Source organism: Gopherus flavomarginatus, chromosome 16, assembly GCF_025201925.1.
Source record: "Gopherus flavomarginatus isolate rGopFla2 chromosome 16, rGopFla2.mat.asm, whole genome shotgun sequence".
NCBI lineage: Eukaryota > Metazoa > Chordata > Testudines > Testudinidae > Gopherus > Gopherus flavomarginatus.
In genome coordinates, this window is record NC_066632.1 from 5,111,770 (window position 1) to 5,254,767 (window position 142,998).

General features: G+C 48.8%; 3 protein-coding genes across 5 annotated transcripts; 1 reads left to right on the forward strand and 2 right to left on the reverse strand.

The window, feature by feature from the left end:
* Positions 1-16,360: 16,360 nt before the first annotated feature.
* LOC127035291 (low affinity immunoglobulin epsilon Fc receptor-like) lies at positions 16,361-67,758 on the reverse strand. The gene is made up of 9 exons (XM_050925006.1): positions 67,662-67,758; positions 66,844-66,954; positions 65,748-65,837; positions 60,051-60,101; positions 57,540-57,629; positions 21,685-21,798; positions 19,454-19,605; positions 17,797-17,906; positions 16,361-16,587 (listed from the first exon to the last, which is right to left on the reverse strand). The coding sequence occupies exons 1-9, from the start codon at positions 67,756-67,758 to the stop codon at positions 16,455-16,457; spliced, it is 948 nt and encodes a 315-aa protein (XP_050780963.1). The 3' UTR covers positions 16,361-16,454.
* An 8,394-nt stretch (positions 67,759-76,152) lies between these two features.
* Positions 76,153-85,966, reverse strand: LOC127035289 (C-type lectin domain family 17, member A-like). Of its 2 annotated transcripts, XM_050925003.1 has the most exons (10): positions 85,869-85,966; positions 85,169-85,279; positions 84,074-84,163; positions 83,045-83,095; positions 82,803-82,892; positions 81,539-81,652; positions 80,776-80,889; positions 79,448-79,599; positions 77,801-77,910; positions 76,153-76,641 (listed from the first exon to the last, which is right to left on the reverse strand). In XM_050925003.1, the coding sequence occupies exons 1-10, from the start codon at positions 85,963-85,965 to the stop codon at positions 76,509-76,511; spliced, it is 1,062 nt and encodes a 353-aa protein (XP_050780960.1). In that variant the 5' UTR covers position 85,966; the 3' UTR covers positions 76,153-76,508. The 2 variants fall into 2 exon arrangements, with proteins under 2 accessions (XP_050780960.1, XP_050780959.1); XM_050925002.1 differs by lacking the exon at positions 77,801-77,910.
* Positions 85,967-123,016: 37,050 nt separating this feature from the next.
* LOC127035290 (C-type lectin domain family 17, member A-like) lies at positions 123,017-135,475 on the forward strand. 2 transcript variants are annotated; one of them, XM_050925004.1, is made up of 11 exons: positions 123,017-123,078; positions 123,224-123,364; positions 123,982-124,141; positions 126,619-126,744; positions 127,994-128,056; positions 130,198-130,260; positions 130,466-130,528; positions 131,500-131,589; positions 132,253-132,398; positions 132,511-132,617; positions 133,932-135,475. In XM_050925004.1, the coding sequence occupies exons 3-11, from the start codon at positions 124,051-124,053 to the stop codon at positions 134,077-134,079; spliced, it is 897 nt and encodes a 298-aa protein (XP_050780961.1). In that variant the 5' UTR covers positions 123,017-123,078; positions 123,224-123,364; positions 123,982-124,050; the 3' UTR covers positions 134,080-135,475. The 2 variants fall into 2 exon arrangements, with proteins under 2 accessions (XP_050780961.1, XP_050780962.1); XM_050925005.1 differs by lacking the exon at positions 126,619-126,744.
* Positions 135,476-142,998: the final 7,523 nt, after the last annotated feature.

Genomic DNA, 142,998 nt, shown 5'->3' on the forward strand with positions numbered 1-142,998 from the left:
ATATCTTTCGAGCATCTTACAGGACTGTCTATGATGCTACCCAAATATTTAACAGCTGCCATCTGCTCAATCTCCCACCTCACCCACCTTGAGTGAGCAGCCTAACAACCAGGCTGGATGCTTTAAAAATTAATGAACTAACTGTGTTAGCTGGAGCTGTCAGCCTCCCGCCTTCTGAGAATTTTAGTAAGTATATGGCCTGGCTATTTAAATGCTTCACAGTTGTTAAAAGCAGTGAGAATTGACATGTTACAGGAACCAATTCTAGTACAAACCCTGTTCGGATCACTGAATTGTCAGACCCTTGGTTTTGATGATGATGTTATGCAAATGGTTAAACGTGTGGCTCACAAGCATTTTATGTTATCCAGTGGATTAGTGGCACTTAAAGGAATTACAAGAATGCCAGAAGAGGCTCCGGCCAGGATGGCTGACAGATTACAAACCTATGCTAGGTTAACAGTGGGGGATACTAATCTCGAGGATTTAAAGCAACTTGTTTTGGAGGTGTTGCCTTCTGGGGTGATAGAATGGATGAATGCTTGATGTGAGCATGGAGGAAGAGATGTACCTTGGAATGAATGAATTGAAAAAGTGGAGACTGCGGTTAAATAGCAGGAAGGAAATCCGGTCAGTGAGCTGCAACACAGTTAGGACAGTGGAAAATAGAGGGTCCCAGATATTCTCCCTGTGTCTGTGGATGAAAAGGTCATAGAATGAACAGAGATAGAAGAGTAAATAGAGAGACTAGAGAGTGCATGGGTATCGCCTGGAGCTCTGAAACAGGAGGACTTAGACCTTAAAGGAGAGAATGAGAAGCTGCGGGCACAGCTACAGGCATGTATGATTGGCAAGGAGTCTCAAAAGGAGGAAGAAAAGGCAGTGATGGAGGTGGCTAAAATGACTGACTGTTTTGGTGTCTGGATTGAATGATCTGATTGCTAGTAATTCAGTAGCATAGGACAGCCCTCCCTGCAACGCGGAATGTGTTTTCCAGCTACCCATGACAATAGATATCTGAGGATGCCCCACTTAAGCATACGAGTCAGGGATGGGCTTGCAGATTTTCTATTGGACATGGGGGCTGGAATTCCTATAGTAAAAGATGTATTTAATGTATATCCAGTTGTGGACTCTGTGCAAATACAGGGCATATCAGGAAATAAGCAAACTTATGATGTTAAAACCCTCCCTCTCTAGTTTGGCGTATACACCATTCAGGAGATGTGTGCTGTCATAGGGAGAGAAAATCTAATTGGGGCAGAAACTATCAAACAATTGGGAATAATCCTGGACTTTCCAAATGTGTATCAGAGAAACTCTCACTGCAAAGGGAGAAACAAATGATGTTAATCTGATCCCCATGGGACTTCTTACTCAGGCTTTATCTCTTTTACTGTCTGAAGACGCACCTCCTGTGCCAGAAGGCTAGGAAGGCTGGTGGGCTGAGATTCAAACTGTTTGGGCAGTGGACAAACTAGATAGGGGAAAAATATAAACCTCTGTTACAAAGAAAGGAAACATACTCCCATACATAAGACAATTCCCAATACCTCAGGGAGCAAAAGAATCTTTAAGGCAAGTTATAGAAAATGGGAAAAATGAGAATTAATTCGAAGGTGTTCAGCACCTAACGCAGCACCAATCTGGACAGTCAAAAAACCTGCTGGAACGTGGAGATTAACTCTTGACTATTGGGGGTCAAACAGAACTGCCAAACAGGGAGCACCCGTAGTGGCTGCTTACCCAGAATTGTTGGAGGTAGTAACTCCTGACATGAAGTGGCTCTCCGAACTTGACGTGGCAAATGGCTTTTGGAGTTTACCTTTAAACCCAGAGTCTCAATACAGAACATCTTCTGTATTCCAGATGCGCAATATTGCTGGAACGTTTTGCCTATGGGGTACTGTGACTCACCTATAATATTTCACACTGCAGTGAGAAATATGCAAGAGAAGGAGGGACTGTTCCAAACGGGAAGGATAGTGCAGTATGTAGATGACATTTTAATAGTCAACGAAACAGAACAAGAATAGGAAGCGTTAATGCAGCAGTTACTGACTTGCTGCCAAGTGTACGGCTTGAAATTTAACCCCTCTAAATCCCAGATTAAACAGAGAGAAGTGTAATATCTTGGAATTCAACTCAGTCCAGGGAGATGGTCTGTGGATAAGGAAAGGGTGAAGTGTACTGTTAACTTCCCTGTGCCGGCAGATACCAAAACTTTGCAGTCTTTTTTGGGGCTCACTAACTTCTGCAGGGAATTTATGGTTGGGTACACAGACAGGGCAGGTCCACTGTACGAGGTACTTAAAAGACCACAGTGGACCTGGACAGAGGAGGCAACTAATGCATGGGAAAGCCCGAAAAAAGAGTCAGCGGAGGCACCTACTTTGGCCATCCCTAACGAATTCCCCTTTGTAGTGTACCCTGGTGTGAAGAATCTCTGTATTGTTAGTGTGCTTACACAGGATGCTGGTGCTGGGGAGAGACCTGTTGCTTATCATCGCAGAGCATTAACAGGTGCAAAAAGCAAACTGGGAATTTGTGAGCAAACTGCTTTTGCTGCTTACTGAACACTACAAAAAACTCAGGCAATTATCAGCACAAGCATCGTGATTGTAAAGAGTCACCATCCGCTGGGAAAATTACTCAGTCAGGAAAATCAGTCTAAGGATATGTGAGAGTAGGTAAAGCCATTCAGTGGGTCTTTGCTCTCGTGCCCGAGAATGTTCAATTTGTCCTGTCATAAATATACAGCTAAGGATAGTATAAAATCCCTCTTTACCCTGTAATGGGTGATTCCTTTTTTACCTGTAAAGGGTTAAGATGCTCAAGTAACCTAGCCGACACCTGACCAAAAGGACCAATAAGGGGACAAGATACTTTCAAATCTGGGAGGGGAGCTTTGTCTGTCTGTTCTGTGTGCTTGTCGGAGACCAATCAAGAAGGCAAGCAATCCAACTCAATAAGAATTAATAAGTAATAGGGGAATAACTTACTTTTATTTTGGCTTGTGATTTTCCTTGTCTAGAGGGAGGATTATCCCTGAATTTGTAACTTTAAGGTTTTGCCTAGAGGGGAGATCCTCTATGTTCTTGGGTCTTTTGTTATTCTGTAAAGTACTTACCATCCTGATTTTACAGAGATGATTCTTTTACCTTTTCTTTAATTAAAATTCTTCTTTTAAGAACCTGATTGATTTTTCATTATTTTAAGATCCAAGGGTTTGGGTCTGTGTTCACCTGTACCAATTTGTGAGGATATTATTCTCAAGCCTCCCCAGGAAAGGGATTGTAGGGGCTTGGGGGATTATTCTCAAGCCTGCTCAGAAAAAGGGGTGTAGGGGGTTGGGGGGATATCTGGGGAAGGTAGGGCTCCAAGTGGCCCTCCCTAAATGTTTGTTTAAATCACTTGGTGGTGGCAGTGTTACTTAATCCAAGGTATAAAAGCAAAGTTGTGCATTGGGGAGTTTTTAACCAAAGCTGGTAGAAATACGCGTAGGGGGTCTTTTATGAGGGTCTCCACATCTGTACCCTAAAGTTCAGAGTGGGGAGGGAACCCTGACAAGTCCCATTGAAAGAAACTGAAATGTGTGTGTGGGGATGGACTATAAGCAGTCGAGAACATGTTCATGAACCCCAATGGTAATCCAAAGCACACCGTCTTTAAAGCAACCCCAATTGAACAGGTGGTTGGAAAAAATCATTTGGTTTGTGGATGGTAGCTCATTTTACACCGAAGGAATGTGAGTCACTGGCTTTTCAGGGATTTGCTTAACTGGAAACCTGCAAAGAATTAATTTCTTTGAGTATAAATTGATCAAAGCAGGAACACAGTCTGCAGAAGTATCAGCAGTCTTGGAAGTTTTAGCTAGAATGACGAACAAGCAAACAGAACTAATAATAGGAACTGATTCAGATTACGTTTACAGGAGAATCACTATCTACCTACCATGGTGGAATAGTGTAGTTTTTACAGGAACTGACGGATCCGAAATTAAACACAAGATCTTATGGCAGCAAATAGAGAAATTGGCAGGACAGTAACAGAGGATCCAGATGGTTAAAATAAAAGCCCCTAAGGGGACAGGTCTGTTGAAAAAGGTAAATGAACAAGTAGATAGATTGGCTAAGGAAGCAGCACTTACTGGAACACTGTGGGAGCCCACCGCCGTGGCTGTAACCACCCAGGCACAGGCAAAACAAAAACAAGAAAGTGAAGAGAACAACCAGAAAGAGTTACAGCTTTCACAGGACCTGCAAGCAAAAGATGACTTAATACAGCAGTGGATAGTAGAATGTCCCTCACAGTGCTTGGTCCCAAATAACTTCGGATCGCTGGGTCTCCAATTCTTCTCCACTCCCCAGCTCAAAGCAGGACCCACCTAGTTAGAATTGATACGAACAATCACTTGAAGAAGAAAAAACTGTTACTCACCTTTTGTAACAGTTGTTCTTCGAGATGTGTTGTTTATATCTAGTCCAAACCGCCTGCCTTCTCCTTTGTCGGAACTGAGGAGGTGCTGGGTTGGAAGGGTCATATATTGAGTGCCACTCCAGGAGAGGTCCACAGCCAACCCAATGGGTGCTGCTAGGGGAAAAACAAACATTCTGATGACTGTGCATGCAGCATGTGCATGCCCTACTTGGAATGGATATGAGCAACATCTCGAAGAACAACAGTTATGAAAGGTGAGTAACCGTTTTTCCAATCGTCGTCCTCAGAGGGATAAGGTGGCAGATTTGGTCCCGTCACTCCTGCATCATGAAGGAAAGGGCAGCAGTGCCAAATTCCAGTGAGTGGCATCGTGGTCTTGCATGACTAGATGGCAGTCAGGCTAAATTTGCCACTGTAGGCAGCTGCTCAGAAATGTGCCACCATAGACAGTTGCCTACATTGCATGTACCTAGAGCAGCCTCTGCCAGCACCTCACCTGATGGATGGTGTCCTGTATTATTCCTGGACACACTAGACAGGCTGGCAGCTGGGATTAGCAGAAGGCTTCATGGTCAGAAAAATGTCATTTTATCACTAATAACTGAAGTCACACTAGAGGCAAATTAAGGAATAAAGAAAGGAAAGGATTTAATTAAAACAACAACTCTTTAGTTAACCCCCAAAAGGGCATGAAGCCTAGACCCCAAAACTAGACCACGTGGGCTGCAACAATGGTAAGTAAACAGGTTACTTCACCAATATTCACAGACAATGTAGGAAGCCGAAACCAGGAGCAGGGAGCCAGACAGGACCATATGAAATCCACAGCACTAGGAATCACTGGGATTCCGACAACAATGAGGATAAAAGCAACAACGGGAGCCAGGTAGGTATCAGGTGCAGCTGGTGGATGATCTTCTCTCTTCTCTCACCATGGAACCGAAGTGAAAGCATGGCTGCCAATGGGGCTCAGAGCCCTTATATAGCCTAATGTCCCACAATATTTTTCATCAACAGGGATGATGCCATTAAAGCCATCTCAGTTGATATCTTTGGTCACATCCAGGAACCAACTCTGATCTTGTTCACAAACAAGGGCCTTGGAGATATTTGCTTGCAAAGTATCTATAGCATTAATAATGTGCATGTGATCCTGTTCTTGCAACTCTTTGCCATCCTGGTAGTACCCCGACAATATCATATTCCATGGTATTTGGTTGCTTAAGAGACATTGCCAGTGGATTGGATAGGGATGCGACATCCTGGTCTAAGGCTCTGATTTTGCTGGCTAACATGGTTTCATCAATAGTATTTCATACCCCTTATCCAGTCCCGACACCTCCCAATACAGTCTCCAATGTGTCCCATTTGTGAACTTTCATCTTTGGCTTCTTAGGTATTACACTGGAAATCCAAGCATTCCATAGCGATGGAATAGTGAATGGTAAACAACTGGCTTGAATATTTGCAAGGGTCAACTGCTTTCTTTACTCTTGAACTTGTCCTATTAATCATTCAATATCCCGCTTTACTGCTACAGGTCCCACATGACTATGTATGGCTTGGGTACAACCACTACCTCAGTTACCTCCTGAACTCCATATACACTTGTCATACACCATGTACCTGTACCGTTCAGCTGAACATTTATATTTCATTTGCCATTACAGCTCGCATGGAAAGTTACATTTCCTTTTTCACAGAAATTATTTACATTGGAGTGAGTCTTACCATTATTTTTAGTGTTGTTATAACATTTTAAACTGACAATGTAAAATTCAGAGGAGGTAGACACATTCATTCTTATGGTTACTGGCCCCACCCACTTAAGGCATAGGTTTTGTCTGAAGAAAACAGATATACAACTTTGTTACCTATGCCCCACTCTTTAGGTCTGAGCACATCACCTAGCCTTTTGTCCACATACCTGCCGTTGCTCTTTAACTGAATCGCCAATTGCCTTTGGACCGTACTGATGGTATTTTGTAGCATATTCATAAAATGGTCCATTAACACTCTAGGCTGATAGTAACCAGGTGGTAACCGCCCTCCCCAATCACTATTGTTCGGGTATTTTCATGGTCCTATTCATCATCACTTTGTGGGGGGCGGGGGGGGGGACACACATGTATGGCAACAGTTGATATCAAAACTATAAAAATTACTGGTAGCTTTTGCGTGTAATTACTGCCACTTCTTCCTTTGTGTCCACCAGGCTTGTTTCCTTCACAGCAGCTATCTTTTTCCTCTGCCAGTGGCCTGGGAATGCCTCTCAGCAGCTCAAAAGCTTCTCAACTTGTCTTCCAGTTCTCCAATAGTTATTGTCCTTAGATTGACTGCTCCTAAAGTCGTCTTTAATGTAGGTGAAAGCTCTTGGATAAACACTTCTTTAAACACCGTGTGTAGGGCTCAGCACCCTTATATACTCTAGTGTCGCTAGGCAGCCTACCTGGGGTCAGGTGACCCTTCCCACCTTAAGTTTTCCACCACTGGCCCTATTACTAGGCAGATTTCAGAACAAGGGCAAGAAAAGGGCAAGTAGGAGAGGGACCAATATGGAGGGTGAACCACCATATGAAAAAACCCACCGTGGCCTAAGATGCCTTGGGCTGGCTGTGAGGATGTGGATGTGGATGTGGATGTGGATGTGGGTGGGAGGGAGGATGACCATGCCCCCCCCCCACCGACTACAGCACCCTGGGCAGTTTTCCCCCATGAAAGGCAGCTCTGCCCCACACAAAAGGAATGACCCCACTCATACCATGCCACCCTCACTTCTGCACTGCTGCTGGTGGCAATGCTGCCTTCAAATTTGGGCTCCCAGTCAGCAGCCACCGCCCTCCGGCCACCCAGCTCTGAAGGCGGTGCTGCCACCAGCAGCAGTGCAGAAGTAATCTTGGCAATATTATGATCTTGAAATACCCCAAAATCCACTTTTGGGTCAGGACCCCCATGGTTTCATCACTGAAATTTCAGATTTAAATATCTGAAACCATCACATTTACACTTCTAAAAATCCTCTGACCGTGAAATTGACCAAAACACACCGTACATTTGGTAAGGCCCTAGTCATGAGATGCTTGGAAAGTAACAATTCTGAGGCCAATTGCATTTTTTTAAAGATCACCCTGAAGGTTATGCTGGAAGGAAGACTGTGGGGTCTGGTGGCAGCAGGGTTGGACTGGCGTCAGGAGACCTGGCTCTATTGCATGGTGACTGTTCACTGATGTCCCCATCGATAAAATGGATATAACGACATTGTAGACAAGCAGACTCACCCCTGTGGCTCCTCCTGCTGGTGAGTCCTGGGAAATAGCTTGTTCCAGCTCTGAAGCACCCTCTGCAGGCCAGTGATCCACCTGTCGTCTGGCCCCCGTGTCCCTCGCTGGACCCAGTGCCCCTTTATCTGGGGTGCTGCCCCCTGGCAGTAAACCCTCAGTCTCAGGGTCTCCCCTCCCTGGGGAACCCCCACCCACTATTCCCACCTCGCCTCAGTATAAGGCTACTGCCAGTCATCATCCAGCCTCCATGCCCTGGGGCAGACTGCAGTATCAGCCACGCATCACTGGCAAGGAAGATTTGGACCTGCTGCCTTGGCCTACCCCTGGGCTTGTTATACCAATTACATTAGACCAATAAAAACCAGCAGGATCTTATTAAAGGGGACAAGACATTTGTCAAATTTATTGTAAATACCATAATAAAACAAAAGATAGCAGTAAACAATATTGTTTGGCTACTTATTTCTATTACTACTTATTTCTTATACACTTATTATATATATATTCATTCATTCAAACAATCATTCATACAAGTTCTGTGTAGATGTTACAGTTACCAGCCCAAACGTTGCTTGTGACAATACTGGCCAGGTATCCTGTACACAAGAGTGTAGCCGAGTCCGGGTCAGGTGCGCACCTGATGCTCCTGGAGGGTGGTAGCAGAACCAGAGACTCAAAGCCCTTATTCTTCAGAGTCCAGTTTTATAGGAATTTATCCCTATGTCAGTCCATAAGAGTTGCTTCATCCTGCTGTTGTTAAATCAATCAGCAGGCGGCTGGCTCCATGTTGTCAGATGTTTGTTTTTCCTCCCTTTGAGGTGCTGGGGTGGATTCCATTTTGCCCTCCAGGGGTCATCTGGTTGATCCCACATGACACCTTCTTCGGGGCCTGGTAACTCCCTAACCATTCATTCATTATTTAAACTAGGCACTCGTTCACATATATTCTCTATCTTAATCCCATCTATTTTACTGTCTTTAACTTTTGGGGTGTTACCAATTTATGTGGGACTCCCTATCTTTTATCATTTAAAAATAAAGTGAGATGAAAAGTTACAGAGGGTGGGGGTCTCTACCTATGTACTATAACAGCTACTGTTTTGGCTTACCGTGGTGATTACAAAGTAGCAATTACACAGCTTTGCCTCAGACACAGAGTCAATTGATGGCTGGCCTGCTGAGTCAATTAACCAATTAACAGCTTACAGTGGCCATAACAGCTTTCTGCACCCATTACAAAGTAAAGTAGCGACTACAAAGTGTCACTCAGAGAACAGGCACTTAGAGTCAATTAATGTTTAACAAGTTTTATACAAAGTATCTCTTTGAGCAGGCTTCACACAGACACAGCTGGTGGCTTGCAGGTTAGAGGCTAAATCTCAGGAATCACATTTATTTCTAATATAAACCTTTAGTTATAAAGTACCAATTAACAGTAAATCATTTCTAACACTCATTCATTTCTATTAATAAATCATTTTCCATATAAACCACATCTAATATAAACCTAGTCTAATATCCCTACAGGCTGCCCTCTGCAACCCCTAGCACCCCTTGGCCTTCTGATAGGCCACAGCCTGGGGCTTTCCAGGCTGGAGCTCCTCAGCCTGTCCCCAGTCCTGCTTCACTCAAGTACTCTATCTTTAGCCCCCTGCAGCCAGGCCCTTCTCCCTCTACAGGCAGAAGGAGAGTCCATTTGGGCTTCTGGCTCACAGCCTCTTATAGGGGCCAGCTGGGCCTAATTGGGGCATGGCCACAGCTGAGCCTGCTTTCCCCAATCAGCCAAGGCTTCTTGCGCCAGCCCCAGCCCTCTCCTGGGCTGTTTTACGCCCTTCAGGGCAGGAGCAGGGGACCACTCTGCTGCAGACATTGATCTCCTTTATAAAGCATTTTGAGATCAGCTGATGAAGAGCAGGGTGCATTACATATATTAGGCCTCACTGATTTGAACCTGTTTAGACTTCTGACCTTTCTGTGCATTAAGGAAGAGCTTTCAGCCCCACTTTACAGTTGGGGAGCTGAGACCCGGAGGGGTGGGTCACACAGGTGCTCACGGGTAGAGCAGGGAGTTGAACATATTTCCCGCACTGGGCCCTAACCACCATAACCATCTTTCTTCTGTTTTCCTAGTGCAAATCATGGTCTTGCAATTGATCTATTGGCACATAGGAATCACCAGACTGGATCAAGAGCAGGGAGCCCATCTAGCCTGGTATGATTGGTGGTGTGTATCATAGGCCTGGGAAGGCTATGCCTCTCCAAAGAGCCCCTCCTGGCCCCATCCATACTGCACCCTAAAGCCCCCTCCTGCTTTCCTCTTCCCCCTTGGCCCCAGCCTAGGCAGGCTGCTCCTCTTCCAGGAAGCTTGCTGGAGCTGGGGCTAAGGCGGTTGGGACTTGGGGTGGCTAGGGCCGCCTAGAGCTGGGGGGGCCCTGGGTATTGGGGCCATAGTGCCCAGCACTCCACTGCTTGAGATGCTGGCGCTGCCCACCTTGTGCTGGGAGGGGGAGCTGGGGGTGCTGGGGCTGGGTCCGCAGTGCCCGGAGCTCCGGGACTCATGGTGCTAAGGGTCAAGCTGCACAGCACTCTGGGGCTAAGGCGTGCTCACCCAGTGCTCCGGAGCTGGAGGTCATGTGCCTCCTTCTCGCCCAGTGCTTTGGGGCTGGAGAACTGGGGCTGAAGGTGCTTGGGTGGCCCGGGGATGGTGGTGGAGAGAGCTGGCAGACATGAGGGGACTTTCTGGGCTTCCGGGGGGAAAGAGGGGCAGGAGGGGCAGGAGGGGATGGCCCTTGGTAAGACGTAGTGGGCCAGCCTGGGGGGTATCCTCTCAAGCCCTTGGTTCTCCCACCACCCACGCCTGGTATCCCATCTCAGACAGTGGCCACTATCACCGCTTCAGAGGAAGGTGTAAGGGGGACCCATTTGGAAATCATAATTAGGCCCTTCACCCTCAGCCTCACTGACATCTAGTGGCAGTGAGTTCCCCTGACTAATTCTGTGCTGTGTAAATTTTGGTGACATGTGCCAGGTGCTTTCCAGAGACTCAAGAAGGGATGGCCCTTGCCCTGAGGAACTTACAGGCTAAGGATGGACAGAGAGACAGGCAGGAGCCAGGGAAGGGGAACAGCCAAATGCCGATCAGCAGATTCACTAGAGACAGCCCAGCAGAGAGAGACTGAAGTGTGCACAGGGTTGGAGCCTGTGGGATTGGCTGTGGGAGGTCGTACCATGCATAGGTGCCTGCCTGGAGGGGGGCACAGCCGTGGCTGTACCAGCTGCAGACAAAGCTGGGACATGGGCCAAGCAGGAGTCATGGGGCAATTGTACAAGGGGCAGATAAGACTGAGGACATGGGTGGGTTTGTGGGTGCAGATGACTGTACAAAGGGGAGATTAGGTTGGGACATAGATCAACAGGCGGAGTTATTGGACAAGGACAGACAAGGCTGGGGATGTGGGCGGGGTGAGGGGCACGGATGACTGTACAAGGGCAAACAAAACCAGAATCATGGACGGCGCAGGGGCTGTGGTGACCAGGGGTTATGAAGCTCAGCTGGAGATAAGCAAGGAGCCTCACTATGCCTGGGCTTTGCCGCCTGTGGGGCTCCATGGTTTGGTTCCAGCAACCTCTGCAGAGTTTCCTCAGTTTAAACATTAGGGTCATTTCTGATAAGCTTCCTCATTCTAGTTAATTTCCCTCTTCCTAGTCCCAGAGCTAGTTCTGGGCACAGTTCCATTCTTCAGTGTGTGGAAGCTTATTACATAAGGCCAGACCCTTAGCTGGTGTAAATGGGTATATTGACCTCAAAGGAGTAATGATGATTTTCACTAGCTGGGGTCCAGTCCCATTGGCTCCAATGGAAAGATGCTATTTTATACCAGTGGGAGATCTGGCCCCTTTGTGGTCATTCTTAGACCTTTTCTACATTGTACTGGTATGAACTAAACTGTGAATTTAAATTGACTTTGTTATCCGAGGTTAAACACCCCTCCTGTGGATCCTTTTTGTCCAGCATAAGAGTGACCTTTATTCAGTTAATTTTATGTCAGTTTGGAAGGGGTTTAGGCTAAACAGAACAAGTTTGTCCACATGTGGGATTAGATGGGGATAACAAGACCTGTATCGGCATACAGATTTATTGGCATAATTTGGTAACACTTTCCTATACAGACAAGCCCTTAGTCAGTGACTCATCTACAGTTTCTTCTTCAACCAACTCCAAGCCTCGATCATACTCCCCACAGATGTCTTTGTTTGGGTGGAGAGTTTCACTGTGTCCTGCAGGGGGTGCTTTGCATGTCTGGGTCAGTGCTGCGGGAGGGGAGGGATACATACACATCTATGTATCTTGAGGATGAAGGGCCAGAAACGTAGCTGGTATAAAGCAGTGTAACTCCACTTACTTTCATGGAGCTCCACAGTCTTATACTAGCTGAGGACCAAGCCCCTGATTTTTCCTGGCTATCAGAACATATGGTGAAGGGAATATTGTATTACAACACTGATCATTTGTAATCATGAACCTAACCCCCTTCAACATGAATGATCCAGCAGGCCCAAGAGAATGGAGATATACAGATCATTTTTGAATGGCAGTTTGGCATATGGAGGCCACTTCTCTGGTTTCATACCAGATGGTCCTCTTATTGCCTGGTTTGTCTCCCATCCCGTAGTGGTAAAACCTGGGAGTGTTTTTTCCCGTATCAAACAGGAGATCCCATTTTGGAGAGTGCACTTCTCTGCCCCACCAGTATGACTTTGTACACCTGCTACATCCAAGGACAGGCCAGTGGGAGTGGGACTCTCTCAAAAAGGGAATCTTCTATGCAGTGTGATCTTGCACATACCATGCGGATGAAGTCACGCTGGCAGGGGTGAGGTAATGCAGGCAGGGTTGGGCACATGCCATTCCCAAAAGTGCGGGGAAGTGTGGTATTCCAGGAACATGTTAGTAGCCACCATAGCTTGGCCCAACCTGTAAGAAAATGAAGTTTCGTTGCACAGAGTTCTCCAACTGTCCAAGGAAGACAGATGACCATTGCTGGAGATTCAATACTCCAAAGAATTGAAAGAATGTTCTGATAAGAGGACAAAAGGATAGTGTGCTGCTCTCCCAGAACCAAGGTATCACTCTAAAATGGGACAGGCTTCGGAAGTCAACAGGCAACCATTGGTGATGGTTTATATCGGCATTAATGTCACTGAACCGCGGGATATCTCACAGACAGTAGATGACTTCTGGGCACTTTTAAGAGTGCTGAAGAAGAAGAATGTCCAAGCCATGTTCGAAAAAATCCTTCCTGTCCCATGAGTCAAGGAAGATAGAACACAGAAGATTATGGAAGTGAACTGGTGGCTAAGTATGTGATGGAGGGTTGTGGTTTTATAGAAAAAATGGTCCACCTTCTCTGAGGAGACAGGTGTGTTTAGTGTGGATAGCCTCCACCTGAGTAGAAGGGGAATCACTCTTCTTGGGGCTGTCTAGAGTTGGTTTGAGAGGGGGTATATTTGACTTACTGGGGGCTCCACAGCCCTCCTCCAACCTACTCCCACCCAGACTCAAGAAACAGCAGTCTCAGAGAAGAAGAGCAGAGAAGGTGAGTCCTCCAAGTTTGCCTAGATAGGAGACTCTGGAGAAGCCATTTCGGAAACCACAGAGACCTGGTCCTCCAAGGACTGGAAAGGTGAGCAACAGCCAGTGAGGTGCCAGCTGACCCAGATAAAAGGAGTTTCTACTCTTAGCAGTTTAGTTCCAGGCTGAGAGCAGAGGAGTGCAGAAGGGGGCTCCTCTCTGGCCAAAGGAGCCTGACAATCAAGCAGAGCTTTTGGTTAGCGAACCTTACATAGTTGGGATTGTGAGAGAGTAGAACCTGAGGACGCTGGCTCTGAGACAGGGCTGGAGATAATAGGGCCCAGTAGGAAGAGGTCCAGGGACAATAGCAATGAAGAATTGAAGGGAGCACTGTGTGGCTGTGGTGCATAGTGTGGAAAAAACAAAACTCCACTCTCAGGTTGGAAGCAATGAAATCAGAGACAGCTTTATTCAAGCAATTGCATGGGAAGAGAACGTCTCTGCCTCAGTTTCTCCAAGTACCAGCAAAATCACACAAGCATTTATACTTCTTTGTGATGTGCATTAATTAAAAACATCTGCATTTTATTTAGACTATTTGCTATCTATTCCAGTATTTTCTCACTTTCTCTTCTCAAACATCGTTATCTCAAGGCGAGGTCACACTGACTATTCTGCTGTTTTCCACTCGTCTCTGATGTGAGCCCTGCTTCTACAGGTCTTGCGATATTAGGCTAAGACTTAGCTCAACAGTTGTTCTGTCTCTGACACTTAAATGGATGCACTTAAACCCTCTCTTTCTTTCCCTGCTTCCACAATAGGGTCTCTGTGTTGGAACTCGGAGTAGTCGGCGGGCTCAGGTTCCCCTACTGGCCACAGGTAAGGTGACATAAACCCCAATAATGGGATTGGCCTTATTTGGGAGCCAAAAGGAAGGGCTGAATTTAAAAGGCCCAGCTTGGCTGAAGAGCCTATCAAGGGCAAAGGGACTGGCTCTTTATTGGACTCTTTAATACCCTGGAAGGGGATCATTTGGACTTCCTGACTTGGCTGGAGGGCCAAGCCACTGAAGGTCAGTCAAGGTCAGTCAGCAGCCTGCAGAGGGCACCAAAAGCAAGAAAAAGGACAGTGGTACCACAGCCCACCACTCAGAGACGCTCAAGAGGTTAGTGCCCCTTTAAAGGGCTAAACCAAAAACTAAAGGGGAGGGTAAAAAGAGGGAAGATTTGAGCACAGCACAAAATCAAGAGTCTGAGAAGAAAATTAATCGTGGAACCAAAGGACATGTAGGGAAGGAATTCTTGAATTGCCTTTATGCCAATGCCAGGAGCCTAGGTAAAAAACGAGGAATTGGAATAGCTCATTTATTAGCATAAATTGGATGTAGTTGATATTACTGAAACCTTATGGGATGATTCCCATGATTGGAATGTTAAAATCAATGGTTCTAACCTCCTTAGGAAGAATAAAGTGGGCAAAAGCAGTGGGAGAGTTGCACTCTATGTCAAAAATTCCATTACCTGTTTCCAAGTCACTGATAACTTGAAAGAAAATGATCTTGAATGCTTGTGGATCAATGTCCTAACTGATAAAGCACAAGCTCGGGCATTAGTTGGTGTCTGCTACAGACCATCAGATAATAGGAGGGAACAGGATGACCGTCAACTCATGCACCTATCTGTAATGAGTAGAGAAAAATGCTGCGTGATCATGGGGGAATTCAGTTTGAGTGACATGTGAGAAGTCTCATGCTGCCCCTGAAGCTGGTGCCGCTGGCCTGCCACCCTCCTGCCCCCCAGCAGCAGAGGCCGCTGCTCAGACGCACCCAGCAAAGGTGCAGATGGCCCTGGCCCCCCACCTGAGGAGCAGCAGCCCCTAGGGTGCCCCACCCACCACTGCTCCTCCCCTCAAGATTTAGTCAGAGGTATAAGATAAAGAACCAAACTCTGCACTTCTAGACACAAGCAACTCCACTGCCTTCATTGGGAGCCGAGTGCCTACGTCTATTGGCAGAACAGCCCCCTAAAGATGCAAATAGGTGATTTGGGAGCACTTATAGGACCAGATAGAGGCCCCAGCTGAGATCACAGCCCCATTGTGCCGGGTGCAGCACTGACACACAATGGGACAGTCCCTGCCTCACAGAGCTCACAGGCTCAATAGACAAGAGAGACACAGGAAGGGTTATCATCACCATTTTAAAGAGAAGGAAATTGAGGCCCAGACAGGTGAAGGAGTCAGTGGCAGAGCTGGAACTGAACCCAGGTGCCAGTCCTGTGCCTTACCCATCAGATCATCCTTCCTCTCAGCGGAGACACCCGGGGGCAGAGCGAGGAGCAATGGGATGAAATTAAGAAAAGGACGTTTGAGGGTGAATGGCCCCAATTCTGATCTCGCTCACACTGATGTCAGTTCAGGGTGACTCCCCTGAAGCCAGTTCAGCCTCTGCATTCACAGCAGTGCACCTGAAATCAGACTCTGGCCCAGTGTTAGGAAGAACAGCCTGGCAGTGAGATCTACCAGGTGGGGAATTGCTTCTTCTTGGGGGAAGGGCGGAAGCCACATTTAATGCTGGAGCCCTGAGGGGAACAACCCTGCCCTGGGCCCCAATATGGGAGGGAAATGGATTAGATGGTCCAATGCCAGTCAGCTTCTCCACCTCTGCTTTCCGTGATCCTGTCCCATAGCTCCACTCGCTGCGATAGCCGCCCAGCATGTAGAGCAGTGATACACAGACCACAGTGGCTCAGGAGCCGCATTAGCCATCACCATTATGCTAAAGAGCCACAGCAGGTGAATTCATTTCATTTACTATAGTACTATTCATATTTAAACAGTGTGAGGGGAAATATTTAGTTTATCTATATCTATTATTCCCACAACAAAGAAGTTAGTAGCTTAGTGCAAGCTGATAACTTAATGGGTTAATAACATAGTAAAACAATCCAGATTAGTTAATAACTTAGGATGGTTAATAATTAAATCACAGTGTTTTAATGGTATGTGCTGCAGAGCTGCAGGATGCACATTGCAGAGCCTCTTGCCGCTCGCGAGCGGTAGTCTGAGAATCACTGATTTAGAGAGATGAACGCTCTGGAGCAGTCCCACGTGGGGCAGGCTGTGTGACACCTGCCCTCCCCGCTGTGGATGCAGGGACTCAGCTAGCACTGCCGTTCGCAGATCCAGTGCTCAGTCATGGAGCAGGTGGCATTGTTCCACTTCCCGTCGAAGCGGAGGCTGCCACAGTCCTCCCCTTGATGCCCAACATTGTTGGGTTCCCCGGGCCCCCAGACCCTGAAATGCAAACCGAAGCCCCATGGGATTAGAGGTAGGTATGGAAGTCCTACAAGGGAGGTGGGGTTCCAATAACTTTGGACGGAAGGACCCTGGTGGATGCCAGCTGCTTCATACAGCTCTAGCTGCCTTTAAATGTCACAATCCAAACAGCAGGGGTTGGCAGGCCAGGTGGTGCAGTCGCTGGGTAAGAGGAAGTTGGATGGATGGAAGAAGGCAGAGGATGGGTGGCTGCTCATCGCAGCACAGAGGGCAGTTGGGGCACAAAGAGACTGATGCTTGACTGTGCCTGCACTGCAGAAACATGGTTTAGATGGCTCTGCTCCTACAGCAACTCCCACCGATGGATGCTGGGATGCTCCACTTGCTCCTGGCTTCCACAGGCTGCCCTGGTGACAATCATCTCCCATCCCATCCCCAGTGTGGCTGTAGGTCTTCGCAACAGAACAGAGTCCACATGCACACAATGTCTCTGGTTCAAAAACCTCCTCCATGCAGGTGGTGTGAAATGAGCCAGCTCCTAGGGGACAGGTCTCTATGTCACTGATGCCAATGGGCACTGACTGGTCTGATAGTTTTAGCAGAGAGAGTCAAGGTGGGCATGGACTGATCAGTCTACTCACTCCTTGAGGAGGTGCCTGGAGGTTAGGGCAATAGGAGGTTGGTGCTAGCCACTGAATAGGGGGAAGCTGGCCCAGCCACTGCTCAAGCCAGAGCTGTTCTCAGCTTGCACGACATCAGTTTCCAGTGCATTTTACAGGGGAGGAAACTGAGGCATAGAGCAGGGAGAGACGTGCTTCACAGTTGGCCAGCAGAGCACACTCATGGGGCTGGGACTAGAACCCAGCAGTGCTGCCTCCTTCTCCAGGGCCCTGTCCCCTGAGCCATGTTGCTGTTCTCCCCCACACCTTTCCTTAGCATGACACTCAGAATGCTCCAAGGTAAAGCAGCTTTCTGCTCCCCAGGAACATCCCAGGTCCAGTCCCTGCTCTGTGCTGAACCTGGATGACATTAGCATGGAGGCAGTAGCAGACTCATAAACATCTTTACATGCTTTAGCAAATAAAGGGGACCAGAGACCCCTCTAGTATCAATTGCATTGGTATCAGCGCTCTATCTGGCTCTTTAGCAGGACAGGAGATAAAGCAGAAACAGCTGATTGTAAGGGACAGTTCTCTCTCCAAAGAGGCTGAACAAAGAGGGACTTGCCTGAGAGACAGGGGGCTGCCATCCAGCCAGTGCCACTCCCCTTCCTTCGCTGAGTCGCTGAGGCCCAGCCAGTACACACTGGGCTCAGTGATGTGGTTTGATAAAAATATCTATGTGGGAAAACAGATGAAGGAGACAATCATGATCCCAAGCAGGAGGTGAGGGGGTTTCATGGGGCCTGTGATTGTGGCCAGCGGAGTCTGTAGCTGTACATTCTCACCCCTCCTCCTGTTTTTCCAAACCTTTACATTACGGCTGCCACCCTACATTTTCTATGATGCACCAGGCACTCCCATGATGCATCACTTCCTCTCTTCAGGAGGAGTGACTCTTGTGCATCACGGGACACGTAGACTGACTGGCTAACCTGACTGCTAAAGAATGGGGGCCTGAGGCATCCAAACTAAAGCTCCTATGAGGCACTGCAGCATTTCTAAATTGAAATGTTTCCGATTTCAGTTGAAAATTTGCAGTATATAATTTTTTTCCCAAATAAACGAAATTTTCCACAGGAGAAAAAAAGCTCATTATCTGACCAGCTGTACTTCAAAGGCCTCATCTCTGCCCTTTGTCCTGCAAATCTCCCCTTCAGAATGGGAGGGGAACACTGGCCCGTAAGCTGTTTGGGGCAAGGACTGTCTTTTTGTGATGTCTGCACAGCACCTAGCACAATGGGGCTCTGATTGGTACTTCTGCATGCTCTCACAATACCGATAAGTGACAACAATAAGGCTGAATATTACACTGCTGTTCCCTGAGGACTGCGTATAATTTTCAACCCTCCTACACCTGCTGAGGGCCTGCTTTTGGGGCTTGTCAATCCCATGGTCACAGATCTCTTGGTTGGACAGGGACCAAGGTATCATCTTCCAGACCCACTGAAGTCCGTTCTATACCCTGGTTACTGGGGGTGCCTTAAATTCTGGCCCAAGGACGGGATAGCGAAATACACATGCTATGAGCTGTGCTGCTCATGACTCAGATTTTGGTTCTGGTGACTCCAAATTCACACCAGTACCTTGCCCACCTCTGCACTACATGGACATCCTCCAAGCACCAACAAGTGTCCTAAAGTCCTGTTCTCAGCAGGCACCGGGCTCAATTTAACCCTTAAAGTGGATTCTCCATCAGGGCAGGATTCCTTCTGCAAAGTCCTGATGAAGAATCTGGAGTGGGGTCTTCCCTAAGATACCAAAGGCCTTCCCTAGTGTAGTAGTGAGCTGCTCTGAAAGGCATTGCACCTCTGGGTCAGCAGCTGAAATCCTGCCCAGGTCGTTAGCGATCAAATGTTGTTTTTAGGTCCCCTTGGTACTCTATAATCATGGGATTAAAACTGCCCCTCCCCCCCACATGAATTTTGATTCATATTGAATCATCCACATCTGAGACTGAGCTTTCTGTTCACAAAGATCACTTGACAATTTTCAAATGACAGTAAGTATCCAGGTTCCCTCAATCCTTTTTGAACAGCAAGCTACATTCAAAGATATTGCTAAATTTCTGGAGGACTTGGGCCAGATTGTGATCTCAGTTACACTGGGGTAAATCTAGAGTAACTCCAGATTCATCCTGGTGTAACAGAACAGAATCTGGCCCCTTGTGCTTAATTACTTCCATTCTGCATGATCCACAATAGGAATCTGAGTGGATGGTTTACCTGTTCCTGTTTGGTGTTAACAATAACCAGGTGAGAGCCTTCATTGGTACAGAACTGCTTAGCATCCAACCAGGATTTAGTCAATGTTGAAAAGAAGTAACATTTTTTCTCAAAACGCTGCCAGCCAGGTGGACATTTTGTGCAGATGACTTCTGTGAGAAGTAAAATTTTGGGACAGGCCTGAATGAGTGAGTCAAAATGCAGTTTCACTGAAGTGTAAAAGCTCATCTGTGCCCCCATACTCCTTATTTACTTCTGACATTCTCATTGGCTTCAAGCAAATAATTTGCATTGAATTTGTTTATTCCCTGAAATTGGATTCTTTTTCCTTCCAAAAGATGCTCATAAGCAGTTAAAGAAATTCTAGAATGTATTAAGTATTTAGACTTATTCGTGAATTTTACCATCAAATTTCCCTGCCTCCTCCTGAAAAGCTTGCCAAATAGTTTGTTAAAAATATTCATACTTTGACATTCATCCTCTGTGGAATGGTTTTATAAGTTACATGGCATTGTCACCCCTCTGACATGTGGTAGCAGATGGCAGGGTCTGGTACATTGGTTTCCCATTGAAAAATAAATCAATGATTTAATATTTTCCTAGTATAACTTGTTGATTTTCACTGGGTGTACTAGTCCTGGAAAAGAGGTGCCCATAAACAAAACACAGGCCAATCTCAAACCTCAGCCCAGACGCTGATGCCCCAGTTTCCTGGGTACAACTCTGCTCCAAGAACTGACCCTAGTTAGAGTGTGTCAGGCAGGGAGCAAACTCCCTTGCCAGTTGCAACAGCTCCCCCCTCAAAAAAATATCACAGCCTGAAACCAACAACACAAAGACTGAACACTTCTGCCATGCTTGGAAAGAGAACTTGCAAGCTGATGTACAACAGCACTTCTGTATGGCTTCTGCCATACAGTATTGTAACCATTGCATGTTAGGCTGGACACAGCCGATAATTTGGCTAAGTACATAATGTTAGGCTTCATTATGTACTTAGCCAAATTATCAGCTGTGTCCATTTCCATTGCATGTGGGTGTCATAAACAGATAGCTAAGGGTTAATGTCTCTTTCACCTGAAGCACCTGACCAGAGGACCAATCAGGAAACCGGATTTTTTCAACTTTGGGTGGAGGGAATAGAGAGTCTTTTGTCTTTGTTTTCCGTCTGCCTGCTTTCTCTGAGCTTTGGAGAAGTAGTTCTACTTTCTAGTCTTCTGTTTCTAAGTGTAAGGACAAAGAGATCAGATAGTAAGTTATATGGTTTCTTTTCTTTGGTATTTGCATGAATATAAGTGCTGGAGTGCTTTGATTTGTATTCTTTTTGAATAAGGCTGTTTATTCAATATTCTTTTAAGCAATTGACCCTGTGTTGTATCATCTAATACAGAGAGAACATTTGTACTTATTTTTCTTTCTTTTTATATAAAGCTTTCTTTTAAGACCTGTTGGAGTTTTTCTTTACTTCAGGGAAATTGAGTCTGTACTCACCAGGGAATTGGTGGGAGGAAGAAATCAAGGGGAGATTTGTGTGTTGGATCGCTAGCCTGATTTTGCATTCCCTCTGGGGGAATAGGAAAGTACTTTTTGTTTTCAGGATTGGGAACAGAGAGGGGGAGTCTCTCTGTGTAGTTTCACAGAGCTTGTGTCTGTGTATCTCTCCAGGAGCATCTGGAGGGGGGAAGGGAAAAAGGATTATTTCCCTTTGTTGTGAGACTCAAGGGATTTGGGTCTTGGGGTCCCCAGGGAAGGTTTTTCAGAGGGACCAGAGTGCCCCAAACACTCTAATTTTTTGGGTGGTGGCAGCAGGTACCAGGTCCAAGCTGGTAACTAAGCTTGGAGGTTTTCATGCTAACCCCCATATTTTGGACGCTAAGGTCCAAATCTGGGACTAAGGTTATTACAGTGGGGCAGGTATCAGGTAATGGCTTATGGCTGCTTGAGTCTCTGGCTGGTTCTACACCACCTCTGGTGCCCAAAGCTTAGAACCAATGAGAGAATCGGGGCCAGACAGGAGGGTGGCATAGGAGACATCTGTGCTGGCTCTACAGCCACTGGGGACCCCCAGCTGGAGAGATGTATTCAGTTTCAGTGCAGGGGGAGCTGCACAGGCCATAGGCCTATTGAGAACATGACAGTCGAATGCCCTGTTCCCTGTTGCCTTTCATTGACTCTGGGCATTTGTAGTTAATTCTGTCACTGGTTTCAAGCCCTATCTGGTGCCCCCTTACCTGTGATGTTCCGTAACTCGTCCTGCACCCTGCTCAAGACCTCCTGGAGTCTGTCATGGTCCCTTCTCACCTCAGCCAGCTCCTTCGACATGGTGTGCGTTAGGTTCCTTATCTCTGTCAGGGCAGGCAGGGCGTAGAAAAATGCCAGCGGAATCAACAGTTTGATATTTCTGGGCTGGCTTAGACCTTCCTTCACAGCAGTTGGAAATGTGTCCATCTATCCGCAAACACACAGCCCCCATTCACAGCCTTTGACCTACCTATGCTCTGATACTGGACTCCATCACTGTATTATCTAAGCACCTGTGTTCTCCTGGGCTCATTGATTTTCCTTCAAGCCAACTTTTGGATTCAGTGAGGGAATTTTTACCTCAGTTGGCTCAAAATCACGTAGCCCACACTCCTCTTCTGCATCACAGGGCTTTTCTATGGAGGTCTAAATCCATAGTCACAGCACTGACACCAGCATAACGAAGATCAGAATCCGGCTCATGTTTGTACTGGATGGGCCTGATACCAGAAAGGCTGAGCATTCCCAAATTCCTTCTGCAGGCCATAGGAGCTGTTATCTCTCATCAGCGCTGAGTGAACCAGAGCCCCCTTACCCAATACCCCTCATCTCACATATCTACAGGGTTGGCAGGGACCATCTGCTTGATGATTGTGGACCCACCGCCACACTTCTACCCCTGTCCAGATAACTGCTTCCTTACTTCATTTAAGCTGAGATCTGTCCTGGAGGACACAGGTCTCTGTTCCCACTCACCTAAGTAGTGGCTGTTTATGGGAGCCCCAAGCACATGCCTACCTCTGGAACAGAACAATTTCATGTATGCCAAGACTTCCCCAGCAGCATAATACTTTCAGCCAATGAGAAATTGGTAGAAAAGTGACCTCATCAGAACAAGATCTCATTGGACAATCAATGATCCTAGGAGCAGGACAATGTTCTCCCACATCTTCTAAGAGCTGCTTCCACCTCCTGTGGTTGTCCCATTCCCCACAATAATCTCAGTCCTGTCTGAGCTGTGGTCAGATTCCCAGCTGATGTATGTCTGCTTGGCTCCACTGAAGTCCAAGGAGCTACATCAACTTCACCAGCTCTGCAACTGATCCCCATGGTCCCAACTCTCCCCTCCCTTGAGGTGTAAGGAACAAAAGAGATCTGCAAAGTCTAACAAGAAATAGAAACATTTCCTTTATCCTCTCACCTGGATAGTCCTGGTGATCTGATAGATTTATCCTGGAATCTCTTCTGATTGTATCTCGATCCAGCCGGGCTTCAGCAGGACCCTGGGACATGAGATTTTTGATAGCAGAGTAAAATTTATCAGTAGGGGAAATCCACAGATGTGGGAACATCAGTGCTGCTACAAAATGCACTTTCCTCCCAATTACCACCCAAGACTTCTTGTATCCATTACCTCTCACTTGCTATGATCCTCTGCTACAGGCACACTGTGCTCAACACAGGGATTCATTATTTTGGACTCCTGCTTGGTCCTCGGTACAATTTAGAGTTGTGTTGGGGCTGCTCTATGTTACACTGAGCTGCCAGTGGCCCCAAGATATGTGGTGCACCTCCTATGAAATGTGGCTGGAGAGCTCAAAGGGGCATAGCAAAGCTGAGAGTGAAAAGGTTCAGCGTTCCCAAAGCAATGCAGGGCTCTGACTGCTGTGCAGAGCAGAAAGCTGCCTGCTGCCACTAGGGGCCTGCCTCAGTTTGTGTGTGGTTAGCTGGTTGCCAAGTTAAAAAGGAAAGGAATGCATTTGTCAGGCCCTAGCTCTCCTTGTGTTAATGTGGAAGAGGCAACAGTGGCAGCGCATTGTGTCATGCCCACATTGAATTGTTCTCACTCGCAGACATTCCCTCTCCGCTAGCGGGATCCACAGCCAGCCCTTTGCACTGGCCCCAGAAAGCCATTGAAAAGAACATTTTTTTATGAATATTTCACAACCTTCAAAATATCACCACAAACATGCCCTGTTAACTGATTTTAGGTGGGATTTTTCTGAGATTTATGAGCATAAGTCCCATGGAAAGCTAGTGGGAGTTATGCTCATAGACTCATAGACTCCAGGACTGGAAGGGACCTCGAGAGGTCAGAATCCAGTCCCCTGCCCTCATGGCAGGACCAAATACTGTCTAGACCATCCCTAATAGACATTTATCTAACCTACTCTTAAATATCTCCAGAGATGGAGATTCCACAACTTCCCTAGGCAATCTATTCCAGTGTTTAACTACCCTGACAGTTAGGAACTTTTTCCTAATGTCCAACCTAAATCTCCCTTGCTGCAGTTTAAGCCCATTGCTTCTTGTTCTATCATTGGAGGCTAAGGTGAACAAGTTTTCTCCCTCCTCCTGATGACACCCTTTTAGATACCTGAAAACTAAGGACAAATCCTACCCCTTTGAAAATCCAGTCACTTTAACTCAGGGGTGAGTGAAAGTTACGTAGCAATGGCAACTGCTCCATAATTAAGGTTGCAGCTGAGCCTCCTTTATTAGCCCAATTTTGTGCCCCATTGTTAAAATCCACCAAAATCAAATCAGAGCAGTCTCACTCTTGGCAGGTGAGATCTGAGGCTGAGGTAGAAACCAACAGGAAACTTACATTTCCCAAGGTTCACCACGATGAGAGCTGTGACCACTGCAATGCAAATCACCAGCAGGACATACAGGATCGCAATGGCCTTCCCTTGGGTGGAGCTGGAGAGGCAAAGAGCTGTGGGGAGCAACACTGGTTAGATCTCTCAATGTGGGATCAACCCCTCCTAACATTCCCTCTGGGGAGAGACTCCCGGCACTGAACATGGTTCCCTGCAAGAGATGATAACTGGACAAAGAGAGGGGAGGGATTCACAGTAGGGTAAATACCTTAAGGCATTTCTCAGTCTTCCCTGTGTTCCATTTTCCATGTTGGGAACCCCTCTCCCTTTTGGCAGTATGGGAAGGGCAGAGGATTGTGAACCCCAGATTGAGAAGCCCCTGCCTTCAAGGGAACATGAGAATCTTCTCAGGCTGTAGCGGGAAGATATGGGCAGGTCACAGGACCAGTTTCCTCCCTGGAATAGCAACACTGAAGACACTGGAGTGAGCCAGGGATGAGTTTGCCCCATGATAAGAAAGGAGTTTATGAGGATGATGGGAATATCCAGACTTAACCAAGACACTAATTAGGAGAGAATGAGAAACCCTTCTGAGTGTAGTCACTAGTTAACCTTAAATTAGTGAAGCTAGGAATCGAACATAGGCCTCCTGACTCCCAGGGCAGCTCCTTAATCACAAGGCCACCCTTCCTCAGGCCAGCTCACCTTTACCGCCTCTCCCAGGTGCGCTGCTCTCTCCCTGCACTGTCAGTTCCACCTCCTCTGAGTTGTCCCATTTGTGGTAGGAGCCGTCCGGGTACATGGCTGCGGATGTCTAAGTTCAGCTTCTTGCCATTGGTGCATTTATATTGATGGGAGCCGTCTTCATGGATTTCCAGGGAAACGGACGCCTGTAGTCACATTACCATTCTCAGAATTTCCAGGTCAGGGACCATGGCCCACCCATTTCCTCTCCAGATAAGTGCAGAATCACAGAATCTCTGTGGTTCCAGTTTCTGGTCATTACCACTTCTTAGTTCTGAGATTGCTCAACTCCCATTGACTTTTATCAGAGCATGGTGAAATCAGCACTTCTCTCCCAGAGGCTGCTCAAGACAATCTGCCGCCCTAGGCAAAACTTCGGTGTACCATCCCTCTCCTCAGAGGCCTAGGGTGGCAGATTTTGCCCCGTCACTCCTCCATCATGAAGGAAAGGGCGGCAGTGCCCAATTCCAGTGAGTGGTGTTGTGGTCTTGCATGACTGGGGAGCAGCCACTGTAGGCAGCTGCCCAGAAGTCTGCCACCATAGTCACCTGCCTACATTGCATGTACCCAGAGCAGCCTCTGCCAGCCCCTTTCCTGATGGGGTCCTGTACTATTCCTGGACACACTAGACAGGATGGCAGATGGGATTAGTAGAAGCCTTCATGGCCAGAAAAAGGTCAGTTTCTCACCAATAACTGCAGTCACACTCACTTTTCCAACTGGAAGCTTGTGGCACCAGCATCCTGATCCCACAAGGGCAACTCTTGAAAAACTAAGGGGACATTCTACACCAGCCTGGACACCATCTTGTCTTCAGGGATTTGGGAACATGTGCCAGCAACTGAGGGGCACTGGAGCTCACTAGACCAGCTGTAACCCTGCCAGGGGCTCATCCACACCAGCTGATTAAGAGTTTAGGGGCAGTGTTCACTCTCTAAGCACCGCTTGTACAGCTGAAAGAAACTAGGCAGTATACAGTGCCAATCTTTAAAAAAGGGAAGAAGTAGATACAAGGGAACTAGAGACCAGTCAGTCTCACCTCAGTCCCTGGAAAAATCATGGAGCAGGTCCTCAAGAAAACCATTTTGAAGCACTTGGAGGAGAGGAAGGTGATCAGGAACCGTCAACATGGATTCACTAAGGGCAAGTCGTTCCTGACCAACCTGTTTGCCTTCTATGATGAGAGAACTGGCTCTGTGGCTATGGGGAAAGCAGTGGACGTGATAGATCTTGACTTTAGCAAAGCTTTTGAACGGTCTCCCACAGTATTCTTGCCAGCAAGTTAAAAAAGTATGGATTGGATGAATGGACAATAAAGTGGATAGAAAGCTGGCTAGATTGTCGGGCTGAATGGGTATTGATCAACGGCTTAATCTCCAGTTGGCAGCTGGTATCAAGCAGAGTACCCCAGGGGTCGGTTGTGGGGCGGGTTTTGTTCAACATCTTTATTAATGATCTGGATGATGGGATGGATTGCACCCTCAGCAACAGGGCCAGCTCTACAGTTTTTGCCGCCCAAAGCAGCGTGCCGAATTGCTGCCGTGGACGGCAGGGGCAGTCCATGTGCCCTTAGGGTGGCAGGCGTGTTTCCGCGGTGGTGGCAATTTGGCGGCAGCTTCTATGTTTAGCTGAAGCCGCCACGGATGCCATGGTCCCAACCCTGTGCTTGTTTCCCGGGCCCAGAATCAGCATTCCACGGCATGAACCTGGCCCAATGCCATCATGATCTCCCAATCGCCACATGCCGTGCTTCTAAGAAGATCTGTGTACATGTCCTCAGTATAGTAATCACACTGTCATCGCTTCCTCACCTAGTTTTGCAGGTACTGCACATACTGCTGGATAATGCGTGAAGTATTTACAATGGTCAAAACTGCAGAGGAGATCTGAGTGGGCTCCATGCTTGCTATGGTGCCTGCACGGGTAATCCCAGAAAAAGGACGCGAAACATAGGAAAGCTGTTTGGCTCAAGATGGCCAATAAAAGGCGGTAAATGGTTGTCTTCTGTAGTGCACCGCTCTGACATCTGATGCTAGCCTTGGTACTGTGGATGCACTCCGCCGAATTAAAGTGCTTTAGTGGGGGGACACAACACCAAATGTATAAAATCGATTCCAAAAATTCCAATTCATAGATTCATAGATTCTAGGACTGGAAGGGACCTCGAGAGGTCATCGAGTCCAGTCCCCTCAATTGAATAAGTTCAAATTAATTTTGTACTGTAGATGTACCCTTAGTAGCAGCGGTAATGTCAAACTGTTAATGTCATAGGACCTAATTGGTTTAACTTCATTCCAGCCATTTGTGTTTTTTGCTGGCCTGCTCCAGGGGAATATAATCCCAGTACAATAACACCAGAATCGTTTGGTCACTTAGGGGGTTCAGGAACAGGAATCTTGTTCACAAGGGAATAGCTGTGGTATTAACTCATTAAATTCCTTGTTCCAACATCCACAAAGGCTGTTTCCCTACTTGGTCCTGCTTCCGCACGGAAGTGTATTTATCATTCCACCACATGGTGATCACATTACAAATACCCCAAGTATTTTGTCCTTTTGCACTCAATTGTCTAATGGGGTAAGGTCTGGACACCTCAAATCTTTTCAGTTGATTCCAAGCAATATATATTAACAATCGGGGCGCTGATGGAGCTCAGAGATTAAAGCTCATAAAGCTTCCATTATTCATTTGGAAGGATTCCATTGTGCTTACTGTAACCACTTATCCTGTATGATTTTCTGTAAAAAAGCACAGAACATGTAATATGCAGTTTAACCCTGTTAAGGTTCCCTCCACACTCTGAACTTTAGGGTGCAGATGTGGGGACATGCATGAAAGACCCCCAAGCTTCTTTTTACCAGCTCAGGTTAAAAATACACTGCCACCATCAAGCATTTTAACCAAATATTTATGGAGAGCCACTTGGAACTTTGCCTTTCCCCAAATATCTCCCAAGTCCCTAACCCCCCTTTCCTAGCTAGGCTTGAGAATAATTCTCCCCAAGACCCTACACCCTTTTCCCTGGGAAGCCTTGAGAATATCCCCTCACCAATTAGTCCTGGTGAACACAGACCCAAACCCTTTGGATCTTAAAACAATGAAAAATCAATAAGGTTCTTAAAAGAATAATTTTATTAAAAGAAAAGGTAAAAATCATCTCTGTAAAATCAGGATGGAAAATAACTTTACAGAGTTATCAGATTCAAGGAGCCCAGAGGAACCCCCTCTAGCCTTAGGTTCAAAGTTACAGCAAACAGAGGTAAACCCTCTAGCAAAAGGAACATGTACAAGTTGGGAAAGCAAAGATAAAACTAACACGCCTTGCCTGGCTCTTGCTTACAAGTTTGAAATATGAGAGACTGGTTCAGAAAGATTTGGAGAACATGGATTGATGTCCGGTCCCTCTTAGTCCCAAGACCGAACACCACCAAAACAAAGAGCACAAACAAAAGCCTTCTCCACCCCCAGACTTGAAAGTATCTTGTCCCCTTATTGGTCCTTTGGGTCAGGTGTCAGCCAAGTTACCTGAGCTTGTTAACCCTTTACAGGTAAAAGGATTTTGGTATTGTATATAGGAGGGTTATTACCCTTCCCTTTCTAGTTATGACAAACCCTTGTATTCCTTTAATTGCACGGCACGTTTCCACCAAAGCTGTTCCTCTATTTCAACCAGAGAGGGCCCTAATTTATCTACAATTGCCAAGGACCTAACCACTCTCCTTTGAGAAATTTTTCTTTGGAACGTGTTCAATTTTAACCATAACTTGGCTTCCAATTTGCCATTGTTTAATATCATTGCTTCCATCAAATGCCTGGTTCATTTTTTGCTGTTCTGCGGCTGCTCCTTGAACTGTGCGCAACCAATATTTAAAGCTGTTCAACGTGGTAGTTGCCAGTGCTGTAATTGTTTCACAATCTGGGGGCTACAGCACGTTTTCCCAGCCAGGCTTAGGTCTCCCAAAGAGTATTTCATAGGGACTAAATCCTGTCATGCGATTTGCACGGCTCCTGATCCTCATCAGAACCCATGGAAGAACCAGGTCCCAATTTGTTCCCACCTCATTACACTCTTTAGACAGTTCAATTTCAGAGATTTATTCATCCTTTCCACCTGTCCCCCAGATTGAGGGTGGTAGGGGATGTGTGACAGTAGGGGAATATCAGCCCATGTCCTGTCTCATAAAAGCAGGACCATTGTCAGAATAAATGCTGTGTGGCAGGCCTCACAGTTCACAACATTTTTGCAACTGCAGCACTATTTTCCTTTTTAGTAGGGAATGCTTCTACCCATTTGCTAAAACTATCCACAATTACAAACCAAAATCTGTTTCCTCTAGTAGTAGGCAAGGGTCCCACAAAATCAAGCTGTAAACGTTAGAGGGGGCCTTTTAACAGTTGCTGCATTAACTCTCCATATCTTTTACTTCTAGCAGGGTCTCGCTTAGCACACGTTAAACAGCTCTGAATATGCAGGTTTAAATCCTCTTTCATTCCAGGCCACTATCCCAGTTTTTAAAGTTTTTCTAATACCGCTTCCTGTTTTGGGTGGCCTCCCAAAATTGAACCCTATATCTATCCTAAAAGGAGGTCCTGCATCTGCTGAGGGATTACCAGAACCCATTCATTTTCTGGTTTAACCAGAATTAGGTCTCCCTTCTTTCTCAATGGGACACCCTGCCACTGCGAGGGTCCTTCTACTATCCATTGCTGTATTAAATCATCTTTTACCTGCAGGTCCTGTAAACGCTGTAGCTCTTTCTGGCTGTTCTCTTCACTTGTTTTTGTTTTGCCTGTGCCTGGTTACAGCCACGGGCACGGGCTCCCACCGTGTTCCAGTGAGTGTTGCTTCCTTAGTCAATGTATCTGCTTGTTCATTTCCTTTTTACCATGGACATGTCCTCTTATTGGCTTTTATTTTAACCATCTGGAGCCTCTGATACTGCCTTGCCATTTTCTCTATTTGTTGCCATAAGGTCTCGTGTTTAATTTTGGATCTGTCAGTTCCTGTAAAACCTACACTATTCCATCATGGTAGGTAGACGGTGGTTCCCTTGTAAACCTAATCTGAATGAGTTCCTATTATTAGCTCCGTTTGCTTGTGTCATGGACTCACAGATCGTGCCCACTCTTGACCCCATGCATGGGACAGCCCTTTTCCTGGGTGTCCACTCTCTCTTGGGGTCAGGCCCCTCCACCTCCTGGAGCTGCACCTCTCTGAGCCTTAGCATACCTGTTTCTCACTGTGGGTCCCCTCAGGGAGTCCATGCCCTCTGGAACCCCCAGGGCCTCCTCACCCCCGAAGGGGTTGATGCAACCCTGTTCTCTGGACCAGAGTGACTCTCAGCCAGAGTAAAACAGGAGGGTTTATTGAGAGTTGAACACAGCAGAGGAAACTCTCAGGGCCTCAGGCCTGGCCTCCCTCAGCACAGCACATCCCCATTTCCTTGCATCCAGGTGGGCTCTGCCTGCTCCCCATCTCCAGCCCAGAGCCCCCACTGCTTCCCAGCTGGGCCTCCAATATCCCTGGTCCCAAGCCCCACCTCTGTCCATTGTCTTCTCTCCAGTCGTAAACAGGATGGCCTGGGTCTCCTCTCCAGCGGGAACCGGCTGGTCAGGTCACCGGGGTCCTCTCTTCACAGCCCTTGTCCTCCCACTGGCCAGAACCAGCTGTGACTCCTGAGCTGGGCCTCCGGGTCACCAGGTCACCCATCGCTGGGGCCTCCATCGTCCAGGCCATCGGCTGAGGTCCCAAGTTCCCTTGTCCGGTCCTCTGTAAGAACAAACTCCCTCTCCCCTCACCTTGTTAAACCAGTAACACCCGGGGACACTGAGTCCCCCTCAGAAAAACCAAGAAACCCCCCCACTTCATCACAGCTTGTTCTTCATTCTAGCTAAAACTTCCAATACTGCTGACACTTCTGCAGACTGTGTTCCTCTTTTGATCAATTTGTACTGGAAGAAGTTAACTATTTGCAGGTTTCCAGTTAAACAAAGCTCTCCAAAGCAGTGACCTGTCTTCCTTCAGTTTAAAGTGAGCTACCACCCACAAACTAAAGAGATTTTCCAATCACCTGTTCAGTTGGGGTTGCTTTAAAGACAAGGTGTGCTTTGGATTCCCATTGGGGTTCACAGACGTCTTCTCGACTGCTTATAGTCCATCTCCATACGAGTTCTTTCAGTGGGCTAATTGAACATTCTTGGACATGAGAGTAAAGACCCATTGAATGGCCTTACCTACTCTCACATATCCTTAGACAGATTTTCCTGACTGACTGATTTTCCCAGTGGATGGTGACTCTTTACAATCACATTGCTTGCTCTGATAATTGGCTGAGCTTTTTGTAATGTAGTGCAGTTTGCTCACAAATTCCCAGTTTGCTTTCAGCACCTGTTAATGCCCTGCTATAATAAGCAACAGGTCTCTCCCCAGCACCAGTATCCTGTGTAAGCACACTACCAATACAGAGATTCTTCACACTGGGGTACAATACAAAGGGGAATTTGTTATTAGGGCCAGCAAAGGTAGGTGCCTCCATTAACCCTTCTTTCAGGCTTTCCCATGCATTAGTTGCCTCCTCTGTGCAGGCCCACTGAGGTCTTTTAAGTACCTCATACAGTGGACCTGCCTGCTCTGCGAACACAACCATAAATTCCCTGCAGAAGTTAGTGAGCCCCAAAAAAGATTGCAAAGCTTTGGTATCTACCGGCATAGGGAGGTTAACAATACACTTCACCCTTTCCTTATCCACAGACCATCCCCCTGGACTGAGTCAAATTCCAATATATTGCACTTCTTTCTATTTAATCTGGGATTTATAGACTCATAGACTCATAGGTCAGAAGGGACCAATCTGATCATCTAGTCTGACCTCCTGCACAAGGCAGGCCACAGAACCCCACCCATCCAATTTTATACAACCCCTATCCCAGGACCGCGTTATTGAAATCCTCAAAAATGGTTTGAAGACCTCAAGCTGCAGAGACACCACCAGCAAGCGACCCGTGCCCCACGCTGCAGGGGAAGGCGAAAAACCTCCAGGGCACCTGCCAATCCGCCCTGGAGGAAAATTCCTTCCCGACCCCAAATATGGCGATCAGCTAAACCCTGAGCATGTGGGCAAGAGTCACCAGCCAGCACCCAAGAAGGAGTTCTCCGCAGCAACTCAGTACCCATCGCATGCAACATCTCCCCGCAGACCATTGAGCAGACCTGTCTGGTGGTAATTCAAGATCAATTGCCCAAATTAACGATCCTATCATAACATCCCCTCCATATACTTATCAAGCTTTGTCTTAAAGCCAGGAAAGTCTTTTGCCCCTACTACTTCCCTCGGAAGGCTATTCCAGAACTTCACTCCCCTAATGGTCAGAAACCTTCGTCTAATTTCAAGTCTAAACTTCCTAATATCCAGTTTATACCCATTCGTCCTCGTGGCTACATTAGTACTAAACTTAAATAATTCCTCTCCCTCCCTAACGTTAACCCCCTTGATATATTTATATAGGGCGAGCATATCCCCCCTCAGCCTTCTTTTGGCCAGGCTAAACAAGCCAAGCTCTTTGAGTCTCCTTTCATAAGGCAGTTTTTCCATTCCTCGGATCATCCTCATAGCCCGTCTCTGAACCTGTTCCAGTTTGAATTCATCCTTCTTGAACATGGGACACCAGAACTGCACACAGTATTCCAGATGGGGTCTCACCAACGCCGTATACAACGGTACTAACACCTCCTTATCCTTGCAGGAAATACCCCGCCTGATGCATCCCAAAATCGCATTTGCTTTTTTAACAGCCGTATCACATTGGCGACTCATAGTCATCCTGCTATCAACCAGTACCCCAAGGTCCTTCTCTTCCTCCGTCGCTTCCAACTGATGCGCCCCCAACGTATATCCAAAATTCTTATTATTAATTCCTAAATGCATGACCTTGCACTTTTCACTATTGTATTTCATCCTATTTCTATTACTCCAGTTTACAAGGTGGTTCAGATCTTCCTGAATAGCATCCCTGTCCTTCTCCGTGTTAGCAATACCCCCCAGCTTCGTGTCATCCGCAAACTTTATTAGCACATTCCCGCTCTTTGTGCCAAGGTCAGTAATAAAAAGGTTAAATAAAATCGGTCCCAAAACCGATCCTTGAGGGACTCCACTGGTGACCTCCTTACAGTCCGACAGTTCACCTTTCAATACGAACCTCTGGAGTCTCCCCTTTAACCAGTTCCTTATCCACCTTACAACTTTCATATTCACTCCCAGCTTTTCCAATTTAACAAACAGCTCCCCGTGCGGAACCGTGTCGAACGCCTTACTGAAATCTAGGTAAATTATATCTACCGCATTTCCTTTATCTAAGTAATCCGTCACCTTCTCAAAGAAGGAGATCAGATTGGTTTGGCACGATCTACATTTAGTAAATCCGTGTTGCAATTCGTCCCAATTACCATTGACCTCTATGTCCTTAACTACTTTCTCCCTTAAAATTTTTTCCAAGACCTTACATACTACAGACGTCAAGCTAACAGGCCTATAATTACCCGGATCACTCTTTTTCCCTTTCTTAAAAATAGGAACTACATTAGCAATCCTCCAGTCATACGGCACAACCCCTGAGATTATCGATTGCTTAAAAATTCTCGCTAACGGGCTCGCAATTTCACGCGCCAGTTCCTTTAATATCCTCGGGTGGAGATTGTCCGGGCCCTCCGACTTCGACCCATCGAGCTGTTCAAGTACGGCCTCTACCTCAGTTGCAGTAATATCCACTTCCATATCCACATTCCCGTTTATCATCCCTCCATCATCGCAAGGTTCCTCACTAGTCTTATTAAAAACCGAGGCAAAGTACTTGTTTAGATGTTGGGCCATGCCTAGGTTATCCTTAACCTCCATTCCATCCTCAGTGTATAGCGGCCCCACTTCTTCTTTCTTTGTTTTCTTCTTATTTATGTGGCTGTAGAACCTTTTACTATTGGTTTTGATTCCCTTTGCAAGTTCCAGTTCAATGCGGCTTTTAGCCTTCCTCACTTTATCCCTACATGTTCTGACCTCAGCAAGGTAGCTTTCTTTACTGATCCTGCCTTCCTTCCACTCCCTGTAAGCTTTCTGCTTTTGTCTAATCCCCTCTCTGAGTTGCTTGCTCATCCAGTTTGGCCTGCAACTCCTGCCCATGGTTCTTTTCCCCTTTCTCGGGATGCAGGCTTCCGACAGTCTCCGCAGCTGTGACTTAAAGTAATTCCAGGCCTCCTCCACATTTAAATCCACTAATTCCTCCGTCCAATCCACTTCCCTAACTAATTTCCTTAACTCTTTAAAATTAGCCCTCGAGAAGTCAAAAACCCTAATCGAAGATCTACATTTGTTTATCCTTCCATCTAGTTTGAACTGAATCAGCTCATGATCACTCGAACCAAGGTTGTCCCCTACCACCATTTCTTCTACGAGGTCCTCACTGCTCACCAATACCAAGTCTAAAATGGCATCCCCTCTCGTAGGTGCTTCAACTACTTGATGAAGAAATCCATCCGCTATCACATCCAGAAAAATCTGACCCCTATTATTAGTGCAAGTACTCGTCCTCCAGTCTATATCCGGGAAGTTGAAGTCCCCCATAATCACACATTTCCCCTTTGTGTTTACTTCATTAAAGACAGTAAAGAGGTCTCTATCCATATCCCAATCCGATCCCGGCGGTCTGTAGCACACCCCAAGCACTATCTCAGGGGAAGCTCTAGTTGCTTTTTTACCCAGCATGATTTTTGCCCAGACGGACTCCGTCTTATCCATTCCATCGCATCTTATTTCGCTACATTTAATTTCATCATTGATGTACAAGGCTACTCCCCCACCTTTGCCTTTCTTCCTGTCTTTTCTGAACAGCACATAGCCTTCAATACCCGTGCTCCAGTCATGAGTACTATTCCACCAGGTTTCGGTAATCCCTATAATATCCGGCTTCACTTCCTGCACGAGTAACTCCAGTTCCTCCATCTTGTTACCTAGGCTCCTCGCATTAGTGTACAAACCTTTTAATTTTCGGCGTTTGGCGTCAGTGACATTCTTTCCCCCGTCGTGCACAAACTGTCTGCCACCAGCATCACCCGTTACTCTGGTTTCTACTCCACTATTCCTCCTTGGATCAAATCTTGGGGCCGCAAGGGTATCCCCGCTCACTTTGTTTACTTCCCTCTCCAGGTTATGTTCTGGCGTGGAGATCTCCCGAACATTTCCCAACCATCTCCCCCAACTTTCTAGTTTAAAGCCCTCTTGATGAGGTCGGCGAGCCTCCATCCTAGAATCCTATTTCCCTCCTTGCTGAGATGAAGTCCATCCTGAGCAAACAGTTGTCTATCCGTAAATGCGTCCCAATGACCGTACATCCCAAAGCCCTCCTTATAACACCACTCCCTGAGCCATCTGTTGATCGCCATAATCTTGTCCCTCCTTCGTCGCCCCGCTCTAGGAACCGGCAGAATCCCACTGAAGATCACCTGAGCCTCGATGTCTTTAAGCCTCTTCCCCAGTCTAAAATAGTCCTCCTTGATACAGTCCAGTGAGTAACTAGCTGTATCGTTCGTTCCCACATGAAGGATAATCAACGGATTTTTTCCTGCTCCCGCTAAGATCGTATTCAGGCTCAAGTCCACATCCTGTATCTTAGCCCCCAGCAGACAGCACACTCTTCTGTTCTCCCGATCCGGTCTAGTTACAGGCCTGTCTACTCTTCTCAGTAGAGAGTCTCCAATCACGTAGACTTGCCTTTTCCTGGTGACAGTGCGATTCTCCGGTCTATCCCCCACAGCAGCTGGCCGTGATTCCTCCCGATTTGTATTTGACCTCACAATCCTCCTAGGGCTCGTACTTGATGTCGCCTCCACTGACTGCTCCCCTCCATCTGCAGGACTAGCTGCTTGCCTCTTCTTCCTTGCCGTTACTCCTTCAGCAGCCCGCTGTGTTCCATCTTCATTTCCCAACTCAGCAAACCTATTCCTGAGTTCTATTTGTCCATCGCTGGCCCGTCTTATCCTCTGTCTGGTTCTCCTAGTGACATGCTTCCACCGTCCACTTTCCTCACCCAGCAGTCCCTCCTCAGAGTCCTTAGGTCCTGCTTTTGTCTGCTTGCCTGAGCTTGTCCCCTGTGCCTCATCATGTCTGTGTTCCATCATCTGCTCAAATCCCCTTCTAAACTCAGCCAGAGTTTCCACTTGCATCTCCAGTCCCCTTACCTTTTCCTCCAGCAGCTCTATCAGGCGGCACTTCATGCAGATGAAACTCCTTTCAGGTGCTCCCTCTAGGACCATGTACATGCCGCAGCTGCCGCACCCAGTCATCCTCAGTGTGTCTGCACCTGCTGCCTCTGCCTCCATCGTAGTGCTGCAACTCTGTGCCTGGCGATCCACAGCTCACACCGCACCGCAGGCCACCGACCAGCGCAGGGCTGCCTCTTCCCTGGTCTGCCTTCCCGGTTCCTCTGCCTTGGTCTCCCCTGCAACCTCCCCCTGGAAACTCCCACTGAAACTCCCCTGTTAGCCGCTCTGTTCGCCGCCTCCTGTGCCGCTGCCTGAGTGCCTGGCTCCTTATACAGGACCCCTAATCAGGTAAGCCCTGCCCCCAACTCAGGGCTCAGCCTCGCTCTCAGCACACAGCCCCTAGCAGCCTGCACACACAGAGGGGTTAACTAAGGGTCGGTGCAACCATTTAGGCGACCTAGGCGGACGCCTAGGAGACTAGGATTTGGGGGGCTGCATTTTCTTCCGCAGCGATCGCGGCGGCCGGATCTTTGGCCACCCCGGTTGCCGCAGGCATTTAGGCAGAGAGAGTTGGGGCAGGGGGGGCGTGGGGAGAGCCGCCTGCAGCAAGTAAGGGGAGGGTGTGGTACACAAGGCAACTCCCTGCCCCAGCTCACCCGTGCCCTGCCTCCTCCCCGAGCATGTCATGTCTGCTTCACTTCTCCCGTCTCCCAGGCTTGTGCGCCTAAGCTGATTGGCACTGCAAGCCTGGGAGGTGGGAGAAGTGAAGCAGCGACGGCGTGCTCAGGGTGGAGGCAAAGCAGGGGTGAGCTGTGGGGGGCGCCTCAGGGCGGAGGGGTGGAGCTGCCGTTGGGGGCAGGGTGCCTCAAGGCCGGGGGCTCGGGGGAGGGCCCAAGGGGGAAATTTTGCCTAGGGCACGAAACATCCTTGCACCAGCCCTGGGTTAACTGAGTAACTGCTGCATTAACGCTTCATGTTCCTGTTCTGTTTCACTGACTATTCAAATGTCATCTACATACTGCACTATCCTTCCCGTTTGGAACAGTCCCTCCTTCTCTAGCATATTTCTCACTGCAGTATGAAATGTTGTGGGTGCCTCACAGTATCCCATAGGCAAAACACTCCAGCAATATTGCACACCCTGGAATACAAAGGATGATCTGTATTGAGACTCTGAGTTTAAAGGTAAACTCCAAAAGCCATTTGCCACGTCAAGTACTGAGAGCCACTTCGTGTCAGGGTTTACTGCCTCCAACAATTCTGGGTAAGCAGCCACTACTGGTGCTCCCTGTTTGGCAGTTCTGTTTAACCCCCGATAGTGAAGAGTTAATCTCCACGTTCCGGCAGGTTTTTTAACTGGCCTGATTGGTGCTGAACAAATTTAATTAATTTTCATTTTTCCAATTCTTCTATAACTCGCCTTAAAGATTCTTTGCTCCCTGAGGTATTGGGAATTGTTTTATGTATGGGGGTTTGTCTCCTGTTGTAATAGAGGTTTGTATTTTTCTCGTATCTAGGGAGTCCACTGCCCAGACGGTTTGAATCTCAGCCCACCAGCCTTCCCAGCAGGAGGTGGCTATTAGGTTTTATTGCTTTCACTGTCTGAGTAGCAAGTCTCATTGGGATCAGGTTAGTGTTATTTGTTTCTCCCATTACAGTGAGAGTTTCTCTGATAGACATATTTGGGAAGTCGAGGATTATTCCCAATTCTTTGGTAGTTTCTGCCCCAATTAGATTTTCTCACCCTGCAATAGCACACGTCTCCTGAATGGTGTGTACACCAAACTGGAGAGGGAGGGTTTTAACATTTATGTTTGCTAAGTTCCTGATATGCCCTGTATTTGTATGGAGTCCACAACTGGATATACATTAAATACATCTTTTACTATAGGAATTCCAGCTCCCATGTCCAATAGAAAATTGGCAAGCCCATCCCTGACTTGGATGCTTCATTCCATATGTCCCCAGCGCAGCATCCACTCCAGTTGTTCCATGTTCCATCTTTTAATTTATCTAGGGCCACTTGTTTCCGTTTCTGTTCCCATCCTTCAGGTACTGTAAAAGTTCTCGAAGTCTGTTGAGCACCAGGGGATGGTACCTTTTTCTTCTGCAGGTTTTACACAGCTGTCTCCATTTTTTTTGTTTTTCTTCTTTATATGTTTGAGCTTATCGTGAGTCTGGAACACCTCTTGCCCCGTTAAAAGAGCTTGGGCTTCAGTGCTTGACTACCTGGGTTGCCTCCTCCAAGGCTTTAGTTATCTTTTCTACTTTCCTGGTTTTCTCCATTACTTGCACGGCTAGTATGTTGGGGTGTTGTTTAAGCCATTTTACTGCCATACAAATTAATTGCAAAATCCTAGATTTTTTACTTATTATGTTTTAAAGATTCTGTTTCTACCATTGTTTTACATGTGCCAGTCTATGTTTCCCCACTTTCTTTTTAAAATTCATATGGAGCCCTTTACTGGCAATCCAGCAGCTTCACGAGTTATCAAACTCGGTGGGTATTTGAAGGGAGAGGATAAGGGGGTTCCTTAGCTTATGGTTTTCTGTCATTTTAGATCACAATTCCTACAACAGACAGCTCACTTACTCACCAGATCAGTGGTTGGGATCATCAATGTCGTCAGACGTCACCGGTGTGGTTCTCTGCTCTGTTCAACGTTGGTAACAGTCAGCGGCGTGCATGTGTTCCTGCTGTGTGCTGCCCCGGCTCTGCACAGATCGCTGGCACAGCAGAACCCCAAGAGAAACCCTAATGACCCAGACTCCGAAAAGGTATGAGGGCACCTGGCCAGGTTAATTGCCAAATGAAACAGTCTCTAGCTCTCTGCATCAGATATCTACTGTTCTTCTAGTACATATTTGCCCCCTGACAATAGACCGGCTCAGTCAGTGGCGGGACTTACCACTGTGCCCTAGGCCAGACAAAGACAACCCCTCAGAGGTCCATTTTAATTCACAAGTACAAACAAGTTACATATCCAGTGATATTGCCAAATATTTCATCACCTTTGTGAGTCTGTGCACTCTCCATGAGATTCCTGAAGATCAAAAGATGATCACTTTGATTGCAAAATTGGCTGGGAGAGCTCTGGACATATTCAGTGAAATGCCTATTGATGATGCTTCAGACTATGGTAAATGTAAGGAACTGCTTTTGAAGCAGTTCCAGATTACACCTGAAACCTACAGGATGAAATTTAGGAGTCTTAAGAGGGGATCTGGATTAAGTAATGTGGCCTATGTAAATGAAATGGGAGAGTTGTTGGACAAGTGGGTGAGGGGAAAAGGCATCACAAGCTGTTAAGGTTTCTTCCCCACTCTGAACTTTAGGGTACAAATATGGGGACCTGCATGGACACCTCTAAGCTTAATTACTAGCTTAGATCTGGTAACTCTGCCACCATCCAGAAATTTCAGTGTCTGGAACACTTCCTGTCCCCCCAAAACTCTCCCCTCCCTGGGTGGCCTTGAGGGACTTCACCAATTTCCTGGTGAACACAGATCCAACCCCCTTGGATTTTAAAACAAGGAGAAATTAACCATCCCCCCCTCCTTTCCCCCACCAAACCCTGGTGAGTTCAGATTTAATCCTCTTGGATCTTAAAACAAGGAAAAAATCAAGCAGGTTCTTAAAAAGAAAGCTTTTAATTAAAGAAGGTAAAAATCAGAGGTAAAATCCTTTCAGAAAAAAGGGATATTTACAAGTTGAGAAAACAAAAATAAAACTAATCCGCCTTGCCTGGCTGTTACTTACAATTTTGAAACATGAGAGACTGATTCAGAAAGATTTGGAGAGCCTGGATTGATGTCTGGTCCCTCTTAGTCCCAAGAGCAAAGAACCCCCAAAACAAAGAGCACAAACAAAGACTTCCCTCCACCAAGATTTGAAAGTATCTTGTCCCCTTATTGGCCCTCTGGTCAGGTGTCAGCCAGGTTCACTGAGCTTCTTAACCCTTTACAGGTAAAAGAGGCATTAACCCTTAACTATCTGTTTATGACACTAGCTTGGAAGAAATGTGTGATTTGGTTACTCAGGAACAATTCCTGAATATGTGCAGTGATGATGTAAAACAGAATTTGTGGGACAAATGGGTGGATTCAGGGGGTGAATTAGCTGGGTTTGCAGACTCTTACGAGCAGTCACAAGCTGCAATTAAACATAAACCACCGGCAGAGGGGTACAGGGTTGGTGGAAAGCAGAATCACCATTTTACCCCTGGGAAAAAAAGAGGCTCCTCAATCGCCTGTTACTTGTCCCAAGTCTCCTGTACAAGCAGAGGAGCCCAGAAGGTGCTATCATTGTAAGTCCACTGAGCACCTGTGGAATAAATGTCCTTGGCTGAATAGGACCAGGCACCAGGTAACACATGAAGCTACTGCCTCTTACCACACAGGATTTGGAAAGGTTTCTTCTGCACAGCCAAGCAGTGAGCATATGCATGTTGTTAAACTTAATGGCAAAGTGCTCCAAGGTTTAAGGGACACTGGTGCAGAGATTTCTGTGGTCAGGAGGGATCTAGGAGAAGGATTTGTTACCAGTGTGAAAGTAGAACGAATTATATAGTAAGAATAGGAAGGATTAAAGAAATGCTGTCTGTACCTTTAAGCAAAACTGTTGGAATGCTGCAATCCAGGTGTCAGGAATACAGACATTAACATAGAACAATTGCACCGTTTAAGGGCAATTGGTGAAGTATTAGCCTTAAATCGATAACAGTTAGTAAGGAAATAGGATATGCATGCTGTGCCCCAGGTGAATTTTCCTGTTTTGCTTTCTTAGTCCCTTTGTCTAATTCCCGCTCTTTTATCTGTATAAATAAGATTGTTTGGGCCTTGCATGGCCACTCACTAATTCTGAATGTTTTTGGCGGAGCGTTGCGCTAATAAACAGAGTGGTCTGACAAATTGTGAGTCCTGATTCTAACTTTGACAATTTGGAGGTTCCACCGAGATGGCAACCATCTTCACTGGGGCTGTGTGATTCCTGACTGTTTTTGTAGGATGACCGTGGCAGCCGGCACCTGGGCATTTGGCCCAAGCGGTCCTCCACTAGAGCGGAAAGGCGCACAGCCACAGTGAGGTCTACGCCATAGAACCTGTTGGTTCCCACTCTGTTCTGGTAGGGATCCCGGGATCTGACATCAGGAATCTGGTCAGGTAATTATTTCTGTGTTTTGTCCGGACTGAGGACTGTCCTGTCTCTGTGTCTATCTGTTCTCTTGTGGAGTGTTTGAGTCTGGGTGCCGTCTCTGTCTGGGGATCGGCCGACCAAGGGGTTCCTGTCCCCGTGATCTGAGTGAGTGAAATCTGCACAATTGCAACCGCACCACACCTTGGGTAAAACCCTTAGTGTGAAAGCAAGGGCAATTGAGGCAGTAGCCTGTGGTCTCCTTTTGTGTGTTGCAGCGGGCATCGCTCTGACGAACCTGAATTTCCTTCTTGTGTGATTGGTGTGTGAAAGTCCTCCTGTACTGGTAACCAGATGTCTAAGTCGGGACAGTTCCCTAAATGAACGCCGGCTCATTTTATGTATTTAGGATGGGTCCAGACTCCTGTAAATTTCTGGGAAAATGGTCTAGGCTAACTCAGGGGGATCCCAAAACTCAGTGGCCACTGTTAAAATCTTGGAACAAAGACTGAGTGGACGTCTTAAAAGACAAACTCGGCCAACCTAAAACTAAATTTGCTAAAGGAGAGGTTAATTGTTTCATGCAGTGGTGGCAAGAGGCAAATCACAGGTGGACAAAATCAAAACTGGCCTCTCTCAATTATTCAAATAATAAGTTAAAAGCTTTATTAAAAGCCTCCTCTCCCACCACTAGACCGAGCGCTCCCCTTTACCCCGTTCTCCAAACCCCAGATTGATCCAAACCCCTTCATACTCCCATCTCATTGTAAAAAGGACAAAAAGTCCCTTGTTCTGTTCCCCTTTGTTGTGTGCCTCAGAAACTGATTCTTTATAGTGTCCCACTACCAATTCAGCAAGGCTGGGGGCGGGGGAGCTCCTCAACTAGCCCCCACCCTTCCTGGTCCCTTTCCTTGAACATTTCTTTCAAAATTGTGAAGTGACCACAATAGCACTCACAAACGGTTCATTGGAGGAAGAAAAAAAAGAAAGCAGGATCAGGCCCAGAAAAGCAGGCAAGCAACAGATAAAGAAACTGAAAAACAGGTTGAAAGCCCTAAGGGAATGGTGTTAGAAGTAAGAAAAGCAGTAAGTGCAGGCATGAACCCCTGGAACAATACTTAAAATGGTGAAATCTGAGGTGATAAAGGTGTCATTTTGGGACATAAACAAGTGATTTAAGTAAAGAGAGTGAAAAGTTAACTCTACAGAGGCTGGAGAGAATTAAGCAGTTAAACTTTGTGAAAATGTTAAAAAAGGACCATGTTAAAGAGAGAGAATTCTTGGTTTCTTTGCGGCCATTCTGAAGGGAAATGGGCCCTTTTCCAGAAAAGTGCCTGTAAATAATCCATATATATATACACAGCTATGTAAAAACAAAACAGTGTAAAGGAATGTTAAGGAAAAGAAAATGTGCATGTATCTATGTCTGTGAAAATATGTAAAGTTCTAAGAATCTAAACCAGCACATCTGGTTTGTAAAACTACTGTTTTGTAGGTGTAAGAAATTGATTTTGTTTTTGTTTTTAATGCCACTAAAAATTCATTTGACTCTTTAATTCAAAGTTGCAAAACTGACAGACCTTTTTGCAAGACACAGGTAATTAGTGTTGTTTGGCTTTGAGATTTAGCATTTAACCCTTAAGGGGTAACTTGATTCTTTACAAATATTAAAATGTTTTTAAATAAAGACCAAGTCATGGCTGCAATAGGGCAGTCAAAATCAGGAGAATAGGTAAAGATTCTGGAGTCTGTTTGTTTGTTTTGTTTTTTTGTAACAATAGCAGATAAGAGCTGTAGTGAAAGAATAAGAAATTAACAGTGACCCTCTGAAGCAACAGCAGAGGTGAGGTGCACAAAACAAAAAGAAGCAATATTAAAAACACTGAGCCTTAAAATGGCTCTGTGGAATCAGACTGTCACTTTGATAAGAATACATGAAAACTCTGTAAGAACAAAAGAAACAGTTACACCTTATGTAAAAATTAATATGGCTAATGTTTTTGAAAAGTTATAGTATAGAAAGAATGTGCATTTTCCGTAGGACATGTGCAGCGTATATTGTAGAAAGGGATGTAAAAAAAAATGCAAATGAAACATGCTGCTGAATTAAAATCCTATTAGAGCTCCAAAAAGATCCGCAATAGGCTGTTTTCTTTTTCAGACCCCTGTGTGTTAAGACAGAGTCTCTGAGCTCTGCTGATGGCTTTGAATCCAAAAGCCTAGCCTGTGTTGATGCAAATTACCTAACTGATAAAGAAAGGTGAGAACTACCAGCACAAAAGAAGCTGCAAATAAAGAACGTACCTGGTCAGCACACAAACTGCCTACATAAAAGGCATGGTATAACAAGATACCTTTTATAAATTTGATGCTAATGTTACTGTTAATATTAAACATTAAAATAACTTTAATGTTAGTAAGTACCCCTGTAACAACTTGTAGTGTGTATGATTTTTGAAAAAATCCTTTAAAGTAATATGGTACTGATGCTTCCCAGCTATTACCTGTAAATAATTTAAAGCTTAACACAGCAGGAAAAACATTACAAACTTGGTCTGCTATATAAGAGGCAAAACTTGAGGTACACCACCTCATGAATTTAATAACTAAACAGTGGAATAATTTTTGCATAACCCTTAAAAAGTAGAACCCATTAAAATCTGGCCTGCCTATAGAACAAAAAACCACAAGAAAATAAGGGGGTAATTCCTCTGCTTTGCCTGCAGTCAGGAAGGGTATTTGTAAAAGAATGGAATCTTTTAGCAATAATCAATGCCACCCCAAAAGGGGTAGAAAAATGTTCTTTTTGTCTTTCAGATAATCCAAAGTACTGTATAATGGACTATGTGTATGTGTTAATTCTTGGGGAAAAGTGTTTAAAAAGTGTTAGCAACTTACCAGAAGACAAATGTAAATGTAATGTAAGTACTGTGTTTACCAATAATCACATTTACTATTTGCCACAACAACACCACCACCAAAAGAGTTTCAGCTTACTGTAAGCACTGATTTAGTTGAGTTCTCTATCAATCTTGGCATTGAATGGCAAACAGTTACCAATCATCTGTTAAAAGGTAAAAAGGTAACATGGTTCCTAAAAAAAAAAAGTGGAAAACTGGACTATTCATATTATACACGCAAATGGGGACATGTTAAGAATTGCCACTGCAGAAAAGCATAACAGCTTACCATTGGTATAACATATTTTCTGGATGGTCTCCCACAACTACTGGTATACTAATGTTACTACCCCTAATTGTTTTTAGTTTTAAATTGTGTGTGTTTAATTGAAATGTTTAAAATGTGCTGGTGGATAAAACAAATGTATGTAAAGCATAAGCCACAGGCCCAGATCATCTCCCAGTATTTTCTATTACATGGACTAAATAAGAAGTGACACTGGCGATTAATAATCTTAGTGTCAAAAGGGGGATATGTAGAAGCAGGATTTTATAATGTCCCATAAGAATTACAGTATAATTTGATTTCGTCCTGCTAGCCACCTTTTTTAAATACCAGAAAGAAATGACCCTCTGGGACTATAAGATTCTGTTTTCTCATATGCATTACAGATTGGGCCCTCTCTAACTCTTTGTTTTAAGATTTAGGTAGTAAGAGACAGGATTCTCTATTGTGTCTGTGTTAAGTAAATTAGAGAAACATTGAAGGCCTGAGTCTCAATGTAAATTGTCTTAGTTATCAATTGTAAAACTTAGCAAGGTTTAATTTGCAATGCTTTTTTTTGTTCTATATAAAATACTACTGTTTGCATTCTCAGTCTGTTTGTGTGAATGAGGAATGTATGCATCAGGAAAAGACAAGGTGTGAAGGCCATTGTTACAGCCAGAGTCAAGGGACAGCTGTTAAACTGTCTGGCATGTCAGAGTGGATACATGCTTCGCAGTGTAAGAATGCACCACCCCCAGTGAACGAACCACCACCTCAGGACCACGCAGAGTCAATTTTTTTTTGACTCCAGAAGAAGACGTAGAGGAACAGCCTGCAATAACTTACAATCTACGCTCTCGTAAGGGTTGCCAGAAGCAGATGACTACATAAAGCAAGGCCCAAGAAGAAGCAGTAGTGAGCTTAGCGCCTGCTGCCTGGTGGACATAAAACTGTGACTGCAGTTCCCTCAGTTGAGGTTGTCAGAACCAGAAGGGCCCTGCCTCCAACATGCGCCTCTGGTGGTGCCTGTTCTTCGGCTGCTGGTATCTTAAGGTCTGGGGAGTCCACAATGACAATTCTTTTATCCAGCAGCAAGTGTGGATAGCTCAGACCCTTATTATTTCTAAATGCTGGGTCTGCAGCCACATCCCAGCCCACTCTCAAACTGGTGTTCCTGTCCTGGCTATCCCACTCAATTCCCCAGACCTCACTGGAGGACCTTGTCCGTTTAACACAATATGGAACAGTCATGACACCTGGAAGAGGCTATTGGCAGTTCCTTTATCCCACTTGGGGGAGCAATACGCCAGGCAAAAAAAGGCTCCTAAGTAGTTAAATAATGGCAAATAAAACCAGAGAAAGTTTAAGAGCCCTGGCCAAAGAAACAGGGGTGATCGGACAGGTGGCCCTCCAGAACCGTCAGGCATTGGACATAGTGCTGGCGGCCAAAGGAGGGACCTGTGCTCTCACTGGAAAACAATGTTGTATGTTTATACAATACCAATGAGGTAATAGATCGCTATAGCCACTTAGAACAAATCGCATATCTTCCCCATGAAGAGTCGAGTTCTTTATGGAAGTGGCTAAGTAACCTGTTCAATTTCTCTGGCATAGGAAACTGGTTGTTTCAGGGAGCCCTAACTATCCTGTTTGGAATCTTAGTGATTTTTGTATGCTTTCAGTTAATCTCCTGTTGTATACAGAATTGTGTCACCCAGATGACTGCCCCAAAACAGAGTGCTAATATGATGATTTTGAATATCGCTGATGAACTAAGAGATAAGGAACGGTTAATTTGTGGAACTCAGTAAGGGTTGGTCATGGCGTACGCCTGACCAAAAGGAGGGATTGTGAAAGTAGAATGAATTATATAGTAAGAATAGAAAGGATTAAAGAAATGCTGTCTGTACCTTTAAGCAAAACTGTTGGAATGCTGCAATCCAGGTGTCAGGAATACAGACATTAACATAGAACAATTGCACCGTTTAAGGGCAATTGGTGAAGTATTAGCCTTAAATCGATAACAGTTAGTAAGGAAATAGGATATGCATGCTGTGCCCCAGGTGAATTTTCCTGTTTTGCTTTCTTTGTCCCTTTGTCTAATTCCCGCTCTTTTATCTGTATAAATAAGACTGTTTGGGCCTTGCATGGTCACTCACATATTCTGAATGTTATTGGCGGAGTGCTGCGCTAATAAACAGAGTGGTCTGACAAATTGTGAGTCCTGATTCTAACTTTGACACCAGGAAAAATGGCAGAATTGGTGGGAGGTTACAAAGTCCTTGCACCTTTAGCTAAGGTACACATGGAAGATGGTGATTTGCAGGCTGAGCTGTCGGTTGCAGCAGTGGCACACAATTTTTCACAGTTTCTACTGGGAAATGGTTTCTTTGATGTGGCATAATCGGTCCCAGGGTTTGCTAGCACCAAGAAGGAATCTTATGCTGATAGTCCCAGGAGGGAGGCTGAAGTCACATGTGCTGCTGGGGGACTAGGAGAATGTCTCTTTAATTCCTCTGTAGCAGTGGAGAATGCAGTTTTGGAGGCAGGGTTGGTCGAAACCAGTTCCTGCAGACCTGGGGCTCAAGGCAGGTCTGTGCAGGAAGGGCTAGATAGAGCCAGCTCCTGTCCTGTGATCATCTCCTGGGGGGAGGTGGATGTTCCACCTTCTAACAGGGATGCCATCCCAGCTGCTGACTGCCAGAAAGTTGCAGGTCATCGGGGACAAGTCCTGCCCTGGGGTGCACAGAGACATGTATCCCAGAGATGAAAGTTGTGGCCCTGGTGACTGCTGTGGTGGGAACAGACCCCAAGGACTCTGTAGCTGGAAGGAAGCCCAACTTGAGTGAAGGGGGGGAGGGGCAGGATTTTCCTGGCCAGTAAAGGGTCTGTCATAGCTGGTAGCTGTGAGCCCACAGCTGAATCAGTGTCACCTTCCCTTTTGGAGGACACAGGGGTGTCTGCCTCAGAGGGGAGCCCAGACAGGGAAGTCCAGATGGAAAGTGAGGGGGGACAGTATGGTTTGCCCACTTTTTGTAAGGAGGCTTTTCCCCAGGAGGAGGATGAAGGATCTGCATCTGAAATGCCATCTGAAACCCCTTACCTGTAGATCAGGTTTTAATGGAAGATTGAGGATCAGATCTCCTGGAGGGGAGAGTCCACCCAGCTGACATTTTGGGAACAGAGAGTGGGGTGTCTGAGGGGATCTTACTAATTCAAAGCACTCCATTGAAAGATGTTGTTCCTGATATGCTAGTAAGAGATAAAACTGTCTCTTCAAGGCGGGAGGAAGAAAAACTTTGCATTTGGGAAGCTTCACAAGTGGGTGGGGCCCAACACAAAGAGATTCCAGAGGGAGGGGCCGAGGCCTGGCATGGTTGCAGTGCACCCTTTCCTTGCTGAAACCTCAAACACATGCCTGAATTGAGAGACTTCTCCAAAGAGGCAGGAGTATCTGTATCTGAACACCTACCATGGTACACAAAGAGATTGGAAAAGAGAATAGACACTGAACTAACCAAACTGTGTGAACAAAGTCTGTCTGTCATAAATTAGCTGTTAGTCTTGTGTCTCTTGATACTTCATCTATGGGTCAAGACAAAGGAGTTGATGATAATAACAAACCCTTTGAAGATGTGTGATATACCTGATTTGTGGGGGAAAAAAACACTTTTGAACATGCTACGGATGGTCCCACAAGCATGTTGGTTTTCAGGCTGCAGACTTGCACAGCAGCAAAAGCATAACAGGCCTACACTGCTGTGTAGAAAGGGAAACTGAGATACACTGCCTCATGGCATTGGTGGCTAAATGCCAAGTAACCTACACTTTAACAGATATTGCTATCTGCATTCTGTTAGCAATGCTACACCCCAACATGTTTTCAGGCACCAAGGGACCAGGAACCTAGAACTTTGCCAGAACACCTATGAATGATATCATACGATTTAAAGGTACTGAAAGGGTGTGTAACCAGAAACAAACAGGGATTTTACATGTACTGCCTCCACCATGGACAGTGACCAGGTCTCTGGTAGTAAGTTCAGGAGCAGGGTGTTACGTTGCACTCCATATGTTTATGAGTTTACCTTGTATAAGCTTTGGTGGTGTAGAGCGATTTGCAGAAATCACAGGCAATCACTTATAGTCCATTCCATCAAGTCATCGTTTTTTTGTCTTTGCTTACTAGGCATTCCACTTGTACAATTCCAAAGAAACAACCCTGGGTGGGACGCCACGATATAAGGCGTGCCATTTCCTCCAGTTCTTCTATCAGTCCAGCTGGTGTTGTTCCCTTTTCTGCTGATTCTCTGTATATTTCCTGGAACATAACAAGATTATTTTTGGACAAATAGTTTGAATCCTTCTTGACTTTATGTTCTTGCTTTGGTTGCCAACTTGCAACAAGTATTCATGCCAAGCATGCATCTTTCATACCAGGCCTCAATGACCTATATTACATGGATATATGAATAACAACGTATATTGATACATATATATATCCCAAGACATCATGCGTCCATCTTCTATTCTGAAAACAGTGCACACACTCATGGGCTTTGGCTATATAAAGTTAATTTCTGCTCAGCGAATTCCCTTTTCTCAGGTGTTTCCCGGTGGCTGTTGTGTCTGGATTGTGGTGAGCAGTGGGGTGTTGTTCATTTGCCTTATTTCCTCCTCTGACACCTCTTGAACAACACATTTCCAGGGGCTACACACATTTCTTTGACTTTCAGTTTGCTGGGAGCTGCCGTAGTGATTCTGGCACTGTTTATGGGGTGGGCATTAATCAGAGGGGCCATTATATCGTTCTCTTAACACTATATTGGATCCAGACCTTCCTCATTTGAGTGGCTGCTTGGAGACAAATGTAAACTCCCCAGTCTCTGCCTTAGTAAGAGCCGGCAGAGCTGTTCTGAGCAGATGTCATGAAGGTCCAAGGGGGTTAGGTTCATGATCACAAGTTATCATTGTAGAAATACAATTATTCCCTTTTCCTTATTATAGACATGCGGACTCACCCCTGCAGCGCCTCCTGCTGGTGACATCTGGGAATTAGCTCATTCCAGCTCTGGAGCAGCCTCTACAGGCCAGTGATCCACCTGTCCTCTGGCCCCCGTGTCCCTCCCAGGACCCGGTGCCCTTTTACCTGGGGTGCTGCTCCCTAGCAGTAATCCCCTCACTCTTAGGGTCTCCCCTCCCTAGGCAACCCCCACCCACTATTCCCACCTCACCTCAGTATAAGGCTACTGCCAGTCTTCATCTAGCCCCACGCCCTGGGGCAGACTGCAGTATCAACCTACTCATCACTGGCAAGGAGGGTTTGGACCTGCTGCTTTGGCCTACCCCTGGGCTGCCCTCTGCAACCCTCAGTACCTTTTGGCCCAATGCTAGGCCGCAGGCTGGAGCTCCCTAGCTCCTCTGCCTTTCCCCAGCCCTGCTTCACCCAGGTAACCTGTTCCTAGCTCCCTGCAGCCAGGCCCATCTCCCTCTACAGGCAGAGGAAGACTGTTTGGGCTTCTGGCTCACAGCCTCTTATAGGGGCCAGCTGGGCCTGACTGGGGCATGGCCACAGCTGAGCCTGCTTTCCTCCAATCAGCTCAAGCTTCTTGCCCTGGCCCCAGCCCTCTTCTGGGCTGTTTTCACCCCTTCAGGGCAGGAGCAGGGGATCATCCTGCTACACTTATGTTCCAATAGCCAGTAAAAATCAGGGGCTTGGTCCTCCACTGCTATAAATCTGTGGAGTTCCGTAAAAGTATAAGGAGTTACACTGATTTATACCAACCAAATTTCTTTGGCCCTTCATCCTGAAGATATATAGACTTGTATGTATCCCACCTCTCAGCCCAGCATTGACTCCAGACATGCAAAGCACCGCCTGCAGGACACAGCGGAGCACTCCACCCCAACCAAGACATCCCTGGGGAGCATGACCCAAGCTCGGAGTTGGTTGAAGAAGCAACTGTAGATGAGCCACTGACAAGGGCTTGTCTATATAGGAAAGTTTTACCACTTATGCCAATAAGCAATTCAGGTCTTGTTATCCCCATCTAACTCCACATGTGGACAAACTTCTTTTGTTTAGCCTAAAGCCCTTCCCAAGTGGACATAAGCTAAACTGAATAAAAGTCACTCTGACACTGAACTGAGAGAATCCATACAAGGGGTTAAGCTAGGATAACAAGATTGAATTAAATTCACGGTTTAGTTCATACCATTATAACTTAGAAAAGGCTCGAGAGTCAGGGCCGTCCTTAGGATTTATGGTGCCCTAGGCAGGATTATTAAACTGGTGCCCCTGTGCCTGTCTTGCTCTTAGCAACACGAACATAAGCTTACAGTATTGGAAAACTTGCCACATGCATGTTATTAAAACCAGTTTAACTTAATTAAGCACACTGTAATGCTGATGAACTAGCACTAAAAAGTAGTACTATAGAAATTATAGGCCTGTTAGCTTGACGTCTGTAGTATGTAAGGTCTTGGAAAAAATTTTAAGGGAGAAAGTAGTTAAGGACATAGAGGTCAATTGTAATTGTGACGAATTGCAACACGGATTTACTAAAGGTAGATCGTGCCAAACCAATCTGATCTCCTTCTTTGAGAAGGTGACGGATTACTTAGATAAAGGAAATGCAGTAGATATAATTTACCTAGATTTCAGTAAGGCGTTCGACACGGTTCCGCACGGGGAGCTGTTAGTTAAATTAGAAAAAATGGGAGTGAATATGAAAGTTGTAAGGTGGATAAGGAACTGGTTAAAGGGGAGACTCCAGAGGGTCGTATTGAAAGGTGAACTGTCGGGCTGGAAGGAGGTCACCAGTGGAGTCCCTCAAGGATCGGTTTTGGGACCGATCTTATTTAACCTTTTTATTACTGACCTTGGCACAAAGAGCGGGAATGTGCTACTAAAGTTTGCGGATGACACGAAGCTGGGGGGTATTGCTAACACGGAGAAGGACAGGGATACTATTCAGGAAGATCTGAACCACCTTGTAAACTGGAGTAATAGAAATAGGATGAAATACAACAGTGAAAAGTGCAAGGTCATGCATTTAGGAATTAATAATAAGAATTTTGGATATACGTTGGGGGCACATCAGTTGGAAGCGACGGAGGAGGAGAAGGACCTTGGGGTATTGGTTGATAGCAGGATGACTATGAGTCGCCAATGTGATACGGCTGTTAAAAAAGCAAATGCGATTTTGGGATGCATCAGGCAGGGTATTTCCTGCAAGGACAAGGAGGTGTTAGTACCGTTATATAAGGCGTTGGTGAGACCCCATCTGGAATACTGTGTGCAGTTCTGGTGTCCCATGTTCAAGAAGGATGAATTCAAACTGGAACAGGTTCAGAGATGGGCTACGAGGATGATCCGAGGAATGGAAAAACTGCCTTATGAAAGGAAACTCAAAGAGCTTGGCTTGTTTAGCCTGGCCAAAAGAAGGCTGAGGGGGGATATGCTCGCTCTATATAAATATATCAAGGGGGTTAACGTTAGGGAGGGAGAGGAATTATTTAAGTTTAGTACTAATGTAGGCACGAGGACGAATGGGTATAAACTGGATATTAGGAAGTTTAGACTTGAAATTAGACGAAGGTTTCTGACCATTAGGGGAGTGAAGTTCTGGAATAGCCTTCCGAGGGAAGTAGTAGGGGCAAAAGACTTTCCTGGCTTTAAGACAAAGCTTGATAAGTATATGGAGGGGATGTTATGATAGGATCGTTAATTTGGGCAATTGATCTTGAATTACCACCAGACAGGTCTGCTCAATGGTCTGCGGGGAAATGTTGGATGCGATGGGTACTGAGTTGCTGCGGAGAATTCCTTCTTGGGTGCTGGCTGGTGACTCTTGCCCACATGCTCAGGGTTTAGCTGATCGCCATATTTGGGGTTGGGAAGGAATTTTCCTCCAGGGCGGATTGGCAGGTGCCCTGGAGGTTTTTCGCCTTCCCCTGCAGCATGGGGCACGGGTCGCTTGCTGGTGGTTTCCCTGCAGCTTGAGGTCTTCAAACCATTTTTGAGGATTTCAATAACTCGGTCCTGGGATAGGGGTTGTTATAAAATTGGATGGGTGGGGTTCTGTGGCCTGCCTTGTGCAGGAGGTCAGACTAGATGATCAGATTGGTCCCTTCTGACCTATGAGTCTATGAGTCTATAAAAAATTCTGGTTTGACAGAATGATGCAAATATATTTTTTTAAATTTCTCAACATTTTATTGGAAATTTATATGAAGAGGTATTGAAACAAGGATTAGTTTTTAATTAAAAGCAATCTTTCTGGCTTTTTTGGCTGCAAAATCAGTAATAATGTCATCGTATGACAAAGACAAAATGATGTCTTGTTCGATCGCAAGAATAGCAAGACCAGTCAAGTGTTCCTGACTCATTGTAGAGCGGAGATAGTTTTAATGAGCTTTAGTTTGGAGAAACTCCATTCTCCTGATGCTATTGTTATAGGAATTGTCAGTAGAATATGAGTGGCAAGTTTGCTGGTATGAATAAACTGTACATCATCGATTTTGCATGTGGCAACAACTCAATTCTTCGTACAGTTCAAGTCCATTTAAATCAAAATGCTCACCATGCTTCAGGAGGCTCTCTAGGTCAGGGGTCCCCAACGTGGTGCCCGCAGGTGCCATGGCGCCCACAGGGGCCTCTCCGTGCACCCGCATACTGGCCGGAGGACGCGCATCTGCCGAATTGTCGCCTAAATTTGGCAGCATTTTGGTGCCGACGCCTCTGGATGACACTGCTTGCTGCCGAATTTCGGTAGCATTTCGGCAGATGCTCGTCCGCCACCATGGTCCTTCGTCTGGTACCCACCAGACGAAAAAGGTTGGGGACCCTGCTCTAGGTTCTTGCACTTTGTCATTAGTTGCTCTTGTTTTCCTATTTTGTTGAATTTAGTCCCGCTCAGCCTGTTGCCAGCTCAGTGAATGGAACCCCAGGCCGACAGCGGGTTGAGTGGCTCAGCCGGGGTCTCAGCCGCCGGCCTGCTCAGCCCTCTGCCAGCCTGAGGTTCCTTGGGGGTCTCCAGGCCAGCAGCGGGTGCTGAGTGGGGCTGGCAGCCGGGACCCCGAGTGGCAATGGGGCAGCAGCCGGAATCCCAGTACAGCGGTGGACTGAGCTGCTCAGCCCGCCGCTGCGTGTCATCAAAAATCAGCTCGCGTACCACCTTTGGCACATGTGCCGTAGGTTACCGACCCCTGCTCTATACATTAGTAAGGAGATGAGCATATTACAGTTGTTGGAGGGCTGTATTTAGCAGTAATAGGGCTATAGGAAAGTCAGTCAACATTTTTTGTTTCTCTGATGAAAACTGGCCCACTCCCTTCCCCATACCAAACTTGTCACAGATAATTGTCAACAACTTAATTTTCCGTTTTTGGCTAAGATATTGATTTAAAAATATATATTGAAATTGAATTCAGGATTGTTATTGCTCAATGACAATCAAAATGGCAACACAGCACTGCTTTCGTGCTTGGCTCACCTCTCAGCCTTCTGGTTCAACAGCGGCAGTAGAAGAGGAGATAGGTGGAAAACTGCAGGACCCCAAAATCCACCTCTTGAGGTGCAGAGTGGCAATAGCAGCAGCAAACCCTCAGGTCCAATCACACGCCAATGGGCACCACCACTAGCCCAACAGACCATGGTGAAGTTAGCACAGCATCTAATCTCAGGGACAAGGCACCCATGGAGCCACAGCAGCTCATCCTGCCCTGTGCAGCTCCCCCCCCGGATGAGATGGATCACTGCCAGCCCAGGGGAGAGATGCGCTTCCCAGCTAGGGTGACCAGATCCAGATGTCCTGATTTTATAGGGCCAGTCCCGATATTTGGGGCTTTGTCTTATATAGGCACGAATTACACCCACTTAGGGTGACCAGACAGCAAGTGTGAAAAATCAGGAAGGGAGGTGGGGGGCAATAGGAGCCTATATAAGAAAAAGACCCAAAATTGGGACTGGCCCTATAAAAGTGGAACATCTGCTCACACTACCCCAACCCCCGTCCTGATTTTTTGCACATGCTATCTGGCTATCCCCAGCCCAGCCCTGTGCGACCAGTCTAATCCTGGCTGCCTGCCGAGGAAGTGAGTTACTTTCACTTTCATTCCTCAGCAGGTAGGCAGCCAGCCTCACCTCCCCCCCAGCACCTCACCCAACACAACCCTGACAGCCCTCACACCGGGGGAAAGAGAGTCACACTCACAGGTGAGTTCCTTCCCCTACCCCTTCCCAGAAACTTCCCAGAAGCCAATCCCCTCCCTCAGACTGTGCTGCATTCGGCTCTCTCTAGGACCCAGCAGCCCTGCTCTTACATGCTCCACTGCTTCCCGTCTGTCCGGGCTCCCAGCAGAGCTGTGCCCCCAGACCTAGTGGTGCTCTAGGCGGCTGCCTGTTCTGCCTATGGCTAAGGACGGCCCTGTTGAGAGTGACCACACGGGGGCCAGATCTCCCACTAGTGTAAAACAGCACTGTTCCACTGAAGTGAGTGGGAAGAGATCCCCAGCTGGTGAAAATCAGTGTCACTCCTTTGGGGTCAATACACCCATTTACACCAGCTAAAGATCTGGCCCTATGTAATAAGCTTCCACACACTGAAGAATGGAACTGTGCCCAGAATTAGCTCTGGGATTAGGAAGTGGGAAATTGACTAGAACGAGGAAGCTCATCAGAAATGACCCTAATGTTTAAATTGAGGAAACTGTGCAGAGGCTGCTGGAACCAAACCATGGAGCCCTGCAGGAGGCAAAGCCCAGACACCCAGGCACAGTGAGGCTCTCTGCTTATCTCCGACTGAGCTTCATATCCCCTGATCGCCACAGCCCCTGTGGCATCCATGCTCCTGGTTTTGTTTGCCCTTGTACAATCATCAATGCCCCTCACCCTCCCCACATCCCCGGCCTTGTCTGCTCTTGTCCAATAACACCACCCTCCTTCTATGTCCCAGCCTAATCTCCCCCTCATAGTCATCTGCAACCCCCACCCCAACCATGTCCTTAGTCTTATCTGCCCCTTGTACAATTGCCCCATGCGTCCTTCTCAGCCCATGTCCCAGCTCTGTCTGCAGCTGGTACAGCCACGGCTGTTCCCCCCTCCAGGCAGGCACCTATGCATGGTACGACCTCCCACAGCCAATCCCACAGGCTGTTCCCCTTCCCTAGCCCCTGATTATTTGTCTGTCTCCTCCATCTGCGCCTGTAGCCAGACAGAGCACCAAAGCATGGATGCTTTTACCCAGATTCTGGTGTGGGCTTGCAAAGACTGTAATTTGCAATTTCCACTTACTGATATCCAGGCTGGGGGTGGCATCCAATGTGAAAGGTGCCTACTGGTGGAATCTCTCAGGCAGCAGGTGGGAGAGCTACAGGAGTTGGTGGCTAGGCTGAGGAACATCCATATCCATGAGCAATTCCTGGACAGTATCCATGTGGAGACAGCTGACTTAGCTGTCCCAGTTCACAGGACTACTGACACACCAGTGGAGGAGGAGATGCCTCAGGGTGTATCTGACACACCAGTGGAGGAGGAGGCTCAGGGTGGACACAGCTAGCTGGTTACTTCTAGCAGCAGGCAGTGCTCCACCGCTGCTGCGAACCCTCCTGCTGTGGTAAAAGATAACCGTTATGCTCTTCTTGATACAGGAGTTAAGGAGGTGAAGCCTCGTACCCCTAAGGCTGGGAGGTCTGCTGCCACCACTGATAAGAAAAGTAGGGTAGTGGTGGTTTGAGACTCTCTGCTGAGGGGGACGGAGACACCCATCTGTCGCCCTGACCGTTCATCCCAGGAGGTATGCTGCCTGCCAGGGGCCCGTATCCGAGATGTTACAGAGGCATTGTCGAGGATTATCCGGCCTTCTGACTACTACCCCATGCTACTCATCCATGTGGGCACAAATGATACTGCGAGGTGTGACACTGAGCAGATCAAGAGTGACTACAGGGCTCTGGGAGTACGGGTTAAGGAGTTTGGAGCGCAGGTGATATTCTCTTCGATTCTTCCTATTGAAGGTAGGGGTCCGGGCAGAGACAGATGCATCGTGGAGGTGAATGCCTGGCTGCGAAGATGGTGTCGCCAGGAGGGCTTTGGCTTCCTCGACCACGGGATGCTATTCGAGGAAGGACTGCTAGGCACAGATGGCCTTCACCTTTCGAAGAGGGGAAAGGCCTTATTTGCCCACAGACTGGCTAACCTAGTAAGGAGGGCTTTAAACTAGGCTCGACGGGGACAGGTGAGCAAAGCCCACAGGTGAGTGTGGAACAAGACCTGGGAGATGGGTTGGAAACAGGAGGGAGCACGGGCTATAATGGCAGAGAGGAAGGAGGGTCAGGGCAAAGCTGGGAGGCAAGATCAAACCAGTATCTTAGATGCCTATATACAAATGCAAGAAGTATGGGTAATATCGTCTGCAGACACCCCTGGGTCTATGGACCACATGTCAAAAGCCACTGCTCTGAGCACATGTGTCATCCTACACAGTAATCAGGAGCGTAGAGTTGTTTGACAGCTGCTATCGTGGGTAACAATGTGGGGATTGAACTGGAGTCCTCCAGGGCTAAAAGCAGAAACTACTACAACTTGAGATAAAGCTGTTCCTAGATCAGCACAGAGGGGTTACCTGTCACACGTGCTCACCAATGGGTTACACATGCATAAGTGCCTTTGATGGATCTGGGTCTGAGATCCAATGTTCTCCTGCAGCATGAACTGGGCTCAGGATAAAACCTGAGGAGGCCCATGGGAGCAGGATGCAGCTGATCCCAAACTAAAATGGGATTATCCATATAGGGTTACCTGCTCCATCCTCATACTTCCCCTTTCTCATCCTCCTTCTCGCCTTCCATTTCAGCTTGCCCTCCACAGGGAAAGATGAGACCCAGGAGTCCCTCTACAAGGAAGCAGCACTGATCAGGCATTGGAAGGGAAAGGATGTTTCTCACCTATGGCGTCCTGGAAATACGATGGGTCTTTTACGTGATCAGCTTGGATCTCCTCGATCCTCAGCCTAACCCCAGCCAGCTCCTTGGACACTGTAAACAACAGGGGGCAGAAAAGAACTGCTGTACATGGGTGCATCAAAGGGAGAGATCTCACCCATGTGCAACCCCCACGATTTTATTGCACATCTTGTGACATTTGATATGTTTCTTCAAGCATCAGCTCCTGGATTTATGCAGTTAGGAGAGAGTCTCAGCTTTCATTAAAAAATATTAATTTCTACCCCTCATGGTGACAGAGAACAGTTTAATAATGTGACCTAAGCATGACCCTAAAGGCTCAGAAATAAGAACACAAATAAATCAAGCCCAACATTTATTATATTTTTAAAAATCTGCCAAATTACGTGTAAATATGTAATAAGAAATGCCAAAAAGGAGTTTGAAGAACAGCTAGCCAAAAACTCAAAAGGTAATAAAAAAATGTTTTTTAAGTACATCAGAAGCAGGAAGCCTGCTAAACAACCAGTGGGGCCCCTGGATGATCGAGATACAAACGATGTGCTTAAAGACGATAAAGCCATTGCGGAGAAGCGAAATGAATTCTTTGCTTCAGTCTTCATGGCTGAGGATGTTAGGGAGATTCCCAAACCTGAGCTGTCCCTTGTAGGTGACAAATCTGAGGAATTGTCACAGATTGAAGTGTCACTAGAGGAGGTTTTGGAATTAATTGATAAACGTAACAGTAACAAGTCACCGGGACCAGATGGCATTCACCCAAGAGTTCTGAAAGAACTCAAAATGTGAAATTGCAGAACTATTAACTATGGTTTGTAACCTATCCTTTAAATCAGCTTCTGTACCCAGTGACTGGAAGATGCTAATGTAACACCAATATTTAGAAAGGGCTCTAGAGGTGATCCTGGCAATTACATACCAGTAAGTCTAACATCAGTACCGGGCAAATTCATTGAAACAACAGTAAAGAATAAGATTGTCAGACACATAGAAAAACATTAACTGTTGAGGAATAGTCAACATGGTTTCTGTAAAGGGAAATCCTGTCTTACTAATCTATTAGAGTTCTTTGAAGGGGGTCAACAAACATGGGACAAGGGGGATCCAGTGGTCATAGTGTACTTAGATTTCCAGAAAGCCTTTGACAAGATCCCTCACCAAAGGCTCTTACATAACTTAAGTTGTCATGGGATAAAAGGGAAGGTCCTTTCATGCATTGAGAACCAGTTAAAAGACAGGGAACAAAGGGTAGGAATAAATGTAAATTTTCAGAATGGAGAGGGGTAACTAGTGGTGTTCCCAGTGGTCAGTCCTAGGACCAATCCTATTCAACTTATTCATAAATGATCTGGAGAAAGTGGTAAACAGTGAAATGGCAAAATTTCCAGATGATACTAAACTGCTCAAGATAGTTAAGACCAAAGCAGACTATGAAGAACTTCAAAAAGATCTCACAAAACTAAGTGATTGGGCAACAAAATGGCAAATGAAATTTAATGTGTATAAATGTAAAGTAATGCACATTGGAAAAATAACACCAACTATACATACAATATGATGAGGGCTAATTTAGCTACAACTAATCAGGAAAGAGATCTTGGAATCATCCTGAATAGTTCTCTGAAGACGTCCACACAGAGTGCAGCGGCAGTCAAAAAAGCAAACAGGATGTTAGGAATAATTAAAAATGGGATCTAGAATAAGATGGAGAATATCTTATTGCCCTTATAAAAATCTGTGGTATACCCACACCTTGAATACTGTGTACAGATGTGGTCTCTTCATCTCAAAAAAGATATAGTGGCATTAGAAAAAGTTCAGAAAAGGGCAACTAAAATGATTAGGGGTTTGGAACAGGTCCCATGTAAGGAGAGATTAAAGAGGCTAGGACTTCTCAGCTTGGAAAAGAGGAAAATAACGGGGGATATGATAGAGGTATCTAAAATCATGAGTGGTGTGGAGAAAGTAAATAAGGAAAAGTTATTTACTTGTTCCAGTAATATAAGAACTAGGGGCCACCAAATGAAATTAATGGGCAGCAAGTTTTAAACAAATAAAAGGAAGTTTTTCTTCACACAGCGCATAGTTTACCTGTGGAACTCCTTGCCTGAGGAGGTTGTGAAGGCTAGGAGGATAACAGGGTTTAAAAGAGAACTAGACAAATTCATGGAGGTTAAGTCCATTAATGGCTGTTAGCCAGGATGGGTAAGGAATGGTGTCTCTAGCCTCTGTTTATCAGAGGGTGGAGATGGATGGCAGGAAAGAGATCACTTGATCATAACCTATTAGGTTCACTCCCTCTGGGGCACCTGGCATTGGCCACTGTTGATAGACAGGATACTGGGATGAATGGACCTTTGGTCTGACCCAGTACGGCCGTTCTTATGAGTTTTAAGCCACTCTTATGGGCTTGACTCATGATTTTTGAATGCTGGGGTTGGCAGCACAAGGGAACTGTTTATGCCCAACCTCTTGAGAAACATCAGCAGAACATACCATTAAGAAGTCGACTGTTAAACATGTTGAATTCTTTGGATATCTTCAATTCTAAAAGAAAGATGAGAGAATAGGGAATTTCCACTTTAAATAACAACACAGGAGCTCATGCTGCCCCACTCACATGTTCCATGCCTGAGGAGCGCTGGATAAGGACCATTCATCCAGGAGCGTGTGAAATTTATGGAGCAAGGGCAATCGTTGGCAAGGATGTAAATAGGTTTCACTTATAGCTATTACTGATTTCTATTACAGTGCTTCCTAGAGGCCCCAACTGAGATTATGGCCCCTTTGTGCCAGGTGCTGCACAAACAGGAACTGAGATTGGGTATCACTCCTCTGGGCACTGTATAGACACAGAACAAGAGACAGTTACAATACAAATAGACAAGGAACATTACCCATTTCACAGATAGTGAAACTGAGGCACAGAGAAATGAAGTGACTCTTTCAAGGTCACATAGGGAGTCAGCGGCAAAACTGGGAGCTGAAACCAGATCTTGTGAGATCCAGCCCATGCCTTAGCCACAACAGCAGCCAGCCTCTACTCAGCTGGGGCTCAGAGCCCCTTTTGGAGCAGCAGGATCTCAGTACTAACCCCCTGTTATTGTTTTGTTCTCAGTGCCCAGGACGTGCTGCACAGAGACACCCATGCAGGCCAGGTGGGTGCAAGATCATTACAGCATTTAGAGTCCCTTGGCAAATTAGCAAATTACACCAGTGTTTATTAAGAAAGATCCAGTTAATGATCCACACAGGGGAACTGTAGTGTAAAAAACTGGTCAGACCCAGAGCTGCATTAACACAATCCAGGGGCATCATCCATACCCCAGCATGATGGCTCCCATTAGCCCTGCCCCGTGCAATGATCCTAAGCGTAGGTGGGTTGGCAGGAGTCATTTGCTGGTTGTTTGGGGACTCACAACCACACTTTTCTGGATGGGCTGGGGCCTCCCCCTGCCCATATTCCTGCTTCCTTTCTTCAGATGATCAGGGGAGTGTCCTGAAAGAGACAGGTCTCAGTTCCCCCTCATCCAAGCAGTAATTGTCTTTATGGGGGCCCCAGGCATGTGCCTGCTCCTGGTACAGACCAATTCCACTCATGCTCATGGCTTCCCCAGGTGTTATACTCTCAGCCAATGAGATGCAAGTTAGAAGCATGACCTCATCAGAACAAAATCTCTTTGGACATTCAGTGATCCTAAGATCAGAGCAGTTGTGATGCAACAACTTCCAAAGGTATGTCTGCACCTGAACTGCTCCCGCAGCTGTGCTGCAGTGTAGACACTCGAGTCGACAGGAGGGGTTTTCCTGTGACTGTAGTTAATCCACTCTCCCAAGAGCCAGTAGCTAGGTCGATTCTTCTGTCGACCTAGAACTGTCTACAGCACGGGTTAGGTCAACATAGCTACATCTGTCAGCGGTGTCAAAAATCACACCCCTTAGGGTACGTCTACACTACAGAATAAATTCGAATTAGCTTAAACCGATTTTATAAAACAGATATTATAAAGTCGATTGTGCACGTCCACACTAGGTACATTATTTCGGTGGTGTGCGTCCGTGGTCCGAGGCTAGCGTCGATTTCTGGAGCGCTGCATTGTGGGTAGCTACTGTAAAAGAATGAGGCCAATAATGTCGATTTGCGTCCACACTAAACCTAAATATATATAATAATATCAATTTTAGCGTTACTCCTCTTGTTTTGTAGGAGTACAGAAATCGATTTAAAGAGCCCTTTAAATCGATATAAAGAGCAGAGTAGTGTGGACGGGTGCAGCGTTAAATCGATTTAACGCTGTTAAAATCAGTTTAACAGCGTAGTGTGGACCAGGCCTTAGAGATGTAGCTGTGCAGATTGTTAACTTTCAATGTAGACCAGTGCTAAGAGCTGCTTATACCTCCTGTGGTTGTCCCACTCCCACTCCCTACAATCATCTACGGTCCTATATGAGCTGTGGGTCACATCCCTGGTTAATGTAAGTTGGTTCCGCTCCACTTAAGTGATTTCCACCTACCAAGGCTCTGACTCCCAAAGATATGCCAGATCAAAGGGAGAAAAATGTTTCTTTTATCCTCTCACCCAGATAGTCCTGGAGAGCTGACAGATTTCTCTTGGAATCTCTTCCAGCCGTATCTCGATCCAGCTGGGCTTCAGCAAGACCCTGGGACACTGTAGACATGAGACCTCTTGATAACAGAGTAAAATTTATGAGCAGGGGAAAACCTATATCTTTGGGGACATCAGTGCTGCTGTAATATGCATTTTCCTCTCATACACCACCCAAGACCCATTGCGATAACTGGGTCTACAAATTTACCCTCCATGTGAGCTCAGCTGTGAAAAGTGATTGATAGTTCATCAAATATCACAGTAGAAACAATATTGATGGGAAAAGGTGCAAAAGGGAGACAGAAAGACGGAATTAATCCAAACAAAAAGGCCTCTTGATAGAATTCAAAGACTGTGGTTTAGATCATGGCTGGTCAACAAGAAGAATGTAAGACCAGGGACTCCAGCCCCAGAGCACCCATGGAGGCAGCACCTATGCCCACCTCAATGCACGGGGCCATGCAATGTTGCCAACTCCCATGATTTTTTGACAGTTCTCACAATATTTGATCAGTTTCTTCAAGCGGCAGTTCCTAGATGCAGGTCACCAGGAAAGAATCTCAGCTTTCATTTAGAAAAGGTAAGTCTATGGCCCTCATGGTTGCGGAGAAAAGCTTTAAAATGAGATCTGACCAAGACCCTAACATCTCAGAAACCAGGAGATGAATAACATGTGCCCAACATTTTTCATATTTTTAAAAGCTCATGATTTTTAGGCAATCTCATGGGCCTGACTCATGATTTTTGAACATCGGGGTTGGCGATACTCTTCGGTTATGCCACGATCTCTTGAGAAACACCAGCAGAACATACCTTTAACCAGTTGTTTGGTAAATGTACTGAATTCTTTTGACATCTTCAACTCTAAAAGGAAGATGAAAGAACGGGGAGTTTCAATTTTAAACAACAACAACACAGGCCCTCATGCTGCCTCTCCCATATGCCTGCCCATGGGGAGCCCTGGATCATGGTCATTCGTCCAGAAGTGTGTGAAAATTATGCAGCAATGGCAGGTTGACAGGGTGTACCTGGCACTTTGTGGCCCCCTGCTTCAGGCCCTGAGGTCGTACTATCAGGACCGGCGCCAGTGTTTTTGGCGCCCTAGGTGCACGGCCATTTCGCCGCCCCACGCGCTGGTCCCGCGGCTCCAGTGGAGCTGCCGCAGGTGTGCCTGTGGGAGGTCCACCGGAGCCACGGGACCAGCAGACAATCAGCAGGAACGCCTGCGGCAGGTCAACCGGAGTCGCCTGCCGCCCCCCCAGCAAAATGCCGCCCCCCAATAATCCTAGTGCCCTAGGTGATTGCCTAGGTCGCCTAAATGGAAGCACTGGCCCTGCCTACTATATCACAACCCAAAAAGGAGCAGCGAAGGTGGGTTTTGCAGGCATGCCTAGAAAGGCTGCACAGAAGCAGCCAATCAGAGCCCAGCAGGCTCAGATAAAAAGAGGTGCAGGGGCAGACTGCAGGTCAGTCCCTGGCTGGGGCCAGAGTGGTGAGGAACAGGACTGTGCTCTGGCCAGAGTTGCTCAACACGCTGCATTTGAGAAACCTAGGAGCTCACAGCTCTAGAACTAAGTTAACGGACGGAGATAGAGAGACCAGGTGGGAAGACGCCCAGCGAATGTAGCAACAACCAATTAAAGGAGGCCATACAGAGTTGCTGTTTATAGGTTTCATGGGATGGGACCTAGAGCAGTGGGCAGGCCTGTTGTCCCCACCTGCACTAGCAAAGTGGACTAAGCCCCAGGAAGGGGACAAGGCTTGTTCTGAAGAGCAGGATTCAAAGGGCCCAGAGATGGGACTGAAGCAACTAGTGAGGGGTGACAGTTGTTGAACTCTTTCCTACTTCAGAAGGTGTTCATCCATTTTTGACTGCGTGACTTGGCCAGAGGGCAGAGCCACTGAAGGTGACAACTACAGGGGGCGCCAGGAGCAGGAGGAAGTCCTTCAGTACCAGATGCAGCAGCAGGAGTCACTCAAGAGGTGATTGTCCCCCCCTTACAGGCAGCAAGTGGTAAGGTTGTAAATGGGTTTCACTTATTACTATTTCAATATTATTGCCCAGAAGCCCCAGATGAGATTGAGGCCTTCTTGTTCCATGTTCTGCATGTTAGGATATAGATATTCAGGCCTGTTTGCACAGGCCAATACTTTAAGAATTTAGGTGTAATTTTATTACTTAGCTAGTTATAGAGGTATAACACTGCACAGACCCCAACTAATATCGAGACTCTGTTCTCTGGGCACTGCACAGTGACAAAATGAGAGACACGCACTTGTCTCTGTGCTGAAGATCTTACAATACAAATAGACAAGAAATGTCACCCATTTCACAGATAATGGAACGGAGGCACAGAGAAATGAACTACAAAACCAGTTTCTCCTTCCTTGGTTTTCACACTTCAACTGCTAGAACAGGGCCTCATCCTCCCTGATTGAACTAACTTCGTTATCTCTAGCTTGCTTGCTTATATATACCTGCCCCTGGAAATTTCCACTACATGCATCTGACGAAGTGGGTATTCACCCACAAAAGCTCATGCTCCAAAACGTCTGTTAGTCTATAAGGTGCCATAGGATTCTTTGCTGCTTTTAGAGAACTGAAGTGACTCTTTCAAGTCAGCAGCAAAACTGGGAATTGAAGCCAGATCTCCCGAGGTCTAGCCGATGCCTTAGTCACAACACCAGCCAACACCTATCAGCTGGGGCTCAGACCCCATTTGGAGCAGCAGGGTCTGAGTACTAACCCACTGTTACTGTGATGTTCTCAGTGCCCATGATGTCCTGCACAATGATACCCACGCAGTCCAGGTGGGCGCAGGCTTGTTACAGTGTTGAGGGTCCCAGACGAAAATTGGGAAATGAACAACAATGTTTATTCAGAGAGATCCAGTCAATGACCTCCTGAGGGGGATTGTGGTGGAAAGAACAGGTCAGACCCAGGACTGCATTGAGGCAATCCAGGGGCATCAGGCCCTGCCCCTGTACAATGGTCCCAAGGTTAGGTGGGTTGGCATGGACCACCTGCTGGATGAGTGGAGACTCACCACCACACTTCTCCCACATCCAGATTACTGCTTTAATACTTTATTTGAGTTCGGGTCTGTCCTGGAGGACACAGGTCTCTGTTCCCATTCATCCAATCAGTGGTTGTTTATGGGAGCCCCAGGCACATGCCTACTCCTGGGACAGATCAATTGCATCTACGCCAAGGCTTCCCCAGCAGCATCAATATCTCAGCCAGTGAGACACTGGGAGAAACGTGACTTCATCAGAACAAAATCTCATTGGACAATCGGTGATCCTAGGAGGAGGACAATGTTATCCAACAACTTCTAAGAGCTGCTTCCACCTCGTCTGGTTGTCCTATTCCCAACAATAATCTACAGACCTGTCTGAGCTGTGGTCAGATCCCCAGCAGATGTATGTCTGCTCAGCTCCGCTGAATTTGAACGAGCTACATCAACTTCCACCAGCCATGCAACTGACCCCTTGGGTCAGACTCTTCGCACCCTTGAGACATAGAGAACAAATAGGTTCACCAAGTCCAACGAGGAATAGAAACATTTGCTTTATCCTCTCACCTAGATAATCCTGGTGATGTGACAGATTTCTCTTGGAATCTCTTCTAATCGTATCTCGATCCACCTGGGCTTTAGCAAGACCCTGGGACACTGTGAACATGAGACTTTTGATAGCAGATTAAAATGTGTGAGCAGGGGAAACCCATATCTGTGAGGACATTAGTGGTGCTATAAAATGCACTTTCCTCCCAGTTACCAGCCAAGACTGCTGATGTCCATCCCTTATGCCAGCTGTGATCCTCCACTACAGGCGCACTGTGCTCAACACAGGGATTCATTATTCTGGACATCAGCTCGGTCCTTGGTACAATGTAGAGCTGTGTTGGGGCTGCTCTACGTTACACCGAGCTGCCAGTGGCCCCAAGATGTGCAGTGCAGCTGCCGCTGCTACACACGGGTGCGGAATATGGCTGGACAGCTCAAAGGAGCATAGCAAAGCTGAGAGTGGAAAGGTTCAGCCTTCGCAGAGCAGTGCAGAGCTCTGACTGCTGTGCAGAGCAGAAAGTTGCCTACTTCCACGAGGAGCCTGTCTCGGTTTGTGTGTGGTTAGCTGGTTGCAAAGTTACAAAGGAAAGGAATGCATTTGTCGGGCCCTAGCTCTCCTTGTGTTAATGTGGGAGAGGCAATTGTGGCAGTGCACTGTGCCTTGCCCACATTGCATTGTTCTCACACCCTGCATTCCGTCTCCGCTAGCAGGAGCTGCAGCCAGTCCTTTGCACTGGTCCCAGCATACAGTTGAAAAAAGAAAAATCTTGTATGAATATTTTAACAACCTTGAAAATGTCACCACAAACATGGCCCAGTTACTGATTTTGGGTGGGATTTTTCTGAGATTTAGGAGCACAAATCTTATTGAAAGCTAGCGGGAGTTATATTAAAGACATCCCATCCCTCTGAAAATCCTGTCACCTTATCTCAGAGGTGAGTGAAAGTTACCTAGCGTGGGTAACTGCTCCATAATTAACATCACAGCTGAGCCTCCATTCTCAGCCCAATTTTGTGCCCCGCTGCTAAAATCCACCAAAAACTAGTCAAAGCAGCCTCATTCTTGGCAGGTGAGATCTGAGGCCAAGGTAGAAACGAACAGGAGACTCACATTTCCCAAGGTTCACCACAATGAAAGCTGTGGCCACTGCAATGCAAATCACCAGCAGGACATACAGGATCGCAATGGCCTTCCCTTGGGTGAAGCTGGAGAGACAAAGAGCTGTGAGGAGCAACACTGGTTAGATCTCTCAATGCAGGATCATCCCCTCCTAACATTCCCTTTTGGGAGAGGCTGAACATGGTTCCTTACAAGAGAAGATGATTAGATAAAGGGAGAGGAGGGATTCACAGTAGGGTAAATACCTTGAGGTAGTTCTCAGCCTTGTCTGTGTTCCATTTTCCCTGTTGGGAATCTCTCTCCCTTTTGGCAATATGGGGAGGGAAGGTGAGTGTGACCCCCAGATTGAGAAGCCCCTGCCTTCAAGGGAGCATGAGAATCGTCTCAGGCTCTAACGGGAAGATATGGGCAGGCTCACAGGTAGAGTGACCAGATGTCCTGATTTTATAGGGACAGACCCAATTTTTGCGTCTCTCTCTTATATAGGCTCCTATTATCCCCAACCCCATCCCAATTTTTCACACTTGCTGTCTGGTCACTCTACCCACAGGACCAGTTTCATCCCTTGAATAGCAACACTGAAGACACTGGACTGACCTAGCGATGAGTTTGCCCCATGATAAGAAAGGAGTTAATGTGGATGATTAGAATATCCAGACTTAACCAAGACACTACTTGGGAGAGAGAAACAGTCCTGATTGTTGGCACCGACCAACTTCAAATTAGCAAAGCCAGGAATCGGACACAAGCCTCCTGATTCCCAGGGCAGCTCCTTAATCACAAGCCCACCCTTCCTCCAGCCAGCTCACTTTTACCACCTCTCCCAGGTGCGCTGCTCGCTCCCTGCACCGTCAGTTCCACCTGCTCAGAGTTGTCCCATTTGGGGTAGGAGCTGTCCGGGTGCATGGCTGTGGATATCTCTGTTCTGCGTCTTGCTGTCAGTGCAGTTTATATGGATATGAGCCGTCATCATGACTTTCCGGGGCAACAGACGCCTGTGGTCACATTTCCATTCTCACAATTGCCAGGTCAGGGACCATGGCCCAACCAATTCCTCTCCAGGTCAGTGCAGAATCATAGCGTCTCTGTGGTTCCAGTTTCTGGTCCTTAGACTTCCAGGCTCTGAGATTGCTCAACTCCCACTGAATTTTATCAGAGCATATTGAAATCAGCACTTCTCTCTCTCTCTTCAGAGGCCTAGGGTGGCAGATTTGGCTCAGTCACTCCTACATCATGAAGGAAAGGGCGGCAGTGCCAGATTCCACTGAGTGGTGGTGTGGTCTTGCATTATTGGGGGAGTGGCCAGGCTAAATTTGCCACTGTAGGCAGCTGCTCAAAAGTCTGCCACCATAGACAACTGCCTACATTGCATGTACCTAGAGCAGCCTCTGCGAGCATCTCACCTGATGGGGTCCTGTACTATTCCCAGACACACTAGATAGGATGGCCGGTGGGTTTAGCAGAAGGCTTCATGGCCAGAAAAATGTCAGTTTCTCACCAATAACTGGAGTCACAGTAACTCTTCCAACTGGAAGCTTGTGGCATAGGCATCTTGATCCCACAACGACAAATGACCAGCTGAAGAACTAAGGGGACATTCTACACCAACCTGGACACCCCAGGGGTCTGCTGGATCCAATAATCTCCCATAGATTTCTCAGGGTTTGTGGGAACACATGCCAGCTACTGCCAGGCATTGGAGCTTGCTAAACGAGCTGTAACCCTGCCGAGGGCTCATCCACACCAGCTAGTTAAGAGTTTAGGGGCAGTGTTCACTCTCTAAGCACCACTTGGAGAGGTGGAAGAAGCCAGGCTGTCCCACGGGTTGAACCAATGTTTATGTACTCTGCTGAGGGGCAGTTTGCCAGGCAGGCTAGCTATGCGGGGGGAAATAGCCAGAATCCCTCCCTTCCACTTGTAATTCTGAAAGGAGAAGCCCTTTGTCACGGAGTCAGCAGGCGATGCTCTGGAACTGCTCCCCACCAAGCCAGGCAGGACTTTGGGGAGCCTCCTCTCCCTTGGAGCAGACTTGTTCAGGGCAAGAAGCTCACACGTCTTCACCTCCTGGGTCTCTCCTTGGAGCATTCAGCATCCTCTGCCCCTCCGTGCGCTTCCCACCGCAAGCCCGCCCCAGCGAGGTCCTGGGGAAGCCACCGGGTCCTGCACCCCCACTTTGCAGTCAGACGTGACTCTTAGCCAGCCAGTAAAACAGAGGTTTATTCGATGACAGGAACAGGGTCTAAAACAGAGCTTGTAGATACAGCGAACCAGACCCCTCGGCTAGGTCCATTCTGGGGGGCAGTGAGCCAGACCCCCAGGTCTGCCCTCCACCCTTGACCCCAGCCAGCTCCAGACTAACCACCCCTCCCCGCCCCTCCTCTCTGCTCAGCCCCTTTCCTGGGCCAGGAGGTCACCTGATCCCTTTGTCTCCAACACCTTCAGCTGGCACCTTTGCAGAGGAGGGGCCCAGGCCATCAGTTGCTAGGAGACAGAGTGCCAGGCATTTAGGTGCACTGGCCCTTTGCTCTGCCAGATACTTAAGAACTGCCATGGGGACACTGAGGCACCAACACAGTACTCAGAGAAAACATTAAGAACTTTCCCAGTTCGTCACACCCTTGGGGGAAGGATTTGCAATAATAGCAGAATCCAAGAGCAGGCGTTGTCTCGTAGTGACTCCATGGAGACAGGAGCTCAGCATTTCGCTGATAACTCTACATGCTCTCGCTTACGCCAGCACAAAATCCACTAGGTCAGTGATTACACAATCCCAAGGATGGTCATGAGTACGGCCCTACCAAATTCACGGCCATGAAAAACATGTCACAGACCATAACATCTGGCTATTGCAGAGGGGTGGCAGGATTGCCACCCTTACTTCTGCACTGCCACAACCAGCACTTCCTCCAGCCAGGGGAGGTTCCTGTGTGGGGGGGGGGCGTGAGCTCTCAGCAGTGCTGCCCTAAGCCCTGGCTCTCCCTGGATCCAGGCGAAGCACTTGGGTTAAAGGGGTTATAGAGGCCTTGAACTGGTTGTGGGGGGATGTGTGTGTGGAGGGGTGACCATGGCACTCCCCAGAGCACAGTATCCTGGGTGATCATCCACCCATGAGGCCATCCCTGCCCCCTCAAAAAAGATCTGACCCCACCCATACCAAGTCACCCTCAATTCTGCACTGCTCTTGGTAGCAATGCTGCCTTCAGAGTTGGGCTTCCAGCCAGCAGCCGACACTCTCCAGCCACCCAGCTCCGAAGGCAGTGCCGCCACCAGCAGCAGTGCACAAGTAATAGCAGCAATATCACAACCCCCGTGCAATAGCCTTTCAATCCCCCCCCCCACCCTCTTTTGGGTCAGGACCCCACAACTTCAACACTTTGAAATTTCAGATTTAAATAACTAAAACAGTGAAATTTACACTTTTTGAAATCCTTTGACTGTGAAATTGATCAAAACAGACCCTGAATTTGGTAAGGCCCTAGTGATGAGATTTTTTGGCAAGTAACAATTCTGAGGCTAACTATATATTTTTTTTAAAGCACCTTGAAGGTTACGTTCGAGGCAAGACAGTGGGGTCCAGTGGCAGCAGAGTTGGGCTGGGAGTCAGAAGATCTGCGTTCCTGTCCCAGTTCTGTGCATTTGTGTCCCCATCAATACAATGGATATAATGACATTGACCTCCTTTACAAAGCATTTTGAGATCTGCTGATGTAGACCAGGGTACGTTATGTATATTAGACCTCACTGACTGGCACCACTATCACCGCTTCAGTGGAAGGTGTAAGGAGCCCCTAAGTGGACAAATCTACACCAGCACTGATTGGCTATTGGATACTTTTGAGGAGGTGGCTATCCGTGGCATTGAGCTGAACACTCTTCTGCTTTGAGATCCTGAATATGCCAATGACATTGTCCTGTTGGCCCAGTTCCGTGAATCGATGCAGCTGAAGGTGAGCTGGTCAGGTGAGAAGCCACATGCATTGGTCTGGCTATTAACCCAGATAAAATGAAGTCCCTGGCCATTAGCATCTAGCAGCCTCCAGCTCCAAATTAGAAAGAGCTCAATGTTCACCTGTGCAGACTGTTAAATATTTGGGCAGCATCATAGAGAGTCCTGGAAGATGCTTCAAAGATGTGGGTGCCTGTAGCTCATATAGCAGCAGCAGCTGCCATATTTCAGGTCCTTCAGGACCATCATGACATCAGGCTTGCTATGAAGCTGTGGACATATAGAACCACAGTTATACCGACCCTGTCATCTGGAAGTGAAATGTGTGTGGTGCGGAAGGCTGAAGGACACCAGACTGATGTTGTCAATTCTCCTGATGTTGTCGTCGTTTCTGTCAGCTTTCAAATCAAGCAGCAGGACAAGATCGGATATGAGGGTATTAGAAGCTGAACTCAGCAATCGCCTCCATCAGCACTGGTTTGGGATCAGCAGCTTTCCTGGTAGGGAAGTATTATAAGATTGAAAGACCAACAAATTCCCATGCATGTGTAAAAAGAAATGCTGCTAAACAACAGCTATCATGTGGGAGCCAAAAAGCTTATGATTGCCAGTGATGGACACAAAAGGAGTGTGCAATCAGATCACTTGAAGTATCTTGCCAGAGATTGACCTGGGTGGCACTCACTTTGCAGGGGCCATGTCCCTTTGGGATTAGCCATTAATTCAAATCAAATAGAATTAAGGTGGACAATTCTGAAGTATGGGGACATTTCTGACTCCAGGCAGTTAGTGATTGATTTGTGCCATGAAGCAGAAGGGCACAAGGGTAGAGTCCTTATATTTATTTTTTTATCCTGTCTAATGTAACTGACTCTTTCAATGCTTAAAATACATAGGGCCTGATTCTTAGTTACACGAAGGTCCCTTTCTATCAGTGCAAAGGGGCCTGTTTGGAAATCAGAATCAAGCCTTTCACCCTCTGCCTCACTAACATCCAGTGGCAGTGAGTTCCCCTGGCTAATTCTCTGCTGTGTAAATTTTGGAGACATGTTTGTGGCAGTGCCTGCAATGTGTCGGGTGCTTTCCAGAGACTCAAGAAGGGATGGCCCTTGCCCTGAGGAACTTACAGACTGAGGGTGGACAGGGAGACAGGCAGGAGCCAAGGAAGGGGAACAACCAAATGCCGATCAACAGATTCACTAGAGACAGCCCAGCAGAGAGGGATTGAGGTGTGCACAGAGTTGGAGCCTGTGGGATTGGCTATGGGAGGTCGTACAATGCATAGGCGCCTGCCTGGAGGGGGGCACAGTGGTGGTTCTACCAGCCGCATACAAAGCTGGGACATGGGCCAAGCTGGAGTCATGGGGAAATTGTACAAGGGGCAGATAAGACCGAGGCCATGGGTGGGGTTGGGGTTGCAGATAACTGTATGAGGAGGAGATTAGGCTGGGACATAGAAGGAGGGTGGAGTTATTGGACAAGGGCAGACAAGGCTGGGGATGTGGGCAGGGTGAGGGGCACGGATGATTGTACGAGGGCAAACAAAACCAGGAGCATGGATGCCGCAGGGGCTGTGGCAACTGGGGGATATGAAGCTCAGCCAGGGATAAGCAGGGAGCCTCACTGTGCCTGGATGTCTGGGCTTTGCCTCCTGTCGGGCTCCATGGTTTGGTTTCAGTAGCCTCTGCACAGTTTCCTCAATTTAAACATTAGGGTCATTTCTGATGAGCTTCCTCAATCTAGTTAATTTCCCTCTTCCTAGTCCCAGAGCTAGTTCTGGGCACAGTTCCATTCTTCAGTGTGTAGAAGCTTATTACATAGGGCCAGATCCTTAGCTGGTATAAATGGGGGTATTGACCCCAATGGAGTGATGGCGATTTTCACAGCTGGGGATCTGGCCCCCTTTTGGGCAATCTTAGACTTTTTCTATGTTATGCTGGTATGAACTAAATTGTGAATTTAAATTGACTTTCTTATCCTAGATTAACCCCTCATGTGTATTCTTTGTCCAGCATAAGAACGGTTTTTATTCAGTTTATTTCATGTCACTTTGGAAGAGGTTTAGGCTGAACAGAATAAATTTGTCTACATGTTGGATTAGATGGGGATAACAAGACCTGTATCTCTGTATTGGCATAAGCAGTAACACTTTCCCATATCGAGAAGCCCTTAGTCAGGTGCTCATCTACAGTGACTTCATCAACCAACTCTCAGCCTGGGTCATGCACCCCAAAGATGTCTTTGAGTGGAATGTTCTGCTGTGCCCTGCAAGAGGTGTTCTACATGGCTGACGTCAGTGCCGGAGGAGGGGAGGGATACTTACATTTTTATATATCTTGAGGCTGAAGGGCCAGAAAATTAGCTGGTATAAAGCAGTGTAACTCCATATACTTTCATGGAGCTCCACGGACTTATAGCAGCTGAGGACCACATATGGGGAAGGGAATAATTGTATTACAACACTGATAACTTTTGATCATGAACCTAACCCCCTTCGGCCATCATGACATTTACTCAGAATAGCTCTGAGGGCTGTTATTCAGGCAGGCACTGGGGAGTTTACACTTCTGTCCAAGCAGCCACTGAAATAAGGAAGTTCTGGATCCAATATAGTGTTAAGAGAACAAAGACTTTGTTGGCCCCCTTTGATTAATGCCACGCCCATACACAACGCCAGCATCACTCCACCGGCTCCTGGCAAACTGAAAGTCAAAGAAATGTGTGTAGCCACTGGGAATGTGTGGTTCATTTGCTTTATTTCCTCCTTCGACACCTCATGAACAATGCCCCACTGCTCACCACAATCCAGACAGAACAGCCACCTGGAAACACCAGAGAAAGGGGAGTTCACTGGGCAAAATTTGACTTTATATGGCCAAAGCCCATGAGTGTGCACACTGTTTTGTGAATATAAGATGGACTCATGATGTGCCAGGTCGTGAATGTGGAAACTTTGAAAGGTACCTCACAAGAGAATGGAGATATACAGAACATTTTTGAATGGCAGTTTGGTGTATGGAGGTCTCTTGCCTGGTTTCACACCAAGTGGTCCTCTTGTTGCCTGGTTTGTCTCCCATCCAGTAGTGGTAAAACCTGGGAGTGTTTTTTTCCCGTATCAAACAGGAGATCCCATTTTGGAGAGTGCACTTCTCTGCCCCACCAGTAGGACTTTGTACACCTGCTACATCCAAGGACAGGCCAGTGGGAGCAGGATGCACTCAAAAATGGCATCCCCTATGCAGTGTGGCCTTGGAGACACCATACAGACTAAGCCACGCTGGCAAGGGCTAGGTAATGCAGGCATTGGTGGGCGCATGCCATTCCGAGAAGTGCCGTGATGTCTGGTATTCCAGGAACATGTGAGTATCTACCGTAGCTTGGCCCAACCTATAAGAAAATCAAGACTGGCTGAACAGAGTTCTCCAACTGTCCAAGGAAGACAGATTATCATTGCTGGAGATTCAATCCTCCAAAGAATTGAAAGAACACTCTGCAAGGGATAGGAGGACAACAGGACAGTTCCCGGCCCTCCCAGAGCCAAGACACAAGATATCACACTAAGATTGGACAGGCTTCAGAAGTCAACATGCAAGGATCTATTGGTTATGGTTCATATTGGCATTACTGTCACCACACCGCGGGATATCTCACAGATAGTAGATGACTTCTGGGCACTTAGAAGTGTGCTGAAGAAGAAGAATGTCCGAGCCACCTTTGAAAAAAATCCTTCCTGTCCTACGAGTAAAGGAAGACAGAACACAGATTATGGAAGTGAACTGCTGAGAGATGGAGGGTTTTGGTTTTGTAGAATAATGGTCCACTTTCTGTGGGGAGAGGGAGCTGTAGAGTGTGGATGGCCTCCACCTGAGTAGAAGGGGACCACTCTTTTTGGTTACAGGTTGGCTAAAGTTGGTTTGAAACAGGGTATATTTGGCCTGTTGGGGGCCCAGTAGTCCTACTGCCCCCAGCCCCAAGAAATAGGGGGCTGAGAGGAGAGGAGCAGCGAAGGTGAGTCATACAAGCTTGTCTAGATAGGAGTCTCTGGAGCAGCCATTTTGGAAACCACAAAGACTAAGTCCTCCATGGTCTAGAATGGTGAGCAACAGCCAGTCAGGGACCTGCTGGCCCAGAGGAAAGGAGCTCCTGACCTTAGCTGTTCAGATAAAACACAAGCTGGGGTATTAGTTGGTGTTTGATAAAGAGCATCAGATAAGAGTAGGGAACAGGATAACCATCTCCTTATGCACTTATCTGTAATGAATAGGGAAAACGCTGTGTGATCATGGGGGACTTCAGTTTGAGCGACACATGCGAGAAGTCTCATGCTGCCCCTGCAGCTGGTACCGCTGGCCCTGTCCACTCACAGCAGCAGTCCCCAGGGAGGCCAGAGCAGCTCCTCCTCAGTAGCCCCCCACCGAGGAGCAGAAGCCTCCTGGGATGTCCCACCCACCAGTGCCCCCTCCCAAGATTTAGTCAGGGTATAGGACAAAAAACCAAGCTCTGCCCTTGGAGACAGACACTGTCTTCAGTGGGAGATGAGTGTGTGCATCTATCGGCAGAGCAGCCCCCTGAAGATGCAGATAGGTGATTTGAGAGCACTTATAGAAGCAGCTATCGGCCCCAGCTGAGATCACAGCCCCATTGTGCCGGGTGTGGCGCTGACACACAATGGGACAGTCCCCGCCCCCCAGAGCTCACAGACTCAATAGACTAGAGAGACACAGGAAGGGTTATTATCACCATTCTAAAGAGGAAACTGAGTCCCAGACAGGTGAAGGAGTTAGTGGCAGAGCTGGAACTGAACCCAGGTGCCAGTCCTGTGCCTTACACATCAGATCATCCTTCCTCTCAGCGGAGACACCCGGGGGCAGAGCCAGGAGCAATGGAATGGAATTAAGAAAAGGACGTTTGAGGGTGAATGGCCCCAATTCTGATCTCACTCACACTGATATCAGTTCAGGGTGACTCCCCTGAAGCCAGTTCAGCCTCTGCATTCACAGCAGTGCACCTGAGATCAGACTCTGGCCCAGTGTCAGGAAGAACAGCCTGGCAGTGAGATCTACCAGGTGGGGAATTGCTTCTTCTTGGCAGAAGGGCAGAAGCCACATTTAATGCTGGAGCCCTGAGGGGAACGACCCTGCCCTGGGCCCCAATATGGGAGGGAAATGGATTAAACGGTTCAGTGCCAGTCAGCTTCTCCACCTCTGCTTTCCATGATCCTGTCCCATAGCTCCGCTCGCTGAAATAGCCATCCACCATATAGAGCACTGATACTCGGACTTCCGCGGCTCAGGAGCCAAATTAGCCATCACCATTACGCAAAAGAACCACGGTAGGGTAAATTCATTGTTTCATTTACTATAGTACTATTCATATTTAAACATTATGATGGGAAATATTTAGTTTATCTATATCTATTATTCTCACAGCAAATAAGTTAGTAGCTTAGTGCAAGCTGATAACTTAATGGGTTAATAACATAGTAAAAGCATCCAGATTGGTTAATAACTTAGGATGGTTAATAATTAAATCACAGTGTTTTAATAGCATGTGCGGCAAATAGCTGCAGGTGAGTCATTAAAGAGCCTCTTGCAGCTCGCGAGCGGTAGTCTGAGAATCACTGATTTAGAGAGATGAACGCTCCGGAGCAGTCCCATGTGGGGCAGGCTGTGTGACACCTGCCCTCCCCGCTGTGGATGCAGGGACTCAGCTAGCACTGCCGTTCGCAGATCCAGTGCTCAGTCAAGGAGCAGACGGCATCGTTCCACTTCCCGTTGAAGCGGAGGCTGGCACAGTCCTCCCCTTGATGTCCAACATTGTTGGGTTCTCCAGGCCCCCAGAACCTGAGAAGGAAACCGAAGCCACATGGAATTAGAGGTAGGTATGGAAGTTCTAAAAGGGAGGTGGGGAACCAATAACTTTGGATGGAAGAACGCTGGTGGATGCCAGCTGCTTCATACAGCTCTAGCTGCTTTTAAATGTCACCATCCAAACAGCAGGGGATGGAAGGCCAGGTGGTGCAGTCGCTGGGTAAGAGGAAGATGGATGGATGGATGGATGGAAGAAGGCAGAGGATGGGTGGCTGCTCATCACAGCACATAGGGCAGGTGGGGAACAAAGACACCTATACTTGACTGCGCCTTCACTGCAGAAACATGATTTAGATGACTCTGCGCCTAGAGCATCTCCCACTGCTGGATGCCATATATCCCAGCATCCCTGCAAATGCTCCACTTGCTTCTGGTTTACACAGGCTGCCCCTGCTGAAAATCATCTCTGGGTCAATTCCCAGTGTGACTGTGGGTCTTAGCAACAGAACAGAGTCCATATGCATACAGCATCTCTGTTTCCAAAACCTCCTCCATGCAGGTGGTGTGAAATGAGCCAGCTCCTAGGACTGATCTGCCTACTCACTCCTTCAAGTGGTGCCTGGACGTCAGGGCCATGGCAGGTTGGTGCTAGCCACTGAATAGGGGAAAGCTGGCCCAGCCACTGCTCAAGCCAGAGCTGTTCTCAGCTTGGACGACATCAGTTCCCAGTGCATTTTACAGGGGAGGAAACTGAGGCATAGAGCAGGGAGAGATGTGCCTCACAGTTGGCCAGCAGAGCACACTCATGGGGCTGGGACTAGAACCCAGCAGTGCTGCCTCCTTCTCCATGGCCCTGTCCCCGTGGCCATGTTGCTGTTCTCCCCCGCACCTTTCCTTAGCATGACACTCAGAATGCCCCACGGCAAAGCAGCTTTCTGATCCCCAGGAACATCCCAGCTCCAGTCCCTGCTCTGTGCTGACCCTGGATGACATCAGCATGGAGGCAGTAACAGACTCAACCTTCTTTACTGAGTTTAGCCACTAAAGGGGACCAGAGACCCCAGTAGTATCAGTTGCACTGGCTCTAAGCAATGCTCCATCTGGCTCTTTAGCAGGACAGGAGATAAAGCAGAAACAGCTGAGTGTAAGGGACAGTTCTCCCTCCAATGAGGCTGAACAAAGAGGGACTTGCCTGAGAGACAGGGGGCTGCCATCCAGCCAGCGCCACTCCCCTTCGTTTGCTGAGTCGCTGAGGCCCAACCAGTACACGTCAGGCTCAATGATTTGGTTAGACAAAAACGTCTATGTGGGAAAATAGGTGAAGAAGACAATCATGATCCCAAGCAGAAGGTGAGGGGGCTTCAGGGGGACTGTGTTTGTGGCCAGCAGAGTCTGTGACTGTAGATTCCCATCCCTTCCCCACTTTTCCAACCTTTTACATTGGGGCTGCCACCCTTCATTTCCCATGATGCATCAGGCACTCTCACGATGCATCACTTCCTCTCTTCAAGAGGAATCACCGTTGTAGATCATGGGAGATGTAGACTGACTGGGTTGCCCGACCTTTAAAGAATGGGGGCCTGAAGCATGCAAACTACAGCTCCCATGAGGCTTTGCAGCAGCATTTCCAAATTGAAATGTGTCAGATTTCAGTTGAAAATTTGCAGTATATAATTTTTAGCCCAAATAAATGAAATTTTCCACAGGATAAAAAAGCTCATTTTCTGTCCAGCTGTACTTCAAATGCCTCATCTCTGCCCTTTGCCCTGCAAATCTCCCCTTCAGAATGGGAGATGAACACTGTTTGGGGCTGGGACTGTCTTTTTGTGATGATGTGCACAGCACCTAGATAAAACAGGGCTCTGATTGGTACTTCTATGTGCTCTCACAATACCAATAAGTGACAGTAATAAGGCTGAATATTACACTGCTGTTCCCTGAGGACTGGACATAATTTTCTACCCTCCTACAGCTGCTGAAGGCCGGCTTTTGGGGCTTGTCAATCCCATGGCCATAGGTCTCCTGTGAAGAGGGACCAAGGAACCATCTTGTAGTCCCTGTTGAGTCCCATTCTGCAACCTTGTTACTGGGGGTGCCTTAAATCCCAGCCCAGGGACAGGATAGCAAAATACACATACTATGGTCTGTACTGCTCATGACTCAGATTTTGGTTCTGGCGACTCCAAATTCACCCCAGTACCTTGCCCACCTCTGCACTACATGGGCATCCTCCAAGCACCAACTAGTCTCCTAAAGTTCTTTTCCCAGCAGGCACCGGGCTCAATTTAAAACTTAAGGTGGATTCTCCATCAGGGCAGGATTCCTTCTGCAAAGTCCTGATGAGGAATCTGGAGTGGGGTCTTCCCTAAGATATCAAAAAGCCTTCCCAAGTGTAGTAGTCAGCTGCTCTGAAAAGCATTGTAGCTCTGGGTCAGCAGCTGAATTCCTGCCCAGGTCGGTAGCGATCAAATATTATTTTTAGTTCCCTATGGGACTCTATGATTTGTATTCACAGGAGATTACAACTGCCCTCCCCCATACATGAATTTTGATTCATATAGAATCATCCACATCCGACACGGAGATTTCTTTTCACAAAGCTCACTCGACAATTTTCAAATGACTCTAGGTTCCCTCAATTCTTCTTGAACAGAAAGCTACATCCAAAGATATTGCTAAATTCCTGGAAAACTTGGGCTAGACTGTGATCTCAGTTATGCTGGGGTAAATCTAGAGTAACTCCAGATTCACCCTGGTGTAGCAAACAGAATCTGGCCCCTTGTGCTTATTTCCTTCCATTCTGCATGATCCACAATAGGAATCTGAGTGAATGGTTTACCTGTTCCTGTTTGGTGTTAACAATAACCAGGTGAGAGCCTTCATTGGTACAGAACTGCTTAGCATCCAACCACGAATTAGTCGATGTTGAAAAGAAGTAGCATTTTTTCTCAAAATGCTGCCAGCCAGGTGGACATTTTGTGCAGATGACTTCTGTGAGAAGTAAAATTATGGGACAAGCCTGCATCAGAGAGTCAAAATGCAGTCTCACTGTAGTGTGAAAACTTAGCCGTGTCCCCATACTTCTTATTTCCTTCTGACATTCTCACTGGCTTCAAGTAAATAATTTGCACTGAATTTGTGTATTCCCTGAAATTGGATTCTTTTTCCTTCCACCAGGTTCTCATTCATCCTCTGTGGGGTGGTTTTATAAGTTATAAGGCATTGTCACCCCTCTGATATTTGGTAGCAGATCTCAGGGCCTGGTTGATAGGTTTCCCATTGAAAAATGAATCACTGAGTGAATATTTTCCTAATATAACTTGTTGATTTCTGCTGGGTGCACTTGTTCTGAAAATAGGGTGATCAGACAGCAAATGTGAAAACCTGGGACATGGGATAGGGGGTTATAGGCACCTATATAAGACAAAGCCCCCAATATCAGGACTGTCCCTATGAAATCAGGACATCTGGTCACCCTACCTGGAAAAGAGGTGCCCATAAACAAAATGCAGGCCAATCTCAGATCTCAGCCCAGACAATGATGCCCAGTTTATTGGGTACAACTCTACCCCAAGGACTGACCCAAGTTAGAGAGTGTCAAGAATAGAGCAAACTCCCGTGCTAGTTGCACCAGCTTCCCCGAAAAATATCACAGCCTGAAACCAACAATATAGCATGTCTTCAAAGGCTGAATACTGCTGCCATGCTTGGAAAGAGAACTTGCAAGCTGATGTACAACATCACTATCTGGTGGCTTCTGCCATACACGATTGTAACCATTGCCTGTTAGGTTTCATTATGTATTTAGCCAAATTATCAGCTGTGTCCATTTCCATTGCGTGTAGGGCAGGTATCAGGGAATGGCTTATGGCTCCTTGAGTCTCTGGCTGGTTCTACACCACCTCTGGTGCCCAAGGCATGGGACCAATGATAGAATCATGGTCAGGCAGGATTGTGGCATGGGAGACATCTGTGCTGGCTCTACAGCCATTGGGGACTCCTAGCTGGGAAGATGTGGTCAGTTTCAGTGCAGGGGGAGCCGCCCAGGCCACAGGCCTCTTGGAAACCTGAAAGTTGAATGCCTTGTTTTCTGTTGGCTTTCACTGACTCTGGGCATTTGTGGTTAATTCTGTCACTGGTTTCAAGCCCTGTCTGGTGTCCCCTTACCTGTGATGTTCCGTAACTCATCCTGCACCCTGCTCAAGACCTCCTGGAGTCTGTCATGGTCCCTTCTCACCTCAGCCAGCTCCTTCAACATGCTGTGCGTTTGGTTCTTTATCTCTGTCAGCGCAGGAAGGGGTTAGAAAAATGCCACCGGAATCAACAGTTTGATATTTCTGGGCTGGTTCAGACCTTCCTTTACTGCAGCTGGAAATGTGTCCATCCATCTGCAAACACACTTTCTGTCCCCTTTCACAGCCTTCGACCTATCTATGCTCTGAGATCGAAGTCCACCGTTGTATTATCTAAGCACCTCTGCTCTCCTGGGCTGATTGATTTTCCTTCAAGCTAACTGTTGGATTCAGTGAGGGAATTTTTATCTCAGTAGGCTCACAATAAAGTAGCCCACACTCCACTTCTCAACATGGGCCTCTTCTATGGAAGTCTAAATCCCTAGTCAGAGCCCTGACACCAGCACAACTAAGATCAGAACCCAGCTCATGTTTGCACTGGATAGGCCTGATACCACATGGGATGAGCATTGCCAAATTCCTTCTGCAGGCCATGGGACCTGTGAGCCCTCAGCAGCACTGAGCGGACCAGAGTACCTCACCACCGCCACCATCACTCCCACGTATCTACAGGGTACTGAGACCACAATGTAGCAAAGCCCTTAAACACAAAGCCAGCGATTTTCAACCTGTTTTCAATTTTAGACCCCTGAACTTCAGAATAGAGGTGAGGATCCCTTTGGAAATCTTCCCCTTACCTGTGATGTCCTGTAACTCCTCCTGCACCCTGCTCAAGACCTCCTGGAGTCTGTCATGGTCCCTTCTCACCTCAGCCAGCTCCTTCGACGTGCTGTGTGTTAGGTTCCTTATCTCTGTCAGGGCAGGCGGGTAGAAAAATGCCACTGGAATCAACAGGTTGATATTTCTGGCCTGGCTCAGACCTTCCTTCACAGCAGCTGGAAATTTCTATGTGTCCATCTATCCGCAAACACGCTCTTCGTCCCCATTCACAGCCTTCGACCTATCTATGCTCTGATACTGGAGTCAACCACTGTATTATTTAAGCATCTCTGCTCTCCTGGGCTGATTGATTTTTCCTTCAAGCTAACTGTTGTATTCAGTCAGGGAATATTTACCTCAGTAGGCTCACAATCAGGTAGCCCATACTCCACTTCTGCATCACAGGGCTTTTCTACGGAGGTCTAAATCCATAGTCATGGCACTGACACCAGCATAACCAAGATCGGAATCCAGTTCATGTTAGCACTGGATGGCCTGATACCAGGAAGGCTGAGCATTCCCAAATTCCTTCTGAAGGCCATGGGAGCTGTGAAATCTCAGCAGCGCTGAGCGAACCAGAGCACCCCACCTCCACCACCACCACTCCCACATATCTACAGGGTACTGAGACCACAATGCAGCAAAGCACTTAAAGACAAAGCCGGTGATTTTCACCCTGTTTTCATTTGCAGACCCCTGAGCTTTTCAATAGATGTGTGGACCCCTATTGAAATCTTAAGCATAGCCTGCAGACCCCCATGTGTCTATGGACTACAGTTTGAAAATGACTGCTCTGAGCACGTATCATCCCATACAATAATCAGGTGTGTAGTTGTTTGACAGCTGCTAAAGTAGGTAACAACTTGGGGATTGAACTGGGGTCCTCTGGGGCAAAAAGCAGGAGCTACTACACTTGAGACAAAACTACCCAATCATCTCCGAGATCAGCACATGTGCTCACCAAAATTGCTGGATGAGTCTGAGACCCAAAGTTCTGCTGCATCATAAACTGGGCTCAGGATAAAACCTGGGGAGGCCCATGGGAGCAGGATGCAGCTGTTCCCAAACTAAAATGGGATTATTCATGTAGGGCTCCCTTCTCCGTCATCACACTTCCCCTTTGTCATCCTCCTTCTCTCCTTCCATTTCTGTTTGCCCTTCACAGGGAAAGATCAGACCCAGGAGTCCCTCTACCAGGAAGCAGCACTGATCAAGCATTGGAAGGAAAAGGATGTTTCTCACCTATAGCATCCTGGAGATGTGATTGGTCTTTCACGTGATCACCTTGGATCTCCTCAATCCCCAGCCTAACCCCAGCCAGCTGCTTGGACACTGCAAACAACAGAGGGCAGAAAAGAACTGATGTACATGGGTGCATCGAAGGGACAGACCCTACCCATGTGCAACTCCCAGGATTTCATTACACGTCTTGTGACAAGGGAACTGTTTATGCCCAACTCTTGAGAAACATCAGCAGAACATACCATTAAGAAGTTGACTGTTAAACACATTGAATTCTTTGGACATCTTCAATTCTAAAAGGCAAATGAGAGAATGGGAAGTTTCCAATTTAAATAACAACATAGAACCTCATGCTGCCCCACCCACAAACTCGACCACTGAGGAGCCCTGGATAAGGACCATTCATCCAGGAGTGTGTGAAATGTATGGAGGAAGTGCAGTCGTTTGCAAGGATGTAAATGGGTTTCACTTATAGCTATTACTGATTTTAATTAACATGCTATCTACAAGCCACACCTAAGATTAGGGCCCTTTGTGCCAGGTGCTGCACAAACTCAAACTGAGATTGAGTACCCTTGCTCTGGCACTGCATAGACAATGAGCAAGAGACGGTTACAATACAAATAGACAAGAAATGATACCCATTTCAAAGATAGTGAAACTGAGGGACAGAGAAATGAAGGTCCATTTGCTGGGTGTTTGGGGACACACTACCACACTTTTCTGGGCAGACTGGGGCCTCCCCCTAGCCATGTTCCTGCTTCCTTTTTTCAGATGGGCAGGGGAGTGTCCTGGAGGAGATAGGTTTCAGTTCCCACTCACCCATGCAGTAGTTGTCTTTATGGGGGCCCCAGGCATGTGCCTACTCCTTGTGCAGACCAACTCCACTCATGCCTATGGCTTCCCCAGCAGGATAAGACTTTCAGCCAATGAGACACGGGTAGAAAAGTGACCTCATCAAAACAAGATTTCATTGGCTAATCAGTGATCTTAGGAGTAGGACAATGTTATCCAACAACTTCTAAGAGTGGCTTCCACCTCCCGTGGTTGTTGCACACCCCACAATAATCTGGAGCCCTGTCTGAGCTGTAATCAGATCACCAGCTGCTGTATGTCTGCTCAACTCCGCTGAAGTCCAAGGAGTTACATCCACTTCTACCAGCCCTGCAACTGACCCTGTGGGCCGACCTCTCCCCTCCCTTGAGATGTAAGGACCAAAAAAGATCCTCGAAGTCTGACAAGGGATAGAAACATTTCCTTTATCCTCTCACCTAGATAGTCCTGGTGATGTGACAGATTTCTCTTGGCATCTCTTCTTATAGTATCTCTATCCACCTGGGCTTCGACAAGACCCTTGGACACTGTAGACATGAGACTTTTGATAGCAGAGCAAAATTTATCAGCGGGGAAACCCATATCTTTGGAGACATCTGTGCTACTGTAAATGCAGTTTCCTCACAGGTACTGCCCAAGACTTCTGATGTCCAGTCCTTCATGCTAGCTGTGATCCTCCACTACAGGTGCACTGTGCTCAACACAGGGATTCATTATTCTGGACATCAGCTCGGATCCTTGGTACAATGTAGAGCTGTGTTGGGGCTGCTCTGTGTTACACTGAGCTGTCAGTGGCCCCAAGATGTGCAGTGCAGCTGCCACTGCTACACACGGGTGCGGAATATGGCTGGACAGCTCAAAGGAGCATAGCAAAGCTGAGAGTGGAAAGGTTCAGCCTTCGCAGAGCAGTGCAGAGCTCTGACTGCTGTGCAGAGCAGAAAGTTGCCTACCTTCCACGAGGAGTCTGTCTCGGTTTGCGTGTGGTTAGCTGGTTGCAAAGTTTAAAAGGAAAGGAATGCATTTGTCGGGCCCAAGCTCTCCTTGTGTTAATGTGGAAGAGGCAATTGTGGCAGAGCATTGTGCCATGCCCGGTTGAATTGTTCTCACTCCCAGACATTACCTCTCTGCTAGCAGGATCCACAGTCACCCCTTTGCACTGGCCCCAGCACACCGTTGAAAAAAAAATTTTTGTATGACTATTTCACAGCCTTGAAAATGTCACCACAAACATGGCCTGGTTATTGATTTTGGGTGGGATTTTTCTGAGATTTACGAGCACAGGTTCCATGGAAAGCTAGTGGGAGTTATGCTAAGGACAAATCCTACCCCTTTGAAAATCTGGTCACCTTAACTCAGAGGTGAGTGAAAGTTACCTAGCACGGGCAACTGCTCCATAATTAACATCACAGCTGAGCCTCCATTCTCAGCCCAATTTTGTGCCCCACTGCTAAAATCCACCAAAACTAGTCAGAGCAGTCTCGCTCTTGGCAGATTGGATCTGAGGCTGAGGTAGAAACGAACAGGAGACTTACATTTCCCAAGGTTCACCATGATGAGAGCTGTGGCCACTGCAATGCAAATCGCCAGCAGGACATACAGGATCACATTGGCCTTCCCTTGGGTGAAGCTGGAGAGGCAAAGAGCTGTGGGGAGCAACACTGGTTAGATCTCTCAATGCAGGATCAACCCCTCCTAACATTCCCTTTGGGGAGAAACTCCAGGCACTGAACATGGTTCCCTACAAGAGAAGATGACTGAACAATGGGAGGGGAGGGATTCATAGCAGGGTTAATACTTTGAGGTAGTTCTCAGCCTTCGCTGTGTTCCATTTTCCATGTTGGAAATTCCTCTCCCTTTTGGCAGTATGGGAAGGGCAGGGGAGTGTGACGCCCAGATTGAGAAGCTCTTGTTTTAAAGGGAGCATGAGAATCCTCTCAGGCTGTAGCGGGAAGATATGGGCAGGTCACAGGACCAGTTTCCTCCCTGGAATAGCAACACTGAAGACACTGGAGTGAGCCAGGGATGAGTTTGCCCCATGATAAGAAAGGAGTTTATGAGGATGATGAGAATATCCAGACTTAACCAAGACACTAATTAGGAGAGAATGAGAAACCCTTCTGAGTGTGGTCACTAGCTAACCTTAAATTAGTGAAGCTAGGAATCGAACATAGGCCTCCTGACTCCCAGGGCAGCTCCTTAGTCACAAGGCCACCCTTCCTCAGGCCAGCTCACCTTTACCGCCTCTCCAAGGTACTTTGCTGGCTCTCTGCACTGTCAGTTCCACCTGCTCAGAGTTGTCCCAGTTGTGGTAGTAGCTGTCCGGCTGCATGGCTGCGATGTCTATGTTCTGATCCTTGCTGTCAGTGCAGTTTATATTGATAGGAGCTGTCATCATGCCTTTCCAGGGGAACGGATGCCTGTGGTCAAATGGGTCAGGGCCTGTGACCCAACCATTTCCTCTCCAGGTCATTGCCAAATCACAGAATCTCTGTGGTTCCAGTTTCTGGTCCTTAGACTTCCAGGCTCTGAGATTGCTCAACTCCCATCGACTTTTATCAGAGCATGGTGAAGTCAGCACTTCTCTCCCAGAGGCTGCTCAAGTCAATCTGCCACCTTAGGCAAAACTTTGGTGTACTATCCCCCTCCTCAGAGGCCTAGGGTGGCAGATATGGCCCAGTCACTCCTATATTGTGAAGAAAAGGGCGGCATTGCCAAAGTCCAGTGAGTGGCAGCGTGGTCTTGCATAACTTGGGGGCGGCCAGGCTAAATTTGCCACTGTAGTGGCAGAAGTCTGTCACCATAGACCACTGCCTACATTGCATGTACCTAGAGCAGCCTTTGTCAGCACCTCACCTGATGATGTCCTGTGCTATTCCTGGACACACTAGACAGGCTGGCAGGTGGCGTTAGGAGAAGGTTTCATGATCAGAAAAATGTCAGTTTCTCACCAGTAGCTGGAGTCACAATCACTCTTCCAACTGGAAACTTGTTGCATTTGAAAGTGTGATGGGGCAAGGCCAGATGGCTGCAGTAAAGTAGTGAGGAACAGGTATGTTAGCCCCAGGCTAAACAAATCCCTGGTACCATGATAACCAAATGGCAGTTGCTCCAGGTTAATCAAGACACCTGGGGCCAAATAAGATCCTTCTAGAAGGCAGTGGAGATAGCTACACTGAGCTACTTGAAGCCAATCAAGGGCTGGCTGGAACTCGTTAAAAGCCTCCCAGTTAGTCAGTGAGGCGCGCATGTGAGGAGCTGGGAGCAAGAGACGCAAGGAGCTGAGAGTGAGAGTGAGAGGGTGAGAGGCTGAGCTGCTGGAGAACTGAGGAGTACAAGTGTTATCAGACACCAGGAGGAAGGTCCTGTGGTGAGGATAAAGAAGGTGTTTGGAGGAGGTCATGGGGAAGTAGCCCAGGGAGTTGTAGTTGTCACGCAGCTGTCACTGGAGGCACTATACACAGCTGTGATCCACAGGGCCCTGGGCTGGAACCTGGAGTAGAGGGCGGGCCCGGGTTCCCCCCAGACCTCCCAACTCCTGATCAGACACAGGAGGAGTTGACCCAGACTGTGGGTTCCACCAGAGGGAAAGATCAGTGAGGTGCGCAAATCCGCCAATAAGCGCAGGACCCACCAAGGTAGAGGAGGAAATTTGTCACAATGGCAAATGAACACTTGAAGAACTAAGGGGACATTCTACACCAACCTGGACACCCAGGGTCTGCTGGATCTGATAATCTCCTGTGGACTTCTCAGGGTATGTGGGAACATGTAATAGCAACTGCAGGGCAATGGAGCTCACTATACCAGCTGTAACTCTGCTAGGGGCTCGTTCACACCACCTAGTTAAGAGTTTAGAGGCGGTGTTCACTCTCTAAGCACCACTTGTCCAGCTGAAGGAAGCCAGAGACTGTCCCATGGGTGGAACCAATGCCAAGGTACTCTGCTGATGGGCAGTTTGAGTGGGCAGGCAGGCTAGCCGTGCAAGGGGATGTAGCCAGAATCCCTTCCTTCCACTTGCAATCCAAGAGTGGCTGTTGCCTCTTAGTGACTCCATGGAGACAGCATCTCAGATTTCACGGATAACTCTACATGCTCTCACTCACGCCAGCACAAAATCCACTAGGTCAGCGATTACATGATCCCAAGGATGATCACGGGTACAACCCTTCCAAATTCATGGCCATGAAAAACACATCATGGACTACGAAATCTGGCTATTTCAGAGGGGTTGCACTGTAGTAAGAGGAGGCCCTGAGACATAAACATTGGTATCAGAGGCCCGGTATGAGGCCTGAGGCCTGAACTAAAGTAATGGTCAAGACTTTGCTAACATAAAGCAAAGTTAAGCTGTGAGCCAGAGGCAGGCCCTGCTCACAGAAGCTGGCAAGGAAAGGGCTGATGCTGCAAGAAGATATGTACCTAAAAGGTACTGAACAGTAGAGATCAGAACATTCACATACTTGCACATTCCACACAGATAACAAGGAACAGACTGACCCATCCCAATGACAGGGGCAAAAGGGGAAAATGATGGATAGAGTTGTTTTGATCACACCAATCTGTACAAGGTGAGAGGCGGTACCTTACTACATAGAGGGGTTGTACCTTGCTACGTAGATGGGTTGCACCTCAATACGTCAGGAGTGATGTGTAACTTGTTTGTACCTGTGTATAAGAATGCATCCCTGGGGCGATGTCTTTGTCCGGCTGAGGGGGCAGTGGAAAGTCCCACCACTGATTGAGCCGAGTCCATTGACCGGGGGCACATACTCCTAGTATGTCCTGTAGAATAACAATCTGGAGGGATCTATTATTGTGTCCAATACGGCAATAAACCTAGCCGACGGGCCTTCATACCTTACTAGACTCTGTGGTCATTGGGGGTTCTCTTCGAGACTGCTGTGGCAGCTATCTGCACAGAGCTGGGACAGCACACAGAGGGAACACACGCACGCAGCCGAGTGATACCAACATTGGAGAGAGCAGAGCACCACACCGGTAGCATCAGACAACACCTCTGACAACATGCACGATTGCGACTCTTACGTCTGCACTGCCACGAGCCACCAGCAACTTCTTCCAGCCAGGGGAGGTTCCTGGAGGTGGGAGTGAGCCCTCAACTGGGGTGCCCTAAGCCCAGACCCTGCCTGGCTCCAAGCCAAGCGCTTGGGTTGAAGGGGGTGTCATAAACAGATAGCTAAGGGTTAATGTCTCTTTCACCTGAAGCACCTGACCAGAGGACCAATCAGGAAACCGGATTTTTTCAACTTTGGGTGGAGGGAATTGTGTGTCTGAGTCTTTTGTCTGTCTGCCTGCTTTCTCTGAGCTTTGGAGAAGCAGTTTCTACTTTCTAGTCTTCTGTTTCTAAGTGTAAGGACAAAGAGATCAGATAGTAAGTTATATGGGTTCTTTTATTTGGTATTTGCATGAATATAAGTGCTGGAGTGCTTTGATTTGTATTCTTTTTAAATAAGGCTGTTTATTCAATATTCTTTTAAGCGATCGACCCTGTATTATACCCTCAACTGGGGTGCCCTAAGCCCAGACTCTGCCTGGCTCCAAGCCAAGCGCTTGGGTTGAAGGGGGTTAAAGAGGCCTTGGGCTGGCTGTGGGTGGGCTTGCGGGGGGGACCATGGCACCCCCTGGACCACAGCATCTTGGGTGGTCACGCCCCCATAATGCCGTCCCTGATCCCTCCAATAAAGTGATGACCCCACCCATACCATGTCACCCTCACTTCTGCACTGCTGCTGGTGGCAACGCTGCCTTCAGAGTTGGGCTTCCAGCCAGCAGCCATCAATCTCTGGCCACCCAGCTCTGAAGGCAATGCCGCCACCAGCAGCAGTGCAGAAGTAAGGGCAGCAATATCACAACCCCTGTACAATAGCCTTGCAATCTCCAACCACCACTTTTGGGTCAGGACACCCACAGTTGCAACACCATGAAAGTTCAGATTTAAATATATGAAACCACGAAATTTACACTTTTTGAAATCCTTTGACTGTGAAGGACACCAGACTGATGCTGTCAATTCTCCTGATGTTGTTGTTGATTCCGTCAGCTGTTTCATATGAAGCGACAGGACAAGATCAGAAATGAGGATATTAGAAGCTGAACTCAGCAATCACCTCCATCAGTACTGGTTTGGGATCAGCAGCTTTCCTGGTAGGGAAGTATTATAAGATTGAAAGACCAATACATTCCAAAGCATGTGAAAAAAGAAATGCTGCTAAACACCAGCAATCATGTGGGAGCCAAAAGCTTATGATTGCCAGTGATGGACACAAAAGGAGTGTGCAATCAGAACACTCGAAGTATCTTGCCCAAGAGTGACCTCGGTGGCGCTCACTTTGCAGGGGCCACGTCCCTTTGGGATTAGCCATTAATTCAAATCAAATAGAATTAAGGTGGACACTTCTGAAATATGGGGACATTTCTGACTCCAGAAATGCTGGTTTGTGCCCTGAAGCAGAAGGGCACAAGGGTAGAGCCCTTATATTTATTTTTTATCCTGTCTAATGTAACTGGTTCTTTTTATGCTTCATATAAATATGGCCTGATTCTTAGGTCCCTTTATATCAGTGCAAAGGGCCCTGTTTGGAAATCAGAATCAGGCCCGTCACCCTCGGCCTCACTGACATCCAGTGGCAGTGAGTTCCCCTGGCTAATTCTCTGCTGTGTAAATTATGAAGACGTGTTTGTGGCAGTGCCTGCAACGTTCCAGGTGCTTTCCAGAGATGCAAGAACAGACATTCCTTGTCTTGAGGAACTCACAGGTTAAGGATGGACATAGAGACAGGGAGGAGTCAGGGAAGGGGAACAGCCAAACAGCCAAATGCCAATCAGCAGATTCACTAGAGACAGCCCGGCAGAGAGGGACTGAAGTGTGCACAGGGTTGGAGCCTGAGGGATTGGCTGTGGGAGGTCGTACCATGCATAGGCGCCTGCCTGGAGGGGTGCACAGCGGTGGCTGTACCAGCTGCAGACAAAGCTGGGACATGGGCCAAGCAGGATGCCTGGGGCAATTGTACAAGGGGCAAGTAAGACTGAGAACATGGGTGGGGTGGGAGTTGCAGATCACTGTACGAGGGGGAGATTAGGCTGGGACATAGAAGGAGGGGCAGAGTTATTGGATAAGGGCAGACAAGGCCAGGGATGTGTGCGGGGTGAGGGGCACAGATGATTGTATGGGGGCAAACAAAACCAGGATCATGGACGCTGCAGGGGCTGTGGTGACCGGGGGTTATGAAGCTCAGCTGGGGATAAGCAGGGAGCCTCACTGTGCCTGCGTGTCTGGGCTTTTCCGCCTGTGGGGCTCCATGGTTTGGTTCCAGCAGCTTCTGCACAGAGTTTCCTCAATTTAAACATTAGGGTCATTTCTGATGAGCTTCATTATTCTAGTTAATTTCCCTCTTCCTAGTCCCAGAGCTAGTTCTGGCACAGTTCCATTCTTCAGTGTGTGGAAGTTTGTTACATAGGGCCAGATCCTTAGCTGGTGTAAATGGGGGTATTGACCTCAATGGAGTGATGGCAATTTTTACAGATGAGGATCTGGCCCCTTTGACTCCAACTGAAAGATGCTGTTTTACATCAGTGGGACATCTGGCTCCCTTGTGATCATTCTTAGTCCTTTTCTACATTGTACTGGTATGAACGAAACTGTGAATTTAAATGGACTCTGTTATCCGAGGTTAAACACCTCTCCTGTGGATCCTTTTTGTCCAGCATAACAGTGACTTTTATTCAGTTTATTTATGTCACTTTGGAAGGGATTTAGGCTAAACAGAATAAATTTGTCCACATATGGGATTAGAAGGGGATAACAAGACCTGTAACGCTGCTTGAGTGTAAGTGGTAAGACTTTCCCATATAGAGACGCCCTTAATGAGTGGTTCATCTACAGTTACTACTTAAACCAACTCCCAGCCTGGATTATGCTCCCCACAGATGTCTTTGTTTGGGTGGAGTGTTCCGCTGTGCCCTGCAAGGGGTGTCTTGTGTGTCTGGGTCAGTGCTGGGACAGGGGAGGGATACATACATGTCTATACATCTTGAGGCTGAAGGGCCAGAATCTTAGCTGGTATAAAGCAGTGTAACTCCATGTACTTTCATGGAGCTCCACGGACTTATAGCAGCTGAGGACCAAGCCCCTGATTTTTACTGGCCATCAGAACATAGGGGGAAGGGAATAATTGCATTACAACACTGATAACTTGGACCTTCATGACATCTATTCTGAACAGCTCTGAGGGCTCTTACTCAGGCAGGGACTGTGGAGTTTACACTTACCTCCAAGCAGCCACTCGAATGAGGATATCCTATAGGAAAAGGGGAAGAGTTAGTGGAGATAACACCAAATATGAGCCCCAGGAGGATACAGGATAGGTTGCAAAGGATTGCAAGCGAGAATAGGAATTGAGAGGACTTGCAGCCAGAGGGAACAGGGGATAGACCGGAGAATCACATCAACAGGAAAAGGCAGGTCTACATGATTGGGGACTCCTTACTGAGAAGAATAGATAGGCCTGTAACCAGAGCTGATCCAGAGAACAGAAGGGTGTGCTGGGTGCTAAGATATGGGAGGTGGACCTGAAACTGAAGAGGATCCTAATGGGAAAGAATCCACTGTTTGTCCTTCATGTGGGAACAAATGATATGGCTAGATTCTCGCTGGAACGTATCAAGGGAGATTCCGCCAGGTTGGGGAAGATGCTTAAGGAAATTGAGGCTCAGGTGATCTTCAGTGCGATTCTGCCTGTTCCTAGAGAAAGGCAACAAAGGTGTGACAAGATTATGATGATCAACAGATGGCTCAGGCAGTGGTGCTATAAGGAGGGATTTAGGATGTATGGCCACAGGGAGGCATTCAGGGACAGAGGACTGTTCTCTCGGGATGGATTTCACCTGAGTAGGGAGGGAAATAGACTTCTAGGATAGAGGCTGGCACAACTGATTAAGAGAGCTTTAAACTTGGAATCTGGGGGAGATAGTTGGGAGATGTCCAGATAATCTCCACACTGGATTGGTCAGCAGCCTGCAGGGGGCACCAAGAGCAAGAAAAAGGACAGTGGTACCACATCCCGGCGCTCAAGAGGTTAGTGCCCCTTTAAAGGGCTAAACCAATAGCAAAAGCGGAGGGTAAAAAGAGGGAAGATATGAGCACAGCACAAAAGCAAGAGGTTGAGAACAAAATTAATCATGGAACCAAAGGACATGAAGAGAAGGGATTCCTGAATTGCCTTTATACCAACGCTAGGAGCCTAGTTAACAAACGAGGAATTGGAATGGCTCATTTATTAGCATAAATTGGATCTAGCTGCTATAACTGAAATCTTGTGGGAAGATTCCCATGATTGTTAAAATCAATGGTTCTAACCTCCTTGGGAAGGATCAAGGGGGCAAGAGCAGAGGGGGAGTTGCACTCTATGTCAAAAATTCAATTACCTGTTTCCAAGTCACTGATCCACAAGAATTCAATGTCCTAACAGGTAAAGCACAAGCTCAGGTATTAATTGGTATTAGTTGGTGTCTGCTACAGACCATCAGATAACAGTAGGGAGCAGGATGACCATCACCTTGTCCACTTATCTGTAATGAGTATGAAAAAACGCTGCGTAATCGCACACAAAGAACCAAACTCTCTTCTTGGAAACTCACAAGCAACTCCACTGCCTTCAATGGGAGCCAAGTGCATGCGTCTAACGACAAAAGAGCCCCCTAAAGATGCAAATAGGTGATTTGGGAGCACTTATTGGACCAGATAGAGGCCCCAGCTGAGATCACAGCCCCATTCTGCCAGGTGCGGTGCCGACACACAATGGAACAGTCCCTCCCGCACAGAGCTCACAGGCTCAATAGACTAGAGAGACACAGGAAGGGTTATTATCTCCATTTTAAAGAGAAGGAAACTGAGGCCCAGAGAGGTGGAGTCAGTGGCAGAGCTGGAACTGAACCCAGGTGCCAGTCCTGTGCCTTACACATCAGATCATCCTTCCTCTCAGCAGAGACACTCAGAGGCAGAGCCAGGAGCAATGGGATGTAATTAAGAAAATTACATTTGAGGGTGAGTGGCCCTGATGCTGATCCCACTGACATCAATGTCAGTTTGGGGTAACTCTCCTGAAGCCAGTACAGCTCTGCATTTACAGCAGTTCACCTGAGATCAGACTCGCCCAGTGTCAGGAAGCACAGCCTGGCAGTGAGATCTACCAGGTGGGGAATTGCTTCTTCTTGGGGGAAGGGCGGGAGCCACATTTAATGCTGGAGCCCTGAAGGGAACGACCCTGCCCTGGGCCCCAGTACAAAGGAGGTGGGGCAGCAATAACTTTGGATGGAAGGACCCTGGTGGATGCCAGCTGCTTCATACAGCTCAAGCTGCTTTTAAATGTCACCATCCAAACAGCAGGGGTTGGCAGGCCAGGTGGTGCAGTCGCTGGGTAAGAGGAAGATGGATGGAAGAAGGCAGAGGATGGGTGGCTGCTCATCGCAGCACAGAGGGCAGGTGGGGAACAAAGACACCTATACTTGACGGCGCCTGCACTGCAGAAACATGATTTAGATGGCTTTGCTCCTAGAGCAACTCCTGCTGGTGGATGCCGTATATCCCAGCAGCCCTGCAAATGCTCCACTTGCTCCTGGCTCCCACAGGCTGACCTCTGCTGAAAATCATCTCTGGGTCAATTCCCAGTGTGGCTGTGGGTCTTGGCAACAGAACAGAGTCCATATGCATACAGCATCTCTGTTTCCAAAACCTCCTCCATGCAGGTGGTGTGAAATGAGCCAGCTCCTAGGACTCATCTGCCTACTCACTCCTTCAAGTGGTGCCTGGACGTCAGGGCCATGGCAGGTTGGTGCTAGCCACTGAATAGGGAAAAGCTGGCCCAGTCACTGCTCAAGCCAGAGCTGTTCTCAGCTTGGACGACATCAGTTTCCAGTGCATTTTACAGGGGAGGAAATTGAGGCATAGAGCAGGGAGAGATGTGCCTCACAGTTGGCCAGCAGAGCACACTCATGGGGCTGGGACTAAAACCCAGCAGTGCTGCCTCCTTGTCCATGGCCCTGTCCCCCGGGCCATGTTGCTGTTCTCCCCCGCACCTTTCCTTAGCATGACACTCAGAATGCCCCATGGCAAAGCAGCTTTCTGATCCCCAGGAACATCGCAGCTCCAGTCCCTGCTCTGTGCTGACCCTGGATGACATCAGTATGGAGGCAGTTGCAGACTCATAACCTTCTTTAATTGGGTTTAGCCACTAAAGGGGATCAGAGATGCCTCTAATACCAGTTGCATTGGCTCTATGCAATGATCCATCTGGCTCTTTATCAGGACAGGAGATAAAGCAGAAACAGCTGAGTGTAAGGGACAGTTCTCTCTCCAAGGAGTTTGAATATAGAGGAACTTGCCTGACAGACAAGAGGCTGCTGTCCAGCCAGTGCCACTCCCCTTCATTCACTGAGTCACTGAGGCCCGGCAAGTACTATGAGGCTCAGTGATGTGGTTTGACAAAAACATCTATGTGGGAAAACAGGGGAAGGAGACAATCATGATCCCAAGCAGAAGGTGAGGGGGTTTCATGGGGCTTGTGTTTGTGGGCAGCAGAGTCTGTAGCTGTAGAGCCTGACCCCTCCCTGATGGGATAGCGAAATAGATGCACGATGAGCTGTGCTGCTCGTGAGTTAGATTTAGGTTCTGGTGACTCCAGATTCACACCAGTACCTTGCCCAACTCTGCACTACATGGGCATCCTCCCAGCACCAACTAGTCTCCCAACGTCCTGTTCCCAGCAGGCACAAGGCTCAATGTAAAACTTAAGGTGGATTCTCCCTTGGGGCAGGATTCCTTCTGCGAAGTCTTGATGAGGAATATCAAAAGGCCTTTCGTAGTGAGCTGCTGTGACAATCATTTTATCTCAGGGTCAGCAGCTGAAATCCTGCCCAGGTCAGTAGCAATCAAATGTTTTTTTTAGGTCCCCATGCGACTCTGTGATTTGGATTCACACGGGATTATAACTGTCCTCCCGCCTACACACATACGTTAAATTTTGATTCACATCAAACCATTCACATCTGACAGTGAGATTTCTGTTTTCAAAGCTTCCTCGACATTTTTAAATGACTGTAAGTATCCAATTCCCTCAATCCACCTTGAACAGCAAGCTACATCCAAAAATATTTCTAAATTGCTGGAGAACTTGGGCCAGACTCTGATCTTAGGTACGCTGGGGTAAATCTAGAGTAATTTGAAATTCACCCTGGTGGAACAGCACAGAATCTGGCCCATTGTGCTTAATTCCTTCCATTCTGCATGATCCAGAATAGGAATCTGCATAGATGGCTTACCTGTTCCTCTTCGGTGTTTACGATAATCAAGCCAGACCTTTGATCAGTACAGAACTGCTTAGTGTCCAGCCAGGATTTAGCTGATGTTCAAAAGAAGAAGCAACTTTTCTCAAAAAGTTGGACATTTCATGCAGGTGAATTCTGTGAGAAGTCAAATTATGGGACAATACTGCATTAGAGGGTCAAAATGCAGTTTAACTGCTCACCAGGAGTTAAAGAAATTCTAGAATTTATTCAGTATTGGGACTTATTTATGAATTTCACGAAGAAATTTCCCTGCACCCTGCTGAAAAGCTTGCCAAATAGTTTGTTGTAAATATTCATACTTTGATATTCATGCTCTGTGGGGTGGTTTTATAGGTTTCATGGCACTGTCATCCCTCTGACATGTGGTAGCAGATGGCAGGGCCTGATAAATCAGTTTCCCATTGAAAAATAAATCAGTGATTTAATATTTTCCTAGTCTAATTTGCTGATTTTCATTCTGGGCACTAGTTCTTGAAAAGAGGTGCCTATAAACAAAACACAGGACAGCCTGTGATCTCAGTCCAGATGCTGATGCCCAGTTTCCTGGATCCAACTCTGCCCCAAGAACTGAATCTAGTTAGAGAGTGTCAGGCAGGGAGCAAACTCCTTTGCTATTTGCAACAGCTCCCCCAAAAAACATCACAGGCTGTGAAAAACAACATAGTATGTCTTCAAAGACTGAGTACTGGAGACATGCTTGGAAAGATAACTTGCAAACTGATGTTCAACAGCACCATCTGGTGGCTTCTGCCATACAGTATAGTATCCATCCCATTCCCCTAATTAGGTTTAATTAGGGGAAGGATAGTTCAGTGGCTTGAGCATTGGCTTGCTTAAACTCAGGGATGTAAGCTCAATCCTTAAGGGGGGCATTTAGTGAACTGGAGTAAAAAACTGTCTGGGGATTGGGTCTGCTTTGAGCAGGGGGTTGGACTATATACCTCCTGAGGTCCCTTCCAACCCTGATATTCGATGATTATGTATTTAGCCAATTAGGGCCAAGATTACTAGCTCTGTCCATTTTTATTGGGTGGAGGGCAGGTATTGGGGAATGGGTTATGGTTCCCTTAGTCTCTGGCTGGCTCTACACGAACTCTGGTGCCCAAGGCATAGAACCAATGAGAAAATCAGGGCTAGACAGGAGGGTGGCATAGGAGACATCTGTGCTGGCTCAACAGCCTCTTAGGACCCCCAGCTGGGGAGATGTGGTCCGTTTCAGTGCAGGGGGAGCTGCTCAGACCATAGGCCTATTGGGAACATGACAGTCAAATGCCCTGTTCTCTGTTGGCTTTCACTGACTAAGCATTTGCGGTTAATGCTGTCACTGGTTTAGAGCCCTGTCCGGTGCCCTCTTACCTGTGATGTCCTGTAACTCCTCCTGCACCCTGCTCAAGACCTCATGGAGTCTGTCATGGTCCCTTCTCATCTCAGCCAGCTCCTTCGATGTGCTGTGTGTTAGGTTCCTTATCTCTGTCAGGGCAGGCGGGTAGAAAAATGCCACTGGAATCAACAGGTTGATATTTCTGGCCTGGCTCAGACCTTCCTTCACAGCAGCTGGAAATTTCTATGTGTCCATCTATCTGCAAACACACTCTTCATCTCCATTCACAGCCTTCGATCTATCTATGCTCTTATACTGGAGTCGACCATTGTATTATCTAAGCACCTCTGCTCTCCTGGGCTGATTAATTTTTCCTCCAAGCTAACTTGTATTCAGTCAGGGAATATTTACCTCAGTAGGCTCACATCAGGTAGTCCATACTCCACTTCTGCATCACAGGGCTTTTCTACGGAGGTCTCAATCCATAGTCATGGCACTGACACCAGCATAACCAAGATCGGAATCCAGTTCATGTTAGCACTGGATGGCCTGATACCAGGAAGGCTGAGCATTCCCAAATTCCTTCTGAAGGCCATGGGAGCTGTGAGATCTCAGCAGCGCTGAGCGAACCAGAGCACCCCTCCTCCACCACCACCACTCCCACATATCTACAGGGTACTGAGACCACAATGCAGCAAAGCACTTAAAGACAAAGACGGTGATTTTCACCCTGTTTTCATTTGCAGACTCCTGAGCTTTTCAATAGAGATGTGGACCCTTATTGAAATCTTAGTCATAGTCTGCAGACCCCCATGTGTCTATGGACTACAGTTTGAAAATGACTGCTCTGAGCACATATCATCCCACACAATAATCAGGTGTGTAGAGTTGTTTGACAGCTGCTAAAGTAAGTAACAACTTGGGGATTGAACTGGGGTCCTCTGGGGCAAAAAGCAGGAGCTACTACACTTGAGACAAAACTACCCAATCATCTCCTAGATCAGCACATGTGCTCACCAAAATTGCTGGATGAGTCTGAGACCCAAAGTTCTGCTGCATCATAAACTGGGCTCAGGATAAAACCTGAGGAGGCCCATGGGAGCAGGATGCAGCTGATCCCAAACTAAAATGGGATTATCCATGTAGGGCTCCCTGCTCCGTCATCACACTTCCCCTTTGTCATCCTCCTTCTCTCCTTCCATTTCAGTTTGCCCTTCACAGGGAAAGATCAGACCCAGGAGTCCTTACAAGGAAGTAGCAATGATCAAGTGTTGAAAGAATAAGGATGTTTCTTACCTATGGCCTCCTGGAGATGTGATTGGTCTTTCACATGATCAGCTGGCATCTCCTCGATCCCCGGCCTAACTCCAGCCAGCGCCTTGCACACTGCAAACAAGCAGGGCAGAAATCAACTTCTGTAGATGGGTACATTGAAGGGAGAGACCCCACCCATGTGCAACCCTCACAATTTTATTTCCTCTGTTTCTTCAAGTCCCAACTCCTGTATTTATGCAGTTAGGAGAGAGTCTCAGCTTTCATTAAAAAAATTAATTTCTACCCTTCGTGGTAGAGAAGAACAGCTTAATAACATGACGCAAGCATGACCCTGAAGGCTCAGAAACTAAAACAGAAATAAATCAAGCCCAACATTTATTGTAGTTCTAAAAAATTCATTATTTTTAAGCCAGTCTCATGGGCTTCACTCATGATTTTTGAACGCTGGGGTTGGCAGTACAATAGAACCGTTGAGAAACGTCAAGAGAACATACCATTAAGAAGTTGACCTTTAAATACGTTGAATTCTGGACATCTCGAACTCTAAAAGGGAGATGAGTGTTTGGTTGGGGGTCATCCCTCTCTGGGGAGGCTGGGAGCCAGGCCGTCTTACTATTTAGGTGCGGTGCGTCGGGGAATTAGCCTGGTGGGGGAGGAAACAGCCAAGGGCTCAGGCCCTGAGGCAGAGGCTTAGTAAATAGTTCAGGAACAGGCCCAGACTCCTGGTCCTGAGCGTCGGAGCGAGGGGGAGACTGCCACCCATGCGTGGGGTGGCAGGGGGGACGCAGGCCTGCCCACTCCTCTGCGTCCCAGGTGACCTGCTGCTGTGTCAGTGGGGATCCCGGCTGTAACACACTGACATCGGCTCTGGGTGTGCCGCAGCCAGGCTAGGGTCCGCTGCCCCCGGGCTACTTCCTGCCTCCCCCTCTAGCAGTACCTGTGTCTGGTCGGCGTCCTCTACGGCTTCGAGCACCCTGGGCTCCTCGGGGTACTTGGCGAGTGGTAGGCTTGGCAGCTCTCACAGATAGGCTTAATAGCTTCTCCGGGGTCTGGTCGGCATCCGGCCTTGATTGGTATGGCCAGTCCTCGGGTCGGCCACAGGCTGCAGAATTCTCCCCAGCGGGAGCTAAGCCACCAGTGTCTGGCTTCTCCAGCGGCCGTGGAGCTTCTGAGCCCTGGGGTTGGGCTTTTGTACTCCCTGTCCCATGCTGTGACCTCTGGGGGCGGGCGCAGGCTCCAGTGGCTCCGCCCACTTTGGCATCCGGAGGGGCTCATCCCTCTCCGGGACAGCTGGGAGCCAGGCCACCTCACTACAGTTTCCATTTTAAATAACAACACAGGACCTCATGCTGCCCCACCCACGCTTTCCACCTCTGAGGAGCGCTGGATAAGGACCATTCATCCAGGAGTGTGTGAAATTTACGGAGCAAGGGCAATCGTTTGCAAGGATGTAAATGGGTTTCACTTATAGCTATTAATGAGTTATATTACAGTGCTGCCTACAAGCTTCACCTGAGATTAGGGCCCCTTTGTGCCAGGTGCTGCACAAACGGGAACTGAGATTGGGTACCCTTGCTCTGGGTACTGCATAGACACAGAGCTAAAGACAGTTATAATACAAATAGACAAGAAATGTTACCCATTTCACAGATAGTGAAACTGAGGCACAGAGAAATGAAGTGACTCTTTCAAGGCCACACAGGAAGTCAGTGGCAAAACTGGGAACTGAAGCCAGATCTTGTGAGTTCCAGCCCATGCCTTAGCCACAACAGCAGCCAGCCTCTACTCAGCTGGGGCTCAGGCCCTTTTTGGAGCAGCAGGGTCTGAGCACTAACCCACTGTTACTATGATGTTCTCAGTGCCCAGGACGTGCTGCACAGAGATACCCATCCTGTCCAGATGGGTTCAGGCTTGTTACAGTGTTTAGTGTCCCAGAGGAAAATTAGGAAGTCAATGACCCGCCCAGCGGGAGTGTGGTAGAAATGTCAGACCCAGGACTGCATTAAGGTAATCCAGGGGCATCAGGGACACGCACCATGGTGGTTCCCATTGGCCCTGCCCCTGTAGAATGGTTCCAACTATAGGTGGGTTGGCATGGACCACCTGCTGGATGGTTGGAGACCCACCACCACACATCTCCCCTGTCTAGATTACTGCTTTCTTACTTCATTTGAGCTCGGGTCTGTCCTGAAGGACACAGGTCTTCATTCCCACTCACCCAAGCAGTGGCTGTTTATGGGAGCCCCAGGCAAATGCCTACTCCTGGGACAGACGAATTCCATCTATGCCAAGGCTTCCCCAGCAGGATAACACTCTCAGCCAATGAGACACTGGTAGAAAAGTGACAATCAGTGATCCTAGGAGCAGGACAATGTTCTCCCACATCTTCTAAGAGCTGCTTCCACCTCCTGTGGTTGTCTCATTCCCCACAATAATCTCAGTCCTGTCTGAGCTGTGGTCAGATCTCCAGCTGATGTCTGTCTGCTCAGCTCCACTGAAGTCCAAGGAGCTACATCAACTTCCACCAGCCTGACTCTCTCATCCCTTGAGGCATAAAACCAAAAAAGATCAGCCAAGTCCAATGAGGAATAGAAATATTTTCTTTATCCTCTCATCTAGATTGTCATGGCAATCGGATGGATTTCTCTCGGAATCTCTTCTTATCAGATCTCAATCCAGCTGGGTTTTGGGAAGACCCCGAGACATTATAGACATGAGAGTTTTGATGGCAGAGTAAAATTTGTCAGGAGGGGAAACTGATATCTGTAGGGACAGCTGTGCTACTATAAAATGCACTTTCCTCCCAGTTACCACCCAAGATTCCTGATGGCCATTCCCTCATACTAGCTGTGATCCTCCGCTACAGGTGCACTGTGCTCAACACAGGGATTCATTATTCTGGACATTAACTTGGTCCTCGGTACAATGTAGAGCTGCGTTGTGGCTGCTCTATGTTACACTGAGCTGCCAGTGGCCCCAAGGTCTGCAGTGCAGCTGCTACTGCTACAAACGGGTGCAAAATATGGCTGGAGATTGGGATTCGGATTCGGATTCCAGTGATATTTGGTAAGGAGAGGATCTGCGAGGGGGTTAAAAGCCAGGAATTGAACCCAAGCATCCTGACTTCCAGGGCAGCTCCTTAATCACAAGCCCACCCTTCCTCAGGCCAGCTCACCTTTACTGCTTGCCCCAGGCTCACTGCTCTGAGTTGTCCCATTTGTGGTAGGAGCAGTCCAGATGCATGGCTGTGGATGTCTCTGTTCTGCTCCTCTCGGTGGTGCTGTTTATATGGATAGGAGCCGTCATCATGCTCTTCTGGGGGAACAGACGCCTGTGGTCACACTTCCCATTGTTACAGTTTTCAGGTCAGGGACCTTGGCCCAATCATTTCCTCTCCATGTCAGTGCAGAATCATAGAGTTGTTGGGATATATATCATTGAGTCCTGGTATGAATGATGCATCCAAAGCATAGACTTAAGTTCAAGGACTATAAGAACTCTTTGTGCAAAAACAATCTTATGTTCCAAGAAAAATACAGAAAATCATCAGACAAGGAAATAACACCAGCTGGACCGATATAAAATTGTATAAGAATTTCAGGAAATGGCATGCCTTGGGTCATGGCGGCCCACCCAGGATTATCTCTTTGGAATTGTGAGGCTAGAAGGCTAGTAAACAAAGGCAAAGAACCCATGACGTGACTGAATGGACCATAAACAGATGCTTGTGATTTCTGCAAATCGGAGTTGTTTATGGATTCAGAGTCCAGTGTGGATATGGATGTGGCTTTGCTGGCTCCTCGCATCTTATGATCTTATCCTGATGGAAGGAACCTAGATTGGTAATTGGGACCATTCTCACCTTTGGACTCTGGTATAGTAATTTTTGGGTGTGAATGTGGAGTGAGTAAGGTCTGTTTTGTTATCAATAAAGAGTATTTAGAGTATTATATATCAACACTGTGTCCAGTATCTGCTTGCTCCCCATCCTGTAGGGACACTTCTATTGCTGGTCTAACAAGTGGTGGAGAATGCAGAGCGGGGGGATTTATTAAGTAGTGCTGGATTTCAAGATGGGATCTCACAGTGTTGGGGGAGTCCTTATTTAAGACTTATAAGGGTGACTCCTTATTTGTGAAATTTGTAACAGATTTGTGAGGGGGGAAAAAAGTGTGGGGAGACACCATGTGGTGTTAGTGTAATAATGTTTAAAATACAGTTTAAGACGATAAATAAAGGGGTGGAAGAGGAAACCCAGTGGACTAAAGTTAAAGCCCCTTCTCTGTTAGAGAAGGAGATTATTGCATTTGAGACATGCACTTGGGTTGAAGGTGCAGTGGAAATGGATATAACATTTGATACCTTAGAAAACAGGTTTGAGAAAGATGTACAAATGTGAAAGCCGAATGCCAGTAAAAAGCAAACGGCCGTAGTATGGCCGTTGTGGCAAGTGGTAGAAAGGCAATTGCATGGAAGGGGGGAATACGTGCAGAGTTACAAACATTACAAGAGAATTTTAAAACTTGCCAGGAAAATTTGGAGCGGGAAGTGAGGCAGGCACAGAAAATGTAAACTCAGAACAAATGGGGAGACAAAATAGGGAACTGGAGAGAAGCATAATGGATTGGGAAAAGATTAAAGCAGACAAAGATAAATTAGATCATCAAGTGATAGGAATGAAACAGTTATTTTGATATTTGACTAATGGAAAGGAAGAGGAGATCACAAGCGTTTCTCACAGTTGGTGCAGGAGAACTATAGCAGGACAGAAAAACCAAGGAAAAATACAGGAGCTGCAAGTTACTACTTTGTGTCAAAAAGAAAGAGATTTGGATTTGGGTTTGGATTCCAGTGATATTTGGTATGGAGAGGATCTGTGAGGGGGTTAAGAGAAAAGGGAATTTGACCAACCTTGAGAGGGGCTTTATACTAAGTTGTGGGAAGAAATAAGAAACAAGCCGGGAGAGCCTAAGCCAGAAAAGTGTGTAGCAGTGGTAGAATGGAGATCAACCATTAAGGATGCAGTGAGGGAGATACTGTCAGAACAGACACTAATAATGCCTGCAAGTTCATCAGATTTATAGTTGATGGTAAAGTCATTAGGCCCATTGAATATGAAAAATTTAGCTACTTGGCTAGTACAGTGAGCAGAGTTAGGAGGAACAGAGAATTTAAATATGAGTGAATCTTATAGGTTAATCAGGTCAGCTACCACTGGAGAGATTAGACAGGCAGTAGATCAAGAGAAAAATATTTTGGACAGGCAGCCAGAAGCACTAATTTGGTGAACCAAGCAGCCCAGGATGAGGGGTTAACTGTTAAGGATGCATTGGAGCGCTGGATAATATGCTAACAAATGATGAAAAGGGGAAGCCAGATAGAAGGATTGAAACCCAGAGTACCTTCTGTTGAAGCAATAACATATTCAGATGAGAGTGCTTATAGATCAGGATACCATGAGAGAGGAAGAGGCCATAGTAGAGGACAAAACACGCCACCCCAAGGAGACAGAGGGTGGAATAATCAAAATCAGCCCCAGATGGGAGTAGATGTGATTCAGAATATCTCCTGGAGGTATTTGAAATTGAGGTGAGTAGATATGGATAAGTGGGATGAGAGACGTACTGATGAACTTATCAAAGAAATGCAGAGGATGGAAGAAGAAATGTTTAAGGAGCAGAAAAAGGTTGCAGCTATGCAAGCTGAGGATTCAGAGAACCCTGGTCTATAGGAAAGCCCTGATGACAAGTCACTCCCACTGGAAATGGGTCCTCAGGAGTGGGAGATGATAAATAGATGAAGATGTGATTCAAACGAGAGGCCTAGGACAACTATCATTGTGGGAGATAATGGACCCAAAGATGCCCTCTTGGATAGTGGGGCAGGTGTAAATATTGTAAATATAAATTGGGATTTAACTCGATACGTGTCAGAGATTTTTCGGCTTGCTTTGCGTTTACTTTTAAGGGACAACAGTACTTATTTAAAAGAATTCCCCAACACCTACACCGCACTCCGGCTATTGCATACCAACATGTGGTGCAAATGCTGGATCAATTATACAGAGAGGATTGAGCGACTGTCACCTCGTATGTAGATAACATATTAGTGTGGGGGGACACTGAAGAGGAGGTGACAGAGCGGACTAGAAAAGTGTTGAGACTCATCCAGGAAACAGGTTTCAAGGCTAATAAAGAGAAAGCCCAACTAGTGCAGAGGAGAGTGAATTATTTGGGGGTGACCCTAGATGAACAAGGAATTCAGGTAGATCAACAAAAGATGAAATTATTAATGAGTTTACCAAGGCCAGAGGATTCTCATGCACTGAGGGTGATGTTAGGAGGGTTTAACTATTTAAGGAAACACATCTGGAATTTTACCACTCTAACTGGACACTTCTGGCATTTACTGAAAAAGAAAGTAGGATGGGAGTGGGGGCCTGAACAAGAAAAAGGTTTCTGTAATTTGATGCCAACTCCAGCACTGAAATTCCCAGAGATAAGCAAGCCATTTGTGAGTAAGTTGGCAGCAACCTAACAAAGTCTAGCAGTGATGTTGATGCAGGAAATTGGCAGGAAGTTAATACCAGTAGCATACAAGGCTAGAAGATTAACCCCTAAGAAGAAGCAGCAGTTTCAAATCTCTGAAAGCGAATGTTTAGCTGCGGTGTGGGCTATTGGAGCTTTGCGTTGACTACTGGCACAGCCCCTATTATAACACAAACAACTCACTCTCCCCTGAAGTATATTTTGTCAGAGAAACTGCAGGGGAAAGGAGTATCAAATACCAGGATGGCCCAATGGCCCTTGATGTTAACTAGCAGAGATGTTACTTATGAGAATAACAAACCAGCAGTGATGTTACCATATGCCCTCCTGACGGAAGGAGAGAAGCACGAATGCCCACTTCCAGAAACTGAACCAAAGTTAGTTGAAGAAGTACCCCCAGTAGATGAAGTGTTAAGCCTCGGAGAAAAAGAGGTTTGCTTTACAGATGGCAGTTCATACCATGAGAACTCTGAGAAATATATGGGATATGCGGCTGCATAGAGGATGCATTCAGTACCTCTTTCCTTGTAAACAGGTTGGCTATAAAAAGGACAGCTTTAGGGGTCTGACTTTGGATGCAAGCCTTCTTTGTAAGATGAATTCAGCACTGCTGCAGGAGACAGGTTCCCACAAATTGGAATTGTATTGAACCTTTGTTCCTATAATATGCTATTACTAAGGCTATGTTTTAGTCACGGGTATTTTTAGTAAAAGTCATGGACAGGTAACGGGCAGTAAACAAAAATACACAGCCCATTACCTGACCATGACTTGTACTGTATACCCTTAACTAACACTTGGGCCGAGGGACCATGAGTGCTCTGGGAGGGTGACCCGGGGGAGCTGTGGGTGCTGTGGGAAAGGTGGCTTGGGGAGCACCACGGATCCAGGGGAGACAGCCCAGGAGGGCTGTCGCAGGTCCTGGGAGGGTGGCAGCACATGGCCCAGGACCCCTGCTGGTGCTGTGGGGCAGGGAGGGTTGGTGGGGCTGGTTGGAGCTGTCCCTTCAGCTCCTAGGGGGAGGGAAGGACAGGTGGGCTCTGCGCACTGCTCCTACCATCAGCATCAGCTCCACAGCTTCTGTTGGCTGGGGTACAGCTCTGCGGTGCCAGCGTAGACACCTAGGTCAATTACAGTGCTGCGATTAGCCTTTGGGAGGTGTCCCACAATGCCTGTTTTTGCCTCTCTGATCATTGGTTTGAACTCTACTGCCCTGCCCTCAGGTCACCAACCATCATCCCCATCCAGTAAATTCCTTTGGCATTTTGAAAATCCCCGAGCTTCTGGTCCTCATCAATATTTGGGGAGAGGAGGCTGTCCAGTCCCAGCTGCACTCCAGCCATAGGAATTATGACACCAACAGACAGATTTCACGATGCATGACAGAAAGAGGCCATGACCGGGACAATTTGCAGTGCAGAGTCAAAGTGAAGGAGCTGCAGAACACCTACCACAAGGTGCAGGAGGAAAACCGCTGTTCCAGTGCTGCACCCACGAGCTGCCAGTTCTACAAAGAGTTGGATGCGATACTTAGTGGCAACCCCACCTCCACTGCAAAGACCACTGTGGATACTTCGCTGGCTCGTGTGCCATTTGAAAGTGACTGAGCTAGAAGGAGGAAATCTTGGATGAAGATGTAGAGGGTGAGGGGGACCCAGAGGCAGAGGATGCCTTGGAGGTCAGAGATGCATGCAGGCAGGAGCTCTTTTCTACCCTGAAAGAGGCTAGCCAGTCACAGCTGTCGGATGTTGGCAAAGCGCAAACAAGAAAGGAGGCCCCTGATAAGTGAATTTGATTTTGGGAATCGCTGAAGTGAGTTGTTGAGGGAAGGAGGGTTGCAGAAAGTAGGCTTGTGTCCCACCATATGCCTAGTCTGATTGACTCCCTCACTTCAGGGGAATCTCCCTCAGATATTTCCAGGAAACTCTAGTGGAGATACTGGGCAATCTACTGCTACAGGTTCTTTGGCAGAGCTGCTTTGTTTCTTGCCTCATTAACAGTAACTTTCCTGCGTCCCTGTGCCATCATGGTGGTGGGGTGACTATTGTTGCCTACAGGTGAGCTCCATAGGGGCCAGGGCGGAAGCCGCAGTCTTGGAGAAGAACCTCCCTTGAATCCCTGCTGACCTTCAGCAGTGAGATATCTTCCAGAATGATCACATCCTGTGGAAAGTGTGGGGACAGGAATAATTATCAATCCCCCCCAGTGCTGGCTCTCCGGAAGAGCCACGTGCCCAGTGCACAGCATGGTGAAAGAAGAGTGATTTCCCCTGCCCCTGTGGCTACGCACCATTTTGGGAGTCATGTGGCTCATGTGTGCTTGCCTGGGGTCAGCCAGTTAGTGACAGGTGTGTGAGTACTGTCTGTGTTTAAAGCACTGAATCAGGGCTCTCTGTGTTGCAAACAATCCTGCTTCTGTAAAAGGTTGTGTTAAAGCTTCACAGAGATGATCTTGGGAGCCCAGCCTCCCTCTTCATTATCCGGAGCTGATCGGCTGCGCAGAATTAGAAAGCAGTCAAGAAGAACTAAGGAGGACTTTCTTGGTGATGTTACGATGCATTCTTCCACTGACACACTCTTATCAACCTCCTGGCTCCAGTCTGTACCTGTGGCTTTCCACTCCTCCCCCCTCACAGTCCAGCCCTGTGGACTCTCACTACACCCTTCCTCTGCAGTTTGGTCCTGCTGAAGCACGGTACCCATTGCATTGCAGGGCCTCCCAGAGGATTCAGGGGGCCTGGGGCAAAGCAATTTCAGGGGCCCCTTCCATAAAAAAATGTTGTAATACCATAGAATACTATATTCTTGTGGCCTGGGGGCCCCTGCAAGACCCGGGACCTGGGGCAAATTGCCCCACTTGCCCCCCCACACACACACACACTCTGGGCGACCCTGCTGCATTGTGCTCCAAAGGAGAAGGCTGGATATGATCCCTGGACATAGACAAATCTTTAGCTGTCCCAGGACCCTTCCTCCTTCTGGAATCTTCCTTCCCCCATTCCCCTCACTGCTGATGTTCTTTGTTTGTTTGATTCTCTCCTCCAGTTGTTGTTTTTAATAAAAGAATTGTGTTGGTTTGAAAGCAATTTTTGTTCTATTAATTGAAAGCAAAAAGAGCCCTGCAAAGCAACATACCAATATGTGAAACCCACATATTGCATCGTCTGCACCAATCACCTCCTAGCGTTACAAGCACTGCACTCCTGAGCATGGCAACAAATATTTGCAGCTTTCAGCTTCAAGCTGCAGCCTCAAGGCATCCCTGAGCCTTATGGCCCCCAAGAGCCCTGGTCTCTGGTTCTTCAAACTCAGCCTCCAGGCACTGAGCCTCTGCGATCTGGACCTGAGTGAAGCTTTCACCCTTCCCTTCACAAACACCATGGAGCATACAGCATGCAGCTATAAGCATCGGAATATTGTCATCAGTCAGGTCCAGCTTCCCATAGAGGAAGCACCAGTGGGCTTTTCAATGGCCAAAAGCACATTCAACAGTCATTCTGCACTTGCTCAGCCTGTTGTTGTACCCGCTCCTTGCTGCTGTCAAGTTGCTCTGTGTATGTCTTCATAAGCCATGGCATTAAGGGGTAGGCTGGGTCTCCCAGGATCACAATGGGCATTTCAACTTCCCCTATGGTGATCTTCTAGTCTGAGAAGAAAGTCCCCGCTTGCAGCTTCCTCAACAGGCTAGTGTCCCGAAAGATGCGTGTCATGCACCTTTCCAGACCAGCCTGTGTTAATGTCTATGAAATGCCCATGGTGATCGACAAGTGCCTGGAGAACCATTGAGAAATACACCTTGTGATTAATGTACTCAGTGGCTAGGTACTCTGGTGCCAGAACTGAAATAATCGTGCCATCTATCGCCCCTCCGCAGTTAGGGAAGCCCATTTGTGCAAAGCCATCCACAATGTCACCCACATTGCCCAGAGTCACGGTCTTTTGGAGCAGGATGCGATTAATGGCCCTGCAGACTTCGGTCAACACGAGTCCAATGGTAGACCTTCCCACTCCAAACTGGTTGGGAACAGATTGGTAACAGTCTGGAGTACCCAGCTTCCACAGTGCAATCACCACATGCTTCTCCAAAGGCAGGGCAGGTCTCATTCTTGTTTCGTTGCGCCGCAGGGCTGGGATGAGCTCATAACACAATCCCATGAATGTGGCTTTCCTCATCTGGAAGTTCTGCAGCCACTGCTTGTCATCCCAGACGTGCATCCCGATGTGATCCTGACACTCAGTGCTTGTTTCCCGAGCCCCACTGTAGTCAGCAGCACCTCCGTGAATGCCACAAGCAATCTCGTATCGTAGCTACTACATGTGGAGAGATCAATGTGACACTCCTCTTGCCTTTGTAGTTTAAGGAATGACTGCACTGCCACTTGTGACCAGGAGTGGCGCCAGGGTTTTTGGCGCCCTAGGTGGGGGTCCTTCCGTGCTCCCGGTCAGCGGCGGCAATTCTGCGGCAGGGGGGTCCTTCTGCGCTTCCGGTCTTCCGGGCACTTCAGTGGCGGGTCCCGGAGCGAGTGAAGGACCCACCGCAGAATTGCTGCCGAAGACCCGGAGCGCGGAAAGACCCCCCGCCGCCGAATTGCCACTGAGGGTGGCAAAATGCCGCCCCTCCAAATCCTGGTGGTCTAGGCGACCGCCTAGGTCGCCTGAATGGAAGCACCGGCCCTGCTTGTGACGTGTGGTCAGAGTCAGCAGCATGCTGGTCAAGCGTTCGGGATCCATTCCTGCAGCCCAAAGAAGCAGGGTGCACAAGACACAAACCATTGAAAGATGGTGCCAAATGTGGATGAAAGCACAGGGATTGCTGGCATGCGAAGCAATCCACCATGGGGCACTGGGACAGGACTCAGGATGCCCCATGACCCCCTCCACCTGCCCACAACTCTTAGCAGCAGAAGAGAAAGAGGTGCTCTGTGCGATAGCTGCCCAGAGTGCACCGCTCTGAATACCACTGCAAGTGCAAGTTTGAACACGCTATTGTGCAGGCAGCTGACAGTGGGAACACACAACAGCCATTTCCATCACGCGGAGTTGAACAGACGGGCTGTCCTCTCTCAAGCCCTGTGCCAGCTCCATCCCCAGCTATGGGCTGGATGCAGGAATCCCTGGGTCATTCTCTGGCCCGTGCAGTGCAAGAGGACGGATCAGCCTGCTTCCTTCCTGGCCTTAGAATCTCTGAATTAATGGCTCAGCCTTCGCTCCCAGGGGAACTGTGATGCTGTCACCTCCCCAGCTCCCTCGTCTTCCATAAAGTCTCCCCGGGAGAGATCAGCCGGAGCTGAATTTCAAAGCTGCGCCCCCTTTCTAGCTCCCATTCTAGGAAAGCACAATGGAGTTCCACAGCCTGTTGTGCTTCCCTTTTGCACAGCACCTCGGGCACTCGGCCCCGGGTCCTTTATCATCTGTTTTTTCTCTTCCATGTGTGGTTAATGACTCAGAGCAACAGGAAATGAATAAACACCAGCAGGAGGCTGCAGATCTGGGCAGATACCTGGGTGAAAATCACATCAAAAGTAGCCTGTATTGTCTTTTTGTGTTGTCATACTTGCTGACCTTGGTAAGTCATTACCCCTCACTGTGCCTCAGTTTCCCCATCTGTAAAGTGGAGAGAATGCTTCTCCCTTTTCCTATTGCCATGAGCCTTTTGGGTTATAGACTGAGTCACTGTGTGTCCTTGCAGCACCAAGCGTGATGTGGCCCTGATCTCAGTCGGCTCTGTGCAGCACCTGGCACAATAGGGGTCCTGATCTTGGTGGGCTCTGGGTGCCACCCAGCACAATGGCAGGGCCGGATTTCTGCTTCGGCACAGTAGGCGCGTGCCTACGGACACTGGCATTCTATGGGGCACCTAAAAATTCAAATTTTGCCGCTCTCAGGTCCCAACAGGGGGCAGGGCCGGCTGAGGGGGAGACAGCTCCATGCTTCCCCCATCCTGCCCATCCTGCCCCACTGCGGGCCGGGGGGCAGGGCTTGGGAGAGTGGGTCTTTGGGGGAGTTCATGGGGCAGCTCTGGGCAGAGGGGGTGTGGGGCACTGGGCACTCGGTGGAGGGGCGCTGGGCGGCACCTAAAAGTTAAAAGTGGTGGGTTTACCCCACCACCTGTGATGGTTAAGAGCTTCTGGGCAGCAGGGGAACTTTGCAGCTCCCGGCCACCTCCAGGCAGTGGGGTCCCCAGATCTCCAAGCTGGAGGAAGGGGTAGGGGACAGCTGCTGAGCCCCTGTGCCTAGGGCACCCAAAGTGTGAATCTGGCCCTGACAATGGGGGTTCCTGGTCTTTGTTGCTCATACACACAATAAAAGACCCAGTTGCTCTGGCCAAAAGCCCAGTTCCCAACTGGAACCAGTTAAAAATATGACCAGGGATCCCAGCTAGGGCTGATTTCCCAGAGCACCAGGTTTCTGCATTTTTAATTCCACCATCTTCAGGGCCCTGACTGGCCATTGGCCCAGGATTGGCAGGACTGGGGCGGCTGGGGGTGTGTGCAGCTGAGTGGTGGTTGCCATCTGCCCATGGTGCCTCACCCTGTCTCTGCCTTCCAGGGCTCTGCATTGCCCTGTGCCTATGGGGCACCATGGCCCAGAATCATGGCATACAAGGTAAGGCTGACTCCTTCTGGCTAACATTCCCCAGTGCTCCCAGCTGCCCGGGGTCTCCAGCCTCCGCTCCCTCCGGTCCCGTTCCCTTGTGGGAGGAGAGCAGAGTCGGGTCTGGCGAGCCGGGAGCAGCCCCTTGGCTTGGCCATCTTGGGCTGGGTTTATAGAGCATGGTGGGTGCGTGCAGGGGAGAAAAGAAGAGGGGGCATTTGGGATTCTGTGTCTCTGCTGTGAATCCCAAGATGGGATTCAGACAAATTCCCATTGACCCACTGGGGTCCCACAGTGCTGCACCCCCCCTGCTCTGTCTGCTCCGATCCCAAGCCCTGCAGCTGGCTGAGCTGCCCTGGGATTCTTCCCCTCACGCTGGTCAGAGGAATAGATCCCAGTAGAGCCCCAAACACCGGGTAGCTAAAGGATCCAGGAGCCCCCGTAGGCAAGTCACAATCTGGGTCATGGGAGGCAGCTCAGGATCCAAACTAGCCTCGCTCCCGATTCTGCTCTCAGTCAATCCAGAGCAGAGTCAGGCAGGAATTTCCCAGGGAACCATTTTTTGACAGAAAATGCTGATTTGGTTCAGAGGAATGTTTGGTTTTACTTGGGAAAAAAATTGTCTGTGGGGGGAGATGAAATAATTTACAAAACGAAAAATTCCCATTTTCTAGTTTGAAGTGAGATTTTGGTTTGAAATTGAAGCTAATAAGAGTAACGACGACAGCAACAAAAAGGAGAAAAATTGATTTAGATCGAAAACGTTTCACTTCAAGCGACGCCCGGCTCTGGCGGCTCTGCCTGTCTGTGACGAAAATCAGTGAATGGGGCTCGTGAAAGGAGTCAATCCCACTGTGTGTATTTGGGGGGCGGGAAGGGGAGCCGCTCTGCACTGGCTGACCCTGGCTGTGCCCATCAAACACCAAGTGTGTGAACAACACCCACTGCACCTGCCTAGATGGATACCAGTCAAGGGGGAATTGCTTCTTCACCGACCCAATGGAGACCTGTGACGGTAACGGGGCTCCTACGTTGTCCTGCTGGGGCTGGGACAGAGCAGGGCATTAAGGGATGGAGCAGCCTACTCCACTGACTCCAGGGCCTGGTGGAGGTGCTCAGCCCGGCTGGAGAATGAGGGGGGGCAGCAGCACAGATGAGGGCAGCCTTCCTGGGGATCAAACCGGGGCCTCCAGAGTGAGAGCAGGAGCCGCTGCAGCAAGAGTCAGGAGTAAATTGGGAACAGGGTGGCGAGCCCATCATACTGACCCATCTGAATCCCAGCCAGGGTCCTAATCAGGGGTATCCAGGGGCAGAGGGGCCCCATGGATCTCTGCCCAGAGGAGCAGAATGAGGCAGCCCTGGCTATACTTCCCCCCCCACCTCCACCCTGCAGGGATCCAAGGAGAGAGGGGGCAGAGGAGAGGTAGCTTGTCATCCCCTGCAACACATGGGGAGCCTGAAACCCCAGGGGGAAGTCTCCCCACCCTCTGCTCACATGGGGGATCTGGGTGTTTGTGGGGCTGAACCCCTCCCGTACCTGGGACAGGAGGCTCAGGGGGGCTGTTTCCAACATTCCCGCAGCATAAATTGGTAAATTGGAAACAGGGCCTTAATCACTAACTGCTCAGGGCCCCGATCACCTGGTTCCCTTCACCCAGCTCTGTGCAGGGAGTGCGGGGTTTGGGGGGGGGTGATACAGGGAATATCTCCTTGCCAGGACTGTACAGAGCGTCCCCTCTTGCATTACAGATATTAACGAGTGTCTGGGGCTGAGCCAGCCAAACTGTGGACTCAACGCAAACTGCAACAATGTGGCTGGGAGTTACTACTGCAGCTGCATCGATGGCTTTGAGCCCAGCTCTGGGAAAGCCAAGTTCGCGCACGCAAGTGAGAACAGCTGCCAAGGTGAGCTCTCCCCTGCCCCCACCTGCTGAGCCCGCCCCTCACACACACAAATGCTCGATCCAGGCCTGGTGCTGCACCGGGGCTGCTGCCGGCTTTGGCAGTGGCCTGAGGCCGTAAGCGAGGCTGCGATGAGACATGAGCCTCCCTGCTCCCACAGAGGATGGGGCCGGGCTCATCCCAGTGCCTGGTGCTTGGATGGGGAATAAACCCTCGGGGCTAGAAACAGATCCATGGAGCAAACTCCTTGTGCTGCAGAGATGCTCTGGGGAGAGGGGATGGGACCCTCGCTGGCCCCACCAACGGGGGCGGCTCCAGGCACCAGCATGCCAAGCGCGTTCCTTGGGTGACAAGCCACGGGGGGCGCTCTATCGGTCGCTGCGAGGGCAGCAGGCAGGTTGCAGGCGTGACGCCGAATCCACAGGACCGGGGACCTCCTGCAAGCAAGCCAAAGGCAACCTGCCTGCCGTGCTTGGGACGGCAAAATACCTAGAGCTGCCCCTGTCCAAAAAGCAGCATCTGGGCTGCTAGTGCCCCACTGAGCCTGGGAAGGGGCCTCGGGAACGGCTCCAGGAATTGGGCTAAAGCGTTCTTGACTTCGCCTCCAGTCCCCTATTGCTTGAGGTTCTGTTGGGGGCAGGCAGCCATGCTCGGCTCTGGCCTTTAGAGGGTGCAGCTGCTAGTTCGAGGGACCCTCCCACGGCCCCAAGCTCCCTGCGTGGGCAGCTCTGTGAGGGCCATGTGCTGTGACTGGCATTGCCAGCCCAGCCCCAGGCTTCCCTGCGGCCCCCCGAGTTCCAGCAGTCTGGGGCAAGGACATGGGGTTGGCGTTCGTCGGCTCCGTGTGCTGTCCCGGCTCTGGCTGGGTCGCCGGCCCGGCAGACCTCCATCGAAGTGCCCAGACAGCCCAGAGTCGAGTCAGTGGCCAAGGCGCTCGGCCAGGTTTATCGCCAATGCAGCCCGGTGCCAGCACCCAGAGATGCCACGGGGACACGGCTACATGTCTGCCTCTGCCAACGGACCCCGACAGTTACAGACTGAGACAAACCATCCGGGATAAACAACCTACGTCCCAGCTTGTGTGTTTCACAACATGCTTGTTATCCAACACCCCCTTGTGCCTTTCTTCTGCTGCTTCAGACAAGACTTCCCTTATTCACCGCTTGGCTTTGTACTTTACTCCTGATGCTTCAGACAAAACATTCCCCACCCATCAAACCATCTGATCGTGCGCTAGGCATGGGAATCTGGTGCTGGGATGTGGTTACACAGTCACTGTGTTTTAGCTGTGCCAGCAATGCACTGGACGGTAAACTTACAGAGAAGCCTCTGCTTTGTGGCAGAGTGTGACTGTTGGTGCCTGGGGGAGACCCACTGAGATTGCTCCATCAGGGCAAACTACAGAGTGGGGCCGACAATCCCGCAAATTGCTGGTTATTTATAATACTTAGGCTACGTCTACACTACAGGATAAATTCGAATTAGCTTAAACCGATTTTATAAAAGAGATATTATAAAGTCGATTGTGCGCATCCACACTAGGCACATTAATTCGGTGGTGTGCGTCCATGGTCCGAGGCTAGCGTCGATTTCTGGAGCGGTGCACTGTGGGTAGCTACTGTAATATAATGAGGCCAATAACGTCAATTTGTGTCCACACTAACCCTAATCTGATATAGTAATATCGATTTTAGTGTTACTCCTCTCGTTTTGTAAGAGTACAGAAATCGATTTAAAGAGCCCTTTAAATCGATATAAAGAGCAGTGTAGTGTAGACGGGTGCAGCGTTAAATCGATTTAACGCTGTTAAAATCGGTTTAACAGCGTAGTGTAGACCAGGCCTTAGATTCACCAAGCCAGCAACAAAACAGCAGCTCTGATACCGTGCTGCTTCCCCTGAGCCAGAAACACAGCTCCTGGCTCCTTTTCTAGTGTGGCTCTAAAGGCAGAACTTGGGTCATTTAGCCTGCAAGTTGCTTAACCCTTTCTGGCTCAGTGTCCCACAGGGCCGGACTTTTGCTCAGAGCATCACTTCTGCTGACTTTGTTTCGGGCCTTGGACCAGGCCCCTGCTCCAGGCTCTCTCTGCTCCAGCTCCATGTCGCTCCCCCAGGACAGCGCTGTGAGGGGGATGTGCTGGGACTGGCATTGCCAGCCCAGCCCCAGGCTTCCCTGAGACACCCTGGCTTCCAACGGCATGGTGCAGGGACACACGGACTACCCAGCTCCGCGTCGCTCCCCCAGGGCAGGGAGTTTGCCGAGGGCACAGACCAAGAGGTCTCTCTGGGCTCACGGTCCAGTGGATTTGGAGACCCCTTTGGGCTGGTGAAGCCAGCGCATGCACCAATGCCAGTCCCCTGGCAGGGGATACCCACATGCTGGTGTCTCCACAGGGGGAGGCTGGAAGCTGCCAGCTGCAAAATCTCTTTGTGCTGGTCCCTGTCTGTGCACCCTGAGCCCCGAGCCAGCAAAGCACATGCTTAGCTCCATCCCTGCACAGCTACGCACTTAACTCGACTCCAGTGGGTCCTAAGTGCATGGCTGAGTCCATGACGACAATCCTAGGTATTAAACAAAAATCAGCTTAGCTTAGAAAATCGTGAGCTTTAGAAAGACCAATGAGCAAGGGGCAGTGTGTGGATTGAATTGAATTGAAAAGGGGGCAAATTCAAAGCAGATACAAGGAAATATTCCTCAACCCGAGGCAGCATTAGTCTCTGGAACTCACTGCCACTGCGGCAAGGAGCTGTGAATGTGTCGAGTTTTAAAGGGGGACTGGCTGTTTCTACGGGGAATGACAATGCATGGAGCTGTGCTAGTTAATGGGCAACAATTCTGGAAGGGAGGGAAAAGCTCCCACTTCAGGGCTTAAGCTTGTCACATGAGCCCCCTAGCCCGCAAGCAGGTGCTGTAAACCCCTTGCAGACATAAAGTGAGAGGTTGTGATGCTAATGCAGTTTTCAATGCACCATATTCTCAATTGGCAGTTACGCTGCCGGAGCAGCCAAGCATAGCCTGAACGTAGCTGAGAATGAGGCCTGTGATTGTTAAGCTCCCAGGGGCCTGGTGGCCTCGGTCCCATCACCCAGCTCAGTACAGGTGAGTGATACAGGAACGTCTCCCTGCCAGACTGTACAGAGCGTCCCCTCTTGCATTACAGATATTAACGAGTGTCTGGGGCTGCGCCCGCCAGACTGCGGCCTCAACACAAACTGCACCAATGTGGCTGGGAGTTACTCCTGCACCTGCACCGATGGCTACGAGCCCAGCTCTGGGAAAGCCAACTTCATGCACGCGAGTGAGAACAGCTGCCAGGGTGAGCTCTTCCCTGCCCCCACCTGCTGAGACCCCCCCGCACACACACAAATGCTCATTCCAGGCCTGGTGCTGCACAGGGGCTGCTGCCAGCTTTGGCAGTGGCCCGAGGCCGTCAGTGAGGCTGTGATGAGAGGTGACCTTCGCCTGCTCCTGCACGGCATGGGGCCGGCTCACCCCTGTGCCTGAAGCTTGAACAAGGAATTAACATCCACAGAGCAAACTCCTTGTGCTGCAGTGATGCGCCGGGGAGAGGGGAGGGGACCCTCGCTGACCCCAGCAAGCAGCATCTGGGCAGCTAGTGTCCCCCTGAGCTGGGAAGGGGCCTCGTGTCTGGGCCATGGAAATAGCACAGTGCACTCTGCCCCTATGGGCCCTAGGGGGCAGGGAAAAGCCACTGCGCAGTGTGCCCAGCCACACCCCCAATCCTTCCCCATAGATCCTAGTGGGAACAGAATGGCAGCAGTGCTGAGCACCCCAGCTAGGGTCCCAGTCGCCTGGGTCCCATCACCCAGCTCAGTACAGGTGAGTGATACAGGGAACGTCTCCCTGCCAGGACTGTACAGAGCGTCCCCTCTTGCATTACAGATATTAAGGAGTGTCTGGGGCTGAGCCCGCCAGACTGTGGACCCTACGCAAAGTGCATCAATATGATTGGGAGCTACTCCTGCACCTGCATCGATGGCTACGAGCCCAGCTCCAGGAAAGCCAACTTCATGCACGCAAGTGAGAACAGCTGCCAGGGTGAGCTCTCCCCTGCCCCCACCCGCTGAGACCCCCCCCACACACACACACAAATGCTCATTCCAGGCCTGGCGCTGCACCAGGGATGCTGCCGGCTTTGGCAGTGGCCCGAGGCCGTCAGTGAGGCTGGGATGAGACGTGACCCTCACCTGCTCCCTCAGAGCATGGGGCCAAGCTCACCCCTGTGCCCAGCGTTTGGATGGGGCATAAACAGACCCGCACAGCAAATTCCTTGTGCTGCAGTGATGTGCTGGGGAGAGGAGAGGGGACCTTCACTGGCCCCAGCACACAGCATCTGAGCTGCTAGTGTCCCCCTGAGCTGGGAAGGGGCCTCGTGTCTGGGCCATGGAAATAGCACACTGCACCCCACCCCCTATGGGCCCTGGTGAGGAGAGAATAGCCACAGCACAGTGTGCCCCAGCCACACCCCCGATCCTCCCCCATGGATCCTGGGGGCCAGGGAATAGCTGCAGTTCTGGGCCCTGGCCTCGTCCTACATCAGGGGCTAGGAGCAGGGTGGGTGCAGGACCCCGACAGCAGCTCCGCATCAGCTGGGGTGGCCCCTTCTGCAGGGTGGGGGATTCTCGAGTGGCCGCTCTGCTGCCAGAACAGCCTAGTGCCCCTGAATGTAGCTGAGAGTCAGGCCTGTGATTATTAAACTGCCTGGGGCCTGGTCACTGATGTAAACATATTAAGTGGGGGCCATTAAGGGTGCTCCAGACACAATCAGTTGTAAATGGCCTTAGCTACTTGAAAGCCTCCCTGTGTATGTGTGGGCCAGCCCATGGGGAATGGAGACTAGGGCTCTTACAGTGACATGTGACCATGTCAGCTGATAATGAAATCAATCTTAAATCTGGTGCTTTTCCATTTAGAAGGAGGGGTAGGGACCCAGAGAGACACAAGATTCCTGCCTTCTGCCAAAGCTATAAAAGGGGGTGGAGCAGGACAAAGGGCTGCCAGTCGTGAGAAAACCCCTGCTTACCACCTGAGATATCTGCTGGGTTTAACAAAGACATTACCTGGTGGAAGGCTTGGGCCCAGACTAGGAAAGAGTCTTGTCTGTGAAAGAAGCCTATTGGAACATCTTTGAGGGTGAGATATTACCAGTAATCAGTTTCGTAATGTATTTGGCTTAGACTTGCGTGTTTTGTTTTATTTTGCTTTGTGACTTACTTTTTCTGTCCTTTATTACTTGAAACCCCTTAAATCTTACTCTTAATAAAATCACCTTTGTTTATTAATAAACCCAGAGTAAGTGACTAATATCTGGGGGAAGCAAACAGCTGTGCATATCTCTCTATCAGTGATAAAGAGGGTGAACAATTTACAAATTTACCCTGTATAAGCTTTGTACAGAGTAAAATGGATGTATTTGAGCTTTGGGTCCCATTGGGAGCTGGATGTTTGGGTGCTGGAGATAGGTAACCTGCTGAGCTGTTTTTAGTTAAGGTCTGCAGCTTTGGGGGCATGGCCAAGACCCTGGGACTGTGTTGCAGCACGCTAGCATGTCTGGCTGAACAAGGCAGGGTTCTGTAGACCCAAGCTGGCAGTGAAATGTGGCTCAGAGGTAATTTCAGCACGTCAGGTGACAGGCCCAAGGGGATCTCTGTGACTGAGCCCATTGCACTCCCACCCGGTAATGTGGGAAAACTTCAGACCACCCCAGGTGCTTCTAAGAGGCAATACATTCCTTGCCACAAGTACTGAGTCTGTGTATAACAAAGGGGAAAGGAACCTGGCAGTAATCTGAGAAACCCCACAACCACGATTTGAAAGCTTGTGACCATGACTAAGGCTAAGATATTTTTAGCAAAAATCATGGACTTGTCAGGGGCAATAAAAAAAACTTCATGGAAGCCTGTGACTTGTCCTGACTTCCACTAAAAATATCCTGACCAAATGGGGAGGTGGGTTCAGCTCAGCACCCACTGATGCTGGAGCTCTGGGGTCCCCCACTGCCACTGTGGTGAGTGGGAGCTTGGAGGTCCTCCTTACCCACAGCACCTGAGCACTTGTGAGTGGTCCCACTGCCTGCGGTTCCCCACCACGTGCAGCAAGTGGGAGGTCTAGGGTCTCCCACTTCCAACAGGAGATGGGCTGCTGAGGGTCTCCTCACCCACCGCAGTGGCTGAGAGCTCCGGTGGGTCCCCCCTAAGCCTGCCATGGCTGGGCAACTGAAGAGGGTCCTCTGCCACCCACCGTGGGGGAACAGGAGACGCTTAGTGGTGGAGACAGCCTTCCCCATCCATGCTGCCATGCTCCATGCCACTCCCTTACATGTAGTCAAGAAGATCAGCATAATGGCAGGCAGTGAGGCCTTGTCAGGTAGGGTCCAGCCCAGTTGTCTGGCTGGGGTTGCCCTGTGGCCTGCGTCCCCTGTCAGGCTACGGAGCCCCCTGCCCTTTGGTCAGTTCTAGAGTGGGGATTATTAGGGGGCAGAGCTAATTGGAGGGGAAAAGGCCTCATATCCCTGACCTCCATGGCATAGTCATATCCTTAAACATGAGCAAACGCCTACCCCAGAATATATTGGGCAGTGTCCTTTGCCTCAGTTTCTCCCCTTGCGGTGTGAAAGTCCAACAAATTCTCCTTGAACCTGCCTTTTCCCTTTCCCTCCTTTGCACCCCACTCACAGTTGCGGCCCTTGGTCGGCGAAGGCCCAGAGTTCAGAGCATTCACGTGAGTTCAACTCCCACTAGAGGGATGGAGGGTGGGGAGATGGCATCGAGAAATGCCTCAGCTGTGGCTGCTGCCACCACGTATACAACTGAGGTCTGGTCTGACCTACAGACCAATATCGGTATAACTACGTCACTGGGGGGCGGGAATCAACACGCTCCCACCCGCTGTGCAATATGATTATACCAACCTGACCCGCTGGATAGACAACACTGCGTTGGCCGGAGAGCTTCTCCCATCAACACAGCTCCCGCCTCTCAAGGAGGTGGATGAACTACACCAGTGGGAGAAGCTCTTTCCCGTCAGCTTAGAGCGTCTCCATTAAAGTACCACAGTAGCACACTTGCCTCGGTGCAGCTGTGCCGATGCAGCGTGTTAAGTGTAGACGTGCCCTAAGGCTCGGCGGCTAGACCTGGTTCTCAGTGATTTCAGCTCCAGCAATCACTTAAAACAAAGACTCTCCAGTGTGTCTAATCAGCTCTGTCTTTAAACACCTGTCCAGACCCTCTTTCTCTCTCACTCTCAGGGGATTTGGTGTCCCTACCCCCTGCTTAGCGAGTGAAGGTCACTCAGGGCAGGTGAAGCACAGTTCTGCTGCCCTTTTCCTCACACAATCAGGGTGACAACATGCCATTCCCCTGCACTTCCTACTAAAGTGATTTGTAACCCAACACCAGCCAAAAGGGGTCACTTTGGCAAAGCAGCTCCCTGTGCTGAGTTCCTAGGCACAGTGGAGTGCTTAGGCAAACACAGAATGCTCCTGGAGTCTGTTCCCCCAGCTCATCACTCCTTGTCAGAGGGGAGCTCAGTACGACCCCACCTACACAGCAGTGAAGGACGTGGAGAGAAAGCGGGGCCTTGTATGTCTGAAACTCTTCCCTGCTCCCACCCAGCTCCAGACACTGCAGCCTTTGTGTGGGAGAGGAAGCTGCTGGTTCATTACAAACAGCTGATTGCTGCTCCTCAAGGTGGGGGAAGGGAGCAGGGTCTGTCTTTCCTGTGCATGAGAAGCCCTGTCAGAACCATCCCCAGTAGCTGGAATATTCATCAGAAAAATCAGGCGTAACCCCACTGAATTCAGTAGCGTTACTCCTGCCCTGCACCCGGGTAAATGAGAGCAGTAGCTGGCCCACCTCAGCACCACACTGGTGTCCCACAGCTCTGACTCATCTCCCAAAGCCCTGGGAAGTGGCCAGTCTCCAATCTTAAGGGTGGATTCTCATGGGAAGGAATAACCAATGTCCTGGTCAGGAACCCAAGGGGCTTCATCCCTAATTCATGACAAGGCCTGGTGGTTGAGGAGATACCAATAGCCTTTCAGATCCAGAGCAGCAGCTGACCCCTTGTTGAGGAGAGGGGCCAGACCAGCCTGTGTTGGACCTGCACCCTAGGACTACCTACCTCTTCTGTAGCTCATTTCCTCAGAAGGTCTCAATGTCCTTTACAAAGGAGGCCATTATCAGTATCCCCATGTTACCTAAGGTTCCTGAGAAGCAAGTGTCAAGTTTTGGAATTGAAGGTCTGGGAAGCGCAGTCCCGGGGGATTGTTAGATAGAGTTGGCAGACTCTCTATACCCGAGTCTGGTGACATGGAGCTGAGCTGCATCCACACTACAAAATGTTTGGGCTCCAACCCACCCCCACAGCAGGCTCTGCAAACCTCAGTAAAACTAATTTCTATGTGGACAGAAGTGGGGCTTGTTCTTAAACCTGAGTCACAGCCCCAGCTTAGTATGCTCTTTAGACATTCCATAGGAGTCTATAGGCATTGTAGGCACACCTCTAGGGGCGCCAGACATTCTAGGGGCACCTTATCTCTCTAAAACTGTGTGTGCAACATGAAAGTCAGCTGTAGGCTGGGGGGGGGGGGCGGGGAGGGGCTGAAAATCCTGTGCCTAGGGGGTGCAAATCCGGCCCTGCCCTCTGGGGCTTGAGATGCTCCCATTTTAAAGGTACAAACTGATGCGGAAACACCTCTCGGGCTCCTGAGTCACTTCGATTTGTCCCTTCATTTTAAGTGCAAAGCTTGTAAGTTTTTTCACTGCTGCTTCCATTGCTGTTGCTCAGTCTGTTGCTTTGGGCCAGGTTATGTCCCCTTCTGCCAGCAATTGTGTTTGAATTCCCTCATTGGTTTGTGGTATTAATAATCTCTCCTGCAGCACATAGGACATTTCCAACCAATGACTAGTCAGTTAATATTTTTAGTTCTTCCACATACACAGCTACAGTTTCACCTTGCTCCTCACTCTGTGATGACACTTGAAATGTTCCACGGTAATGCTTGGCTGTGGTGTCTGTGCTTGCTCTGTTCAGATCTCTTGCAGATTTCCTGATGTTTTACCTCCTGCTTCCTGAGAGTGAAACAAACTCCTGAAGAGGGAGTAGGTTTTATTTAAGCAGCCGCTGAGGAATGTCAGTCCGTTTAAATTTTATTTTATAATTTCATTTGCAGGGAAATTACTGGCTCAGGCTTTCCATAGATTAATGCCAATTAAAGACGAAGGCTTTGTTAATTACCCCATCACACCCATGGAGATGCTCCCTGCAAAAGGGCCCAACCCATCAGCTTGAATTGTGGAAGAAGGAAGTAAAACTACATGACAAGAAACTTTTACATCTCTCTCTCTCTCTCTTTGCTGTTTGGAGTCTCACACGGCTGGAGCTAGGAAACAGGAGCTGAGATCCCCTGGGTCAACCTGGGTTAGTCCGAAATGATATTCAGTGCTGACAGGTTGCTACAACTCTGTCACGTTTAGCGTGTAACTCATTTGCGTACGCATGCTGCCTGCTTTCACTCTCTGATTTCTTTTGCCTAGTTAATAAGCCTTTCGTTTGTTTATTACAGGATTGGCTACGAGCGTTGTCTTTGGTGTGTGATCTAAGGTCTAACTTGCCTGGCAAGATAGACTGCACTGCCCCCCAGGGGCTGTGACTCCACAATAAGACTGTTATAGTGCTTCAGGAATTCACTCTTGTTACTGGGTAAGTGAAAGCTAATCATAGAACAACATAGCACCGGTTTGGGGTCTCTGCCCTGAGGTTGGCACTCAGTTATTAGCCACTCCAAACAGTGTGACAGTGACCATTTGTCTCCAATATTCTCACTCTCGATTATGGGAATCTCTGTTTGATGATAAACTTATTCTTGTTTTCACTACAATAGAACCTCAGAGTGGTTAACCACACACCTCATTTGGAACCAGAAATACACAATCCAGCAGCAACCTTTGCTAATGGTTGTGAGATTGTTTCAGCAGCTAGTTCCTTAAGTAGGATGAATTGCCCTGGGCCCTGGCATCTAGAATACATCTAACTTATTGAACTATTCCTTAATCTGACCATTCCCTAGTCTGGCTTGAGTTCCTTCCCCTTGATTGTTAACATTAACTGTGCTGAGTATCTGGTCTCCATTAACTGAAGACTGAAGCAAAATAAGCAGTGAGTCACTGTGGGAGGAAGGGAGCTGTATTCCCTCACATTTTTCCAGGAACGGTGATTGTATGAAGGTTCCCAGCCACTGGGGGAGAAGTGGCAAGGACATGGACCTCTGCAGTTCTGAAGAGAGGAAGGGTGACTGGGTGCATGTGTTTCCTTTTCAAGGAGAGCTGCTCGAAGGCTCAGCTGCTATTAAGCTCACCGGCGCAGAGTCGGGAGAGGAAGAAGCTCAGAGCGATGGCTTTAGACCATATTTACAAGAAGTGTGAAGAGTCCGACCGAGTGGCACTCAAGGAACAAGAGGCAGAAATAGCATCTGAAAGAGAAGGTAACACCCGGGCTGCAATAGTGGGAGATCCCACAATCATTTCCTCCCCGTCGCTAACTCCTTAATAACAGGCCCCATCCCACAGACCTCACACACCAATAAAACCGAGGGCTGGGCAATTTGAGTGAGCTCTTCGGAATTGGGCCCCTGTTCTCTGGAAGGGGATGGGCTGGGAACCGAGAAGGTTTCAACTCGGGCATGTGGCTTTTCAGACGTCGCAGCTGGAGGGTTCTGGACAGAACCAGGCTGAGACTTCCCAACTTGGTTCAGCAGCATTTTGTCACATGTTTGTGTTTGGTGCTTGGGTAGTGCAGGGATCTAAGAGTAGATAGACTGTATTGGCCCCAGGATGTGTGAGAGACAAGGTGGGTGAGGAAATATCTTCTCTTGGACCAACTTCTCTTGGTGCAAGGGACAAGATCCGAGCTTCACTGAGCTCGTCTTCAGGTCTGAGGAAGGTAAACAGAGTGTCCAAGAGCTCAGTCTAATCACCATCCAGTCTGGCTGTCTGGCTGCAGGTGCTGGCTGGGGTGTGCACAGCTACAGGTGTTGGGAGGAGCTGTTTTTCAGGGTGCTCCTCCTCCTCTCTCAGCCTGATTCATTCCTTTCTTTTTTTCCCCCCAACACACTTTCACCTCCTCATTTCTCTGTCTCTCGCTGACTCACTCCTTTATTTTCCTAACATGCTTCCTGCCCTGCCCCGCCAATTCCACGGGGCACTGAATCTCCCCCCAAAAAATTACAAGGGTTTGTGTGATTTAATTTTAATGAAAAGAAAAAAATTAGGTAGAGATATGGGGTGTGTTGGAAGGAGAGAGAAGGTGGACGTGACTAAGGAGAGAGAGAAGATTTTGCACCCACCATGCACTCAGCACTATTGCTGCTGATGCACATGTTGTTGGGCAATGGAGCCCATTATACATATTAGAGCCTTGCAGAGGGGCTGGGATCCCTCAGGAACCGCTGCCATAACAGCAGGAGCGGGTAAAACGTACTGTGTTGCGGGTGAGATTGAGTGAGCAAAAAATACAGCCTGCGGGAATTTGCAGGAAAACACGAACTCTCTCGTTGGTTTGCAGTGAATAGAATGGCAGCAATGGAAAGCAAGATGGATTTTTTAACTGAAGGTTTTAATAGTGAAATTTAAGGGAGGGTTAGATATAACAGGAGTTAAAATATTTTTACACAGTTTAAGCAAGGTTTGTTTTATTCTTTTAGTGCTAAAAATTGTATCTGAACTTCATTTATATATACATATTACCTGACTCTTGTTTTTGTTTTTATTTTTATTAGCATGGGGCGATCTGTGTCTCTTGTGGGATTTGCAGGATCTAAGTTTTTTATGGGTGGGAATGGGATAAAAACGCAAGAAGCAATGCGGGAGCGGGTGGGCCTGTGTATTGCAGAGCAGGACTAGAGCGGGATTAAAAAAATAGTCCCATGCAGGGCTCCCATACACATCCCAGGTCGTGCTGTCAGCAGCCTTGTCCCCAATGACTTTCCTAGGCCCAGAGGTACATGTCCTACCCAATGCATTTCAGCTCCAGAGTCCTGCTGACCCCGCAGCACGACCCTGGGTTGTGCAATGGGAAGACGTCATGTGCTTCCTGGGTACAAACAATTCTGCATTTAAAGCGGATTTTTGGTTCTTTTCTTCCTCTTTTTTATTTTCATTCCTGGGAACTGAAGGGGGGTGATGTGTGGGATGGGGCTGATGTGGGGGTTGGGGACACAGTTGCTTCCTTCCCCTCCCCAGCCCCCCCACTGACAGGAGCACACTGGGCTGAGGCTGGGGGGTGGCCGGATGTACAGGGCACTGTGCGGGAACAACCTTCTGAGCCAATAGGAGGCTACCGCAGAGGGGAGCAGCACAGAGCTGGGGGCAGCCTCCTTGGCTGGGGGTCTTCATGGTGCATGAGTCTTTGGCACGATGGGGAGGATTCCTGGAGGACGGTGCTGGGGAAGCTCAGGGCACTGGGAAAGGAGGCCAGGGCTGGGGTACAGGCAGCCATCAAGAGTGGATCACAGGTCAAGCAGGGGATGGGGTGGGGCGGGGGAAGATGTACGCAGAGACCTGAGCCATGGAGCCATGCACCGCCAGCCCGGTTCCCCAAAGGATACTTGGGAAAACACAGGGGACTCCCAGGAAATGGGGTTCTCTTACTGCTAGGGCAACAGGAGTGATGGAAGCCTGAGACGGTGGATGGACTCTAGATATCCTGGAGACAGAGAGATTAGATAGAATGGGGATGGCTGGATGGGAATACACAAAATTATGTTTCAATTCCTACTTGATGTCCCTCCCAACCTCTGGGTGTGAATTGCTCTACGGTGCCCAGAGGTGCCTGATCCCAGAGGCGCGTCCATCCGTATGAGTTACTGAAGGCTAATAACAGTGACTGCTGATTTCCCTAGTGCCGTCCCCCTGGGGCAAGGATTTGTGCTCTAACCGCCCCGTCTCTGCTGCTCCCATCCAGGGAGTGCCTGGCTGCAGTTTCCTAGGGTCCAGAAGGGGGCTGCAAAATCCATATTAACCCTTTATGTCCTGCATGCCGTGTTATTCGTGCTGTGGACCGTGCTCCTTGCCGTGGCGATTGCAAAGTGTAAGTATCCTGAAGAGCGTTTAGGACCATGACAGAGGAACAGGCCCAGTGGAAAAGCCCAGGGTGCAATCCTGGCTCCATTGTCAATGGTCAAACTCTCATTGGCTTCAGTGAGGCCAAGATATTACCCCACATGTCCCTGCCAGCCCGAGCTGTGTCTCTGTCAATGGGCAGCGTGGGGTGCTGCAGGGGTTGGGGTATAATACCCCATAATGCACTTTCCTGTGCCCTAGTACTGCTAAATGTAAGACACGGCTCCTTAAGTCAGGCCACCCGACCGCTAGCTCACAGCAGTGGGGCCAATAGGCGCTGACTCCGTGGGCGCTGTGGGGCTGGACCACCCATGGAAAAAGAATAATGGGTGCTCAGCACCCGCCAGCAGCCCCGCCAATCAGCTCCTTCCCCTCCCTCTCCTCCCACTCAGCTGTACAGTGGCCTGAAGGAGGCACGGGGAGGAGGGGGAGTAGTGAGGGCAGGAAGAGGCAGGGTGGGGCCTTTGTGAAACTGGTGGAGTGAGGGTGGGGACCTGGGTCAGAGAGGAGGTCCAGCAGACCCAGGGAAATCACAGTGCCTCTGGTGGGACCCCTTCCCAGGACCCGCAATCTGAGCAGGAACACATTGGGGTGTGATGTTTGAATGTATCCTGTGTTCGACAAGTTAGTACAGTGTGTGTTGGGACCCTCTCTGGCAGCTGCTCCATAATGGATGACAGCCCAACTACTGCTGCCAGCTTACAGAGTTACTCCTTTAGCTCAAGTGGTTAGAGGTCTTTGCTGCAGGGGTCAGATATTCAAATCTTGCTGATGACCCCTGGTGGGAGATTACACGCCATTTCAGTGTTGAAAATTCTAGATGGTGGAAGTTATGTGGAGTCATGTGAGTCCTGGAGTCATGTAAAAATCTGAGACAGTTTCTAGTTGCAGAGAAAAGCCTGAAAAAGTGACGTGACAGCTCAGGAACCAGAAGTCAAAGAAAAGGATGCAAAATTTATTTTTTTACAAAGCTGATGACTTTTAACCCAATATCATGGTTCTTTTTTTTTAACATTTGGGGTTGGGCAGACTGCACCACGGCTGGGGTGGCTCAGAGAGGACTGGGAGATTGTCTCCCCCAGACACAAGTGAGCAGTGGGAAGCTGAGAAATAGAAATGCAGCATTCCTCCCTGGGCCATGACTCCAAACTGAAAACCCATCCCTACTCTGAGTCCCCCAAACCATATAAACAGTTGACATCTGCCTCTCTTTCTAGACGCAGAGATGTCCAAGGAGCTGGAGCAGATGCGGACTGAGCAATCCGTGCTCAGAGTCAACGGTAACAATTCAGCTTCCTCCCAGGCGTCCGTTTGTTGGTATTACTGTTGTTACCCTTTTGGCCCAAGACAAAATCTGAGGCCTTGCTGGGTTTGTTCCCGTTAGGGGGAGCAAACGCTGCTCCCAGGCAGGTGTGTTCTCGCTGTGACTTGGTTTAGTTACCCGGGGTCCTGTTCCACTGAGCAGGGCAGGAACTAACAGCAGCAGCCAGGTTCCTTGCTCACAAATCCCCACAACTGCCCCCCCAGCGAGCTCTGTGCCCGGGGAGCTCTGTCTCCGCTTCCTCCCAGGGTCCCACTCACAGCTCCTTCGGCCTTCCACCCATGCAGCTGGCAGCTGGTTTCCTAGCACCTGATGATGCCCTAAGGCCACCCCACCTCAGCTCTGACCTGTCATGCAGCCTGGTGCTTTGGGCAGTCGCCTCCACTGTCTGCATCTATTTTATGGCCTTCAGGGGCTTGATTGCTCCTCCCGCACTTGGTACCCGTTGGCTTTAATGAGGTCTGTCATTGTCTGTGGATCCCACATGAGGGCAGTCAACAGCACCCTCCAGCATAACACTATTAGGTGTATTATAGTAGCAGTTAGGAGCCCCACTCACAGACCCCCATTGTGCTGGGCGCTGCACAAATACATAACAAATCTACAGTCCGTGCCCCAAAGAGCTTCCAACCTACATATTAGACAAGGGACAAGAGGTGAAGGCAGGCAAACAGATGGGGGAGCACAAGAGAACAGGATGTAACAAGCCTCTCATTGTTTTGGTTGCACTCCAATTCCCTGATTAATGATCTGAGCCTGTTGAGCCTGAGGGAAAGACTCCCATGATCTTGAATAGCGTTTGGATCAGGCTTTATTTAGCTAAGAGCCTGTCTGCAGCAGAGAAATGTACACCTGGTAGCTCACAAACCCATGAATGTTATGGCCAGAAGAGACTGTATGGAGCATCTGTTCTGACCTCCTGCAGAACCCAGGCCAGAGGAGGCCACCCAGCGATTCCACATTGGGTGGTTGAGTATAGCGGTGCTTTACGGGAGAGAGGCCCAATCTGTTAAAGGCTCCAAGTGATGGAAAATCCGCCCTGTCGCTGGAGACTTTGTCTCGATGGTTAAAATGTGATGCAAACCTGTTCATGTAGACGTGCTTCATTGATGCAAAGCAGGACTCTCTTCAGTGGGTCTCATGCTGGTGAATTACAAAAGGGAATGGCACTGTGCAAGCCCCGTGCCATGTGTCCACACTAGAGATTTGCACCAGGGTATAGAGACACTAGTGCAAATTTCCCTAAGCTAGAGGGCCGGTCAGTTCTCTTGCTGTTGCTTGGACAGCATAGAGGTGACTGAAGGCATTCTGGGCCTCCATGATATTCTGCTCTGAGCCAAACCTGTACTTTACGAGGTAGGATGCCAGTGAGAGACGGGTCTCTGACACCATCCGGCTGTCGTGTTTCAGGTCCCATCAAGCTTTCCTCGAATCAAAGAGAGTCTCTCAGGAACTTCAAAGCACATGGCCATGGCGCCTGAGAGAGGATTGGGCGACCATCTAGTAGAGCAGGACCTGATTCCTTAGGAAGCAGATCCCTTCATTCGACTTGCATCCCAGGCATTTGATGCTTTCGATCATTTGAAGACGCTTCATCTGAATCATGTCCAATTTCTTGCCAATCTTGATGGTGCGGGGCCACATTTCAGTCCCAGAGGCCCGGATACTGAGCACCGCAGCTATGTAAAGTCTCAGCTTTGTCTCTCGACTTTTCAGGGCGTACCGTTTGCAAAGGATGTTCTTGATAAGATGCCCGATTACTCACTAGTCTGGGGGGACCCTAACTAATCCCACTAGCTGGCTCTCCCCTAGGCAGGGCTGACTGACAGCCATGGGTCTGGGGGAATGAGCACAGGGCAGGGAGTCAGGGGGCCCTGAGTTCTAACCTTGCCTCACTGCCTGGACTGGGACAATTCATTCCCATCTGGGGCCTTAATGACCATCAGAGCCTGAGGGGTTAAAGCAAATCCACCCACATGCAGCCTCCTCCAGGGAAGGAAACCAGCCCTGGGTGGCCCTCGTAGACCCGTTCTGCTGGGGAACACGGCCCTTCCCCACGAAACAAGTATGGGGGAGCTCACTGGGCTCTGTCTCTTCCAGGCTCTGAGATGGCGAAGCAACTGGGGATGCTTCATTTCAATCAATCCACCATGCGCAGCACTGGTACGTACCCAAGTCCTCATGATCCGCAGCCCGACGTCCCCTCTATGACTTCCCTGCACCTCTCTCATCTCACTCCTTTGGCCTTCCTCCCTCCTCCTCCTCCTCACAAGTCCCTCCCTACCCCATTTCCTGACCAATCTCCATCCCTCCCCATTCCCGGTCCCCGAGACTCCCCAGGAGTGTGATGGCTCTGTTTGTGTCTCAGGGAAGGCGCTGGCCAAGGAGCTGGAGAGGCTGCAGTCGGACCAGGCCACGCTAAGAGTGGAAGGTGAGGGCAGGTGGGGATGGGGAGCAGGGCTCAGGCAGCAGAAAGGGGTGGGGGGAACAGCAGCAGGAAGATGAGATGGGGCTGGAGAATCCCAGCCCTGGGTGGCCATGGCAACCTGGTATCCCCACACACACCAGATCCAGCCTGAGTGAGTGACATTTGTGATTCGTTCCCTGAGATGGAGGCACCAAGGCAGGAAACCCAGGGCCAAGCCCCACCCTTGCAGACCCCAGCCGGGACACAGCCAAACCCCCCTGAGCCTGCGCTCAGGGCTCTGTGTGCACCAAGGTCCCCATTCTGAATGTGGGGGACGCCAGTTAACCCTTTAGTGCTGGGGATTCTCACCCCAGTGTGTTCCCAGTCTAACCTTCAGGGAACAGTCTGGGCTGGGCTGCTACAGAAAGGCTGTTTCTTGCTCCCCAAAATCATTTCGGGAAAAGCTGAGAGGAGATGGGGGACAGGGACCCATTAGGGGCCAAAGGGAGGCAGGTAGATTCAAGGGCTGGGCAGAAAGAGGAGTATCCAGTGTAATAAGCTTGGTGTGTGGGGGAGCCCAGGGTAGGGAACTGGGGGGTAGGGCAGTGGGGAGGAGCAGGGCTTCTGCTGGGGTTTAGGGAGAGAGAGGGAGCAGGTTTGAGATGAATAAATTTGACCCTAGTGAAAGGCTGGGGTCCTGCTGGAGTGTTCAGCCGGGTCTCCGGTCCCTAATGACTATATTGGACCAACTGTAACAAGGTCGGTGCCTCTCGCTGCTGAGAAAGGGGCCCCGTTTCAGTGTCACAGCCAGGCCCCAAATCCTGGTGTTTACAGTCCGTACACAGACACGCCAGGCTGAGCTGCACACACCTGCGCCCTGCCTAACTTCTGGCGGCTTTGGACACACGGGACATGGTGAGCGCCACTCGAGGCTCCCAAACTATTGAAAGGGATGGGACCCCATTCCCATACCCAATGGCGTGTTGTATTTCCAGTGTTCACGGATCTGGCCAAAGCGAAACATGATAGAGATGACATCAGGGCCGAGACCTTCAAGATCATGGATGCCGCGCAGAAAGGAAACGGTGAGATACATGCCAGCCTTGACTCGCTCTTCGCGGCAGGGGGACCGTTTTCTGTCCTGCGTCTGTACAGCGCCTGGCACAACAGGGCCAGATTTGGGGGGCTATGGCAATACAGATAATAACAATGAGTAATACTAAGCCTTTTGCGAACATTGGGGGCCTTCACATTCATCGAAGCCATAGAGAGGGGAGTCTGTAGGAGGCGCTCTGCCCTGACAATCAGTGCTGACTGCAATCCCCCAGCGCGATCCTAGGGGGCGCTCTTCCCTTGGCGCTATATGAAGGATTGTGCTGTAAGAGTCCGTTTAATGTTTCCAGCTGCGTATTAAGCAAAGTCTCTATTGTATCTACCCATCCATCTCTCTCTTCTCATTAGCTAAGTGTCTAACACTCTGCTGGCAAGCTCAGAGTAAATAGTGATTTGTTCCATCGGGAAGTGACTCAGAATTTCCTCCACATTTACTGGGTGAATAATATTCTCCCAGTGACCTTACAGCTGAGCACTTGCTGAAATGCTTTCCAGGGGGCAGGGCCTGCTTGAAGGAAACTCCCTCAGTACCTGGCAGCCGCTGAAGGCATTCGCTGGGTTTATCCAGGGTGAGGAGTCCTTCCCTCCCCTATCTCCCTAGTCACGCGCTGGCTCTGCTGTGTTCTCTCCGGCAGGCACTTTCCGGTGCCAGCCTGGCTGGGAGCAGTACCGAGGGAGGTGCTACATTTTCTCAACGTCTGCCCAGCGCTGGCAGGCGGCCAGAAGCTTCTGTTTGAGCCATGCTGCCGATCTGGTGGTGATCAACGATCGAATGGAGCAGGTATGACCCACCGACCCCCTCATTGGGTAAAATGCACCCACGCAAGGGTCGCCATGAGGCCTAGCTTATGCTCCAGTTCTAACCACCCAATCCTCTGTGTCATATTCTCTAGAATTACTTAGCCACTAAAGCTGATTCTGTTCGTCACTGGATTGGCTTCACAGACCAAGCGACTGAAGGCGTCTGGCACTGGGTGGACAACACTCCTGTGGCATTTACGTAAGCATGGGGCAAGCCTCTGCTCTCCCCTTCCTGCCCCCAACCTTTCCAAGCTGCCCCTGCTCCTGCAGGCGCTTTCCACCTCATTAGTTGCAAGGCTGAGGCCTGGGACAGCACCACTCGGGTTTGATTTCATGTCCTGACGACTGACTGACTCGAGCCTTTATTGGTCCCCCACAGGTCACTGGTTCGAATCTGACCCAAGTCTGTAGTGACTACATGTAGCGCTGTTGCTGGGTGCTCTCTGTATGAAATGAACTTGATGGGTCTCAACCCAGTTCCCAGTGGGAAAAGCATCCACAGATCGCACTGGGGGCTTGTCGGCCATCACAGCCGAGGGGCTGAGGACTGAATGGGCCAAGGAGATGGAGCACCCCTTTCAGCCTACAGAGGGGTCTCTCCAAGGCAGGGCAGGTCTGAGACACCACGGCAAGGAGAAGTTTGTGCTGCCATAGTCTGTGTAGGTGGCAGATTCTACCACTGATAATGTGATATTCTCCACTGCATTAGTGTGAACTAAGGGCCTGTAAAAATAACATCCTGGCCCAGTGGTTAGAGCCCTGCTCTGGGACTCAGTAGCACTGTCCTGCTGGCCTTCTGGATGGCCTTGGGCAAGTCACTGCCCTACTCTGTGCCTCAGTTTCCCCTTCTGCCAAATGGCCAAATGATGCTTTGTAAAGTGCTTTTCTCTTCCCCAAAGAAAGGTACTATCTCCAAGCTAGCCATTATGGGGCCAAAGGAGCAGCTCCATTAACTTGTAGTTGGTTGTTATCCCCTAGTGGCCCAGAAACAAGGCCTGCTCTGCTAGCAGGTGAGCCTGTCCCCAGCCCTTCGTTCATTTGGATCATTCAAAATAAAAAAAATCTGTCTGTTTTGAGGGAGGGGGGTTAATAAACCCTTGGGTTTTTGGAGTGAAAATGCCACAAACCCCCATTCAGGGACAGGGCAGTCTGCCTTCCTTGGAAGCCATGTTGTTCACTCCTTTTCCTGATGCCCCTTTATGCAGCTCTGGCCCCATCAAGGGGCCATAAAGGGAATGTAATCTCCCACACACACACTTTCCTGGAGCTCAAGGGCCTGGAGAAGAGCAGAAAAGCCCCATACGTAGGGGTGGGGCTGGAGCATGGCTGTACTTTGGCTATTTTTGGCTGCCCACAATGCCGCAGGGGCCTGAGCGTAAGTTAGACCAACCCTGAGGCTGCTCTAGGTTATGCTGAGGGGAGACCCAGTTACCAGGCAGCACATAGATGGGATCATCTGAGCCGGAACCGGTAGCCCAGTGGCTTGAGGGCTCTTCTCTTCCTTCCCTTTCAGGTTTTGGGCCCCAGGGGAGCCCAATAACATGTACAGTTTTCACGTCAGAAATGAGGATTGTGCCCACCTACACGAGGGCGGCCATTGGAACGATGAGCCCTGCAACTTGCACTACAGGTGGATCTGCGAAAAAGCTGGTTCTGTCTAAATGGCCGGAGTCCTGCCCTTGCTCTGAGCACCAGCTGAAAAGTATCCCGGCCCACGAGGCCTGTGAATCATTCCAGCCCCACACCAGTCCACTAGGGCTAATCGCACAAAACTGAACACCCTTGCCCTGGCCCAGCCAGGGGGCCCTGCTCACAGAATCCTCCCCCCTCACCTCCATTGCTCACTCTCCCCCACCTTCTCTCACTTTCACTGTCTGGGGCTGGGGGTGGGGGTTGCGGTGCAGGAGGGGGTGAGGGCTCTGGCTCAGGGTGTGGGCTCCAGGCTGGGGGCGAGGTATTCGGAGTGCAGGAGGGGGCTCAGGGCTGGGCAGGGGTTTGGAGGGCAGAGAGGGTGCAGGCTCTGGCTGGGGGTGCAAGCGCCAGGCTGTGGCCAGGGAGTTTGGGGTGTGGGAGTGGGTGCGGGCTTCAGTTCAAGGTGTGGGCTCTGGGGTGGGCCTAGGGATGAGGGATTTGGGGTGCAGGAGGCAGATCAGGGCTAGGACAGAGGGTTGGGGTGTGGGAAGGGGTGCAGGGTCTGGGAGGGAGTTTGGGTGCGGGCAGGGTTTTGGGGTGCGGACTTCAGCTGAGTGGCGCTTACCTTAGGCAGCTCCCAGAAGTGGCAGCATGTCTGGCCCCTAGGTAGAGAGGCCAGGGGTCTCGGCCCACTGCCCGCACATGCAGACATCACCTCCACAGTTCCCACTGGCCGTGGTTCCTGTGGAGCTGATGCTAGGGGCGGGGGCAGTGCCCTGTGCCTAGGAGCTGGTTACACTGGCCACTTACAGGAGCCTGTCTTTGTCCCACTGAGCCGCTGACTGGACTTTTAGCAGCTCAGTCAGTTGTGCTGACTGGACTCGCCAGGGTCCCTTTCCAACCAGACGCTCCAGTTGAAAACCAGACACCTGGCAACCCTACAGCCCATAGGGCCTTTGTGCCCCCTCTCTACACAGGGGCGAATTTCTCCCACGGAGGCCACCCACCGGAGATGCTCCTCGCTCTGCCTGTGCCACCTTGCCCCCCCGCCCTTCACCACTGCTTCACATTTACAAACTTGCTGTTCGCAGTGCAAGCGCCTTCACCCCTGCAATCTCCGCTGGCTGCATCGGGCCCCTGTGGCTTCCACTTGCTCTGAACCCCCATCTCTGTGTGAATCCAGCGGTGCCGGTTTTGTTGCCCTATGGGGGAAGAGGCAGCGGGGGGGCAGTGGTTAAAACAGGGGGCTGGGAGTCAGGTCTCCGCTCCGGGTGACACTGCTCCCTGCTGTGCTCTGCCGACCCTGCTGTTAAATGGGGCTGAGAATGCCGCCACCTCCCGCTGTGGGTCGGGCGGCCTGGCGAGTGGAGGCTTTAGACCCACCTTGAGATGCTTGTGTGGAATACAGCTGCTTTGGACTCAGAACATGTGCCGGTGAAAACTGACTCGTTTCTTTGTGCAATTCTGGGTGTGCACTGACCAGAGGGCTGAGGTGTCCACACACACACACACACACACACACACTTACACTTCTCATCTGCAGCCAGAGGCTGGTGGCGACCCCATGATCTGCTGGGAGCCACTGGGGCTCACACTGGGCTAAAATGGAATAAAAATGGTGCCTATCTCTCACACTGGGCCCTGCCCAGGGGTGGGAAGGGTTAATGGTCTAAATCCCTCCATCCCGACATGATTCCAGGAGCTGAGGCCCTAGCCAGGGGCTTGTAGCACCTAGGCCTTCATCCTGCCATGGGCCTCATATAGGGGGAGATTAGGAGAAACAGGCCGACAGCTAGACCAATGGCCCACCTAACCCAGTGTCCTGTCTCTGTCTCTGACAGTGTTAAGTGTCTGATGCTTCTGGCAGGTGGAGGTTTAGGGACACCCAGAGCATGGGGTTGCCTCCCTGAGCATCTTGGCTAGTAACCATTGCTGGACCTATCCTCCAGGAAGTTATCACATTCCTTTTTGAACCCTGTTATGCTTTTGGCCTTTGCGATTCCCTTTGTGAGTTTTAAACCTGCTGCCTAATAACTTCCTTGGCTAACCCCTGGTTTTGGCAGTGTGTGAAGGGGTAAATAACACTTCCCTAGTCACTTTCTCATGATGTCACAGCCCTCCCCACAAGCGTCTCTTTTCTAAGCTGAACTGTCTGAGTCTTTGTAATCTGTCCTCATACAGAAGCTGTTCCAGCTCCCTAATCATTTTCATTGCCCTTCTCTGCACCTTTTCCAATTCTAATATATCTGTTTAGAGACTGAGCACCCAGAACTGCATGCTGTATTCAAGGTGTGGCCGTACCATGCCTTTATATAGAGGCATTGTGATATTTTGTGTTTCATTATCTAGCCCTTTCCTACTGGTTCCTAACACTCTATTGGCTTTTTCGACAGCCGCTGTACATTGAGTGGATGTTTTCAGAGAACTCTCCAGAATGACTCCAAGATCTCTTTCTTGTGTAGTAACAGCTAGTTTAGACCCCATCAGTCTGTGTCTATAGTTGGGATTATGTTTGCCAATGTGCATTACTTTGCCCTTGTCACCACTGAATCTCATCTGCCATCTTGTTGCGCCGCCCCCAGTCTCCTTAGATCCTTTCGCATCTCTTTGCAGTCCGCTTTGGCCTTAACTAGCTTGAGTAATTTTGTATTGTCTTCAAATTTTGCCTCCTCGCTGTTCACCCCCCTATATGCACACCAGGAAATACTCTGTGATGGTGCCAGCTGGGAGTCACTTCCCTTGGGAGCAGACTGGGAGCTCCATGGCTAGGGACATTTACCTAACCCATATGGCCAGACCCTGTCTCCCTGCAGCGGTGGGACCTCAGAGAGATGTTTATGAGCCTGCTACTGCAGTGACTCTTTTAGCTCAGGTGGTAGCAGCTCATCCCAGAGGTCCAGGGATCAATCTCTGATCCCGAAAACCAACCCGGTTATGCTCTATTTAAAACTAGCCTGGGGAGAACAGTCCTGCTCTGGGACCATGGACCAGATGGGACCTAGCGGAGCTGTTCTCTCTTTGACAATGTGACTCACTCAGGGTCACCACCGCCCGGCGCAGGAGGCAGGTGATGGGGCAGTGCCCTGACATTGCCCACGCAGGCTGCACCACGGGAACATCTGAGTCACTGCATTTATAAGACACCCCCTTATGGGGCAGGAAGCCTAGTGGGAGCTAACAGCAGAGCACATGGGGCATCTACCCAGCCTGCTACCCTTGGCCTTAGATAGGAAGATGCCTGCATGACTGAGAGATCCAAGGGGACCCAGAGCAGATACCCTACCTGGCTAGAGATCCTCAGTGGGACCAGGAGGACCCAGGAACATGGGCTGGGGTCTGTCTACTCCTCGCGGTGAGACAAGCAAGCTCCTTTGCTGGCTGATGAGGAACCTGCTGCTCCATGTGTTGCTCATTCTCTGGGGGTGGCAGTCAGGTTCCTTCCCTTTTTGCTCCTCCACGATGCTGGAAGAAAGCTCAAAAAGCAGTTTGGATTTTCCTCTTTTCAAAAACAGATCACAAATGGGGTCTCACTTACTGTGCCATCCCTGGAAGCCCTGGGGGTGACTGGAGAGCTATCAGGACTGACAGCATCATACCCTGTGCAGGAGAAACCTCACTGCCTGGCAGGGGACATGAGTATTTGCCAACAAAGTTTTTGAACCTATTTGATCCAGTATCTTCTCCCATTTACACCAGTGTAAATCATGAGTCCCACTATTGCCTTTAAACTAGATTTACACTGGTGTAACTGGGAGCAGAGTTTGGCCCTTTATCTTCATCCTTTTCATTTTTGCGGATGCCCATTTAACTCAAATGTCTGAGACACAGCAGGGAGAAAAGCTCTTTTAGCTAAAGATGCTACACACCTATCCCTGCCCCTTTAATTATTGTCAAGCTTGATCCAAAGTGCATCCCACTCAATGCTGGGGGGTTGGGGTTAAGGGCCAGGGTGTGGCCGGGACAGGGTTATCAGAGCCATTTCCCCCCTTTCCAGATCCCCCCGCTCATGAACTGACCACCTGTGAGCTTCACCCTGGTCATCATGGCCACCAAATTTCCTCCAACAGTCCTTGGCCTCCTCATCCGTGAGAGTCCAGCATGAGCCAGCAACTCAAGATGTTCTGGTGAAGGGCTGGGGACTTCGTGAGACCAGGCCGCCTTTGCAACATGCCCTGAAGAGCTAGAGATTATTATGGGGTGCAGGGATCTGAGGTGGCATCCCCTCTTCCATGAATCCTGTTCTTTCCTGCCGCAAGGAGGCAAGAGCCTGTCCCTCCTACACTTGTCTAGAGCCCAGATGGGCCATGGAGAGCCCCCCACACACACACACGCTGGGATTCCTGCCCCAATCCAACTACAGCAATAACAATAATGGACCAAACTGAGGCACTGCCAACTCTCCGGCTTGTCGAACTGTGTCACATCAGCAGTGACATCCCCGAGGCTGACACTGGGGGTCTGCTCAGTTACATCGGTGGTCCCCAGCCCCACACTTGAGAGGAGCTTAATGAGTAAGATTAGGACCAGGCAGTAAGGGAGGGGTAAGTGGGGCCAGATGTTCACTGAAACATTAGACGTCGCTACATCACCACTTGTCCCCCTGAGCGCTGCAGTTAGGTCAAGCTGACCTCTAAGAAGGTGTTCTCTGGGCTCTTATTGCATGTTTCAGGTCTTCCTCTCCTTAATGTCCCAGTCTGAGAACAGAGGGCTGCTGCTGAGTGGCCTAGAACGCTGCCCTGGGACTCCCGGGCCTGATGCTAAGGCAAGAAGAGACGACGAGCCCAGGGGACCCTTCCAGGAGGCGGCCACTATCTCGCATTCCCCTCTCCCTTCACAAAGCTGGTGGTCAAAGATGTCTGCCGCGGGGGAAGCTGGGAGCTTCCAGGGGGCGACCAGCCCCACTCATCTCAGCCTGGCTACTTCAGAGGCCCGAGGACACTTTAAATGTTGATGCTGCTGGTTGGGATGTGTCAGAGGAGACAGCGGCTCATAGGCTGTTCTGCGCAATCTTTAGGGAGCGACAGCCCATGTTGGTGCCACTTATATTGATGGGTTTTAAGAAAACACCCCCACTTCTTGCCTTGCTTAAAGCAGAGTGGGGATGGCAAGCCGCCTTCCTCATAGTGTGGCCTTGCAGCAGTGGAGAAGTGGAGGGGGGGTACTCCCCATCTCCTGTGTTTGCATTGTCTCCTAGTGTGACAGGTCCCCAGGGTACAACCCGGAACTGGGACTGCTGTGTCCCCTTAACTCGCCAGCCTGGGCTGTCTGTCACGATGCTTGACTAGTGACAGCAGCAAACCTCACTCAGCCACCAGCACGCAAGATACACCCAGGTAAGTTATATGAATGCTGTGCAAGCCGCTCATGAACTATACAGAGGGAAATACCACCAAATGCCCCCCGTCTTGCACCCCAGAAACGTACCATCTTACACAGCTCAAGACCTTCTCAGTAATCAGTTCACCACTTCACCAAAGGACAGTGGACATGCACCAGCTAATGTAATCTGAGCCGATTCCTCAACCATTTTAGATATACTCATTGGTAAGGATAAAACATTCAAATAAGTTTATCAGCTACAGAAAGATAGACTTTAAGTGATTATAAGTGGTAGGCATACAGGACAAAAGTGATACCGAAGGAAGTAAAAGCGAAATTGCAGTCTGAATTGTAAACTTTATCAGACTAAGCAAGATTTGAATCAAACAGCTTTTCTCCCCCCACTGGATGTTGCAGTCATGTTACAGCTCTTAATGCACAGGCTGAATTTCCATCTCAGCCTGGGACCAGTCTCTTTATTTCGACGTCTTTGTCTTTCCAGCATTCCTGTTGCTGGTCAGTAGCTCACGAAGATTTCTTAATGCCTGTTTGGGTATGGGTCACCTCCTTTGTTGTCACTGGCGAGCTAGCATTGGGCAACTCACAAACTCACAATATATTTCAATAACGTCAATATAGCAAAATCTAATAACTTCGTACACAACGATATACATCATTTCACAGAACAATGAATTTCAGCAGATCATGACCTTTCATATGGTATCTCATATGGAATATCATAACCAAATACAATTGAAGACTATGAGGGTTACGGTGTGCTACTTTGAGGTACAGTGCATCACACCTAGCTTCTTGGAGAAAGAAAGGGGTTTTGGCTGCATCCCCGTTGGGGTCCGCAAGGGTGGGGCTTGGCCCTGGGTTTCCTGCCTCGGTTCCTCCATCTCAGGGAACGAATCACAAATGCCACTCGCTCAGGCTGGATCCGGTGTGGGGGGGATGCCAGGTTGCCATGGCCACCCAGGGCTGGGATTCTCCAGCCCCATCTCAGCTTCCTACTGCTGTTCTCCCCCCCCCCCGCACCCTGCTTTCCTCCACCAGAGCCCTGATTCACACCCCCACCAGCCCTCACTTCTGAAGGAGCTGTGAGTGGGACCCTGGGAGGAAGCGGAGACAGAGATCCGCAGGCACAGAGCTCGCTGGAGGGGAAGCTGTGGGGATTTCTGAGAAAGGAACCTGGCTGCTGCTGTTAGTTCCTGTCCTGTTCAGTGGAATAGGTCCCTGGGTAACTAAACAAGATCACAGTGAGACCAGACCTGCCTGGGAGCAGTGTTTGCTCCCCCTAATGGGAATAAACCCAGCAAGGCCTCAGATTTTGTCTTGGGCCAAAAGGGTAACAACAGTAATACCAACAAACAGACACCTGGGAGGAAGCTGAATTGTTACCGTTGGCTCTGAGCACAGATTGCTCAGTCCGCATCTGCTCCAGCTCCTTGGACATCTCTGCATCTGGAAAGAGGGGCAGATATCAGCTGTTGTTTATATGGTTTGGGGGACTCAGAGTAGGGATGGGTTTTCAGTTTGGAGTCATGGCCCAGGGAGGAATGCTGCACTTCTCTTTCCCAGCTTCTCACTGCTCACTTGTGTCTGGGGGAGACAATCTTCCAGTCATCTCTGAGCCACCCCCACCCTGGAGCAGTCTGGCCAAATATTAAAAAAAAACATGAGATTGGCTTAAAAATCATGTGCTTTGTAAAAAACAATACATTTTGTATCTTTTTTCTTTGCCTTCTGGTTCCTGAGCTGTTATGTCACTTTCTCAGGCTTTTCTTTGCAACTGGAAACTGTCTCAATTTTTCAAATGAAAGCTGAGAGTCTCATCTAACCACATGACTCCAGGAGCTGGGGCTTTAATTCAACCACCTAGAGTTGGCAACACTGCAGCTGAGAGTAATCTCCCACTAGGGGTCATCAGCAAGATTTGAATGGCTGACCCCTGCAGCAAAGACCTCTAACAACTTGAGCTAAAAGAGTAACTCTGCTAGCTGGCAGCAGTAATTGAGCTGTCATCCAATGTGGAGCAGCTGCCAGAGGGGGTCCCAACATGTACTAGCTAGTTGCACATGAGGACACATTCAAGCATCACACCCCAGTGTGTCCCTGCTCAGAGTGTGGGCCTCACTCCACCCCTTTCACCAAGGCCTTGCCTCGCCTCTTCCCAACCCCACCTCACCCCTTCCTGCCCCCGCTCCTCCCCCTTCCCACCCCAGTGCCTCCTGCAGGCCACTGAACAGCTGATCGTGGCAGGCAGGAAGAGCTGGGAGGGAGGGGAAGGAGCTGATTGGCGGGGCTGCTGGCAGGTATTTTTTTTCCATGGATGCTCCAACCCCAGAGCACTCACGGAGGTGGTGCCTATCGGCCCCATTGCTGTGAGCTGGAGGTCGGGTGGCCTGATGTAGGAGCCTTGTCTTACAATTAGCAGTACTAGGGCACAGGAAAGTGCATTATGGGGAATTATACTCCAACCCTTGCAGCACCACACGCTGCCCATTGACAGAGACACGGCTCGGGCTGGCAGGGACATAAGGGGTGATATCTTGGCCTCACTGAAGCCAATGAGAGTTTGACCATTGACAAAGGAGCCAGGATTGCACCCCTGGGCTTTTCCACTGGGTCTGACCTCTATCATGGTCCTAAACCCTATCCAGGATACGTACACTTTGCAATCGCCACGGCGAGGAGCACAACCCACAGCACGAACGACACGGCATGCAGGGGATAAAGGGTTAATATGGACTTTGCAGCCCCCTTCTGGCCCTTAGGAAACTGCAGCCAGGCACTCCCTGGAAGGGAGCAGCAGAGACGGGGCGGTTAGAGCACAAATCCCTGCCCCAGGGGGACGGCACTAGGGAAATCAGCAGTCACTGTTATTAGCCTTCAGTAACTCATACAGATGGACGCGCCTCTGGGATCAGGCACCTCTGGGCATCGCAGGGCAATTCACACCCAGAGGGCTAGAGGAACATCAAGTAGGAATTGGAACATGATTTTGTGTATTTCCAGCCAGCCATCCCCGTTCTATTTAATCTCTCTGTCTCCTGGTGTTTCTCTCTCCGTCCCTGCCCCGTCTCCTCTGTCCCCTTTGACTAGCTTCCACCATCAGGATCCAGCTCCATGGATCAGGTCTCTGTGTACATCTCCCACACTGTCCCATCCTCTGCTCGACCTGTGATCCCCTCTTGATGGCTGCCTGTACCCCAGCCCTGGCCTCCTCTCCCAGTGCCCTGAGCTCCTCGGCACTGTCCTCCAGGAATCCTCCCCATCGTGCCAAAGACTCATGGGCCATGAAGACCCCCAGCCAGGGAGGCTGCCCCCAGCTCTGTGCTGCTCCCCTCTGCTGTAGCCTCCTATAGACAGGGACCAGTCGTTGGCTCAGAAGGTTGTTCCCTGCACAGTGCCCTGTGCACCTCAGCCACCCCCCTGTGCTCCTGTCGGGGAGGCGGGGCTGGGGAGGGGAAGGAAGCAGATGTGTCCTCAATCCCTCGACATCAGCCCCATCCCATACATCACACCCTCTCCCTCGCTTCCCAGGAATGAAAATAAAAAAGAGGAAGAAAAGAACCGAATAGCCACTGTAAATGCAGAATTCTTTGTACCCAGGAAGCACACGA

Excerpts from the sequence above, each read along its gene's own strand:
- LOC127035291 (XM_050925006.1), bottom strand. The coding sequence starts at position 67,758 with ATGCACCCGGACAGCTCCTACCCCAAATGGGACAACTCTGAGCAGGTG. Across the intron at positions 65,838-66,843 it reads TGTGGTGAACCTTGGGAAAT|TGTCCCAGGGTCTTGCTAAA; the intron begins GTGAGTCTCCTG and ends TCATGTTCACAG. Across the intron at positions 60,102-65,747 it reads ACATCACCAGGATTATCTAG|AATTGAAGATATCCAAAGAA; the intron begins GTGAGAGGATAA and ends TCTTTCTTTTAG.
- LOC127035289 (XM_050925003.1), bottom strand. The coding sequence starts at position 85,965 with ATGCAGCCGGACAGCTACTACCACAACTGGGACAACTCTGAGCAGGTG. Across the intron at positions 77,911-79,447 it reads TTAACACCAAACAGGAACAG|ACGTTTTTGTCTAACCAAAT; the intron begins GTAAACCATTCA and ends TTTCCCACATAG. Across the intron at positions 76,642-77,800 it reads GGCAGCCCCCTGTCTCTCAG|GTTCTGGGGGCCTGGAGAAC; the intron begins GCAAGTCCCTCT and ends TTTCCTTCTCAG.
- LOC127035290 (XM_050925004.1), top strand. The coding sequence starts at position 124,051 with ATGGCTTTAGACCATATTTACAAGAAGTGTGAAGAGTCCGACCGAGTG. Across the intron at positions 124,142-126,618 it reads AATAGCATCTGAAAGAGAAG|GGAGTGCCTGGCTGCAGTTT; the intron begins GTAACACCCGGG and ends GCTCCCATCCAG. Across the intron at positions 126,745-127,993 it reads TGCCGTGGCGATTGCAAAGT|ACGCAGAGATGTCCAAGGAG; the intron begins GTAAGTATCCTG and ends CTCTCTTTCTAG.